This window comes from Triturus cristatus, chromosome 8 (genome assembly GCF_964204655.1).
Source record: "Triturus cristatus chromosome 8, aTriCri1.1, whole genome shotgun sequence".
In the NCBI taxonomy this organism is placed as follows: Eukaryota; Metazoa; Chordata; class Amphibia; order Caudata; family Salamandridae; genus Triturus; species Triturus cristatus.
This window is the reverse complement of record NC_140591.1, coordinates 459,894,117-460,038,295: the sequence shown is the minus strand read 5'-3', so window position 1 is coordinate 460,038,295 and position 144,179 is coordinate 459,894,117. Positions and strand designations below refer to the sequence as shown.

Here is a 144,179-nt window from a genome sequence, read left to right as displayed (position 1 = left end):
CACAAAAGATAAAAATACGGCAAGCCGCATATAAAGAAAGAAGCGCTAGTCAAGCACTCGTGCTTGTGCTGGCATCCACGAGAGCGAGCAGCGGCGTGCAGGCCATCTGTTTTCAATTAGCACGCGCACCGCTGCTCACTCCCGCAAGGTGAATGCCAGCACAAGCACGAGTGCTTGAAAAGAGCTGACCAATTTCTAAAGGTCATCTCCTAGAGCAGCGCATGCGCGCTGCCTAGGCGAGACCTAAAAAGGGACACTTCCCTACAGTTGTGTAATATTAAAACTAAAATAAAGACTAAAGTTAAGGTTAACTAACGTGTCAAAATCAGCCACACAATACTGCGTTGCTGAATGGGAAAAGCGTGTGCAGAGCTAAATTTATCTAGAGTCACAAAGCAAAGAGGTCACTATGGGCCATATGTAGGTAAATTACATTTACCGATTCTTAAATACCAAATTTTACCGATTCGGTATTTATGAATCGGTAAATGTAATGTAGGTAAATTATTACCGATTCGGTAAATGTCGGTATTTAAGAATCGGTATTTACCGAATCGGTAATGGCAACTGGCTTCCCATTCATTCCTATGGGCCTGGAGGCCTATAGGAATGAATGGGAAGCCAGTTGCCATTACCGATTCGGTAAATACCGAATCGGTAATAGGGGAGGCATCATCATGGGTGGCAGGGTGTCACATTGACACCCTGTTGCACCCCTGATTCGTGCATGTGTGCACATGTGGCGCACATACATGCCCTAAGGGCATGTATGTCTGCCACATTGCACATTTCAAATAGCACAATAATGCTTTTTTACAGGTATTCGTCATTTACCATCAACTTTTAGTTGGTGATAAATAACGAATCCACACACCGACGGGACACTCCCCCTACATATCATTTCAGGATTCGGTATTTACCGAATCGGTAATTTTACCGATTCGGTAAATTACCGAATCCTGAAATATGCCCCCTACATAGCAAAAGCCTAAATACCGGTCGGTAACGGGATATTTACCGAAAATCGGCCGTTACCGACCGGTATTTGGCTTCCTACATATGGCCCTCAGAGTGTTAAACAAAGCTTTCTCAGTCTAAGGTGAAGCGTTGCACTTGGCCACAAAAAGAAAACAGCGCTGCATTTCTTGAGATTCACATTTGAGGTACAGTCTCCAGTACAGATTTCAAAGTAAGGACAACAAGCCAAGTGTAAACTGAGTAAAATGTATAGTTTCACAGGATGTATACATCTTCCCCATAGAAATATTTTTGCAGTGCACCACTTACTCTTGTTTGATCCCAGTTTTACTCTTGTTTGACCCTGGTTTCCTGGATTATATTTACATGCAAAGCCAGGCCCCGCTATTTTAGTAGATCTGGCACTGGAAAACCTTGGGTGATTGTGCTGTTCCAACCCTGGTACTGTATCCTTTCAGAGGCTACAGGGGAGCTGGCACTCCATGCCTGAAACAGGAGCATGTGAGTCAATTTTGAGCGGAAACGATTTTTGCATAGAAAAGTTGCTCACCACTGGCATTTGCACCGATTTCCTTCACCATGCGTCCCACTAGCACACATACTGTAATCCAGTGCAACATTGGAGTAGGACCCATAACTTTCACTGATGTAGTCCACAGAATATTCACCAAGCCTGTTGGAATGCTCATGTAACTAGTGCTTAATTTCAGCCAGTGCTTTTGGTGCTCCATACTGGTACTTAATTGTCAACACTGGCACTTGACAGTATATCACAAGGTGGCGCTGTCTGCCTAATTTAGAGTTGACCACAACAGCAGTTTAATTAATAATTCAATCTAGATTAAAAATTACTATTATTTGCTGCCCAATCCATTCTTATAGCTTTGGGGGCCTGAAATACTCCGAATTGTCAGGCTTGTAGGAGTGTGATGATTAGTACTTGTGATACTATCAGTGACAGCGCAGGGAGGGGCAATGTCTGGTGCAAACTGCAGTGGCCTCTTAACGAGAGCCCTGGCACTTACTTTTTATTTTGTTTTTAAAACAAATTAAGCACTGCCTGTAACACACGTTCATGTCATGCACTTACCTAACATGAAGCGTTGAATGGGGAGCCAAGAGAATAAAAGTTGTCTTGAGGACTGACTGTCCCGTCGATTAAACATGCACATTCATTGGGACATGTTCCCTGTTTGTATGACAAGGTCAAGCAGAGTTCTAGCGAAACCATAGCCAGCACCGGGTAGCATTGAGGGGACAAACATTGGGCAGGGTGGACTTTTCCTTGTGACGTAATCAGGCCAACGTACCAAACACCAGGGAGAAGATATAATAGGCTGTCTCTCACGTGACGTCGGCGTAGTACGTGGACCTTCCTACTCAGACCACGCGCGTGTCATTGTCACGTGACTGACGCCCAGGTTGTGCAGCACTTTAATGGGACTTCAAGTATGATATTATGCCGAGCGCGGCTCAGAGACACCAGAAGCCACCCTCGGTTGGTTCACCTACGCGTAAGCGAACATCTGTCCAATTAACGTAGAGAACCAATATGCGGTTGTGGCACAAAGGCTCGGCGCGAGGTATTCACTGGCCAAATACTAGCAATCTGCTTCAGTGTGTACTTACAGTCCATCGAATGTGCCAACGGGGACGTGGGCTCCCTGCCAATCTAGTAGCTTTTCAGAATGAGGGAAACACGGATATTTCTGCGAGAACAAAAGGACAAAATACAACGAGCTGAATGTTTTTCTAGGCGACCTCGGTTAAATTAAATATTTGGTGTGGCGTGTTTCTGTCAATTATGAACAAAAGTGGGACGTAGGTGCTGCTCCGACTTTACATGCTGTAGCTGGGTGATAGCAGGCAGGGCCATTTCTGCGAGTTTCATTTTCTTTATAGAAACCAGAAGCAAATATTGAATCAAGTTAAAATATTTGGATGTTTAAACAAAATGTTTCAGCTCTAATGGGTTTGCAGCGCTGTTGATAAAAAAGGACTAATTAAAGTTATGGACAGCACGAAGGCCTTTTTGAAAAACGCCCTAGCCCGTGTTTTTGATAACTGGTCTCTGTAGTATTAGTTGTATCCAGCTCTTGTTGTTTTCTACAGAAGTCTGTTCCAGAACTATTGGATTGCATGACCATAGCTAAGTAACTGCTCCCTGTATTTCTATGAAAGGAAACTGAATATATTTATGAATTTACATTATTACAGATATTGTGCTTGTTAGTAACTGGAGAATGAAATGAATGTAGTACGGCACTTTTGTGGGTCAGCAACGAATGTTTAACCATTACTGAATGATAAGAATCTTATAGATGCTCGTTTTGCGAATGCCCCTTGCACTTTGAAGCAGGGTCACTCTGCGCATGAAAATAAAGCCGTCATGCCGAGAGGGGAAATATAGAAGAATATCCTAACGCCAAACTATGCTGCCAGGCTGTGCATTCATTTGAGCGGTGACGTCCTGAAAACAAAAGGCGGGTCGGAGCTGACTTAATGGTCGCATGACCTGGGACAACACGAGGGCAGCGTCAGGCACGGCGTGGGTGCATGAGCTGGGACGACATGAGGGCAGCGTCAGGCACGCCGTGGATGCAGTCAGGAATAAAAAATTAGCTAGCATTCGCGCCAAGAATTTTCAATTCTATTAAGGACACGGAGGCGAGGATTATGCTTCTCTTTCATTTACTGCAAACAAACAGCAGCCAATAAGAGACATTATAACAGTATAACACAACATTCCCAGAATGCTTAGGGTGACAGGAAAAAACAATAACCATAGAGACTAGCTCTATATAACAAGTCCTCAACCGGAATACCTCCTCTTTCTTTGCCCAGCGAGCAGAGTCCAAGTCTATTAGTATAAGTCCAAGAAACAACAGCAAACCATCCAAACCACTCCAGGATGCTGGGAGCATCGGAACCGTAGAACTGGAAAATGAAGAACGTCGAACCAACTCTTCCGAAGACCACACTCTGGTCTAATCTCCTTTCTGATCAGCCATGAAACAGAAATATCATATTCGTAATAATTGTCATCGACTGATAAATCAGGGTGGGTAACATGACATTTTGAATCATAACAAGTATTCTGTTGTCCCTGGGCGGGATATTCCTCGCCTTCGTGTCCTTAATAGAATTGAAAATTCTTGGCACGAATGCTAGCTAATTTTTTATTCTATTACAGGACCGGAGGCTTCAGATTATGCTAGTTTAACGCTTATGCAACACCACAGAGGCTACATCGCCTACGGGTTTGTAATAAAACTGCTTGAAAGTAGAACTGGAAGACCAGTCGGCAGCTTTCATGATATCATGTATACTGGTACCCAGCAGGAATGACTTGGAGGCCATAGCACCTCTCACTGCATGTGCACCAAACAAAGTAACATCAATGCCTGCTTCTGACATAACAAATCTCAGCCATCTGGCAATAGTAGCGGAAGTAACTGGTTTAAACGGTTTCTGTAAGGCAATGAGTAGCCTGGAACAACCAGAAGGGCGAAGGGGTCGTGTACAATCCTCATAAACCTTAAGACATTTGACCACACAAAGTTTTTCATTCAAAGGAAACGCGTTTATAGTCTATAGACCTGGAGAAAGTTTTGGTACGAGCAGTGATAACAAAGGACACACCTTCAGGAGAAAAAATCCTACCCTCCAAATCAAGCACTTTCACATCCGACACCCTGCGACAGGAGGATAAACATAACAGCATGGCTAGCTTAGCTGACAATTGTTTACGAGATAGTAATTCATTATTAGGCCATGCATCAAACAAATTCAACACCTTTGAAACATCCCACAAAGAAGTATACTTAGCCTTAGGAGGATTGGAGACGCGGATTCCTTTCAAAAGCTTGCACACCACCGGGTGCATGCCCACCGGCCTGCCATCCAGCTGCGAATGCCCTGCTGAAATGGCGGAACGAAAATCATTTACTGATCTGTAAGATAAGCCTTCAGCGGCTTTCTGAGATCGAAAGTTCAATATGTGAGAGATATCTGCTTCCACGGGATCCAGGTGTTTCTCCAAGCAACAACCCACACAGGCCTTCCAGGCCGATCCGTATCTCTTTCTGGTAGAAGGAGCCCACGCTTGTTGAATAAAGTTGGAAGCTTGCTCCGAAATTCCTGACAACGACCACTGTTGCCGGAAAGCCTCCAGGCTATCAGGGACAGCTGTCCCGCTAGAACTAGCGGATGGAGCTCTCCCTGAGGGTCCTGGAGTATCCGAGGAAAGCAAGGGAGGCGAAGGGGGCAGTCGCAAGCCATCTCCAGGAGAACTGGGAACCCCGGCTGTGATTTCCAAATTGGAGTGATCAGCACAATCTCCGCTCCCTGCCAAGAAACTTGATTCGCCACTCTGGGTATCAGAACAAAGGAGGTAAATGCGTAATGAAGATTCAGAGACCAATCCTGACTGAATGCATCCGTTGCTCTCGCCAAGGGATCCGGCCTCCAGCTGAAGAACGCCTCCAACTGACAGTTCAGTCTGGAGGCAAACAGATCCGTATGGAAAGGACCCCACAGAGATTGGATCTGATGGAACAGAGATGGATGAAGTTTCCAATCGCTGTAATCCTTCAAATGGTGTGATTGCCAATCCGCCACCGCATTGTCTCGCCACGGAAGGTATTCCGCAATCACCGATATCTGGTGCGCTAGGCAATAATGCCAAAAGTCTTTGGCGATCTCCGCCAACATCGGGGATCTGGTACCCCCCAGCTTGTTGATATAACATACAGCTGAAATGTTGTCCATTCGCAACAGAATACAACATGAAACCTTCCTGGAGGAGAGAGTGCAAATCGCAAACGAGCCCGCCAGGAGCTCAAGGCAATTGATATGAAGTTCCAACTCCTGGCGAGACCACCTGCCCCCCATAGTGACCTCCCCGCAGCGGGCTCCCCAGGCCGTCCTGCTGGCATCCGATTTTATGATTACCTCGGGGTGAGATCCGAAGATCGCCCGACCGTTCCATGCCTCCACATGGGTCAACCACCATTGGATCCCCACTCGGGCTTCCTCCGTGAGTGGGACGAGGTCCGAATAAGAGAGGCCCCTCTGGAGACGTTGAATCTTCAGGCGCTGTAAGGCGCGATAATGTAGAGGGCCCGGGAATATCGCTTGTATGGAGGATGCTAAGAGGCCCACCAGGCGAGCGATCTCCCTCAGTGACATCACCTGTCTGTCCAGAGTCTTTCTCAATTCCTTCTTTAGGTCCCTGATCTTCTGCTTGGGCAGAAGCAATTCTGCTGACTGCGTATTGATCACTAATCCCAGGAATTCCAGGGATTGCGTCGGACTGAGAACCAACTTCTCCCTGTTCACTACAAAGCCCAGATTCTCCAATGGTGACAGCGCTAGCTGCAGGTAAAGGGATGCTATGTGCGCTGAGGGAGCCATAATCAGGATATCGTCGAGGTAAATTATAAGACGTATACCCTGCTCTCGGAGATGCGCTACCACCGGCTTCAGGAGTTTGGTGAAACACCACGGAGCCGAGGAAAGACCAAAAGGTAGGACCAAATATTCCAGGCGCCTGCAGCGCCACTGAAATTGTAGAAACCTGCGATGGGGAGGAAAAATGGGCACCGTAAGGTAAGCGTCTTTGAGATCGAGGCAGACTAGCTAGTCCACCTGCCTCAAGAGATCCGCCAGAAGATGGATACCCTCCATCTTGAAGTGACGGTAAAGAACAAAACAATTGAACCCCTTCAGGTTGAGAACCAGCCGGAACCCTCCACCCCTCTTTTGCACGAGGAAAGCGGTGCTGCAGAAACCCACAGGACCGTCATCCTCGCAATAGGCCACCGCATGCTTCTGCAGCAGTTCATCTAATTCTTTTTTTTAAGAACAGATTTTATTAAGCGATTGCATTACAGTTGCTGAGCCCTGACCTCCAGGTACGTCAGCCAGGCGGGTGTATCACAATAACAACATCACAATCCGTTTTGTTTTACTGTTAAACTAAGAACATGCTACTCCTACTTTCAAACCTATACTATCCCCCCACCCTCCTCTCCCCCTCCTAACCCCCTGCCCCCTCCTCCCGGTTCCCGCCCCCCCCATCGCATGGTCACTGTTTCGGTCCCCCTTCCTATCGCTCGGCCCCCATCCGTAACGTGGTGTGTTCCTGGCCTGCCCTGTCTCCTCATAATTCCAGCACTGGGTCCTGGTCCACTGGCGGCTCCAACCAAATGCCTCTGAAGTCTGCCCACCGCTTCCAGATTTTAAAATGTTTACGCGGGCATCCCCGAGCCACGAAGATCGGTTGCTCCATGCCCATGCAAAAATCAAGTCCCCTTTTCCAGGCTAGCACCGAAGGGGGCCGCTGGTCCTTCCAGGCCTGAGCAATGTCCCTCTTGGCCAGGGTAAGACCCAGTAGCATCAAATGTCGCTTATAGACATTACCCCCAATTCCCTCCATGACGTGCAGGAGTCCCAACCTCGGCGTGCGAGGGAGCTCCCACCTCAGGACTTCCGACAGGCTATCCCACACCCCCTTCCAGAAGCGAGATAAGGACCCACAGCTCCACACCGTGTCCCCACTTCCGATCCACATCGAAGACAATCTGGGGAGGCGATCAAACTCGCCCGCCACAGCCGCTGTCTAGTATAGTATGTGCGGTGCAGGTACTTAAATTGAATGAGACGCAGCCGCATCGCTATGGCCGCCTCCCTAGGGGCCGCTAACGCTTCCCTCCAGTCATCCTCATCTAGGTCTCCCACATCCCTTACCCACGCATCCCGTAATTTCTGTAGCGAGGGGGAGCAATGAATAACCAACGACTGGTAAATGCGTGATATTTTTTTGGTTTCCAGGTCGCCCATGAACACTTTCGCCTCCAAGGGGCTGAACTCCGGCACGGACTCCAGACCCTCCAAATACGGGGCGATGGCGTGACGAAATTGCAGGTATCGGAAAAACTGGGTTTGTGGCATATCATACTCCCGGCTTAATTCCTGGAACGATTTTAGTGTAACTCCCGACAGTACGTCGCCCAGCGTTGATATTCCAATTTTATCCCAACCCGTGAATCCCCGCAGAGCCGCCAGCTCCGGCAAGCGTCCATTGCCCCAGAGGGGAGTCTCCCCAGTTAGGGTATTCCACCATCCCATACGACGCAGGGCCTGCCTCCAAATCCGGAAGACCGTCTGTGTCCCGGGGGGAAGCTCCCCTCGTATCAGCGCCGCGTAGAGTATCGTATGTAGCGAGTGGGGTTCCATGAGACAGCGCTCCCGGGCATAGGCCGGGTCCCTTCTGTCCCCATACCACCACTCGTTAAGGACCAGAAGGTGAGAGGCCTGATAATAGGATAGTATATCCGAGGTCGCCAAACCGCCGCAGTAGGTGGATAAGAAACATGTACGGAGCGCCACCCGGATTGTACCGTCGGCCCAAAGGAACCGACCCAATACTGAGTCAACCTGCCGAAACCATACGGGTGGAATTGGATAGGGGTGATTCTGCAGTTGGTACAGCAGTCTGGGTAGAGCCGCCATCTTAAAGATGGCAGACCTGCCAAATATTGTCAGCGGCATACGAGTCCACGTCTGGACATCCGCCTTGACTCGTCTCCAGACCGGCATCACATTCCGTTCCCACAACAGCTCTGGCGCAATCGACAGGAATACTCCCAGATATTTAATCCCGTCCACCGCTATCTGCAGATCAGACGCCCAGGCTCCAGGCACCCCGCGCCCCCCCCAACACCCACAGCGTAGACTTGCGTGGGTTTAGATACAGCCCAGAGGTTTCCCCGAAAATTTGCAAGATCCGCATGAGGCGCGGTCCAGACCGATTAAGATCTGTGATAAAAAACAGCACGTCGTCTGCGTACAGTGCAATTCTATCCGACGGTCCCCCAGGCCATTCGAATCCCCGTAGCTGTGCGTCCACACGCACCCATGCGGCAAGGGGCTCCATGGCCAGCGCGAACAGATACGGTGATAGGGGGCAGCCCTGTCTAGTGCCCCGCTCGATCGCAAACCGGTAAGAGACAGCCCCGGCCACCCGCACTGAGGCTGTCAGGTCTGTATATAAGAGGCGAACATAGGCCAGAAAGTGAGGACCCAAATTAAGGCGGGGCAGCAACGCAAATAAGTAGACCCAGCTCAGGGAGTCGAACGCCCTATCCATATCGGCCAAGAGGAGAGCCGCTGACTCTCCCACTTTCTCGGCTGCCGCCATCGCCACATGTGTCCGGCGAATGTTATGTCGGGTGGCCCTGCCGGGCATGAATCCGGCCTGATCTGGGTGAATGAGATCTGTTACATGGGGCAGCAGCCGGTTGGCCAAAGCCTTCGCCAGGACTTTGGCCTCCACATTGAGCAACGATATCGGGCGATATGAGGCGTGCTGTTCTGGCGGCCGCCCAGGCTTATGAAAGACCACCACCTCCGCATGTCGCCAGTCTGGAGGGAGAATTCCTGTCTCTCTAGCCTCCTCTACAACCGCCTTGTAGTGGTCTCCAAGCTGCAAGTGGTACCTCTTATAGAATTCGCTAGGGAAGCCATTTGGACCAGGGGCGCGCCCCGTATTCAACTCACCCAGCGCCGTGCCCAGCTCCTCCGCTGTCAGGGGGAGCTCTAGCCGTTCCCGCGTCTCGTCTGACACTGCCCGGGGTGGGAAGTCCGCCAGGAATTTATCTACCACATCCGCCGACAGGCAGTCATGGGGGGCATACAGTTCCGCGTAGTATGTAGCGAAGCCCTTTGCTAGTATCGCCGGTTCCGTAACCGGGGTCCCCATCGCGTCTAATATCCCCGGCAGCGCCTGGGGATGTAATATACCTTGGCATAGCCGATGCAGCATTGCGCTCGACTTATCCCCCCACTGATAAATCCTGCTCCGCGTTGCGAGCCAGATCTGTTTCGCCTCCTCCATCTGAAGGGAGGCATAGGCCTGCTGCGCTAGTAGTAGTCGTTCCACCTCCGGGGTCCCCTCGTCCTCCCCACCCCTGCGCTCTAATTCCTCAATCTCTGCCGCCGCCCTTACCATGGTCTCCCTACGCTTTCTTTGGGCAGTCGCGCACCAAGCTATATCCACGCCCTGCAGTGTAGGTTTCATAGCTTCCCACAGCGTCGCGGCATCGGTTACCGACCCCACATTATCTGTCAGAAAATTCGCGACGGCCTCCCCCATGTGTTTTTGATAATCTGGCTGTTGTAGGTGCCACGTGGACATACGCCATCGCAGCGGCTGCCGCCTCCCATCTAGACTGACAGTAACCGTGACGGGGGAGTGATCCGACAGGCCCCTCTGTAGGATGTCCGCCGCATGCACTCTATGCGACATCCCACTTGGGACAAAGAGATAATCCAGGCGAGAGAATGAATGGTGGACAGCCGAGAGGTATGTGTATTCTCGCATATTCCCATGGAGGTAGCGCCACGTATCCACCCAGCCCATACCCCGTACCATGTCATGCAGTTTAGTAGAGGATGTCCCCTCCGATGTGCCCCTAGGGCGAGACCTGTCCTGCCCGCAATTCATCACGTCATTCCAGTCCCCCCCCAACAATCGCCAGCCCCTCAGGCACCTCTGCCCATACTCCAAACAATTTCTCCACGAAGGACCCCTGTAAGGGAGGCGGTGCATATACACTCCCCAGAATCAGTGCTTCCCCCCCCAACGTCCCGCTAATGAACACATAGCGGCCCTGCTTGTCTATCCATTGTTTTGAATGAATGTAAGGGACCCTGCGGTGCACCAACACTGCCACTCCCCTTGAGCCCCTAGTAAAGCCCCCATGGAAGACTTGCCAATAGCCGTAGCGCTGTAGGCATAATACCTTTGTGCCCAGTAGGTGGGTCTCTTGTAGCATAAGGACATCGGCTCCCATTCTGTTAGCGAATCGCAGGACTGCGCCCCTTTTTATCTTGTCCAGGACCCCCCGCACATTCCAGCTGAACACTCGAAGGGATCTACTAGGTCCTGTCGACCTTTCTTCTGAGCCCGCCATCAGGGAACATCAAGTGTGTGTGTCGTCTCTGCGAGCCTTGGTGTGGCCCCTTCCATTTCTGTGTGCACTCCCCGTGAACCATGCGATGTCCCTCCCATCCCATCTAAATTTCCCCAACTCCCTAGTCGCTCCCCCTCTCCTCCCCCCCCACAACCCCCACCCTATACTTCCAAACCATTGAAGTACCTGTCGCGGTATTGCAGGTTTGATACTCCTAACGTGGAGCCCAAGACCATACACACCAATGGATCCCCCGCTGAACAATCCCCAACTCCCTCAACTCCCCTCACCCAACTCACTGAGGGAGGCCTACCCGCCATTTCCCTCCTCCCCCCCCCTCCTCGCCCCTGTCTATCACCATGTGGCATCAACCACTACTCCTCCCAGCCCACCCGGGCCTACCCGTGGCCTACGCTCACTACTCAATGCCCATGGTGATAGTACAAGTTATGGAAAAATAGTCAGCTCGTGGTGCGCCCAGAATGTCTCTCACGGATCTGTTATAATTCCGCCTGGAGCACCAGACTTTGTCCCCCGGGGTTCATCTAATTCTTCATCTATAAAATGCACGTCTTGTTGGGAAAAAAAATAGAGGGTTGGGAGGAGACTCTTGAAAAAGGAGTTTGATAAAAGTCTATGTGAAAGCCCTGTACTGTTTTACGAACCCAAGCGTCTTGAGTAAGGGCCTGCCAATTGTGAGGGAAATGGCGAATCTGACCCCCCAGAGGATAAACCGACAAAGGCATCGGGCTTATCTGACGTAATCTGAGGATGGGAGTTTCCTCTCTGGCCACCTCGGTGGAACCCACGACGGTTGGATCGTCTCGTGGGATAGAAGGTGCCACCTCTGGTTGAGTCTTGAAAGTCTCCACGGCCCCTGGCGAGCGGCCCCTGCCTCGCCCGGCCCTCCCAAAAAGGCCAGTAGTGAACACCCTCTTGATATTCGATTAGGCTTTGTCCAAGCTAGTGAAAGTTCCTACGTACTTGGAGACGTCTTTCACAAAACGGTCTCCGAACAGCAAGCCGTCCGCCAGGGGACCCGGCTCAGCCCCAGCCAATTCAGTCAGGTTAGTGTCCATACGCATCAGGAGGGACTTCCTGCGCTCCGCTGAAATGGCGCAATTTGCATTGCCTAAGAAGCAGATAGCGCGTTGGGTCCAACCTGCGAGGATGTCAGGGTCAATCAACTCTCCAGACTCCTTGGCATTCAGAGCCATCTCCAAGATCTTAGACAAGGGACCGATGGTGTCTAATAACTTATCTTGGCACCCGCGCCAGGCGCGGTCGATGCCTTTCTTAGGATCCTTTGGAACTTTTTCAAGAAAGCCAACATATTAGGATCGATATCAGGGGTTTCCGCGACCTTGTCCGGAACATCCGGACGGGGGCATTCCGATCTTAGACGGTTCCTAACATCCCTGTCGAAACTACGACGCAGATTCTGGTGGATAGAATCTGCCACCTCTGGCGGAGGGGCCCAATCTGAAGACCTGGGATGCACAATGTCCTGTGGGTTGAAGTCAAAGGGGGTAGACGGCTGGTAGACCGGGGGAGACTGAGGGCGTACTACCGACTTCTTAGCTTTTTTCTTTCTGGGGGACTGAGTATGACTGGAGGAGTCTGTGTCTGTGTCGGTATCTGTATCCGTGGCCACCGGAGGCGCAGCGGGTAGAGGATTAGGAGCCCCCGAATATGGGTGATCCCTGGACGGGGGGGGGGGCAGAGTGGAAATAGTGCGGGCATGCGGCCACTTGGAGGCTTTGGAAGGCTTAGATACACCCCCAGAGGACGTAGAGGCCTGCGTTGCATCTTGCTGCAATAAGCCATGGCGCTTCGCAAAAGTTTCTAGCTGTGCTGTAATGGGTTTCAGTGCCGCAGCCAAGGCTTTATTTACGGTCTTAGGGACCGCCACTTCCACCGCCTTCATGACGGAATCCTGGACAGAGGCGTTTAAAGCCTGCACAAGGTTGTCCTCAAGGAGGGGAGCATGCTCCTCCTCATAGTACCCATATTCGTCCTTCTGAAAATAGGCCCAGTCTTCCATGTCCACCGCAGGGTAGGCGACAAGTTAAGACACTATCTGTTGGAATCCCAAGGGGATTAGTCAAGGGGGAGCAACCATGGTGCAAAAGACACTTTTAAAGTTAAGATTTCTGTGCTCCTCAGCAAAGCTGTAGTCATCAACCCAAAGGGCAGTAAGAGCCTCAAAGTTTTCTGCCAGCCTGCACCCAGCTGGGGGCCTGAAACGTTTAATAGCCTGAACAAGGCATAAAATTAGGGCACTACCGAGGCAACCAACCTGTGGCTCCGACGTGCGAGGAACTATGCGCGCGGAGCACGGAGGAAACGAAAGTAGGCGTCGCGTAGCCCAAAAGGAGCCCAAAAAGAGCCCAATTGCGCTACGCGATGCGAGGCTCAGAGAGATACTGCGGGCTTGAATTAGGGGAATCACCGCCTGCCGCCTTTATCGCGGCACAATTCACCGGGCTATGAGGATCGGCGATCGGAAGGTGAGGCGCGTCTGCAGAAACGGAACCGCCACCTTCCGAACAGCCGCATAGGCGCGCGAGCACTGTCAGCGCGTAACTTCAGGCCAGCGGCAATATTCCAACCTTCATACCACTACAGGCTGCAAATAAATAACTCTAATAACCATAATATCGCAAACAAAGCAAGAGATAAAGCAGGAGAGAAATCGAGCACTTATCTCAGCGAAGAGCAGCAAAGAAAGAGGAGGTGTTCCGGTTGAGGACTTGTTATATAGAGCTAGTCTCTATGGTTATTGTTTTTTCCTGTCACACTAAGCATTCTGGGAATGTTGTGTTATACTGTTATATTGTCTCTTATTGGCTGCTGTTTGTTTGCAGTAAATGAAAGAGAAGCATAATCTGAAGCCTCCGGTCCTGTAATAGAATGCTGCATGTTGATCAAGGGGTTTATGCTCTCGGGAATAGCAGAGAGCAGCAGTATTTATGAGGCGTGGCAACAGGTAGGACATTGTCCTAATTGTGTTGGGCAAAGGATGTAAGTAGCACGCGAGACAACGACAGGGCAAGGTTATGCAGTAAGAGTTGACATCTTGTTTTCCCTCTATTAATTGATCAGGGAGCTCCATTAGAGATATTGACTAAGAATGTTGTTGAGACGTGCAAAAAGAACTATTGATGGACAGAATGCAGAACAATGTCATACATTCACCCCAGTACAGAGATCTGGGCCTAAATCCATTGTTATTTTGCTCACCATGCCATTCCAGTTTGGACCCAGCCATATGCAAATCAGTCTTGACCCTGTGCCCAATGGGAACAGTCCAGCCCGAACTGCCAGGCCAGTTCCTCCCTGGACTGGAAACAAGCATCCTATGACTGGTTTTGGGGTTTCACCCCTCTTCAGCCAGGATAACTTGATTCCAGTGGCAAGGACAGCACGGGACTCACGTCTGAGCATAACCGTCCCACTCGGGGTGACAATTGCAAAAAGAACTATTGATGGACAGAATGCAGAACAATGTCATACATTCACCCCAGTACAGAGATCTGGGCCTAAGAATGTTGTTGAGACAGCTTTGCATACCCAGGTGGAGGTCTCCGACTCCTCCTCAGTTTCTGAATCACTGGACTTGGCTTCATATACAGAGGGGGAGTCTGAGACGGAGGCAAGATGAAAGTATGTGGTCAAGAGGGTTGGAAATTATCTATAACTAGATCAGGCTTTTTCTAGAGAAGTTACCTGGGCGCTCAGCTTACTTAGAGCTACACTATTACATTCTACAGTTTAGCATGGCTACCAGAAGGCCTCTCAGCACTGCCACATATACCGCAGAACATCATGGACTAAAAGTTATTCCCTGAACAGCCAGGTCTTCAAGGCTTTGCGGAAGGGGAGTTCTTGCTCTAAAAGGCGTAGTTCGAAAGGCAATGAATGCCAGAGTTTGCAACCCAAAAAGGATGTAGAGCGTACACCCCAACACGATCTCTGGATTCTGGAAACCTTGAGTAAATAGGCAGCGGATCATCTAAGAAGTCTTCTGGGTGCGTACAAGGAGGCTAATGATCATAGCAAAGGGTGGAGTTCCATGAGAGCCTTTGTAACGGATATTTAGGTGTATCTGTAAGAAGTCGAGCAGCCGAGTTCTGCATAGTTTGCTAACTTTTGACCACATAGCAGGATGAGCCAAGCCAATTCAAGCGTGCCAGCACGAAAGCCTGTACAATTGCTAATTAAGCGGTTGTAGTGGCTGGGGCATCTAGAGTCAGTATTGGCACATGATTTCATTCCTACAATTATTTCAAGACTCTACCTACGTATGGTAAAGGATAAAACTCTTCCATCATTCCAATTGATTAATTTAGTCCAATTAGCTGGTAGACCATTGTTGACTAGGATAACATTTCCCCAGGTGAAACAGGGGATAAAAAGGAGGGGTCCACTTTAAAAAGGTGCAATGCTGGGTCGCACCCGCCCTTAATGACAGCTATTTGTACCACTTATGCAAAACAGTCTTTGTGGCGGATCGCAAAACTCTTTATGATGCCACTAACCAAGGAACATACTTTGTTATTGCTGGAAGGCGTTAGACTTCAGACGGTGCTCTACGCACTAGCCTTGGGTAGTGTAAGAGCCACAGCTTTGTCTTCTGGGGCTACAGTAACAGCTCGCTAGCATCTGATTTATGAGAGTGGCCAAAAAGCAACAGCACTTAATATTTCTTTTCAAGGCTGTAACCTATTTAAAGATAGATCAAGGAGAAAATATACAAGGTGTAAAAGCGATTGCAAAAATGCAGGAGTGATGAGGTCATGAACCAAGAGTGATGACAGGGGAAGTCTAGCATGTATATTGCAAACCTTCCTGAAGGCAGATTTTATTAGGTGACAAACATCCAATAAAGGACAGGGAAAAGCACAAGTCAAATCAGGCAGCTCAACCACTGCAGACACATACAACACCAAAAACTGCCTTGCTCCTATCCGTACCAGGTTTGGAATACGTTAGCCATTTGGGAGACCTCCGTGCCTCTTGTATGATCTATGGGAGGTGTGCAGTGGGTTCTACAAATTGACAGGTGGGAATATCTGATCAGTCAATAGAGATGGGAATATAATCAACTCCAGGATCTCAAGACTGGGAAAAGTGGGAAGCAAAGCAGCAGTAGATACAGCCTGCTGCATCAGAGTACCATCTGACTAGGAGCAGCAGATTAGCGATGCAGAGGAATATACTCAATTATTTTTCTGGAGGCCAGGATGACATGGATTGCCACCCAGTGCTAGACATAAAAGCAGTCAATAGGTCAGTCCAGAGGCGGCTGATCCATAGGAGTTTGGGGCAGTTGAACCCCTATTGCGAGCTTCTACACTCCAGACAGACTACATATCCCAATGTATTTAGTTCTGTAGGGTAAGGGCGGGGCTATGGAGCAATGTGGCGACGATTTACTGAGGCTGTGTTAATGAACTGCGCATGTCAGATTGGCTGTATTTTTGCTGTGGCCTGCCTGGCATGCGCAGTTCTGGCCTCCATAATTAATGCAACGTGGGAGGCTCCGACGTTGTGTTTCCTTGACCCAGCCAGTCCTGATACTGCTCTTATGCTGTTTGGTATTAAAAGCAACATGACAGCAGTGCTTGGATTGGCTGGGATGCTATTACGCAGCATCCACATCTGTGCCTGGCAGCGCGAGTCCGAGTATCAGCTCATCAAGATAAGGATATTTTTCTTTATGTTCATTTATTTTAATTAAAGTTACATTTGTATTGAAAAGGTGATAGGTGCACATTCTACATAAATAAAATCCACCTATATATAAAATGTGCCCCATCACCTCTGCAATACTAAAGGAAGCATGTCCGTACTTGATGATGATTTTACTTTCATGTGCTGCACATGCCTCACCACTTTTAAAAGTCACCAGCCACCGCTGGGTCAGTCACAAGTGTGCTCATCAAAATGTACAAACGTACTCCTCGATCTATGTGGACAGATCTGAAACTAAGTTCAGCAATGTCTACACGTTGAAGCTCTATTTCAGACTGTTGAACATCTAGTTCGCACTGTTGCCATTCAACCTAAATCATCACCCATCTGGATGATTAGTTGACCCATAAACGATCTTCTAGTTATGTGGCAAAGGATTAGAATGTGATGAACAATGCTCTAATTCTGCTTCTTTTTTGTATAGTTTTTATTGACATTTATAATTGGGAACATTGACATTCTTCAACCATCTACACATAGTGCCATAATACAAGTTATTATGCATCCCCCATCCCATTGTGCTCCACCTAGTTTATAATACCAACATGACATCAAAACACAGGAACCATTCATTCCAATACGACGGGTACATGGTAATATGTTAGTGTTTGAGCCACTCCAAAGTCCCATGGTGGGCCAGCTACCACCTCCCCGTTGGCTAGGGGATAGCACCACAGTCCCCCTCTTGTCCTTCATACATCAGTTGCCGGGCCTAGGAGGCTTCCTCGTCCTCTCCCACAGCTGCAGCCTCATCGCACACTGGCTGTAGGAGAAACACTTGATTAGGTACCCAAATATCCTGTGGGCAGCTGCGGATCAGCATGAGGTCATGTTAAGCGTCGGATTGAGTATCACAATATGTCATATCCGCATGCCACTCCTGCAGCATAGTAAAAGGACCTTTCGCCCAGCGCCTCACTATCTTGCACTTCACCAGCAGCAATCCCAAGGCCACAAGGTGCCTATAGGTCTTCTGGACATCTCTATCATAACCGAGGCAAGCAAAGGGGTAGACTAAAGGTTTTCTCCTGTGATCTCTCGCAGCACACCGAGGACCGCAGCCCAAAAACGCTGTACACCCAGCCGAACCAGCCTACAGGGCCAAAGTCCGCACCCTCCACCCCGCAGCGCGGGCTTCTTGAATTGTCACACAGACCATAACAGATCAGTCGAGCCGGAGTGTAATACATTCGATTGAGATGCTTAAAATGGATCAGCCATTGTTGTCTGTCCAGAAAGACAGCTTGGACTACAGAGGAGCAATAAGTCCGCTGTTTGTCACTAATAGTTAGGTCTAAGTCCTCCTGCCAGTCTAGATGGACCCCAGTGACTCCCGGCTGCCGCATAGCCTGCAAGTATATCTACGATCATACGCTGTGGTGACGTTGGTTTCAGCAAGAAAGTCAAGGCGGGTAACTCCGGAGGCTTGACCAGAGTCTCTCCAAGCAGTTCACACATTGTGTGGCATTCCCTATATTAATGGAACTGAGGAAGGACGGTAGGTGCGTCACTCTGTGCATTCACCTGCTCCTAGTTCCTTAGGAACCCATACATAAAGAAATAGCCCATGAGATGTATTCCCAACCCCTGTGGTGCGCCCACAACTGCCTTTTCTTGCCCAAGAGGGAACCATATGCACCACTTCAGTGGTACATAAGGCGAATACAGTAGGGGCCCAGACTGTAGGTCTGCCAGCTTTTTCCACAAGTGTTGCGTATTACCTATGAGGTCCACGGTGAATAACAACGAGCTGATCTAGTGAGCAGTGTCTTGGGCAAAGATAACGATAGAGCAACCAAATGTTCCAGCCAACGGTGAGGTAGATCCTCAAGGCCATGCAGCCAGTAATGGGCAAACATATAACAATACATTGTGCCGCTCAATAATAAGCCTCCTAGTCCGGGGCATTCAGACCACCCATGGCGTAGGGAAGAGTAAATGTGTCCCACCGCATGCGTAGTTTCTTTCTGACCCATGCCATGCGCACCATCAGAGCCTGCAAGGATTACCTCAGTTCTTGACTGTTTTTCAACAACAGAAGCACGGACCCAAGCTGAGAATGAACTACTAGTGTGCCAAAAGTGAGGTCCTGAAGGATCTCTTATGTGAAAAGACACTTTGCAGAACGAGGAGGATAGAAGGGTCGGCTAGATTGAATCTCTAGCAGTTAAGGCGTTTCTGAAGATACATAAATTGTTAATCTGATAGAGACTTCTAGCCACAGATTCCTTACCATGGATTAGATACCAGAGCAATCTCTTCCCGGAGGTGGGTCTGTGGACTGTTTTAAACTAAGAAGTCTGGGAGGACCAAACGGGCAAAATGCTCGTCTTGCCCGACCTGACTGTCAAGGCAGTAGTGTTTGGTGAACGTGTGAAGTGATGCCCATGTAGCTGCCTGACAGACATCCATAATTGGGATTCCTTAAGCCAACACAGTGGTCACAGCTGTGACTCTGGTGGAATGAGCTCTTAAGCAGTCAACAGGCTGTTTCTTGGCCCCTGCATTGCAGATCTTAATGCAGCAGATCATCCATCGTAAGATAGTTCTCTTCTGCATTCCCTTCCCCTTCCCCTTCCCCTTCCCCTTCTTTGTCACTGCAAATCCAACGAAGTGTCGATAGTCCACCCGGAATTCTTTGGGACGATCAATGTAGAACGATAACGCTCTTTTTGGATCCAGGTGAGGGTCTTTCCACTTATATATATATATACTTTATTCGATCAAAAATATGATCATTTACATTGTAAAAAGCAATACATCAGGATAAAAACAATTAATATTACATTTAAAAAAGTTCATTAAAATATCCAATAAAATGCAAAGTTATAAGCCCCTTCAAAACATAATGAGCAGGATCAAACATAGAAGCAAGAAGAGCTAAAAAGGTGCAACAATGTTCAGAGACTGCTTAACACATTTTGATTTCCTCCACCAGGCAAGTAGCAGGAATCTCGAAATAGCAACCACTAGCCATCTTGTGGTGTCTGATTTGAAGATGCGTGTGGCTTCCTAAAGGAACCTATTGGAAAGCATACGACAGACAGGAGCTATCCAGGTTCTTCTAAAATCTGCATAGGAGGGACAACAACAAAAAAAGTGCTCAAGTGTCTTGGGGGCACTGTGGCATGAAGGGCACATTGGATTGGCCAGCACATTACCCCAGCAACTTCTCCTTGCATTTAAGGGAATAGTTCCATATCTAAATTGGGTATACAGTGCACGTGCCTGTGGTGGTTCAATATCGTTCGAAGCCAAAACTATCTTTAACATTAAAAAACCTCATGGCTAAAGTGCCATGTGCAGTGTGTTCTATGTTTTCCGAAGCCATCAGTCCCCAGAACCTTTTATTAACAAGGGGGGCCATAGATTTAATAATGGTCCCAGGTTCCTCCCAGAGCTGTCCCAGCCCTAATTTAATGAACCAAGCCTTGATCTTGTTGAACCACTTAATTCGACCTGTTTGCTTGTGCAGGGCAATCAACTCAACCATGGCCTCCTGCAACGGGACCCGGGTGTTACTTGTCCAGGCCCTTATGCAAAACAGGAGTGCCCTGAGAATAGCAAGGTGTTCAATAGGTTTTAAGCCAAGATCTAACCTAAGCGGCAAGAGTGGTGTGTTTACTGGCAGGTTCATTATGGCTCTGATAAATGTATTTTCTGTGAGAGTTAGATCCGTCAGGTTTTCCATCCCCCATAACTCTGCCCTGCATAGGGCTACTCCTAATGCTTTAGCCCTGTGGAGTTCTAGGATAGGTGAGATGGGCCGGTAAGGGGAGGCCCTGGCCCTGCGTACTATGGCACAATATACATGCTGGAGGTTCAAAGTACTCTTTTCCAGCTGAGGATTCCATGCCAGCCTGTCGCTGATGCGAACTCCGAAGTAGTCAAAGGACTTAACATGCTCCAAAACTTGCGTGCCCAGCACTAGTTTTCCCTTGCTCGATTTGTAGGTATTAAAAGACATGTATTTGGTTTTGGAGCAGTTTATTTCTAAACCCTTTTCTTCGCAGACCTTGGCAAATTTATTTAGGAGGTTTTGGATTCCTCGGGGAGTTCTGGCAATAAACAGTTTGTCATCCGCAAAAAGCAGACATGGCACTGCGCTGCCTGCCAATTTCGGAGGGTCACCATCACAATTATGGAGTTCACCAATAAGACCATTAATGTAGAGGGTAAAAAATGTAGGAGCAAGAACGCAACCTTGTCGCACGCCTTTCCGGACCAGAATGTTATTGGTCAGGCTGCCATCGGAATTCCACCTAACCTTGGCAAAGGTGTCACAGTGAAGCCGGATCAAGGTTCTAAGTATGTAGGGTGGTATTCCTAGTTAGCTCAGTGCAAACCATAATTTGGACCGAACTATAGAGTCAAAGGCCGTCTTTAGGTCCACAAACACCACATATAGATGACCTCTTCTGATAGTTACTTCCTTCCATAGTAACAGGAGGAATTTAAAAACTTGATCAGTGGTGCTTGTGGAAGCCCTAAAGCCTGCCTGTAAGTCAGACAAAACATTATTTTCCTGAATCCAATTTTGGATTCTGGTCAAAATGATTTTGCAAAATATTTTTGGGGAAACATCTATTAGGCTTATGGGCCTATAATTGGCAGGCGACCCTTTGTCGTCCTTTTTGTGGATGGGGATAATTTCAGCACCTGACAGGTTTCCTGGAATGGCTCCCCCAAGCAAGATAGTGTTAAAGACTTTATGGAGCAATGTGCCCCAAATAATAGGTTTGGCTTTGAACAGATCACCTGGGAGCTAGTCTAGGCCCGGGGCTTTCCCACTCTGCAGTGAGTTTATGGCCAGGATGGTTTCATCTATAGTTATATTATCTCCATCTAGTAATTCACAGCCCTGAAAATGTGTATATGTGCTTAGATCATATAGGAGCCCCTGGCCTGCATAAAGATCCCCAAAATATTCCTCCCACACATGGTGCTGGATGTGGGAATCTGTTTCCGTCTCTAGGTTAGGTGACCCCTTCGAGAGAAGGTGCCAGAAAGCTTGGCTATTCTTATGTTTTGCAGCATCTAGGAGCATGCTCCACTTTTCAGACTCCCAGTCCCTTTTTGCCTTTTTTTGAGCAGATTTGTATGACTTTCTACAGCTTTTGACATCTGCAGGAGACTTCCATTTCACTGCTTCAAATAGGTCATCCCTGACTATTTTGAAGGCTTCATTATACCAAGGCGCCGTGTTCTGCTTTGATAAAGAACATGGTTTATAAAAGAGGGGTCTTATATTTGAGATCAACTTCAAGAAAGAGGTCATTACAACTTCTGGCCCTGTTGTAGAGGCACTTAAGACTATTAAAGTCTGCTTCACTTCTGTGTATAATTTTAGGGAGTGCAGTTGGATCAGCTAAGATAAGGGGCCACTTGACTCTTCTGTTGTTATTTTTAGTGATGACCGAAGTGCTCTCAACCCTGGGATGGCCATGCGATGAAGCTAGACCGTCCTTCGTAAGAGACAGGGCGTTGTGATCACTGTCTTCCCGGGATAAGATGACCATATCTTTGACACTAGACCAAAGGTCGAGATCGACTAAAATATAGTCGATCTGAGACTTTGACGCCCCTCTTTTTAAAAGTGTGATAAGCTCCTTTATCAGAGTATGTCCAACCATTGCAGGCTCTTACCCCAAATGCGATGGTGAGTGACAAAACTTGTTGTCCCACTCTAGTGCATTTCTTAATTAGTGGTATATGAAGTGTTGGAATCCCCCTGGCTATATCGTCGCCTGAGATAAGATCCGGTATGTAATCAACCGGCTCAAGAGTAGTATTAAAGTCTCCGGCGATTATGAGTCGGTGACTCCCCGGGGCTGACTCTAGATAATTTGTCAGGGTTGTTATTGTCCTCGATGGGCTATGTGGGCTGGTAAACCGGTTATAGATGTTAAAAAGTCTAACCTTCACACTCTCCTTACCCAATGTTAGTTCTAGCCCAAGTATTTCATCTGAGTCGAGATTCATAACCTTGATTTTACATTCCAACGAGTTTTTAACCCAGATTAAGAGGCCACCTGCTGGATGACCAGCTGCCGGCTGTTTGGCTTCAATACTATAAGTGGTAAAACCTACCCTATGGATACGTTCAACTGCCCATGTTTCCTGCAGAAGGCAAAAATTAAAACCATCCAATAGCTCGCACCAATCAGGGTGAGTTATCTTGGACTTTATACCGGCTATATTCCAGGTTAGGATTTTCAAGTCATGGGGGTCAACTAAAGATTCCTGTATATGCCCTGTGGTGTTAGTGACCCCCCCAGGCATCAGTTGGTATTGGGGATAAATGTTATTTGTTACTCGATCACTAGAGACGGGATCACTGCTAGTGCATGGTAGGGATATAGCGTCAATCTCCACAGCAGGTATAACTTCTGCAGAAGATGTAGATGCTCTGGATAGTCAATCTTGAGAATCCAGAGTACTCAGGAGATGGTACCTGTTTCTAGTTTCCAATGGGGGGGCCTCCTGATGTAAAGGTGTCCCTACGCTAACCATTTTACTAGCCAAAGTGTTCCTTTCACTATTTTCGAGGTGCCTGTAAAAGTACCCAAGTGGTAAAATAGTGATCGCTTTGCCCAGCGTCTGGTTATTTAGGTAAGAACCCCCTCCCAGCAACCAACTAGCAATGATAGGGGATCTACAATTTATGACAATACAGTCTCCAGGGAATGACATGCGTAATGGACCAATCCAGCTAACTCGTCTCACAAGTAAAATATCATGGTGGTCTGAATTAAAAAAGTGTGTGTTCTGTCGGAGCTAGTGGCAGGTTTTATTTTTTAATTGGGACTGAGATTCAATCTGATTTTCCTGTAGGGTGGGAACATTAGTAAAAATGGCGACATAAGGACAGCACTTTGGGAGGTGTAGGGTCACTTTACCATCTTGGATGAATGGGCCACTATTGTGGGGCTGTAGTGGGGGTGTTAATGTGTTTGTGTGGTTTGTGCGTGCCTCATTGCCAGTAGTAACTATAGGTAGTAGACCAGGCTGAGTTTTATTTGAAAGGAAACATAAGTTTACACCTTGACTGGTGCTAGTGGGCCCTTGGTCCATCAGTGCTACTGCTCTGGTTTGATTACTGAAGACGACATTATTCGCAGGACAGGGGGGTTGAATATCACTTATAACAGATGACCCCACATGTTGGTTAACAGTCCCCCTTTGAACAGTGCCCCCAACCTGTGAGTTCAGGTTTGCCCCTCCCCCTAAAATTGATTCCCTAACCATAGAGTGCATTACTGTTACCGTAGACTCCGGTTTGTCTAGTCTAGCTAGGATTGGTAAAACAATTCTGGAAATCGACTCTTCTGTCAAGGATATTAGTGCCACAGTCCATAGCTGAGGAATGTCTACAGTTGGTGATGACAAATAAGTCCCATTTGGGGTAGCAAGACCTTGATGGAGTAGGATCGGGGCTTCTGGACATATGTCCTGAGACTGTCTATTTGACCTGGTCTGTATGCACCTTGTGGACTCCGTATGTTTAACTTTTTTCTTCCTTTTGCCAGCCATCTCTCGTGCTGGAAGTGTTAGAGGTGTTGTACAAAGAACAGGAGATGGAGCCACAGGGCTATTCATGGGTGCGGGATTTGACTGGCTTAGATCAGTCATTTGGGCATCCTGAACATCCAGCAAATCTGGGTTGCTGACCGAGCCAACCGGACCTCCTCCCAGTGATAGCCACCATTCGGCAACCTCAGTCTCCTTGTCAATGGCCTTTGCTGCTCGCAGTAGAAAGCAGTCAAGTGTGGAGTTAGTCATGGATTTTGGCGAGACCGCCTACCCTCCCCTTGGTTTCGGGTTTGCCGGCATGACAGTTCAATTTATTATATGGAAAACTTGCTTACTGTTACAGATGCAGGCCGGAGCAATACACTGGTCCACGGGCCAAGAGTCCTGGCCCCGCCTCACCTCTTCCTGCCGCTGATGGGCGCGTCCCACGCTGCGGGATCCCGTGCCGGATTTTAAGCGCTCCCCCGGCGCTGTGATTGGCAGGCGGGAAAGGTGAGGGCAGCGGCTCCTACCGCGAAGACTGTTGGCTCCTGAAGTGCGCTGGTAAACGGGACCCGCGCTGTGGGAACCCGCGCCGGATTTTTGGCACTCCCCCAGGGCTGTGATTGGCAGGCGGGAAAGGTGAGGGCAGCGGCTCCTGCCTCGAAGACTGTTGGCTCCTGAAGTGCGCTGGTAAACGGGACCCCTTCTTTGTCACTGCAAATGCGACGAAGTGTTCATTGTCCACCCGGAATTCTTTGGGACGATCAATGTAGAACGATAACGCTCTTTTTGGATCCAGGTGGTGGAGTCTTTCCACTTCTTTAGAAACAATATAGAGGGAAACTGATGACCTTTGAATGGACATAACTCTTGCCTCTCATTCCTGACAAAGAATGTTACATTTTCCCATTGTTATGATGGAAAGCAACACTTCTATTAAGTTTAGGGATGCAAGGATTAGCCCACTCTGAGTTGTATTTACTACAGAAAGGAAGAGGGTGTGGTGTAACGGCCATAGCTGCCGACCATGGAGCTGGGGATACAGCTCAACACGAGTAATTAGCTGTGCTATATAAAGATATATATGTAGAAAGGTTCTTTAATGGCTATATATTGGTTTATGATTGATATTTTTATTCAAGTATTTGATAATACAGATAATACAGTTAAGCTGAAACATACAGGAAAACACAAGCTGTACAGATATGGTATACACAGTTAGATTAGCATTACATGGATATCAGATAGTCCCACATCACTGTTAAGATTGCTTTATGGCAACTGGTTATTGTGAAGACAGGTTGAATCAACCCCCAAGTGCATCACTGACAGTGGCTTGTGAGTGACCAAATATACATTGGGCTCATTCATCATCAGTTGGGATGTCCCTTCCAACTGCCCCACATTTTAGCATGTTATTGTGGATAGCCCCTGGCATCAGATTGGCTTTTCAAGTATTCAACAGTGATCCATGCCTCATCTCCAATGAGCCACGCTGGGTGCTGTTGCATCCCTTCAATGTTATGCAATGTCTATCTTCCCCAGTGTTTGACCTAATCTTATCAGAGTTTGTTCCACCCTCATATTCCAAAATATTTATTAGCCCAATATTTGGGCAGAATTCTGTTGGTCTCTACAGCACTCTCTGTAATTTTCTTAATATTCCTTCTCAGAAGGGTTTTAGGGCTAGTCATTGCCAAACCGTCTTGTAGAAGTCCACTATCATGTTTGCGCAACATAGGCACTTTGGGTCAGAGCCTCGGCCAAACCTCCACATTCTCTCAGGGGTATATCCTGTCTAAATGTTTTAATTGGACGATGTCCTGTCTGTTCGAGATTGCTGCTTCACAATGGACCATTAATGCGAATCTCCATTCCTTGTCTTCTAACTGCCCCACATCGCCTTCCCAGTTGACTCTAAGTCAGGCAAAAGTGTCTGGATTATTAATCACAAGAATCTAGTATATACGTGCGATCTACACCCATGTACGAAGCAGAGAGATGGTCAACTTTATCTTCTATGGGGCTAAACTTGAGTGTCTGCTCAAGGTCTCTTAAGTATGGAGTAACAACATGTCTTTGTTGGAGGTATATTATAGAACTATGTGTTCATGAGTTCAAACTCATCTTTGAAGGCAGAAAAGGTCCACACAGGTCCATCCTTTAGTACATATCCTAGTGTTGATAGACCAAAGCAGTTCCAGCCCCAAAACTCCTCCAGTGTGGCATCCTCCGTCAACATAGTTCATCCCAGGAGGGGTGCCTGGCCAGTCAGTTTTCCAGACTACCCCGTCTATTTGCAGCATTCCATGTGATGATAACCACCTTTGCCACCAGGGGTGTCTACAGTGGTAGCTTTATCCCATATAACAAACGTGTCAGGGTATCTCCCCTGTTGCCCACAGCTCGACCATGTAAGCCGGGTAGGCTTCTGAGAGGAGTACATTCAGTTGTTTATAACCTGTTGGTGTATAGCTCTACAATATGACATAAGGTCTATCATCGCAAAGGCTCGCCCAAATGTTGACTCACAACATTTTGCAAGTGAGACCCTTGGATTGCCCGCTCCCCACAAAAAAAAACCTGAGACTGGATTTCTACATGGGAGGAAGTTCCATAGGACAGCAAATGGGTAGTTTTGTAGATTGTACAGGAGCTTGGGTATGATGATCATTCTTTAACAATGCAGTCCTACCTATCATAGATAGCGGCAGGGACAGACAACTGTCTATAGGTCTACGCTCCATCAATAGGAATAGGTTATTTATTTATACAATCTCTGCTGATGGGAAGAGCCAAATCCCCAAATATTTGACGCAGCTTGTGCTGACACAAATGAGAATGATAAAGTGTAAATATGTTTGGACAAATGTTGGCACTCTTTTCAATTATGTGTTTTTATTTCCAGTTCGGAGCAAAGGAAGGAGTAATGAGAGTTCTACCAGCAGACGAAAAATGATCTGCAGATGGAGGCAACACATAGAAAGAAGGTCCTGGGGATGGAGCTTGCTGTATTTGACAGTATAATGTGGAACTGACTGAACTGCATGGATCACTTGTTATTCTCACGGTGCGATGCCATTCCCATTATTCCATGAAAAGTGTGACTTTTTCTTAATAATGCATGCTGTTCAAATAATTGTGAAGTAAGACTATGAGGTAAAAAAAAGAAAGGAACACAAGTCGGATGTTAGGACTTGGGATGGCTTACCAAAAATAAATGGATTAGATGTGTGATGTTTGCAGTAGAGTAGCTTTAAAGCAGAATGGCTGCCACTTTCTGCACTTATTTCCTGGCACTTAACATTTCTATGGTTGTATTAACAGTAAGTCCTTTGCACACTGGTGCCAAAACCAATGCAAACAGCTACAACAGGATGGAGGATGAACAAAGTTATTTACCACTCATTTCTGCTCCTTTATTTGCACAGCAAATAGTTGGCGGTAATGGAACAAGAGACAGTATTTATTGGAAGCATTTACCACAAACATAAAATGAAGAAAAAACACATGCACGGTGGCCATAGACATGTAATAAAAATTGTAAAATAAAAAAGTTAACCATCATTTGTAATTTTAGTAAGAGTAGTATGGGTGTTTTCTGGAAGTCAGAAGTATTTAGAACAGGTTTAGAATTTTTTGTCTCCTTTTATTACATATCACAAGAAGATATGATTGTTAATGGCACAAAGAAAAGGTATAATTGACTTAGAATTACTGTAATATGAAAACTTTGGGGATGATTTAAACTTTGTCGAAAAGGGTACTCCATTGCAACTGTGACAGAATATCCTCTCTGCTTAACTCAGGGTCTGTCTGCCTGATTGGGAGTTGGGTGGGCCAAAAATATGTTGAGGACAGAGCCTCTGGCTGTATCCCCGATATACTCCTCAGACAGCCCAATGAAGTATGGGCTGTCAGAGGTTTGCCATCTGACAATCCACCCAATTTAGAGTGGGTTATTGGATGTCTTTTTTTTGCTGTCTGTCACCGGGGAGAAAACACCCATGTGTGGGGGTCATTAGTTTTAGATTTTTCCTAAAACAAAGTTGGATTTGGGGGTTTGTTTTTGAAAAATGAAAAACTGTGTGAAAGTTTGACAGGCAGCTATCCTGTTTGATGGATCCGTCCTTCAAACAGGCAGACAATTCTTGATTTGGCGGGCAGAGGCTCCTCAGGATGACGGGGGCAATGCCCTCTGCCTTACCGTCGAAGTACCCTCCGTTCACCAAAATTTAAATCATCCCCATAGTTTATCGCACAAAAAATGCTAAAAAGTAAAATAGGATACAGAATAGAAACAAAAAAAATGGCAAAATAAAGTATTGGCTTGCTAGTCCAAGCAACAAAGTGCACTTCATTTTAGAACCATGTGCATCAGGCAAAATGTCATCATTTATTGTGCAAGAAGGCCAATGGTTGAAGTGGACATTGCCCCATGCTGTATAGTGTGGAGGGCAGAAGCAAAATGTGAGTGATAATTGATTACACTAATGGATGAATAGGGTCAATCAAAAGCCCCTTTAAGTATTTATAATGTATGCATTTTTCATTTACTTGAACTCAGACTTAAAAAATGCCCTTTGGAGCTAGTAGCATTAGGCAAAACTAATATTACAACTTGGAATATTCTCTGGAGTTAGAGTTAAAATAAACAGGGAATAATGTGTGGTATCGTTACAGCAATGTTTTTTCACATTCTAACTGAAACCATTTACTCTAATTCAGTTTATTTATTTACTCTGAAGTTTTATAAAGCATTATGTGTCCCATTTTGATTACTGCAGACTGCCGAAAGCCTGGTCAGAAACCACATTGTACAGAGTTTGAAAGAACCATCGTTAGTTTCAGTGGTAAATTGATGAGACTGAACATTTTGAAATGAGTATCCCTTGTTACTGAAAGCCTTGACACAATAATCTTGTTGCATTAGCTCAAGCTCCTATACATTTTGATGTTTATATTTTTTGCATCTTCCTCTCCATGGTTGAGAGATTTATTCAGCTGTAATATTTATAGGTTTATCTATGCACACGCACATTCATGTTAACAAATAAGACATTGATACCATAGAGGATAAACACATTTATTTGCAAGTTTTTATGATAAACAGATAATTTTGTCAGTCTCATTCTTAATGAAGCATGTTTTGAAAACTTACAAGACCATTATATATGCAGATTTCTTACTGACACATGCTGCGTATTCCACCTTAATATCAACTCAAGAATACAACTGGTAGGAGGGGCAATCCTCCCTAGGCTTGCCTGGGTTGTGTATTACAACTATATTGGCCACTTGCTGGTGTCTCAGCAACGTGCCTATATCGCAGCCAGTGGACTCTTTTCTTATGCCAACTTCCACTACACTACAGGTTTGGGGGAGGCGCCTGCAGCCCGTGGGTGGAGAGGTCTATCGAGGCTGGGTGACTTATGGGTCATGGGGTATGTGAAACCATATGCAGCCCCACAGCAGGAATACCAACTGGCACAATCAGAGACCTTCCAATATCTACAGATCAGACATGCATTAAGGGCTGTGCTGCCACAGGGAGAGGAGCTTCCGGAATCCTCACCATTGGAAGACAGGTTGCTAGACGACCACCTCGAGAGCAAGGCAATATCTTTGGTTTACCATAAACTCATGAATAACTCTCCTGACCCCATGCTCGCCCTTCGTACCCGATGGGAGCGACACTTAGATCAACTGGAGGATGACGAATGGTTGGAGGCCCTAGCTTCACCTAGGGAGGTGGCGAACAGGTGGGGGTTTAAATTAGTACCGTTGAAGGTGCTCCAAAGATCATATATTGCCCTTACAACGCTGATAAAAATGGAAAGACTTGATTTCCCTGACTGTACTCAAGAATGGGGCTGGGAGGGCTCTTTCCTCCATATTATTTGGGACTGTCCAGTTATTCAGTCGTATTGGGGGAAGGTTACCTTCTGTATGGGACAGGTTCATTCCATGCCAAGCAGGTGTCAGTGAAATGGTGCCCTTTGAATATTTGGGAAGACATTAATCTCACAACTAAAGAGCGTCTTTGAGTGACGCTGGGATTTATGGTAGCCAAGGCAAATATCACTAGATTGTGGAGTGCCCCAATGGTCCCCAAGGTGAAAGAATAGAAGGCTGATATGGATTGGTGTATGGTGGCTGAAAAAACAATATACAAGAGGAGGGCTGCCCAAACAAATGGTCAAAAATCTGGGTAAATGGAATGAATACAGAGGAATGATATGCACACCAATATTCCCATCAAGACAAAGAAGTCAAGCGTTGCTGAACTGAATGTGGAGGGTCTCGGGGTGCTGCTTGCTAGGGGTTACCATTTCTGTCCCTGTTAATTAGGACGTTTCTGTACGAGACTAGCCCCGTACCATGCAGCATAGTATTAATAATGTACTGAGTTTGCTGATTGTCTTTTGTTTTGTTTGTTTCACTGTCTCAATAAAAAGATTTGTAAAAAAAAAAAAAGAATACAACTGGTAAATAATATAGTGGGAAAAATATTATTATATCCGTAATATAGTGGGACATAATATTGAAGGAAGAAATATCACTTTTGCTACTTCGTAGAAAATATTGATGCATATCATATCCATTTAATTAACATTGTTGTATATAAAAGCTATTTTATTGTATTATTGTAATTGTTTTCTTTCTTTATTTAATTAGTTTTTTTGACTATTTATTTTGTAATATATTTATAGTTTGAATTGAAAAATATTGAGTATAATATTTTTGGCAGGTTGTTGGGTTTCTAGTGGAGTACAGTGGGAAGTGTTTTTAAATAAATATTTTTTGTAACTTGTTAATGTTTTTAATTGTTAATTGGTTAATTAGTGAATTAGATAATTATGTAAATATGTAAGTTATTTTATAGAAAATATTATTTTCAATTAAGGAGTATTTTTAAGTGTTGTGTGTTTTATGTTTCATTTATTATAGTTATATTATGAGTCTGTAGAAGAGAAGTGTGGAACGTGCTTTTATATGAATAAATATATATATATTCATCAGTTTGGCAGTTATTATTGTGCAACGCACTAAGCAGCCCATGTGGAGCCCACTAAATGGCTGAATTGAACATTATTTGGAAGGGGCAGAAAAAGTTTTATTACGAACCGTTGGTGTTTATTTTGGACTATTGTTCCCAGAATGCTATTGTACTATCACATGTTGCCTCACCTGTTGGCAATAAAAAGATATTGGTGACGTAAACAGTAGCCCTTCGCCTTTGAATCTGCTGCCGCTTTTGCCTGTGAACAAGGACTTTTGACTGTCTGAAACGAGTAAGGCTGATGTAACTGTACCGTGAAGCTGCTGAATGCGCTGCAGCCTTTATATGAAAAATACTGATGAAGAGTGCGTCCTGAAGCTTTGGGCACTTTGTGGAACCGAATAAATTCACGGCAGTCCTGCCGTGAGGACTGCACCACCGCTGGAGAATGAGCGGGCCGGTGGGTTACCTATGTGGGAAGCCCGTGATCGGTTCATCAGTTTGGCAGTTATTAATGTGCAACGTACTAAGCAGCCCATGTGGAGCCCACTAAATGGCTGAATTGAACATTATTTGGAAGGGGCAGAAAAAGTTTTATTCAGAACCGTTGGTGTTTATTTTGGACTACTGTTCCCAGAATGCTATTGTACAATCAAGTGTTGCCTCACCTGTTGGCAATAAAAAGATATTGGTGACGTAAACAGTAGCCCTTCGCCTTTGAATCTGCTGCTGCTTTTGCCTGTGAACAAGGACCTATGACTGTCTGAAACGTGTAAGGCTGATGTAGCTGTACCCGTGAAGCTGCTGAATGCGCTGCAGCCTTTATATGAAAAATACTGATGAAGAGTGCGTCCTGAAGCTTTGGGCACTTTGTGGAACTGAAGATATATATATATATATACACACACACACACACATTCTTAATCAATTTTAAAATAAGTAATTATGTTATTCATCAAGTTAATTATATATTTAAGAAATAATGTAAAGTTAATTAGTAAGTTGTTGGTTATATTGTATAAATTATAATTATCATTGTATTGATTATGAGTATCTTTCAATGCATTTCCTATTTTTATGGTGTGTATAATTAATTGGCAATTTATTAATGAATACATTTTTATTGAGTGCACTTTAATTTTATTACATTTGTTTTGTAAACGTTCAGTTCAATATATAATTACATTTATTTTATTTGTTACAACATTTTAGTATAATAGTTGTTTATTGTAATGTATTTTAAGTAGTTTTACTTGGTTTAGTTGTAGTTATCTATTACTGAATTCGTTTTTTTTTTCAATTTTGAGTGTTAGCAGTAAATTTCACCACAAATTGTCATAAAATTCAAATTTTTGGGAACATACTTAGGGGCTGATTCCGATCTTGTTCGGAAAGCATACCGAACGACTCGGGTCCGGAATGCTTTCCATACAACTCGGATCAGGAGAGTCCAGCCGAATGAGTACGATGCATTTGAATGCATCCGGATACGATTCGGTCGGGCTTTCATTGCGTTCAATGGGAGCCTTTGTTCTGAACGCAAACGCAAGCTCGCATTGACAAAACGGGTGGTTGGGGATAATCGTGCACCCTGTGGCGGGCACCCCTTGGTGCCTGCCACACTGTGCAAGGTTGGGAAGAGGGGACCCATAGGTACCCCCACAGGCCCGATTCTGAGAGCCCCAGATGAAGGGGGCCCAGCTATGGACCCCCAAAGACCTATTCCAGAGGGCGTTTTGTTCCGGGCAAACTGAATCGGAAAGGCTGTCTAAATCGTTCATCGTACTTGATCGCTCGGAAAACCTAGTCCATAGAGCTGTACGAATCGGCTCCAGAAGGCTCTATCTCTCCGAATGCCTTTCGGAACCGATTCAGTCAGCACTTCGGGTTTCCAGGCATCGTGCTTGGTCGTTCGGAACTGTGAACGATTCGGTCGGAAACAAGGGCTCACAATCGGTTTAGGCAAATCCAAATACGATTCGGAGACCTTCCGACAGAGATCGGAATCGACCCCTCAGTATGATCCCTCCAAAGTTCAACACTTTCTCCAATGTTGCATAGGTTGGATAGGGATTTGTAAATATGACCCCTCCAAAGTACTTTCATCAATGTTCTTAAGCTTGGAGTGGGAACTGTAAACCTGACCCTTTCAAAGTCAAACACTTTACTCAAAGTTGTTTAGGTTGGAGTGGAAATAATAAATTGGGAATCTCTAAAGTCCAACCTTTCCAATGTTGCTTAAATGGAGTGGGAATAGTAAACCTGATACCACCAGGGTCCAACACCTTCCCCATATTGCTTAGGTTGCAGTGGGAATAATAATCTGTCCGCACTTTCTCCAGTTTTGCTTAGGTTGGAATTTGGATAGTGGATCTGACAATTTAAAGTCTAATACTTTCTACAATGTTACTTAAGTTGGAGTAGGAATAGTATTTTGGCCACTCAAAAGTCCAATATTCACCCAAATTTTGCTTAGGGTGGAATTGGAATAATATATTTAAACCCCCACCCAAAGTGTAATATTTGTTATTAAAGGTTTACATATATACATTTTAATGAGGTATTTTAATATAATTGTATAGATACATTTTAATACTTTATAAACGATAAGCAAAGAAAATGGTATTGTAACTTTTGTATTATATCCTACTATATATCTAATGGAAATTTTAAGGAAATATATTTATTTCTTTGTACATTATAACATAATATTATTTAACAAATACAAATTTTTTCAATGTAAAATACAGTTTAGTTTTCATTTTAACCAGTACTGTTAATATTTTCGTCACTTTACTTGGCAGCAAATAATATATATATATATATATATATATATATATATATATATATATATATATATATATATATATATATATATATATATATATATATATATATATATATATATATATGTATGTATATATGATACCAGCCTGACAGCGTCCAGACAAACAGGCACCGACTCCGTGAGTAATTTCAGCAAAGGAAAGGTTTTATTCCAACGTAAAGGCACAGACGCGTTTCGGCGGACACAGCCGCCTTGTTCACTGCATCCAGTTCTAAAGTTATTTGACATGATTAAATAGTCATAAGGTTGCACTTTTTCTAAATGATTGTCATGGTAACCAACATCAGAAGAAAGAATAGACATAGTGAAAAGCCTGTTGAGCTTGGTTGTTATAGCAACCAAACAAAACAAACGACTTGCATTTGTTATCTATGCAACATTCAAATAGATAACATAAAAGGGATAATACAGTACGATAAAACTGAAAGTAAAAAGCTATACTAGGGTTAAATTGTCACCCAATAGTAGCAAAAGAAAAAGAGAAGTAAGAAAAAGATTAGAGCATAAATTAATCATATGTTTCACCCTCGGGTTTTTAACATTGTGTTGGTTACCTAAATACATGTCAAATGTGAAAGAGCCCAAAGTAAGGGATTATAAGTACAATACTAGAATTAGTGTGCACAAAGGGGGTATATACATATGAGTTTTATGGTCGAATACCATAAGACGCTCAGAGAAATGAATGTGTATGAGCAAGTGTAATAGTGTCAGTGAAAGACTCGTTAGTCAGAAAAGGGATAAAGCCCATGTGGGCAGAGAACTGACCATACTGACCCACTGTGCATGGTTGATGAAAAGTTGTATTAAGGGCAAATAATCGCAGTAGAGATGAAAAAGTGAACTCTATGGGTGTGCCAACGTTATTAAAAAAGAGTGTGCAAGAACTGAGCGGTAGGAGGAATGGATCATAGAGAACGGAGAGGGTGTTTGACAAATTACAGGTGAACACTGAGAGCTTCATCGGCATTCATCCCATGTGGGATTTTGGAATTGAGGAGGAGGATGTACCTTGATTCCAATCTCCTGAGTGCCAGTTGCCTATTTCCTCCCCTGGGATTTTTGGGAACATTGTCAATGACAAAATAGGAAAGTTCTTGGGCTCTGCCTGCATGTAGTGAATTTATGTGTCTGGCAACAGGGTATGTTTGGTCATTGTGCACGATGGCTCTCAGGTGTTGCAGAATTCGGACATGTACTGGATGGATGGTGCTACCTACATAGTTTTTACCACAGGTGCCAGATAGGACATACACGGCAAAATCAGTTTTGCAATTAAAACTCCCTCTTATTTCAAAAGGTGTGTTTCTGAAAGGCATGTGGACCAGTTTGGTATTTTTGCCATGTTTGCATGCTTTGCATTTACTGCATTTCGTAAATCCCTTGGGTGTTTGGAACCAGTTAGGTTTTTTAGTGATAACAGGTGCGTTGCGCACAAGTTCTTGACGCATAGATTTAGCACGTCTGAAACTGATTAAAGGGGTTTTGGAGCATGTTGGTCCTAAGATAGGGTCATTCCTTATATTATTCCAATGTTTATACAGGATTTTGCGTAGCGAAGTGTGGTATGCATTAAACCCTGTGATTAGTCTGGGCATGTCTGTTTTAGTGGTTTCATGCTTAGCCTGATTTTTGTTTTTATTTTTATTTGTTTTAGCAAAAAGGAGTTCTTCTCTAGTGATTTTCTCACTCCTAGTTCTGGCATTGTTAAGGGTTTGTGTGTCATATCCCCTACTTTGCAGTCTGTTGAAGAGATCATTGGTGGATTTGTTTAGACTCTCTTCTGTGCTGCAGTTACGCTTCATTCTTAAGCATTCTGCATAGGGGATGCCTTTTTTGACACTGTCATAATGGAAACTATTAGCATGCAGAATCGCGTTGCCTGATGTAGGTTTCCTATATGTTCTTGTTTGAATCTTGCCTTGGTTAACATACAATTCTATGTCCAAGAATTGTATAAGTTCCTTACTTGTATGGCTTGTAAACGAGAGATTGAGAGTGTTATTGTTTAAGTCTTGTGCAAACTTAACTGCACTTTCCTGTGTACCTTGCCATATAACAAAAATGTCATCTATGTACCTAGCATAGATGACAACATTTTCTTCCATTTCAAGGCTGTGTGTTGACATGAGTACTTGCTCCTCCCACCAGCCCATATGCAAATTCGCATAGCTGGGGGCGAAGCAAGTACCCATGGCTGTGCCCTGTAATTGTCTGTAAGACAATTTGTCAAATACAAAGACATTGTTCTCCAGGCACCACTCGGCCATTTGTAGCAGCATGGACGTGTGTTTGTGTAAGTGTATGGGTCTTTTGTTTAGGTAGTACTCAAGTGCATGTAAACCATCCCTATGTCTAATGCTTGTAAATAACGAGCATACATCCATAGTCATGAATACATAATTTTCCTGCCATTTTACATCGTACATTTTGGACAAGAAATCGCCTGTGTCTTTGGTGTAGGAGGGTAAGTCACATACAAAAGGCTGGAGAAAAAAGTCAATGAAACGAGAGGTGTTTTCAAACAATCCGCCAATGGCAGATATAATAGGTCTGCCTGGTGGGTCGGTAGCGTTCTTGTGTATTTTGGGTATTAAATACAATTGTGGTGTGGTTGGGTAGTCGTTCTTTAGAAAATAAAATTCCAGTTTGGTGAGGAGACCTTGACTTCTCCATTCATACAGGGCTCTGTGGTATCTTTCTTGTATACCTACGATGATAGTTGGTGTAATACGGCTGTAGCACTCTCTATCACTCAGTTGTTTCTGAGCCTCCATATTGTATTTGGTTAGTGACCAAAGGACCACATTACCGCCCTTGTCCGACCATCGCACCACAATGTCTTCTCTTTCTTTGATCTTGTTCATGACAGTGTTATATTCCCTTCTGCTTGCATTGTAGGTTCGGTTAAATTCTTGGCTACTTTTGAGCGCTAAGGACTTGAGGTCTTTGACAACATTATCTACAAAGATGTCAAGGCCATCTCTCGGCATTATGGGAGTAAACACTGATTTGGGTCTGAAAGGAGTTGGTTCATAAGGAAAAGTGTCAATGATGTTCTCGGTTAGATTAATCGTAGCTGATGTTGGAACGCTTTGCTCCTCATTTTGCAATTGCATCATATCCTGTAGGAGTCCTATGTCGGCCACTGTGAGGCCACTATTCGTTTCTCCACCATAACTTTCGTTGGTATCATTTTTGGAGATAGAGAAAAAGTGTTTTTTTAGTTTGAGTTTTCTGACAAAATGAAAAAGGTCGATCCGGGTCTGAGGATAGTCAAAATTGGTTTTATCACAAAAAGATAGTCCTAATGCAAGGATGTTTTGTTCTTGATCTGTAAGTTCCATATTTGTAAGGTTAATTACTGTGTTGGCATTTTCTTTAATAGTGCTTATCTGCGCTTGTTTCTTCTGTATTGTTGTTTGTTTGTACTTTGTGTTTTTCCGGCCCCATCTTCTGTTTTTTCGCCGCCTTTTTCTCGTTGTTCCATGTTTATATTGCTGTTTTCTTGGCGTGGGGGACGCGGGCGTAGATTCATTGTTCTCTCTATGCGTAAAAAACCCAATTCCTGAATTACAGTTGGGGTCATTCGTGGTTGTGATATGTTGGTGATGGATTCTGTTTCAGATTCCAATTCAGAACTGAGTTCTGATGCACTTGGTTCTGTCGTTTTCGTTTGTGACTCTGCTGCAGTAGACAGTTGTTGTCTGCGTATATTGTCGAATTTTTTGGAAAAAGTATATATTCTTCCTTGCATGTAATCATTTCTATCTCTTTGAAATTTTAAAGCTTTTCTGGCTTTAATTGATTCTTCATGTTTAATCAGTCTTGCCTTCATTTCATCTAACCTTTTCTGTATATCATCCTGGTTTTCACTTTTCTCTAGTTCTTTCAATAGTGTTTCAATCCGGATCAACATTGTGTTGCGGTCGCTTTCAGCATATTTAATCAATATTTGGAGCATTCTCCGTGAAGATTCCGCACTATTGTCTGCCCAGTCCTTCAACATTTCCGGGTTCGGATTTTCATATGTAGGGGCGACAAGGATCCGGAGGCCTCTTGGGATTCTACCCACATCAAGATATCTTTGTAGGGATTTGCATTCCCACCATTTTGCTATTTCACTTTTTCTGAGTCTCTCCAGTTCTTGTAGCATTCTAGCGCTGTTGCTGACTGTCTTTTGTACCGTGTGCCCAGCTGCACCTGTTGTCGGCCCTGTGCCGGTTTCACCGTCATTGAAAATATCTAATGCCGCCTGCTCACGCTCTCTGACCCATTCCTCGGCCATTGTTGGAAAAAACACTATTATCTCTTTGCTGCTCACTGCCCGTCTGAGAATGCACGGGACTACCTCTCCCAGCAGCCACCTCTGTAACCGCCGGCACTCACACAGCCGCACCAAGGAGCTTACCCGATACTCTGATCGCCCTCCGGCCACCTCGAGGATCAGCCACTCTCCCTCTACGCGGGGTGTATGGTGTCGAAATTGCGGTGTCGTTCAGGTTTTCTCCGCTGCAAGGGGGCTCTGTATTTATCCTCTTGAAAGGGATACCATCGAAGTCCGTATATCCAGAGCTCCAGAACGAGGAGGGTCGGTGTCAAGATCCCGGCGAATCTCTTCATATGATACCAGCCTGACAGCGTCCAGACAAACAGGCACCGACTCCGTGAGTAATTTCAGCAAAGGAAAGGTTTTATTCCAACGTAAAGGCACAGACGCGTTTCGGCGGACACAGCCGCCTTGTTCACTGCATCCAGTTCTAAAGTTATTTGACATGATTAAATAGTCATAAGGTTGCACTTTTTCTAAATGATTGTCATGGTAACCAACATCAGAAGAAAGAATAGACATAGTGAAAAGCCTGTTGAGCTTGGTTGTTATAGCAACCAAACAAAACAAACGACTTGCATTTGTTATCTATGCAACATTCAAATAGATAACATAAAAGGGATAATACAGTACGATAAAACTGAAAGTAAAAAGCTATACTAGGGTTAAATTGTCACCCAATAGTAGCAAAAGAAAAAGAGAAGTAAGAAAAAGATTAGAGCATAAATTAATCATATGTTTCACCCTCGGGTTTTTAACATTGTGTTGGTTACCTAAATACATGTCAAATGTGAAAGAGCCCAAAGTAAGGGATTATAAGTACAATACTAGAATTAGTGTGCAGTGGAGAGGTGTGGCTCACTAGTTAGAGGCGGCAGACCCGTAAGCAGAGAATCGGCCAGGGACCAGGGTTCAATTCCCGACGCGGCAGGGTTGTGGACCAGGGTCAAAACAGACTCGATAATTCTCGCCTCGGTACCTACTCTAACCAGGAACACACTCGGCAACTCTGGGCATTAAGCTTGCCTCATCTCTACAACGGCCCCCCACAGACGCCGGGGATGCCTGGTTTCACCTTGGAGATACCCAGAAAGGGACCATCTCACAGGGATAGCCAGGACGGGTTCCCCAGCGGTCTACAGCGCCGGGACACCCCGTTGCTGGGGTAGCTGTGCGCTTTACAAGTCTACAACATCTACATCTATATACATATGAGTTTTATGGTCGAATACCATAAGACGCTCAGAGAAATGAATGTGTATGAGCAAGTGTAATAGTGTATATATATTTATTCTTCTAATTCCCAAAGAGACGAGTCGCAGACCACTTCAAGGGCAGTGAGATGTATTGGCAACTTCATCCCAACATGTTTCGGCCAAAGGCCTTTCTCTCGGGTCACTGTGACTCATCTCCTTGGGAATTCAAAGGATTATTGTTTGATTATTAAAGGCTGCCTGACCCTGCAGAATACAGCTGTAAGAGGAAGGAGTCTATGGGAGACATATGTATGCCATATATATTATATGTCCATAATTTAAATTTTATGATTGTTAAATATTACAAATATTCTTTTAAATATATTTTGCACATTGTCCTAGTTTTTTCTTGTTTAATATTTTTTCCCCATTTGTATTCTAATGTGTCAGCAGGCTTATTAGTTAGGTTAGAATGCATTTGATAAAATAGATATATTGTTTTTGCTGGTTGTGATTGGGAAATAAAGTAAGGGCCTGATTTTGCATTTGGCGCTGGAGTAGCGTCTGTCCGAATTGTGGAGAACATTACCTCTGCTGTCTCAAAAGTACTCTGCCTGCTTACTTCATAGATGACTTTCGACCCTGTGGTCATTGCTGTAAATTGAAGAGAACCACTGTCACAGAGGTTCCTTTCAATGTACTTCAAATGTGGTTAATGGCTGCCATCGGTTTTGACTGCTGTCCCTCAAAGTTACGACATTCTTTTTTAAATTTTTTAGAACCAATCTTCCAAATCAGGAGTAACTAATGACCCCTTCACCCTATAAGTTGCCTCCCAGGGTGTAGGGATTAATATTGTTTTATTTCTGTCCCTCACCACCGTGTTTTTCCTGGTGGTGATGGACAGGGAAAAAAAACGTATTGCATCGTCCACCCTAAGTAGGGTGGACAGTGTAATTTCCTTTAACAGCCCCTACTCTGTGGGGCCATCAGTGGAAGTATTCTGTCAACAGAGGCTCCATCTACACAATACTTATGGTCCGCATATCTCTAAATGAAGAGGGTGGACCAAGGGTTTGATGGGAAGGGTACACGCCATAATTGCGACAGAGTATCATGTCTGCCAAACTCTAAATCAGGCCCAAAGTTACATGAGTGAGGTAGCCCGTAATGTCTAGGAGTTTGTATTTATTTCTAATCTAGGTGTAGATATATGTGTTTTGAAGTATGTTTTGCAGGTGTTTAGTGTGTTTGTATGTAGACATTGTTTGTATTGTGGGTGGGCATGTCTATCTTTTTTAACAGGTAACCTGTGGTCGCGGACAGGCGATTTTAAATTCCAGATTGAATTTTTATATTTCAAGGAAAATTAAGGTATTTTTATGTCCAACATTTTTAAAAATGTCGTATTTTTACAATTTTCTTGGAGCACCTATTGCCTTTTATATAGCTTTCAGGTTTTCAACTAAGTTAAGTGATGTGATATAGAGTTTTTGGTTAGAATATTTGTTTTAAAGAATTTTCGTATTTTTTTCAGGCTGTTTTATAAGAGGATCGTTTTTGTGGTTTTATGTTTTCAGTAAAAAAAGTAGGTTTCTTGTACAAGAACGTCACCAACTTAATTGTAAGCTATATTTTGTACTTTACTTTGACATTTTGGTTGGGATACATGTATAGTTTATATATAATTCATTTATTTACATATTTATATTTTTAATTACATTATGAGTATGCCAGTTTGTTAAATCAGAAGTGTGTTTTTCATAAATAAAGACTTTTTATTGGATGTTTTATTAGTATTTGATATTACTTATGGCTACAATTTGTTAGGTGTAATTTTTGCATTAGTTTCTACTGTATTTTGTTTTGTTTAATAATTATCAAAATATTAATTTCTTTTATGTCACTCAGTTTTTCTGTTTCAGGTTTGACTTAAGATTCAGAATAATTATAAATATTGTAGTCGATTTCCTTTCATGCCGACTTTAAGGTCGTTGATTATTTCACATTTGGATTTTATTTTATAAACCTTCTGGCTTGTATTAGGAATATTATAATTAAAAGATAATTTCTTTCGGTGTTTAGGGTCATTTTCCTATTTACTTTTATCAGTGTTTTTTGTTGACGGTTTTCATGTGTTATAGGATTTTAAGAAGGTTTATATTAAATTAATCAATACTTTGCAACAATATTATTGCATCACAATATTTTTTGAATGAAATCAAATAAATATAGGTACTTATAAAGCGCACGGCTACTCCACAGAGTGTCCCGGCGCTGAAAGGACCACCGAAGACAGGCACCAGAGCCCGAAGCCGGACAGAGAAGTGAAAAACTATTGCTGGAAAAGCCAGGCTTTTAGCAGTCTCCTGAAAGTAAGCAGATCCTGGACCTGCGTAAGGAGTATTTGACTCGATATGTCATCATGCAGCCCAACTGCTTTCAGCCGTACTTTGGTTTGAGGGGGAGAATATTCCTTGCAGCAATGCAGGGTTCAGAGCAGAGGTCACTCCTCAACTAATGAGGCTCTCATTAAGAAAGACTAAATTAATGCTGATTCTATTTCAATTCAATCAGATGCCAAAAATATTTACTTACATTTATTTAAAATGTTTAGAAAACACCACCTCTGTCAGTTCAGAGAGCTAGAAATTTAAAAAAACAACTTCATGTTTCTGCATCACGTTATTCACCATTGGCAATCTATGAGCCCTACTTTTGTATACTCAAATCTTTTCATTGGACATCTGTGCATGGCATGCATTGAGACATAAGTAGGAGTATAGGAAGAGAAGAAACAAGTCGAGGTTCAGTTGGGCTATTTTTAAAAGGCTGGTAAGGCTGAGGTGAAATTAGCCAGTAGCCTCACAGATTAATTTCCTGTCATTCAAATTAGCTCACAGCTGTCAGCATACATAGATAAGGAATCTCCGTGTATAGTTGCCGTGTAAATTTTCAAACAAAATCTTACATTAAGAGCCTTACTGATGAAGTGATCTGTTTATCACAATAGCTTGCAAATAAATAATTTTGTTAGCCTAACTAAGGTATTAATTTGTTCTGCTTTTTTTCCTCGAAAGAATGATATTTATATTTCACTTGGCTACACAGTATATTGAGCCTGAACTTTATATATACATGCACGCAGACAGAAGTATTTTCATGCATATACTTTAAATTTATGTACATATTTAAATACATATTTATAGAAATGTATATTATCACATATACATAGTTTGACAAAATGCCATGTGGAAATGTCTGTATATCAGGGGGTATATGGGTTATTAGGGAACAGAGTCACAGCAGAGTTCATTTTGCCTCCTCTATTAATAAGGCATTAATTCAGATATAAAAATAGTTCGAAAGGAGATTTAAAGCAAAACAAGAAATAAATCTTAGGAAAATCTGACACACAGTTTTGACCAGAGTGCCCTATTACTATGTCATTAGAACGTATGCCTGTGATGCCTTGTGGGGTCTGAATGTCGTACAACATTTGTACACTATGCACCATAATACTTGTAAGATGCATAACTGATAGCTAAGTTGTATGGTTCTGTAATGTAATCATAGGGTTCTGGTGACCAATAAACCACATGGATGAAGGGCAGGTAGGGGTAAAGGCTACCTCAGCCTGGAGGTGGCATTACACGACTAAAATACACACTGTCATATTTTTTATACTGTGTGTTTTGTAATTTTGTTTTTTTAGATTTACTTTACGATTCAAAGCCATATTGTTCAGAAATAACAACTTGTCAGTGAATCATGACTTGTAAAACAAAACTATGACCCCCCCCCCCTTCGTGTGAATAAGTACTTTCAGAACTTATAAGCTGATGTTGTGTAAAATATGGTTGAATTTCTAAAATATACCTAAAGCTGATATTTGAGTAATAAATCATGTGGTGCTGGGAGGACATATTACTAATATTATTAACTTGATGCTAAGCGCATTGAAGCTATGGTTGTTATGTATTACCCATGTGGAAGCAGAAGCATTTCATACTGACAAATCCTTTTTTACTATACTTGTGTCAAGAACTGAGGTGATCAATGCTCCTATCTGGCATTTTGTGTCCACTATTTAAACATCGTCTAATGTGGGCACTATTACAACACTACTAATATTAGTAGCTCAGACTGATTTTCATTGAATGTAAGTAACTTTTCATATAGAAAAATATGGAATCCCATGTCCTGGATAATTCAGGCATGAAACAAGAGCCAGCCTCCTCAAACTAACCCACATGTCTAAGATGTCACCCAACCAACACACCCCAAAGACCAATTCTTTGAAATCATTTTCTCAACATCACCAACCACCTAATGCTAAATCCTATACACCTGGACTGGGCCTACCACGTCACCATCACCATTACCCGGCTCAGAGTTGAACCAACTCATCAAGGTCAACCCAGAAGAGAACAATAAACCTTCAGAACCCTTAAAAATGTCCCTGTTGACAACTTAAAACTGATATGATTCTCTTGCATTGCCACATAATACTCTTCTTATAGGAACCTCAATACAATTTTGGAAAATCACCCACATCCCATCTAAAGCAGGCAAGTGGAAGCAGAACCCTTCAGCTCCCTGGTACTGCAAAATGTCCACTGACAACAAAAGCTCCATCAGTAGAAAGGAAAAAACAGAACACATATCAACCTTATGCTACTATAAACCCTCCACACCACAGCAAGCTGACATCTCATCTTATCAGTCAAAGCCAAGTTCTATTTCAGCAACATCAATGAAGCTGCTGGCAGAAGCAGAACCCTCTTCAAGACAATCAAGCACTGCATCAATCCTCTGCCCAAACCCTCCAGTGTCACCTTTCACAGACAACTGCAATGCTATCAGCCTCTTCTTCAGTGAATAAAGACAAAAGATCTGGCAGAACATCCACAACATCAAGTCTACTTTTCTCTGATATCCACACATTTGTGCTGCATCCAACAATGGTCATCCTTGAAATACTTGCCTAGCCATCAGGACCACCCGAATCATACTCCACCCAACATCAAAATAAAAGAACGTTAATTTCCTCGTTCAGAACTCAGTGTCTCCTCTAATTACTTATTGGCAATAGGCCCTAGAGCACTGTACAGGGGCAAAGTCTGTGCTATACAAATACCTCATATATACATACATAAACAGTGAACCATCTAATATGCACATAAGTGTGTGTAAAGATATATATATATATATATATATATATATATATATATATATATATATATATATATATATATATACATATACATTAAGTCCTCCTCCGATCGCCACCGAGTTTGGAAAACAAGCACTCCAGTGTCAAAGATAACTCCAATACAGTTACAGATGATTCATTAGTTTATTCATAAAAACACGCCAAATCCAATTGGATTGCATGTTTGTATAAATAAAGTAATGACTAATCTGTAATTGGATTGGAGTTATCTTTGACCCTGGAGTGCATGTTTTCTAAACGCGGCGGCGGTCAGAGTATTGTGTACGTATTGGCACTCACCCTAACGCGCACCACCATAGTCAGGGTCCCCGCAAGAAGGACTTGTGAAGATATATATATATATATATATATATATATATATATATATATATATATATATATATATATGGCCACCTCGCGCTGCTGCTGCACTTGGTGTAATGGATTGAATGTTGCAATAAGACTTGTTTCAGGAAACTGCTTTGGACATACCGTGTTCTGTTCTCAGCACCGAACGAAGATGATGTTGGAAGTTTGGGAGTAATTAAAACGGAATGAGAATGATTAAATAAATATAAATATATATATGTGTATACATATATATATATATATATATATATATCCCAGCTGCTGATGGTGTACTCCAACGTAAACCAACACCCCAGTGGTGCTATCAGTAAATTTTTCATTAAAGAAGGGGAGGCACCATTCTTAGTACATTTTTCATATTGTATCTTAATCAATAATTCCTCTGCACCATCCATTTACATACTTCAGATTACCAGTCAACACGTGTTTTCCGACATCGTTCCCCCATTAACAATCATGAAGTTTGGAAGACAATGCATGTAATCACATTGAGCAACCATTTAACCCTCGGTAAGCGATGAGGTTGTGTGACAAATGTTCGGTAGTCATCTAAAATGAAAGGTTACAGAAAATGTTAAGAAGCCTTATTGATCAAGCTATCACATTAAGAACATTTTTCAACTTAGACTTGAGCCCCTTGACTAGATGTGCTTAAATATATATTATTTTCCTATAAAACAAGAATGATATTATAAAACAAAAATGTTATTTAAATATAGAATAGGTACAAACATAGATCAGATTAAGTATTTAAACATTATGAACTGCCCTTATATGAAAGCATGATAACCTCAAAAGTGCATTCAGAAATATGCTGGTGCAGTCTTAAATTTGGGTTACAAAATCATGTTGCATACTGGCAGTGGTCTCTGTGTAGGCGCCAGTGTCCTCTCTGGTGACGGTGAAGGTCCTTTCTCCGGTGGTAGTTGACCGCAGCAGCTTGTAGGCAGCAGTTCTGTATTTTTTTGAGATGAGATTGTAAAGGATTGGATTGATGCAAGCACTTAGATAGAAGAGGGCGGTTGCGACAATATTAAAGTACTGAGCAATGTACATCATTCTCCAATCGTTTGTGTTGCTGAACAGGATCCTGCCAATATGGAACGGTAACCAGCAAATGACAAAAGATAGGACAACCACAGCTGAAAGAGAAAAAGGGTTATGATCAGCTCTCTCATGGTACTTGCACAATTTGCAATAAAAAGGTAGATTGGGTATAGCATGTTAGCCTGCTTTACGTAATGCTCTCTCAGAAACAAAATATACAGCATCTGGAGACATTTTGAAAAAGAAAACGCTAATTCCCAATAGAAAGTCTAATGTGATGCACAGGTGATAGGGTTGAGTTGTTTATGGTCCATATTGATAATAATGGGTCCCTAGATCTGCACTGCCCCACCTTAATGCATGATCCATCACTGAGGATCAGGGTCATCTCACAGTAAAGAGTGGTCCTACTAAAGCAGACTGTAAAGATTTCAAAATGTGGGAACAGAGGAGATGGTGGCCTAGCCTCACTGCTCCAGACCTGCCAGCTTAAATAAATATTTCACCGTGTGAGGAGGGGGCGAGGCCACATGCCGAGAACTGCTTCTCTAAGAGGCACTTCAGTCCCCTCCCCTCTCATAAAAAAAAAAAAATGCTGCCGATCTCCGGAGGTATTTTATGGATGTCGGCTGTTCAAATCCTCCAAAAAAGTCTGGAAACCCACTATTGTGTATTGGTTTCCAGCTGTTTTCCCTCCCACTGAGTGATATTGACTCCTCACTGGGTGACTGTGCAAAGGGAGCCAATATAGTATGACACAGCGGCAGTGGGTGAGTCTGCAGTTCTTCTGGTCATACTCCATTTATATTTATAAATTCACACCGTCTATCCAAGCAAAGTGAAAATGAGAAAATATTGATCTTAAATAAGAGCTTTGCACTTTACAGTAGATGATGTATGGCATGTCTACTTGTCCTTTACAGGACAGAAGAGGCTCTGGGCCATAGACACTGGTCTCTGGAGGTGAGAAGGAAGCCTTTGGCTATGTTTTTTTGGGTATTGCCGAGGATGTATGGTCCCTTAAAGGATGCGCCCTGTAATGACTATGTATTAGACATAAAGAAGTACTCAGAACAAGTAGAATATGCAATGAACTTTTTTTCTTGTGTCCATTTAAAGCAGGAACCTCCAAAAGTACCAAAATCTTCAATGGCAGCTTAATTTGTGTCTTTCTATACTGCATTGTACTATTGCATATAAACATTCTATAGTACATAGGGGGTATTTTAAAGGTTCCTAAGATGAGATAGGAACTTGCCATATACCCCTTTTAAATTTACAAGATACATAACAATCATATTTCTTCGGCCTCACCCCTCTTCTTTATTAGCCCTTCTCAATCATTCTCTTCTCCTCTTCCCCTTACATTTTGAGGCTACTATTACCATTCTCCCCCCCTTTCTCTATTTCAGTACTCCCACTGTTACTCTGCCCACCACAACTCTTTGAAGATTCAGTACTTACCACCCATTGTACTCACCACTTTCAATATCTTGCTTAGCTGGATGGGAACAGAGTATTCATTCTTCAGTTTCACCACCATACTGGAGAACTTTCTTTGAACTCGGTCACTGGCATCTACCTTTGTAACGTTTGCAGCCCTTCTAATATCTACTCTATTTTTGACCTCTTGCTATAGCAGCTTACGTTCTCTGTCTCAGACCTCATTGTTACCAATACTTTAACACAAACATTGCCTGACTATCTGAGTAGATTGGGTTTTATGTCTAAAACTATGAGTTTTTGCACTGACCCGCCCAAATATCACCCATATAATGCATCCTTGTGGCAGAGTGGTGCAAAGAAGTCCAAAATGCAATTTGCAGCAAGACAATTGTACCTTTACAGCACAATGTACCTTTGCCCCAGCGACTAAGTCTTTGTAAATATGCCCCTTAGAGTGGGCTTTGATTCTGCCCCTTTCTTATAATTGGATGGGTTCTTGTCCATTTCAAATCCCAGTTTGTTAATTGGCTGAGTGTATCCTTCTATTACTGACCCATGTTTCTCAGCATTTTACTCTTAGCACACAATGGGAGGGTGTTGGTTGCTCAATCCCACCCCTACCTGTGTGTTTTCTATCTGCTCTCTACCACTTTTTAGGTTACGCTGTGCTTGTGAAATCTATTATATTTAATATGAATCTTAAAAGGAGCTTACATCCCTTCCTTACTTTTCATTGGTTAGTGTGCTTACCACTTACTTTTCATTTGTTTCTATTAGTTGTAGCATGCCATTTCCTGTTGTTCTTCGTGTGTTCGTCTTATCAGTACCACACGGCCCAAGTACTCCTTTTCATCCATGTCAAACTTCTTTCTGAGCAAGCGTGTCAGCACCCCTCCTTGTCCCCTCCTCCCCCACCTCTTCCCAAATCACAGCAGTTTGTGGTCCCATTCTGGCCCGGTTTGTACACCCCCTCCTATGAGTGACTTGATTCGCTGGAGAATCCGCTGCTCCACAGAACAATGTAGACCATGCATGTGCTGTGCGTGTGCATCCCGCATGCCCTCTGTTTATGAGTGGGCCTGGGAGAGGAGGCATGCGTTGTAAGCTGCCTGCACACGCCACCGCCGTGCTTGTGCCATAGCTGGGCGAAGACACTGTCAGAGCAGAGGCTCCAGAGTCCAAGCAGCATGCCCATCTCGCGGCGGCAGCAGCACCCCCTTGCGCTCTCCTCCATGGTCAGCACACAGCCCCCGCAGCAGCCCTGCTGCAGCCCATTTCAAGATGGCCACCATGTTGTACACTTCTGAAATGTTAGGTGTGTGTAGTTCTTCACATGGATCTCATGGCAGATCTCAGCTGGAAGGGTTTGGAGGTCAGGGCCAGGACCAAGCGCTCAGGTTCGACCTCCCTTCATTCCCTCCTGCTCTCACGTGAACAGCTTGCTCATGTTAGCAAGAGTTTTATTGTGCCACCTTCTCACCAAAACATTGGATTTTCTCCCCCACTTTCCATCAGAAGCACCCGTGCAGCTCCACTGTACACTCTGCCCCTCCCCTGTGTCCACCACTTTTAGAAATAAGCTGTGCCTCCCCCCTTGGATGTGTGGTGTTGTAACCTTTATCTGAATGAAAGTTTTTGCCTTCCAGAAGCAGCTTTACACTCCCAGCATGCCCTTTCTGCAATCCCCTGGCCGCGCCACTCCCCCTATGGACTGCGGTACAACTGCCCTTTTCTACGTGTCAGCCCACCTATTCACTAGGGAAAGAAGTGTTTCTTCCCAGGCACCATCTGTATCCCACTCCAAACCTCCGCAGTTTGATTGCCTACCGAAGTGACACTTCACCCCACATGCCCCGTCCTCCTTCCGGTTTGTGTGACACAGGAGCAGTTCTTGGCTATTTATATCACCGTTGGCTGAAGCTTTACACTCTTATTAAATACCCTGGCAGTCAGTTTTAACAAATAATTCAAAGACAGCAGCAGCTGCACTACAATATTACTCTAACATTGTAACTTTTTTTTTGAGTGTGTACAATGTTTGACAACAAAAGGTATACACCCTCATTTATATGCGCACCCATTGACTAAACCAGTTGTGCTCTCTGCAATCTTTGTGCATGCTGTACTTAATTTTTGTTGTCTCAACTCATCCACTTAATCCATTTAATTATGAAATTCGGTTTGCAGATTGCCGCTGCTGTATATTTTGTAGCTCACTCTGACATGTATATTTTAAAGGAGAGAACGTTATTTTTTTGCATTGTCTCTTCTTTCAGGAACCTTACTACTGTTTCTTTGTCTCGGTGGGCTGTGCTTGTTTAACAAACTGAACGTATTGGGTTGCTGCAGGCCTTACCCTAGGGAAGAACAAGCAGAAAGACTCCTCTGTTTTCTTTCCATGTTGAATGAATGCTCATATCATTGATGGCCCTTCACTAAAACTTAATGGCAACATAAACATGACAATGTAACTATTCACAAATTCCTATCACCTTAATGAATTGCCAGTTAAAGCAATCACTAACTATGGAAAACATATGAAAGTCAGTGAACATGGTTTTCCCAGAACCCACTAGTATGGGCTGAATTGTCTTAAATAGCCACTCACTTTCACAGTGTGTGGACTATGCTTTAAGTAAATAGATTATACTGGGCTTAGCTCTCTCTGACACTGAATGCCCCATGGTGTCTGCTTTGCAAGTTTCCCACAGAGAAATACTTGGTCTGTTTTTTCCATTTTTAAGTTTTGCGTGCATAGCGCTTGCACTGTGCATTTTGAGTTTCATCTGCACAGCGCTTGCGCTGTGCTTGTTATGTTACACCTGCACTGTGCTTATACTGTGCTTGTGAAATCTATTCTATTTAATATAAATCTTAAGAGGAGCTTAAATAACTTATATTGCACAACTGCTCACCAAGCTACAACTTTAAAAAAACCTGCTTATATATTAATCATACAGGCGAAACCTATCGTATTTACCAATGCTTGTTTCTGCTGTTTCCTGCTGCTCCCTTCTACCCTTCCGAGTTCCCCACTGTATCTACTCAGTGTCTCCTCCTGCTGCTGTCTCTTCCCAGACCCGGCACCTACTCTCCTCTTTTGCCTCTCTCGCCATGCCTCTCTCGCCATTCCATGGCACCTTACACTCCGGTGTCTCTGCTCTGGTCTGTCCCCCACTCAATGCTCCCTTCTCATGGCTTGTTACTGGTCTATCAAATCCATATTGCTTTTTTCCTAGAAATTGACATCCTTTCTAAGTCCATGCAGTCGGTTTTATGAATAGCAACAACTCAACTCAGAAAACATGCGGCATTGACTTTAGAAAACAATCATTGGCAAAGTCAATTGGTCGGGATTAGGGTTGAAAGTGTCACTTCATTTACTGGTGTATGTGTGGTTATGTAAATGGGGTTGTGCATGAATTTAAAAATGACCTGTATGGGTGAATGAATATATGCATGACACAGAGATGATGGGATGCATGATAAATGAATACGGGCCTGAGCGCACCATTCAATTAAGGAGTTTGTCACACACCAAAACTATGGGCTTTGTCAAGGTCTGCTTCTTCCTGTAGCCGACTCAAAGATGCTTGTAAAAAATGATGCTAAAAAATATGATGGTAGCAGCCTGGTATGCAAACAACATATAAATGCCTTTGATTGGTTTCCTAAAGTAAAATGAAACCTTGAATACAGCTAAGAAATCAACGTGCTAAATTACACACAGACTAGTAGGTTTAGTACATAAATGGCTAGAAATGAGTTACTAAATGCATTTAATAGTTAGTAGTTAATGGATGAGTAGGTGCATGGATAGATAGCTGGATGGTAATGTAAACGAGCTGTTCCTGAGTCCACAAAATGAAGATTCTACATGGTTCAAAAACATGAGCTGTTTTTAAGTCCTTTCAAAGGAGTTTCAACTCCATCATAGCCGATTCCATCGCTACCTCCAGCTCCGCCATGCACTGATCCCATACTTTGCGGCCCTGACTGAGCTGACTGAGCTCCCGGAATTTAACCCACTGGAGGGTAAGCTCATTATGGGTGACCTGGGAGATCACAAGATAGCTAAGATATATCAGACCCATATCGCCAATCATCCCGGTACATTCCTTGCACTCAGGAGGGTGTGGGAGGCTGATGTTGGGGTACTGGAGAATGAGGATTGGGCTGAGCTTTTGGGGCGCCTTGGTAGGCTTCCACTGCAGCCAGACTTCAGCTCATCCAGCTCAAATACCTTCATCGGGTGTTCTTCACACGCCATTGTCTAAGGCGGATAGGGGTGATTGCATCCCCGACCTGTCTCAGTTGTAGGGAAGCGGATGGCACATACAGTGTGGGGCTGCTCGGCCCTGGACAGGTTCTGGCACATGGTGACTTCCTTGCTACGCGGGGAATTGTCATAGTCCATTGCAAGGGACCCAAAACTTTATACTCCTACATATCAATAGCAATTTGGGGGACAATAGATACAAGCTATCACTAATGTTTCTGGGGCTGACTCTGGTGAAGGGGAATATAGCGAGAGCATGGAAGGCCAATCAATGAAGTGATGAAGTTCGACTGTTCATTAGGTTATCGAACTAGTGCTCGGAGTACTAACCTGTTATGTATTTTATTATGGTAATGTGGAAGGGGTTGGGGTTGGGTTATGAAAGCAGGCATTTGCTTTTGTTTCTGCTTGTGTTGATTTACTAAGATGGAAAGATATTTTCCACAGAATATATCCATTTACTAAAAATTTGCCAACATAAGAAAAGCTGCAACATATCAATGAATGGCTCTGATAGAGTCATTATAGTCATCATTGTCATGCACCTACACACAAGTATATCGTTTGCAGTGTTTATGATCATAACATGTATTCAGTGGATTCATTTACTCATTCATTGTAGTGCAATATTATAATATGATCATGTATGTATCGTCATTCCTGCACATATACAGAGAGCAGGACAGTTTATAATTATATACTATAATTGATCGTTTATTTATTTTAGCAGTTTTGTATAGCGCGAACAAGACCCTTGCAGGTATCAGAGCGCTTTACAGTACAGAGAATCAACAACAAAAAAACAAAAACATATAGGTATCGTGAAGTAGGTGAATAAAGTAAAGATGAGCATACACGAATAGCATGTATTTACATGGGAATATCAGAGAGTCAAGTGAATTTGGATAGAAGAGTAGATTTCCCTTCTTTTTTGAAAAACGCTGCGGATGGATTAAGTCTCGTTTCATGTGGCAAGGCATTCCAAATCCTGGGAGCCATTCCTGAGAAGGAGCAGTAGTAAGTTTTCTTCTTGGAGAACCGTTGTGGTTTAAGTAGAAGATTGCTGGAGCTCCTAGTGGATCTGTTACCACCCGAAAGTACCAATTTCTCCGCTAGGTATCTCGGTGTTTTGTGATGCAAGGCCTTATGCGTCATACAAGCGATTTTCAGTTGAATTCTGGCCTCAAAAGGAAGCCAGTTGAGGGCACGAAGGTCAGGGGAGATGTGGCTGTTTCTTTTGGAGCCTGTGATGAGCCTAGCAGCTGTATTGATTGTGGCTCTTAAAGGAGCGGTCGTTGATCTGGGTAGGCCGCAGAGAGCAATGCTTCCGTAATCCACTTTGGGAATTACTAGAGATTGAACAGCCTGTTTAAAGTCGCTGGCCGGTATGAAGGGTTTCAGTTTTCTCAAGGTGTTAATCTGGAAATTAGCTCCTTTGGTTGCAGCGCTGATGTGCTTCTGCATATTTAATTTATTGTCCAAGGTTATTCCCAGTGATTTAGCGGAGTCAATGATGATAGGTTGACCATCGAATGCTGTAATGTGCTTCATCCATTCAAGGATGGTGGCTGTTTGGTTGGGAGGGGCGATTAGTAGAAATTCAGTTTTTAGACTGTTTAGTTTTAGATGATGTTCTGCCAGCCAGATCTGTGTTTTAAGGAGTGTTGAATTAAGGGACTTGATGTCATCAAGTGAGTGGACCTTAATGTAGAGTTGAGTGTCGTCGGCATACATGTGATATTGGATGTTAGATGAATTGAGTAGCTCAGTGAGAGGTTCCATAAACATATTGAAGAGTGTCGGGGAGAGGGATGAACCCTGGGGTACTCCCAGAGTGACCGGGGAGGGGTTGGAAAGCGATTGGTTAATCTTGAATCTTTGTGTTCTGTTTTGGAGGAAGGACGTGAACCAGTTTAACACAGTACCAGAGAGTCCCATCCTGTGTTTCAGCAGGTCTAGAAGATTGTCATGTTTGACTGTGTCGAAGGCTGAGGATAAGTCAAGCAGGATTAACAGGCATCCCTTGTTTTGATCCAAGATTTGCAGCGCGTCATCAATTATGTGGGTCATGGCTGATTCCGTGCTGTGCCCCGATCGAAAGCCTGATTGGAATTGATCTAGCAAGTTGAAGTGGTCTATGTGATTACTAAGCTGCACTTGAACACATTTTTCTAGCAGTTTGGCGAGGGTCGAGATGTTGGAAATTGGGCGATAGTTATTCAGGTCAGATGGGTCCGCCGAAGGTTTTTTTAGGATGGGGGATATCTGACCAACCTTGAGGATGTCTGGGATGGTTCCTTGTGAAAGAGAAGTGTTTATAATCCTGGTCCATAGGGGCAATAGCAATGGAGTGAAGGTTTTTAAATGGGTTGCTGGGAGAGGGTCTGTGAAGTGATTGGAAGGATTCAGTGCTGTGATCATTTTTAAAATAGTTTCTTCATTGTAGCAGCTGAAGTCGGTCCAGGAGGCATTGTTCTTGAGTGCGGGCTTTGGAGGGGATATTATCGAGATGCTAGGTGTGGACGGAGCACCACTCCTTTGTGGGCCAGTGTGTGATAATAGATCATTAAGTAGGACTGTCTTTAAGTTTTCAGTCTTAGTTGAGAAAAATGATGCAAGATCCTCACAATGTTGTTTAAGTTGCCCGATTTTCTAGGCCCAAGACTGTACTTGTTTTTGCACCTCCTTGGCTTCTCGAGAAATAAATAATGAAACCAAGAATCGAATTCTATATTGTGTGATGCGCAGGGACAGAGACCCCAGACTTCTGCTAGCTTTCGGAGAGGAAGGAGCATCTTAGAACTCGCTCCTAGCCTTCAGCACCTTAACCCATTTGACGTGAGTACTTCTCAGAAAGTCAACACGTGCTGACACCTTTGGGAATAGATGGAAGGGTATTAGGTAGCATCTCCTCTTAGTACAGTGTAGGGACAGATTTGTTTTTATTCCTAATGCAAAAAGACCTCGACTCGGTTTCCATTTTGAGCTGTATCCTAATCCTCGAATTTACCATTGTATTCTTGTTATGCCGAATTACTTATATTCGTAGAATTGGCTCTGTATTGATTTTCTTATATCTAAATATGCTATTCTTACGATGTGTATACATCTTATTATTTTTGGCCTCATAATAAATTGACAAACCTAAAGTCGGAGTCTGTGGTACTTTCAGGTATAATATTGTCATCGTGTTATGAAATGTTTTTCCCCTCCACCACTATTTAGTAGGTAAATAAAAGATCCTGAGCGCTAATAGTAAGGAGAAAGACAGGGGTGCAATTTAGTGTAATCAGCTCAAAAGCATTTTGAGAACCAGGCTGCCCATAACCGGTTCCAGAAACTATTAGCAGGTTCAAGCTCTTCCTTCATCATCTAGGAGAATCATGGAAGCTGCAGGGTGTGTTGGGGGGGGGGTCCACTCTATGGAGACGCTCGCAGAGCACTTGCCTGGAGACCTTTCACCTTGTAGAAAAGTAAAAAGAAGATGCCATTTTTGATGATTCAGGATCCTGATATTGAGAGCAATCCCAGAGCTAAACAACATACATAATCCGGGTTAAATACTGGGGAGGAGGGTGAGGGGGGGCCTTATTTACCAGCCCCTTGCGCCGCCGGCATCGGAAGGGGCTTGCAAATAAGCCCCTGGGTTCAGCTAAACAGAACGATTAAATGACAGGCTGGCAAAGCCAGTACTGTCGGCTCGGGCAGTACTTGTTTGTATATTAGTTTGTAGATAATCTATGTATTTGCCGCACTGGGCACATAATACGCCATTTGCTGCATATTTAGCAGATTTTAACCAAAAACATTTTCTTTCATGCTTCAGTTGTTTAAAGGTTGATAAAAACCAGCCATGTGATGCTACACTGTGTCAGTCTCCTGGAAAGGTTAACTTTTCATTTCAAATTTCTGTATTCAGGTGGTAAAATTGTAGAAATTAAGTGAAGTGTTTGCTGAAACAATATTAATGTGTTCAAATAATTAAAATGCAAAACTATACTGTCACAGACAATTGTATATTAAGGGCCAGATGTAGGTGGCTAAATACCGGTCGGTAACGCAGAAATTCGGTACATTTCAGCGTTACCGACCGGTATTTAGCCATTCCTAATGTAGGTAAGGAATCGGTAAATAAGGAATCGGTAAATACCGATTCCTTATTGCTCTTGCATTTAAGGAATCGGTAATACAGATTCCTTAAATGCAATGTAGGAAGCACATTAAAAAGAGTGCTTTTGAGCCTTAAGAAATTGGTAATTACCACCAACTTCAAGTTGGTGGTAATTACCGATTTCCTTTAAAAAATCACTTTTTTGTTTTTTGTTAAGTGCCATGTGGCACACATTCATGCCCTTAGGGCATGTATGTGCGCGACATGTGCACACACGTACATTTCAGGGGTGCAACAGGGTGTCCTTTTGACACCCTGGCACCCTTGAAAGTGCTCCCGCTATTAGCGATTCGGTAATACCGAATCGCTAATAGTGAATGTCTTCACATTCATTCCTATGGGCCTCCAAGCCCATAGAAATGAATGGGTAGGTATTCCTTATTACCGAATCTCAATTACCGATTCGGTAATAAGGAATATTAAGGATTCTGTATTTTTTACCGAATCTTTACCTACATAGGAAATACCGATTTCTTAATAGCGAATCGGTAAAATTCGCTGTTAAGAAATCGGTATTTCAGATTACCTACATCTGGCCCTAAATTGCATAATTTGTCTTTTCCTGCCACATTATTTCCTCAAACCTGCCAGATAATTTGATTCTCATTGCCACATAATTGTCTGGCCTGACTATAATCCACACCCACTCAGTCATGAACATTCCTACAACGAACATTAAGGTGAGGGACGGGGGCGTGGTCTGGACGCCGATCGGGATGTCGGCGTGAGCCTGCAGCTCCGAGCCTAACCCCGTCGATAATCCTGATTCCCTGCCGTAGGGTGCTGCCAGAAGGGCGGACTGGCGGTGCGGAGCGCCGGGGCTGCGGTGGCTGACGGCGGCACGACCGCGAAGAACCGGGAGCAGTGCCAGAGCCCGGAACGGGAGCTGCGGTGCAAAGAGCCTCACAGGCAAGATGGCGGCGGACCCGTCCGAGGAGCCCTGAAGACGGAGGACGAAGGATCGCAGCCGGAGTGTGAGGGGGTCCACCTCTGCCACGCTGGATGAGGACAGCTCTCCGGGGCCCCTGGGATCGTGCACTGGGGATCGGGGCCCGTCCAGCCGTGCGTGGCAAGAAATACGGAACCTCCCCTCCCCCCACGAGGAGGGTGGCGTCCTCCAGGGATAGAGCTACGCCGGGCTGGGAGCCGGGACGGCGGCGGTTGCTGGAACGAGGACAACATCGCGCAAGAGAGGCCACGCCTGGAGGCGCATAGCGACGACAGGCAGGTTGGGGCAATTCGGGACCACGCGACCGCCATCGGGGCCAACTGACGGTCCCTGCCGGCGACTCCGGGGTGGCGCGGAGCATAGCGCTGAGACGTGGCTGATCGGAGGGGCACTGGAAGTGAATGGACTGTGAAGCGCTGCACATAAACGCAACGAGCGCCCCCCCCCCCGGAACACAGTACAGACCCCTTTGGGTGGACATCCCTGGGATGGCGTCGGCGGGGGCATCATAATATGGAGACCCAGAACGGCGGACGACACGGCGTGGAGCGGAGGGCGGTCCTGACCTGCGAGCCCATCAGCAGTGCCTGGAGGGTGCGAGTGCTGCTGGAGACTGGTAGAGGAGGTGTCGACCAGTGAGCGGCCCGCGGGCTGACCGAGGAAGGTACACGGGCGGCGTTTGAGGGGGCCCTCGTGGACGGCGACCGTGCAGCGCGGCTGGCTTTGGCGCGGTTGAGAGGGAGACCCTCTGGCTTGAAGGGTTTGAATTGGGACACCGCTTCATCCTTCAGCGGAGACCCTGCCCGGGGGCTCGAATTGGGCAGATGGCGACTGGGGGTTCTGCGCAGCAGCTGCCGGCTGAGCACGGCCAGGGATCGGGGCCGACCACGGATGGTGGACTCCAGGCAGACTCTGAGGGCTCAGCACAGGAACGGCGACTGAACAAACGGCTGGATGACATACTGGAAGCGATCACGGCGACCAAGGAGGCCCTACACCAAGATATAGCGCAGGTTGCCACTGGGTTGGGTCTCTTGCGGGCGGACCATGCCAAACTATCGGATCGAGTTAAAGACAATGAGTTGCAGTTACAGGAGCTCAAGCCCACGGTGGCGGCCACAGACCACAAAATCGCTGATATTTTGGGCCGGCTGGCGACGCTGGAGAGACGGGCGGAGGATGCCGAAGGGCGCAATCGAAGGAATAACGTAAGGGTAGTGGGCCTGCCGGAAAACGCCGAGGGGGATGATGCGGTGGCCTACATGGAGAACTGGTTTAAAACGGTGGTGGCCCCGGAGGGTCTCTCCCCCTTTTTCTCTCTGGAGCGAGCGCACAGGGTTCCGGCCCGTTCGCCTTTGCCGGGCCGCCCGCCCAGGCCGATGCTGATCAAACTTTTACATTATAGGGACAGAGATTTGCTGATCCAGAGGGCGCGTTCGGGAGGCCCATTCCAGGTGGCGAATAGCCCAGTTACGATATTTCCCGACTACACGCAGGAGGTCCAGAAAAACAGGGCTTCTTTTCTGGCGGTGAAAAAAGAACTGAGGGCAGAGGGCTTACAATATTCTTTGCTGTTCCCGGCAAAACTGAGAGTGATTGTGGACGAGGCGACTCACTTCTTTCAGACTCCTGACGAGGCGTGGTCATGGCTTGAGCTATATCGTGCTGGTACAGATCGCATGGGGACGGGTGCGAAGGCGAGGCGCCAGCCGGTGCGGAAATCTCAACGCATCCGCAAACGTGATAGCCTCAGGAGAAGGGTGCGGGATGAGCAGATGGCAGAAGACAGGCGACGAGCGCTGGCAGCGACGGTGATCATAACGGGCTCCCAGCAAGAAAAGACATCGGGAGGCTCGGACTCTGGTGAAGAGAGCGGGCGGTCCGGTGGCGGGGGCTCGGAGGCGGAGAGCTCGGGGAGGCCAGCGGTCACTCCACAGACGGCGGATGGTCTCTTTAACGCCTAACACTGGGAACTGGGGGTTCTGCCCGCGGCTCCGAGCCCAGCGGGGCGCCCTGGTGCTCTGCGGCTTGGCAGGTACTGTGTTGAAAGACTGAAGGGGTCGTGGGCTGGGGGCGGGGGCTGGGGCTGCACCGGGTCGGCTCAGGAACACCCCCTTGTTGCCCTTAAGGCTTACTGTGGTGACGATCACAGAGTAGGGACTGTTTGGAGGGTTGCAGGTTTGGATGGGGGCTGATATAGTGTTATTGGGTCCTGTTCTGGGGAGAGGGGTGGGGGGAGTTTGTTGGGGTGTTCTGGTTAACGGGCGATACTGCAGGGCTGGGGGCGATCACTGGTACTGGTTCGAAGGTTGGGCACTGGTTGCAATGGGGACGTTACCTGATTTGAAATGCCTCACGTGGAATGTCCGTGGGCTCCGGACCATGACGAGGAGGTATAAGGTGCACGCCCAGTTAGTGAGGCGAGGTATCCACATTGCTTTCCTGCAAGAGACTCATTTAACCAAGAAGGAATGTACCGCACTGCAGAGGAGGTGGCGTGGCCAGGTGTTTGGCACCACGTACTCGGCATTTGCCAGAGGGGTGTTGGTGTGGGTGAGAGCGGGGATTCCATTTCAGGCTACTAATCAGTTGGTGGACCCTGAGGGTAGGTTTGTGGTGGTGGAGGGGCGGTTGTATGGCCAGGATGTAGTATTGTGTAGTCTCTATGCTCCTAATGTGGATCAGGCGCGCTTTTTTGCTGGCCTGACGGGATCGCTGGCACATTTCCTGGCGGGCCCCATTCTAATGGGAGGGGACTTCAACTCGATAACGGATGTCGCACTGGATAGGTCGCATCCACCCTTGGCCGACTCACCGGTGCGCCGGCTGGCGGCCCACAGGGCGGACTGGCAGGAGAGGTGGGGCCTGGTTGATGTGTGGCGGGAGCAACACCCTGATGATAGGGATTACTCTTTCTTCTCTGCTCTACATGCCTTGCATGTTGGGATAGACTCTATTCTGTGTAGTGGCGCTCTGGCCACCAAAATGACCCACACGGAGTATTTAACTAGAACGATCTCCGATCATAATCCGCTGTTGCAGAGGCCGAGGTCGGCAGTTCCGACGTGGAGGCTGCGACCTGAGGCGTTAGAAGATCCGGTGTTTAGTGCTGCAGTCCAGCAGGGCATTGAACTCTACTTTAGGGAGAATGAGGGCTCAACTGCCACGAGGGCGATGGAATGGGATGCAATGAAGGTGGTGACCAGAGGTGTTTGTATGGGCCGGTTCTCGAATGCGCGGACGACAGTCCTGGCTGACCTGGCGAAGGCGGAGGGGGTGCTGCGGGACTTGGAGCGGGACAGGCCTGAGCGACCGGAATTACAAGATAGGCTGCTTGAGGCGAAGGAGGTGGTTGCGACCGCAACGGAACGGCTGAGGTGCTTTGACTATAAGCTGTATGCGACCAGAGTGCATGCGGAGAGAGATAAGGTGGGAACACTTCTAGCCCGGCTTGCTAACCCGGAGCCTAGGGGTTGTCCGGTCATGAGTATTAGAGCGGAGACAGGGGAGGTGGTATACACACAAACGGCGGTACTAGAGCGCTTCCGGTCGTACTACACGGGCCTGTATAAGAGCCAGCTGGGGGCGGGGGGCCGCCCAATGGCTGACTACCTGGAGACTGTTCAGCTCCCTAGGCTGGAGGCCGAGACCGCGAAAGATTTGGGCGGCCCCATCACGCTCCTGGAAATCCGGGTGGCTATTAAGCAAATGGCTCGAAACAAAACACCGGGGATAGATGGCCTGCCGATCGAATTTTATGCGCAATATGTGGACGTTTTGGCGCCCAGGCTCCTACTGGTCTATGCCGAGGCTCTGACGCTCGGACGCCTGCCCCAATCGATGAGAGAAGCACTAGTGGTCCCGCTACTGAAGCCGGGCAGAGACGCTTCTGATGTGACCTCGTATAGACCATTGTCTATGCTGACGGTCGACTATAAAATATTGAGCCGCATCCTGGCCACCAGATTGCTGCCCTACATGACCCGGCTGGTACACGAGGACCAAGCTGGATTTATCCCCACTAGGAGCACGGCCATGAATATTCGGCGCCTGGTCCGCATATTGGATAATGGTTGGGGCCCTACCCAGAAGCCGGCAGTATTATCTGTGGATATTGAAAAGGCCTTTGACAGCTTAGAGTGGAGCTACCTTGCTGCGGTGCTGGAGAAGTTGGGCCTAGGGGATGGTTTTGGGCGTTGGACGAAGGTCCTTTACTCCTCTGCCACGGCCAGAGTGCGCCTAGGACCGGTGATTTCCTCAGCATATCAGGTGTGCAGGGGCACGAGACAAGGCTGTTCGTTGTCTCCCTTGCTGTTTGCCCTGGCAATGGAGCCTTTGGCAATGCGGGCGAGGACGGGGTTGATGTATGGAGGGATCAGGTGTGGGGGGGTGACGCATTATATCTCCCTGTACGCGGATGATCTCTTGCTGTACCTCGAGAATTCGGAGGAGGCTCTGGAAGGGGCGGTGGAGTTGCTGTCGGGCTTTGGGGGGTTCTCGGGTCTCAAGGTGAATTGGACCAAAACTTGTGTCTTCCCACTGCGGGCAGAAGTACCGTACCCCCCGCTCACGATGGAGGTGGCCTGGGAGGCCACGTGCTTCACCTATTTGGGGGTCCGGATCTACCGCAGCGTCGGGGACCTGCTGGAAGGCAATATAGGGCGTAGTGTGAGGGCCCTGAAGGGATGTATGGCCTTTTGGGCCTCTCTACCGCTGTCGGTGCTGGGCCGGGTGGCACTTTTGAAGATGGTGGATTTACCGCGGCTGCTCTACTACTTCCGCACCCTGCCGATCTGGATTCCCCAGCGGATCTTGGCAGAGTTGAGGACGATGATTGTTGGCTTCCTGTGGGGAGGGGGGCGGCGGCGGGTGGCCTTGGCCACTCTGGTGCGACCTAAACTCGATGGTGGATTAGCGGCCCCTGATTTTGAATTATACTACCTGGCAGCACAGTTACAGGTCTTAACGCAAAATATTGCTAGAGCATTTAGAGGCCCGGAGCATGAGAGGGAGACCGGTATCCAGAGACACATTTTGTCTTACATAGTCCTGCAACAGAAACTAGACATGAGAGACCTCTCCATAGAGGAGAGAACCCTCCGGCAGTGCTGGCACAGGAGCATGAGGAGAGCGAAAATTACACGGCCATATGCGCCGGAGATCCCGCTGGGAGTGCTGACAGCGTTGCCGCATGGCGGTGACTGGTCCCCGTTGGCGGAGTGGGAAGAGCTGGGGTTGCAGATGGTGGGAGACCTATATGTGGACGGGGCGCTCGCCCCCTTTGAGGTATTACAGGAACAGTTTAGCCTCCCCGAAGGGAGTTACCTCCTACATGCGGCGGTGAGTGCGGCGATACAAAAGTACTGGAAGGAGGGACTGGCGGAACCCGCCGTGGCCCTGACCTGCCAGTATGTGGTGATGGCGGCGGGAAGAGTCAAGGCGGTAACCTGCCTCCACTCCCGACTGCTACGAGAAGGTATAGAACCGCTTACGGCTCTTAAGGAGAAATGGGAGGGCAGTATAGGCAAACCCATCCCGGATACAGTGTGGAATCATATCATACGGAGAACGTGGAGGGGGAGTAGGAATGCCCGCTTTCAGCAGGTACACTTCTTCGTACTGCATAGGGCCTATCTGACCCCGGGAAGGATTCGGAGGCATTTTAAGGTGCAGGATGCGGCATGCCCGAGATGTCTAGTGATTGGAGCGGAGCTCGACCACCTCTTATGGGGGTGCCCCAGGCTGGGGACATATTGGGCGGAGGTAGGGGAGCTTTTGAATGCAGTCACCGACCGGGAGGTGGAGTTCGACATGGCGACCTGTTTACTGCTCTGGTTTCCTCACACGGCGAAGACGAAAGTGACGAGTACATTTATAGACTTAGGCCTCATGCTGGCCCAGAGAGAAATTACATGGCACTGGAAATCCCGGGGGGGTCCGTCGTATGGGAGATGGCTGGCTGAGCTGCTGAAGTGGGCGGGCTGTGAGAGTGTGATTAGAAGGCGACAGGCGACCAGGGCAGGAGATGAGAAGGGACTGGAATGGGTGAGGGCATGGGAGCTGATAGTACAGGCTATGAAGGATTACCGGCTGGAGAGTACAGAGCGAGACGGGCCGGAGGGCGGGGTTCCATGAGGCCTGTGAGATACATGCAAAGTAGAAAGCAGTGAAACCAATGCACTAAACCCCTTGGTCGGGACCCACGCCAGCAGTAGTTGGGGGGTGGGCAGGGTGGGGGGGAGTTCCTGGGGTGTTGTAGCAGGGTGATGATGGTTTACAGGGGATCGAGGCGAATTGGTAAAAAAGCAGATATTATAATGGGCTGTTGACCTGCTACTTTGTGCAATGATCGCCATGACATTCAGAATCTTTGCATTAATGTGCCGCCCGGCCTCCGGGATGTGGGCTGAATGGCTGTGAACATTGTTGTGACGAGGGGTGGGCTCCGAGGTATCATGTGTCCATAGGGCGACGTCACGGAGTTCTCATTCTTAATTCTGCAATAAAAACACGTTTAAAAAAAAAAAAAAAAATTAAGGTGAGGGACCAAAGAGCGGCCACTAGGTCCCAAAGTACCAAAAGCTAGAGAGTAGTGATGAGGCATAGGTTGATAGGTACATATGAAGTGTAGAGGAGTCTAAATGTCTGCTCTTGATGCTTTCCTCCAAGCAGTGTGATCCGTTTGTGAACAAGACTGGTGAATTGATGCCATTTCTGGGTGGACAGGGCTGTGTTCTAGCTGTGACGTGGCTGGACCTGCTGTCACAAGAGCTGCTAGAAAAGAGAATGTATATTCTGTTCTTGCAGCATTTCACCCTCCTGCTCCATGTGCTTCCCTTATTTCTGTCATCTCAAGGCTGATGGTTGGCTCAAGGCTACTGGCTTACTCTACCATAAAAATCCGCTAACATTCTTTGGAGGTGTAGGAGACAGCGGTTGGTGGTGCACGTGTCCTCTTAACTATTTTAACACCCAGGGCCAGATTTTATTTAAAAAGGCACACAGCGCTGCCCCCAAAGAGCCTGTGCTGCGTGACAGGGAGGGAGCGGGAGAGTGCCATATATACAGTGCTGGTGCTGATTTCAGCTGCCGTGCGCCAGGCACACACCGTAGAGCCATAGCACTAAGATGCGTGCCTGAGTCCAGCATATGTTTTGTACAGGAAGGGTATCCTTCCTGTACAAAATACTATGCCTAGACAAGTTCAAACACGTTTCCCACTTTGTATGTGTGCTGCACAGTGCAGCATGCATGCAAAGTGGGAAAAGACAGGAGAAATTAAAACATTTGTCCTCTTAACGCCTAATTTCAAGTGGCGTTAACTTCTGGTGGTAAACCCTGTCTACAATGGTTTGTAGAGGGGGGTTTGCGTCGAAAGGAATGGGTGGTTGCCTGGGAACACTCATGTACCACCTATGTAATGCCACCTTGGTGCTAAGTAACACAAAGCAATGCTTCCTGCTGCCTTGCGTTATTTATAGCATACTTTCCAAGGCAAAACAAGTTTTTCCCTGGAAAGTAAATTGGTAAAAAACACATTTTGTGCTGGTTGTGACGCTACCCTAGCACAAAATGTATGAAAATCTATCCTTTAGATGTTTGCTATGTCATGTGCCACTGAACAAATCCCAGCTATGTTTGTATGACCAAATATTGTCTGTGTTAAATATAAAAAATTGAATAGCCATACCACGCACATGCATTTTTAGTCACGAGTCCAACTAACACATGACTACTAATTTAAACATACAGCATTCCAAGGTGGATTGTTTAAATAAATTAGCGTTTCCTAATACCGTTGCAGGGTCAAAATGCATATGGCTAATTTTCCATTTATAACAAAGAGGTTTGGAAAATCACATCAGTGTTACATCTGAGCATGTTTGAAGAAGATATGTGTAAGCAATAAACTGTAACGCAGGTAAGTGATTGTCATAATTTCACAGCAGAAATCCAACTATACTAAAATGGGGAGCGAATTGAACTTTAGGAAAAAGCGGATCTTAAGCGTGTGTTATTTAGTTCCCATTCAGCAGCCATATTTGCCACTACAGGGTGCAGTGTTCATGTGCTCTTCACCCAGGTGCAGGATGTCAGCATGGGCACTGAACGAGCCAGAGAGTTCCTGCAAAGGAGAGCAAGTTCTGAGCTAGGCCACTGAAGGCCAGGGCAAAATTTCCATTATGCTGGAGTACATTATTTTGGGAATTTCATGATATGACTGTTATATTTCTGAGATAATGTCATTATGTCACATCATTACACTGTGTTTGTGGTAAGAAAAAAACTGTAGCACGGGAGCACAGGAACAACACAAACTATAAGAATGCGAGTGGCTGTTGTGTGTGGCACTTGTGTTTTTGGCACTTTTGCATTTTTGCGTAATTATACATACATTTGTGTACATTTTCTAACATTTGGTGTAATTCTGCGTTGATAAATTACATACATTTCGTTCACCCCTCCTCATGACCTACAAACAAGCCTTTTTACTTTCCGGCGTCAATCCACGGTGTTCTCAGCTCAAGCTCAGCTGCTGTGGGAAAGGTGCAGCGAGGATGGTGGCGGGTGGCAAGGGAAATAAAGTGGTGAGGAAAGAAGGTGTGTTGCCACAGAAGAGAATGTGGGAAGAGGGAGGTTAAGCAGAGAGAAAGGGAAGGGCGATTACAGAGGGGAGAAGCTGAAAAGGGTAAGGGTGAGAAGAGGGTTGTGAGGAGGATGACAAGGCAGAAAAGAAGGACAGAAAAGAAGGGCAGTTCGAAGATAAGTCCGACAGAAGAGAGGAAAATGAATGGAGTAGAATGGTTGATGACTAGACGAGCAGGAATCAACATAGGATAGATGATGAAAGAGATGGGTGGAAAATGTGGAGAGAGAAGAGAGGAGAAAAGGTGAAAAGGAAATGAGGGGAGAAGGGGCTAAAACAGTAAGAGAGAGCAGAAGGGAGGGTAAATGATGGGGGAAAAAGAGAGAAGGATTATTGCAAGACGAGCAGAAAGAAGGGCGCTAACAGTTGAGAAAAAAGGGATAGAGAAGAGAGATGAGAAGAAAATGGGTAAAAGAGAGGGCAGAAATAAAGAGAAAGAGAGGGGGTGTAAAGGGTGAAAGCATTTGGAGAGTCAGAGCTACTGGCTCTGTAAAGGACAATGTCTTTTACCTATGTGTTTAGGTTTGGAGTGGAGTGGAGTGGAGTGGATGTATGAGGTTTGGAGTGGAATTATGTGGGTTGAATTGGAATTGTTAGGTTGTGGAATTGTGTGGGGTGGAATTGTGTATTAATTATTTCCCTGTTCCAGATTCCTTACCATCTGTCAACTGTCTGGCTGGCACTGAGGCTACCATGGGGAACTTACTCTCCTGGAATATTGCCGGGCTGTCCTCCAAATTGGAATCTGAGGATTGGATATGTTTTGTTAATAATTTTGATTTATGCATATTCCAGGAGACCTGGTTATGTGAATCCTCTTTTACCCAGGGATATTTGAATTATTCGGTGCCTTCATTAAAAGGACCTAGGGGGAGACCTATGGGGGGATTAACTATATGGGTCCGCCAGAGTCTAAAACTATCTATTAAAGTTGTTGATACTAACAACCGAGATATTCAACTAGTTAAAATGAACCTAGAAAAACTAGGAACGTTGGATATTTATAACGTCTACGTTCGGAGTAATAGGGGAGGGAGGTCCGAGGCTTTAGCAGCCTTGAGTTGTCTCCTTGACACCTACTCTTCAAACAATAACATCGTTATTGCGGGTGATTTTAATAGAACATTTGAACCCCTAGTCAATGAAGGTGACCTTTTCGGGGATGAAGAGGATTGCCAATGGGGAGTTCCTAAACTGGAGCTCAATCCGGTTGGGCGTTGGACCAATGATGTTATCGCCTTAAACGCCCTCTGTTACGAAAAGGGCTTAAGAGCTCTAAATGGAAGGACTAGTAGTGACAGAAATGGGACCAGTACATTTGACAATGGGCGACACAATAGTAGAATTGACTACGTTTTATGTAGTCTTAATCTATGGCCCTCGATATGCGATATGGAGGTTGTTGGGAGGATAGAGAGCGATCACAATCCCCTGTGCGCAACTCATAAATGGTGGTCCCACACTAACCAGCCTGCTGGCTCCTCTGAGCTCGTCCCTCCCCTAATTGTTCCCACTAACGACCTGCGTAGATTAAGGTGGGAAAATATAGTAACTAATCATCAAGCTATTGCTAACATTAGTGGTCAGGTTGATAAAGCAATATTGGCTATAGAGCTCTCCAACTCACCTGGCACTGGCTTAGATAAGGTAGTAGGAACACATAATACCCTCTTTTGTAGAATTAAAGACTACTTCCTTAAACCGGTAAAAAATAATGGAGCTAGAGCTCCTAAGCCTGCTAAGTGGTATAACAACCAGTGTAGGGAAGCACGATTAGCCTTGGGTAATGCCATCAAGTGCGGTCAACCTGCAGTAATCCAATCAGCTAGAAAGGACTATAAAATTAGTATATACAAGGCAAAGAAAGACTGGGACGAGCATCACTGGTCTGAGTTAAGGGCGGCCAGCAATAGAAGGGATTCCCGGTTATTCTGGCACATTGTCAGGTGGGGAAACTCGGGTTTTCCCGAGTCCCCGCATAACAATGTGCCAGAGGAAGAATGGGTAACATTCTTTAGAGAACAGTATGCTGAGCCAAATAGCTTCGATCTGGGCCCAGAAATTAGTCTAGATCAACTCCAGGAAACTTTTTTTAGTATTTCAGAAATAATGACGGCCATTGGCTCAGTGGCTTGTGGACGTGCCCCTGGTCTTGATGGAGTCCCAGCTGATCTATTCATTAATGATAAAGAACGCTGGTGTAAGTACATTCATCTTCTTATGAATGCAATTGCACTGGGCGCAGCGGTACCAACATCCTGGCAGGGTGCAGTAATTATACCTATCTTTAAGAAAGGCGACCGGTCCCAGCCGGGTAACTATAGACCAATAAGTCTCATAGATACTATTCAAAAGGTTGTGGGACGTGTGATCGTCAACAGGCTCCTGGACTGGGCGGAGGAGTTTAATGCACTTTCACCCTTTCAGGCAGGTTTTCGTCGATCCACAAGTACGGTGGACCAGGTCTTCCGTTTTACATTGTTGCAATGGAGGACCGTTGTGCTGGGTGAGGGAAGCTTGTACGCGGCTTTTGTTGACCTGCGGGCCGCCTTTGACCTTGTTCCTCGTTCTAAGTTATGGTCGGTCCTCAAGAAGCAGGGACTCCCAAACGAGCTATTATCCCTCATAATGAGACTCCATGAATCTAACTATGCTAGAATTCAGTGGGGGGGGGGGCTGGGTTCGGTAACTGCGGACTTCCCTGTTGAGAGGGGAGTACGCCAGGGATGTTCGATGGCTCCCATGCTTTTTACATTGTATATTAATGATGTTGTGGGCCGTATGCTTTCAGCTCAAGTGGATGCCCCTTTTTTAGCTGGGACTAAAATCCCCATTTTAATGTTTGCAGATGACACGCTCATCTTATCTAAAACCCCTAGCGGTTTGCAGCATGCCTTGTCTATTTTTGATCAATTTTGTGGGGAGTATGGCTTAGAGGTCAACACAGCCAAAACAAAACTTATGATTTTTAACCCCCATCGTAGTTTTAAATCTAAAATCACTTTGAATACCCGCCCGCTAGAGGTAGTGAATACTTTTACATATCTAGGTATACACATATCTAGCGAGAAGAGTTGGCGGCATCATATTGATATTGCTACACTTAGACATAGGCAATTGTCTGGTGCTATCTGTGCAGAGCACAGAAAATCTTTAACCAAACCTGTCAAACCTGCTTTGCAGGTCTATGAAGCAAAGGCTCTAGGCTCTGCGCTTTATGGTGCCGAGCTTTGGGGCTTTGAGAAGGTGGCTGCACTTCAATCCTCGGAGAATAAAATTCTCAGGGCTATAACTGGTGTTCCCAAAAGCACCCCATCGCTGCCCTTAAAATACGATTTGGGTAGAAGAGCAGTTTCAGATTTGATAAAGCTTCACCCGATTATGTACTGGCGTAGGCTATGGACTACTCCTGTGCTCCATCATTACGCAGAGGGCTTCTTAGATATTATAAGATCTGATGTATACCATAAAATTGGATGGTTAAAATCACTAAAGATTTCCCTGACCGAGCTTGGCATGTGCTCACTCTGGGAAGACCCTGTGAGAGCACTCTTTCCGTCCAAAAGCATCTTAAAGAGTACTTACTGGGAGATGGTTGCTTCCCGGCACTGGAGTAGCTCCAGTGCTGATTCCATGACTGGTGAATTTTTGGAGGCTAAAATGTATCCCTGTTTAGAACCCTATTGGGACGTCATAACCAGCCCTGGAGAAAGGAAGCTTCTCTTCCAACTCAGAGCAGGTGCACTTCCCCTCAAATCTTTGACAGCTAAGTGGGCAGGCGGATCTTGTGATAGCTGCCCTGCTTGTGGTATTACTAAAGAAACCATCGGTCATTTTTTATTTTCTTGCAGATCTTATGCGGTGCCAAGGCGTATCTGGTTGTCCCCAATGTGTAAAAATCTGGGGACAACCAGAGGTATCGTGGCTCTGCGTATTATATGCACCAGCACTTTGACATGGATTTCAGTAGCTACCGCAAAGTATTTAGGATGGGCGTGGTCGATTAGAAAGAGATTGCTAGTCACTTGACTATTCCCTTGATTAGACAGAGATTGCTAGCCATTTGACTACTCTCTGTTATGTTATCTTCCTCTGCATTTTTATTTGTATGCTTTTTTAAATTATTCTTATCCGTATATTTTAATATTTTTAATCTGCCATTGTAAATAGAATAGTACGTATATATAGGTTTAGTAATCGAGTCAGAAAACTTTAAGAAGTGTGCTTTGTACTTTGATGTTATTGATTGAAATTTAATTCTATTTTAAATTGCTGTATGTATCTGTTTTATATTGTATTTGTTCTTGCTTTTATGAATGAAATTCGAATAAAGCATACTTTGACTTGACTTGACTTGTAGTGTATCTGTGTAGTGGTAAGGTAAGGTAAATGTTATTTGCATAATTACTAAAAATCTTACAATTACTACTTTCTTTGCGAAAACACACCAATTAGAAATATAGTTCAATTTTTTTAAAAGAATTTTAAAAGTTAAAAAGTTTTCTTAGGCATAAATACAATATATAAACATTACATCAAACCATCATCTTTCCAGAACTTAATATAAAATGTATCAATTAATATTTCTATAACTTATGCATGAGATCATAAATTTAGTCCTAAGTTTTGTCCTTAGCTATTTTAGACTTCCAGATTTCCTGTGTCCAACTCACAGGCATTCAACTTCTTTCTAGCAAGTATTAAAAATTTTGAAAATTGGAAATCATTTGAATATCCGTTGGTCTAAAACAGACTACCATGGCGTGCCTGCCGGTACAAACACCTCTGTCAATAAAGCAGTTTTCCAAGTATCTTTTTCTTTCCACCATCATTACTGTACATATACAAACAAGATGTAGAATACTTTCATCCCATAGATTGCATAATCTGCACATAGTCGGCTTAGATGGTCTCAACCAGGGCACTGCATGTTTTAAGCCAGGTAAGTTGCCAAAACGTGCTTTCATAAAAGTATTTTTAGTTTCTGCAGACCATGGTATTTCTAGGTATGTTTGGACCTTAAGACTTGTATATTCCTGGACCAACATCCATGCATGGGATCTCTCAATAAATAGTTCTTTATCTTTTAAAAGGGACAAATGTTTAACTGATTTATTTATTATTTTCTTAAAACGTTGTGCTGTTAAGGACATTTCCCAGATTTCAGCAACTGACAAATCTTCAAGTACTTTTTGTAAATATTTATGGAAGGACAGTTTTTTTATTTTGTTCCATTTCTTTCCACAAGAATGTGCACATTGGATTATTGATATTAGTTTTAAATTGTCTCCAGGTCTTAATGTACTGACCGATTCTTGCATATTGTTGATTACAAAAGCCAAATTCTAGCCTTATCTGAGCAGGTGATACATTAGGTGGAAGCTGAAATAGATGTTTAAATGTGTTTGTAATAGCATTATTTAATAATGCAGAATCTATTCCACACAATATTTCACTTCCGTATGTAAGGCTTGGAAGCAATTTCGCTTTTATAACTTTTATTAATGGGGTATAAGTTGGACCTCCCAAAGAGCTATAAAGTAGACTGAAGGCCCCTTGGAGACTTTTGGCTCTTTCCCTCACCTCCTTTTTATGGAATGTAAAGGTTCCTTTCTCATCAAACAGTATCCCAAGATATTTGTAACATTGTACTTTTTCTAGTTCCAGCTTTTGATGATACCATTTATAGTGACTGTCCTTCCTTTTCTTGTTACTAACTTCCATTACTTTTGTTTTTGTTTCGTTTATAGTCATTTTGTTCACAATTGAATACATTGATGTTTTGTTTATTAATCGCTGCAGCCCTATCCTTGTTTGGCTTAGCAGAACAACGTCATCAGCATATAATACATTCGATATTTGTTTCTCCGCCAGCTTCGGTGAGTCTGCTAGTTCATTATTCATTTCAAGGGTGAAATCTGATAAAAATAGGTTAAATAAATATGGGGCTAAAACACACCCTTGCTTTAGGCCTTGAGTTGTTTCAATTTTCCTCGAGAGCCGTGATCCATTCCCTAGCCGGAATCTGTGTAGTGGAATTATGTTGCACGGTGAATAGACACGAGTGAGAGCTATACAGAATAGATAGAAAGGAAGACAGAGAGGGATAGGTACTTTGTGCACAGATAGTGAACATCGGGCTATGGTGCATCAGGGGCGTAGTTTGGTCTGTGAGATTCGGGGCCCATACATAATGACTGCAGAGGTTTAAAAAAGAGAGAGTAACAGTTATCAACTTTCCTGTGTGTATTTTATTGACATAAATCACATAGAGGGGGACTAGGAGCAAGATAAAGTTCCAGTACCCATGCTCCTTAATTTAGATAATGTATATAGCCAATCAGGGTACTTGTTCCTATTGTGAAAAAGAAAGGGGAAATGGTCGGAATTGATGGCTCTGAGGGGGATCCTCCTTATTTGGATGTGTTGCCCTCACACACCCATATAGGTCCAAACTGGATCCGTGACGTTTCTACAGCATCAAAAGTGAGTGCCCTACCCTAGTATAGGGAGGGTGTTCTGGGTATAGTCTTATGTTAACCATGGTTATGACACATTCAATCAATAGTATCCTCTAAAGGAAGGCTGGGAGAGGGGTAGATCACGGGCGATAAGTCGCACACGAGACCAAACCACAATAATCACGCGGTCCTCTGCCTTGACCTAAGGCACACTCTGGGCCATTATTAGGGGTTGGTTTATGGATACCTTTTGGGGTGAGCATATTACAGATACTATTGCACAAAACCTGCTCCGCTGTATCCAGGCTCGAAGCAAACCCACGGTGCATTCGGTACCTTGGGTGGGACCCAATGATGAAGCATGTCACCAACTAGGTTGATGAGTGAGGGTCTTCTAAAAACACAAATGTGTTTCCCCTGAACAAGCATACACTAGGAGCACCGATATTATAGCTAGTTCTCCTTGATTTACACAATGAATTAAAGGCACCATTCAAGCACTGTCAGTGGAAATGAGCTGTATTCCCCAACTCCACCAGTCAAGCCGAAAATAAAATATGGAAGTCTAACCTGTCACTTACTCAACATGTTTCATTTGTGTTAGAGACGCAGATGAACGAGTAGTTTACGACCTAAAGTCTGGTGACAGTACATGGGAAAGTAGCAAGTGACTATTTTGTTTTTGTTCTTAATAAATTCACTTCTCAATACTGATGAAATAAAATCACCTCACCCTTTATTTGTGCTTGTAATTTACAGCTGGAATGCACTGTCCTTCATGATCAGAAAACTGGGGTATCTTGTTCAAGAGGTCACAAATAACAGGTTATATAAAGCACATCTTTTTGCTGCTAGGCAGTACTACTCTGAGATGAGGAAGGGATATACATTGACATGATAAAAGAGGGGAAACCCAGCAGTGCTGAGCGAGGAGGCCCCGTGATCACAAAGATAACAATGCCATTTTCCTGTGTAAAGGTTGTTCTCACCACTACTCCTTTTGAGCAAACATAACAAAATCCCTCTCTTGAAACAATCATCTGATTTGCAAAACAGTCCTGTGCACTAGTACAGGTGTAAAGGGAGCAGGTCTTTTTTTAAAAAGCTTAATATTACATTTGAACGCAGTCTAAGCACTGCTCTATGTAAACTTGATGACTACTCATGAGCCCGCTGAGGGACATGAGTTTTTTTGCATGATTATGGGAGAGATGCACTTGCTACAGAGATGTATGTATGGCGTATGTATGTATGGCGTATTTATATAGCGCGTGCTGTCACCCGAAGGGTATCCTGGCGCTTTAGACAATTATACCAACACCACACATAGCAGTCAGGTGAATTTAAGCAGACCTAGGAAAGAGAAACGTTTTTAGTTCCTTCTTAAAAGAGGGAAACTCCCCAGAACTTCTCAACAACAGAGGGAGAGCGTTCCAATGTTTGGCCGCCACAAAACCAAAAGCTCGGCCGCCCATCCGAGCCCTCAATACCTTTGGGACTACCACAAGATGTGCTGACAGTGACCTAAGGGAACGAGTGGGCACATACCACTGGAACAGCTCCTGCAATGGAGCAGGTCCTTGCCCATGAAGTCCTTTAAACACCAAACAAAGTGCCTTAAAGATAACTCGCTGTGAAACCGGTAGCCAGTGAAGGTCGGCTAACGCCATAGATGAAGAATCAGATCGGCGACGGGACAGGGCTAGCTTGGCTGCCATATTCTGCACGCGTTGTAGCTTGGCCAACAATTTATTTGGGGCTCCCAGGAGTAGTGCGTTGCAGTAGTCTAACCTACTCAAAATGGTACCGCGAACCACTTCTGGACGAACATGGGCCGGCAGCAGCGGAAGTATCTTCCACAGCATGCGTAGCAACATCATGCAGGTGGTCACGGTTTTATTTACAAAAAGGTCCAATTGGAGATCGGGCCCAAACACAACGCCCAGGTTCCTGGCAGATGCTGCTGCAGAAGGAACTTCCTGAAAAGAGGCAGGCCAAAAATCAGGAGGCAGTGGCCGAGGGATGTGGTCCAGTGAGCAGTGTAGAACCTCTGTTTTAGAGCTGTTAAACTGCAGAGAATTCTGCCTCAACCAGTCCGCAGTTGACGCCATACATTGATGGAAAGTCTCCAGCGACACCGCATCTTTGCCCTCGATGGAGAAGATGAGCTGCGTATCATCGGCATAGTTAATAACCGAGATGCCAAATGATTTAATCAAGCTCACCAGAGGGCGAAGATAAAGATTAAACAGTATAGGGCTGATGGCAGACCCTTGCGGTACGCCCTGCTCAACTGTTTTAATCTCCGACTGGAATGGTGGCAAGGCCACTACCTGGCGTCTGTCTCCCAAATAGGAAAACAGCCAATCGCGAGCCGAGCCCTTCACCCCTGTATCCTCAAGTCTTCTGACCAAGATGTCATGGTTGACCGTGTCAAAAGCGGCCGACATGTCGAGCAGCACTAAAAAGGCCGCTCGCCCAATGTCGGCTCGCGACGAAGATCGTCCAACACGGTCACCAGGGCCGATTCCGTACCGTGTGCTGGTCTGAAGCCATATTGAGACGCGTCCAAGCAGCAGTTGGTCTCCAGGAAACTGGACAGATGCTTAGTAACCAGTTTCTCCAGAATCTTAACGGGAAAAGGAAGCAGCGATATAGGTCTGTAATTCGCTGGACAGGTGGGATCCAAAGTTTCCTTCTTCAACAAAGGTGAGACCACTGCTAATTTCCAACACTTTGGAACACGTGCCAAAGAAAGAGACTGGCAACAGATAGTATACAGCGGAGGAAAAAGCTCCGTCTGGAATACTTTCCAATATTTGTGAGGCAATGGGTCTTAAGGAGAACCAGAGGATATACTGTTAGCCAGCAGACAAAACTCCTCAAAAGACGGAAGGGGAAAACTGTCCAGCTGTGCCTGACTACCAACTACCCTTACTGCCTCCATTTCGGCCGCTAAAGTGGAGCCAAGTACGGGCTGAGTAACAGTTGTAGTTGTGGGAGCAAGCTTACTTAGGATCAAAGCGATCTTATCTTCGAACGCCTGCGCTAAGGAGGAACATAAAGCTTGGGAGGCAGGAATGTCGTTGGCCACAGAAGCAGGACGAGAAAGATCCCCAACAATTTTAAACAAGGCCTGCGTTTTGTTCGGTGCATTTAAGAGCGATTCCTCCAGGAAACGTGCTTTGGCGCCTTTAATCTGCATTTTATAGGTCAACAAGGCCTGCTCAAAAAGGGCTTTATCGGGTTCTAGATAGTGTTTCCTCCAAGCTCGCTCCGCGCGTTTACAACAGAGCTTCAAATGCGATAGCTCCGCAGTAAACCACGGCATAGCAGTCTTGGATCTATTCCTAATTTTGCGCAGAGGAGCCAACACCTCTAAGGAATTAACAATTTTCTGACTAAGGCTCTCGTAGCTTGCATCCACAGAATCCCCTAAAGGGGGAGTTTCCCCGGCCAGCAGGGACGGCAGGCTGGATTGTCTAAGTAACCTTGACCACTGCCTGCCCATCTTGGTCTTAATGCCAGTACTTCCATTCCCGGTTGGAGCCATGGGACATGCCACGGAGAAAAGGACCAGGGCATGGTCCGTCCAACACTGCGGAAGAATATCCCGAACCACAACCTGGCTAGTATCGGCAAAGACCAGATCAAGAGTGTGGCCCTTAATGTGGGTCTGTGAATGCACCAGCTGCTGCAGATGAATATCGCTACAAGCCTGAGTCAAATCCGAGAGAGCCGACCTTGTAGGACCATCAGAACACAGGTTAAAATCTCCCAGAATCAAAGTCCTAGCATGGGTATTAGAGAGCTCATAGATTGAGTCAATTAGCTCTGGTACTGCTGATAAAGAGCTGGCAGGGGGCCGGTAGCACAGCAGCCCGGAGTAGAGAGTTCCTCCATGCCCTTTCAGAGAGAAGGCCAGAGTTTCGCAGCCCAAAATGCGCTTGGTGTCAAGCACTGAGACATCAAGCGACTCCCTAAATATAAGGCCAACTCCACCTCCTCTAGCTCCCTCCCGTGGGTTATGTCTGATCTTAAATCCAGGAGGGCAGGCTAGCCCTAGTTCCACTGCACAATCCGCTCTAGTCCATGTTTCTGTCATGAACAGAACATCTAACCCATAGGAATCTATAAGTAAGGCAATTTCCGTATGATGTTTGCTCAGAGACCGCACGTTAAGCAGACCACATATCAGAGGCTGCACCCGCCGCTCGATGGCATGCGGCTGGTGGGACGTGTTCGTGCCTGGATTGAGTTTTAACAGCATGTCTCTGGAATAAGGTAACCGACCATCGGGCAGTGGAGCAGAGTTCCCGGCCCTCGGCACGACCTGTGCGCGAACGGGCGCAAACGGGCTTACCTCTGGCGCACCTCCGGCGCGCCGCCGTCGCGCTCGCTGCGCGCAAACGCTGCGCGCTAGAACACACATCCCTTAAATGCTGTGTCGGTAGTCCGCGCGGGAGTCCTGCGAGGACACACCTCTATCCCCACCAAAGATGGCCCCCGAGGTGGACCCAATCCAATGAGCCTCACCAAAGACGGTGGCCGGAACGCCGCGATCGCGTCCTGAGTAGCCCCCCAACAGCTGACTAAATCCCGCAAAGTGCAGGTGAGTTGTAAAGTTTTATCGTGCAGGTATGGTCTGACTAATCCCCCAGTAATTATGCCACCGAGAGCACAAAGCGCCAGAAATAGCTGCGCAAAATACAAAATTAAAACTGGTTAAAACAGAAGCAGCAGGACCAAACTACGCGTTAGCGCTGGGTATAAAGGTCTACCTGAGGCCACCGCAAGGCGCCTTAAATATACTGTCCGGTGCGCGGGAGTCCTGCGAGGACACACCTCTATCCCCACCAAAGATGGCCCCCGAGGTGGACCCAATCCAATGAGCCTCACCAAAGATGGCGGCCGGAACGCCGCAATCGCGTCCTGAGTAGCCCCCCAACAGCTGACTAAATCCCGCAAAGTGCAGGTGAGTTGTAAAGTTTTATCGTGCAGGAATGGTCTGACTAATCCCCCAGTAATTATGCCACCGAGAGCACAAAGCGCCAGAAATAGCTGCGCAAAATACAAAATTAAAACTGGTTAAAACAGAAGCAGCTAAACTAAATCAAGATATCTGTCATGATCAGGTAAGCTTGTAGTTGACTTTGAAACCAATCAATGACTATCACAGTCCATACTTAGTCTTGATCCAATCTCAGCACCTTTCTCTTTTGTGACCTTAATATTAAGGATTTGTGGATAATGTGGAGTTTGTTGTTTTCTTTCATATTACGGATGGAAGCCTGCTACACTTCAGCACGTGTGGAGGAGGCAAGCTTGCATGTGCAAGACCTTTTCTGAATGAGGGCGCCTTGCACTTACACACGTGCTAGGCCTGTTCTGAAGGACAGAAGCTTGCACTTATGCATGTCCTGGTCCTTCCCCAAGGGAGAGAAGCTTGCATTCCCGTACACACTGGGTTTGCACTTAATGAGGTAAGCTTGCATTGCTGCTACCTGTTCCAGAACTCTTGTGTTTCCTAAGTAATAGAAGTTCATCCAGTCTAGGTTTTTGCTTTACATTCTTGGACTTGCATTGCTGGTTATTCAATTATAAAATCTTAACTCCACCTCACAGATGCAAAGATAAAATAAGCTACCTACTTCTGGCCCAGACCTCGAAAGCATTGTTGTTCTGTATCATTTGTACTCTGAACAGTAAAAACTAGACAATAGTTCTTTAAATGGTATTCCCTGTGGAGAAATCCCTTCAGGTACAGCCCTATCGATTTTGGGAATGTACCCCTCTCTTGCAATCTTTGGAATGGGTTTTAATTCTTCTATTTGCATGAGTATATCTCTGATAATTTGAGAAGAGAATATGCGGTAAAAGAGTTTGGAAGAACACACAAACTTGGACGTTTGCATGTGTTTCCAAACATTGTAGGGCATCCTCATGCTGGAACGCATATTTCCTCAAAGTAGTATTTACTTTTGCACAACCTTACACGCTAATGTGTGGTAATATTGCATACGAGCATGAACAAACTGATTTATGAGCACCAAGGTACTTTTTGTGACTAGCTTTTTCTTGGAGATTCAGCCATTTGTTCATGAAAGTTGATTTTAAATTTGTAAACGACTTTGTGAATCATACCCATAGAATATTATACTTTTATCACGGTTTTCATTTTTTTAAGTATATTTTTTTTCAAGTCATATCATTTTTAGGGCAAGGCCCGCCAAACAGCGCAGCTGTCTGGTTTGCTGACAACTTCTTGGGGACATTCTTAAAGCTTCCCTGGGAATGCATTCTACTCATTGCTTACCACTGGCTTTGAGTTTTGTAACTCGTATTTACTTGCTTTCTATTTGCTGGCCTTATTTTTTTTAGGCTTTCCAGGTCGACTTTGTCCCTCCCATGGAGCACACTTGCATCTTTATAACAAGAGCAGCAAAGTCAGAGGCCAGGATTAGAACTATTAACGTTAGTGAGGAGTGCATTTATTAGCGGCAGCACAAGTTCATCTGATTCCAAGTGTTACACCTTCAAAAGTCAAAAGGGTAATTTCACACAACTTGGACTTGAATACACTCATTACTGTGTGCAGAAAGCAGAATTTAATTTCGAGTTTTATATAGCGGGAACTTGACCCGAGGGTATCAGAGCACATTACAGAGTATGCAAAGCAACATTTATGAACAATACACAAGGAAAATAATAAAACCAATAGGCATACATGGTAATAATATATAAACAAGAGAAGGGACTCTAACTGAGTCTGGAAGGCTCCCTCTGACCATGGTATCTGTTTAAGAAAACATCTATAAATAATGTAGTCGTAGTGCAAGAGTAAAGACAGTAGACAATGATGCAGACGGCAGGATAACATGAAGCGAAAGGGCAGACTTGGAGGTTAAGTAGTGTGTAAGGGGACAAGAGGCAGGAATTTGGACATAGCGAGTCTGGTGGCCCACGTGTACCCTCAATATCTGTGCTTTCCTTTAAGTAATACAGTCATAATGCCAGTGGAGACAGAGTGAAGCCTAGTAGTCTTTGGCTCTGTATACATTAGGACTCTACTACATCGCTACACACAATTAATTAAATGATTCAGGGGCTCATCCTGCCTTGTATTATCCCTGATGTTAATTGCACTCAGGTAAATACAGATACCGTGGTACTTCCTGTGTGTGTTATTAAAGCACCAAAGTTTTGTACGTCAGGAAGTGACATAACATGCATGTTTTTCACTGATCTAAGGTGTGCAAACTTGCAATATGTGCTATTTATCCATATTAACTGTGCCAAGTTTTTATCTGGGGGCTATGTATTGAGCACTTAAGATCAGATTCTAACGGGGGTCCAACCGCCACGCACGGCCTTTAGCAATACACACCATGTCATGTGGTTGGCGTCAGGGTCTGACCGGCGATCAGGCCCTGCACCCAAACCCCCATGACACACGCCCTTGTGCGCAGTATTGGGTTGGCCACAAGGGCATGGCTGTAGCAGGGGCAGCCAACCCGGTGCTGCACATAGTCAGGCCCTACACTAAAACCCCACGGTTGGGCCAGACCCTATTGCTGGAGACTCCCCATGGTCTTGCAGCGCTCCAAGACCCAGACCAATTTTTTTTGCGTCACCGCGTGTACTACAGTGAAGTTACACAGGGCTGTGCTGAGTGTCATTGTAGAACCGGGGTACCACTGCATGGCAGAAAAAAGAACATTAAATTAACACCCCACAAGGACCAGAGCGTCGGGTACCCCTACCATACCCTGTTAATATTTTTATTTGTTTTTGATGACATGGGGACCGAATCCTCGAGTCGTAAAATTGTGGCCGCAATAGTATTGTGAATGTACCGCAGCATGATATATCTATCAAGTTTGATCCTTCATTTCCAAAAACATTTGAACAGATTTACAAAATCCCCAAAAAACAAAACACTGTTTTTGGATCAGGATCTAGCTTTCTGCCAAATGCGGAGTAATTCTGTTCAATAATTTTTGCTGTAGCTGGGTCTAAAGTTCTTTTGTGAAATTGCATCTGAAAAACAGGTTTTGGGACACCCCCTTTTTCTCTGCCCCACATGATGGATCCCTCTGAACCTTCCCAGAAAGGAGCCGAGGTGGATGAACCTTTTTTTTGGAAAGTATTTTTGAAGATTTCTCAAACGGCGACAAAGTTATTAGCATATACAAAAATGTATTTCCTGAGGAAACATGGTCTCAACTATGACTACACTTTGGCGACCACCGCCACTGTGCATTGTGTATTTAATACATACTGGTGAAGTTTGACCAGTCTCTGTGAAAATTTCCTAGCAAACAGTGTTAGTAGTTAAGTTTTGGCATTTTTGGTTATGTGCACATCCATCCAGAAAGAGAAAAAATAAAAGGGGGGTAAAAAAAAAAAACAAGCGTTTTCCATTTTAACTTCCATGGGGAATTTTGCTATCCACTATAGCAAAAAACACTGAATGAATTTAAACCACACAAGAAAAGTAGAACTTTACTCAGAGGCAGGCCTTAGCTTGGTTTAGTGTAAATCTGTTCAGTAGTTTACGAGATAGTTATGTTACAAAATCATGTTGGCAGGCTTCAAATGGTTATCTGGCTAGCGCTTTCTTGATAGAGCTATTGATTTACTTATAACTTTAGTGCTTTATGCGCAAAGGTAAACCGAGCCTTAGCACAGTAACATCAATCAATATATTTTCAATTTCATGCAGCTCCATCTAGCAGAGCCCCAATTACAAGAGGGTGGTAGAAAAGGTGGTGACAGAAGTGTTCATTTGCTAATAATTGTGGCACCATTTCACAAATTCAAATAATATATGGAAAATACAGAGCCTGTTTAGGATTCTATCAACATGTAAAGTTTCTTCTAGAATTGTTGAGGGGTAAAAAGTAAAATGTGAGGGCAATCAATATATCTCTTCTTAATAATTTTGGAGCCACTTAATGAATCTGCACAAAGCTTTTCAATCAAGTAGCATTTATAGGTGCGCTTTGGCATGTCAAGTTTTGTGCAGGTCTGCGTGGGGGAAAATTACATGGGTAGAGGTTCCAAAAATACGTTTTTCAATGTTACTCTCAAAGAAAACCTTGCTTCCATAACTTGCACACCAAATGCAATGCTCATGGCCTCTTGCACGTCACAGACAACAAAACAAGTGACATAAACGATGTCACCGATGACATGATGCATCACATTACCATAAATAAGACTATTAATTGTATGACAACAGACAACAGCATTATTTCCTTGTTTGGGCATGTTTTGCTATTTATTGATGCTCTACTGTTAGGAACGCTCACTATTTTTATAAATATTGTGAAGTAATCAAAATTGCATTTGGTGCGCGAATCATGGTTTGTGGAGGGGGATTTAGGTTTCAGTAGGTAACCATAAAATGGTTACCTGTTATGTATGTTAGTGTGTGAATATTATATATTTACGTGTATATATATATATATATCTATCACAAAGCACTCTTCTTCCCCACGCTTCTTCACAGCCACGACAGAAAGAGCACGGACCACTGGATTCTTTTTAAAATACCCGTTAGTTTATTCAGGATGGCTATCACAGACAAACGGCAGCCATAACGCGTTTCATCCCTTCTTGGGGACTTGATCACATGTATATATATATTTACACACACGTGTATATATATATACATATATATATATATATATATATATATATATATATATATATATATATAGAGAGAGAGAGAGAGAGAGAGAGCGAGAGAGGGAGAAAGAGAGAGAGAGAGAGAGAGCTTCAATATTGTGATCAAGGGGTTCTGGTGACATCTTAAACCGTGAAGGCACTCTGTAAATGTTACCAGAACCCTGAGATGGAAATACAGGACCAATTACACGTTACCTGTTACATATTTTTTACATTACATGTTTATTTTGAGTAGTAAGCATGAAAATGTGTGTTTTTGTCAAATAGGGAAATATTTATTGAAAATAGTAACATTGGACCATACAGTTTGGCTGTCTGCTGAAAAACAAAAATGAGAACAATACTTAAGTATGTAGTTAAGAAGGTAGAAGTGTTTGGGAAACGGCCGTTACAACAAGGTTTTTAGCACGTTGTGCCTTTTCCACTTATTTTTTACCACACATGTTTTTACCACGTTGTATGCCTTTACAACGCATGCCTTTAGCATGCATTCAAAGTACATTACGAGGGTGTGGAGGTCTCCCCCCACAAATACATTTTTATATACATGTATATATATATTCCCCCGTTATAGTTAGTTCAGATAACTATAACTCGCGCGCCCGCAATCCACTGCTGATGACGTCACATATTACATCACTCATGACATGGTCAGTGGCATCACTCATGACATAATCCTTGTGATAGAGTGGCGGTCGCGCGAGTTATAGTTATCTGAACTAACTATAACAGGGGAATTTCATTGGTTTTTTATGAGTGAAATGTCCAGCTAACTATAACATGTGTGAAACCTATGGTTTTTTAAGTGAATTTGTAAGGTTTTTTAAATGCTAATTCCTAACTATAACGTGTGTGAAACCCATGGTTTTTTAAGTTTCTTTAAGTTTTTTTAAATGCTAAGTTATGTATGTATGTATTATAGTTTTTTTTTTTTAAATGTTTTCCACCGTGCGCGCACCCCGCGATTTAAAAAAAAAAAAAAATTTTTTTTTTCAGCCATCGGGGTCCTTCAGGGACCCCCTGACAAAGGCTAGGGGGTCAGAAACTCTCTAGCCTGCCCCCTTTTCACGTTCGCCACCTTCCTTTTTCCCTGTCGCACACAAAACAAACAAAATGGCGGCCGACACTTCCTGATTTCGACCGATTCGAACGTTGACTGACATGTAACCACCAATCAGAATTAAGCTCGCGCACGTTAGGGTGCGCACACGGTGTGCGCTTATAGATATTTATGTGCTTTTAACTGCAATTTTCTCAGGAAATACTGAACAGATTGACTCCATACATGGAAAAGGCACATGCCTGACCTGAGGACTATCTCTCTGCCAAATTTCAAGTAATTCTGTTCAGCCGTTCGGGCTGTACCTTCGACTAAAGGTCCTATGGGAAAATGCATGGGGAAAACGCGTTTTGGGACCCCCCTTTTTTCTCGGCCCCCGCTTGACGAATCACCCCGAGACTTTCAGGGTAGGAGCTGAGCGGAGCGCCCCATTCGTTTTGAAAATTTCGCGAGGATTCGTCAACCGGCGCCAAAGTTATTCAAAATAGAATTTTGAGATTTCCTATGGAAACACGGTCCTAACTATAACTATCTACTGGCGACCGCCAGTAGATAATATAGTTTCATGGACCGGCTGACTCTCATATTTGGGGCAGGAAATTGGGGACCCAAGGAATTCCTGGTCACTCCTTCAACCAGGCTTTACCATCGACCCGGAGCCCAACTATGCCCGGAACAAACAGCGCCCATTCAGGGAATATTGGGCTCCACCAGTAGCACTTACCCGGCCGAACTGTATGCTGGGAGTTGTAGTCGATGGACTTGGACTACAGCTGTGGCTTTAAACAAGGTGGAGCCAGCTGAACTCCCACCAATGGGAGTGCCACTGGACTTACATAGCAGGGCGGGGGTGTAACCCCGGTGTTTATGGCATCTGAGGAAGGCTTTTTACGCCGAAATGCATTATGCCGAGAGTGATCGAATAAAGGGATTCTGTGTAATTCCCCGCTGTGCCCTCTGATTACTTTTACTGAGTGATATATATATATATATATATATATTCACTTAAAAAACTATAGGTTTACATCACTGATTAAATATGTGTCTTTCTGAAAAATAAATATTTGTAATATATGTATAGCTAAAGATTAATGGAAGAAGACATGGGTAAATAGGTGTCTAATTACAGTGATGTAATATCTGACGTCATCAGCAGAGGATTGCGGTCGCGTGAGTTATAGTTGCCTGCACTAACTATAACGGGTGAATTTCATTGTTTTTTTACGAGGGAAATGTCCAGCTAACTATAACATGTGTGAAACCTATGGTTTTTTAAGTGAATTTGTACGGTTTTTTAAATGCTAAGTTATGTATTTCTTAATATTTTTTTTTTTCAGGTTCTTCACCGTGCGCGCACCGTGCGCGCGCGGTGCACTTCGCGCACCGTGCGCGCGCTGTGGGTGCTCGGTGATCTTCGCGCACCGAGCACCCACGATGCGTTGTGCGTGCCGTGCGCACACAGTGCGCGCACCCCGCGCTTTTTCGAAAAAAAAAGAAAAGTTTTTTTCATCGTTGGGGGTCCTTCAGTGACCCCCTGACAAAGGCTAGGGGGTCAGGAACTGTCCACCCTGCCCCCTTTTCACATTCTCCACCTTTGTTTTTCACTGCCTCAGACTGCGAGAGACAAAATGGCGGCCGACACTTCCTGATTTCGACCGACTGGAATGTTTACTGTCATGTAACCACCAATCAGAATTACGCTCGCGCACGGCAGCGTGCGCGTACGGTATGCTTACCGTACGCGCACGGTGCGCGCCTATAGATATATATGTACTTTTAACTGAAATTTTCTCAGGAACTACTGAACAAATTGACTCCAGATATTCAAAAGGCACATCCCTGACCTGAGGACTTTCTCTTTGCCAAATTTCAAATAATTGTGTTCAGCCGTTCGGGCTGTACCTTGGACTAAAGGTCCCTATGGAAAAATGCATGGGGAAAATGCATTTTGGGACCCCCCTTTTTTCTCGGCCCCCGCTTGACTAATCACCCCGAGACTTTCAGGATAGGAGCGGAGCGGAGCGCCCCACCTATTTTGAAAAATTCGCGAGGATTCGTAAACCGGCGCCAAAGTTATTCAAAATAGAATTTTCAGATTTCCTATGGAAACACGGTCCTAACTATAACTATCTACTGGCGACCGCCAGTAGATTATATATATATATATTTCGGAAATTCCTCGTAACACAAGGATGACGACGCCGTGTTCTGGCCAATAAAAAACTTTATTGCATTCGACTGGTAGGACGCGTTTCGCCTGTCTAGCAGGCTTGTTCACCAACGGCTTGCCCGTTTGTTTAGCCATTTTAAATACAGGGTTCCCGTCATGTCACATGACTAGGACTACTCACATAGTGTATTGGAAGAGAGACTCGTAGTTTTTTACACCATAGCGTGAATACATTCAATATACAATAGTCTCACAATATTCAATGTCTGTTTATGTAAACAAATATAAAAGTTCTCACAGCTCGATATTTTACAAATCAGGAAACATTATTCCATTTGTTACGAGAAGTATTTCTTCTCTGACTCATTGCAATGGTACAGAATAGCCCAAAAAGCAAGTCAATGCTATGCTTACATTAACAAAAACGGCCAATGAGAATTCTCAAAAGGTGGCCTGCTTGTTTTTGAGGCAGAGATATGTTTCCTTAATAAATTGTATATGCATAAGGAGCATCAATTATCTCTCTCAAGTGACTATTTCAAATTAAGCCCCAGTGGGCCAACAATTCCATAAGTACACGCTAAAAACAAGTTAATTTCCTTCATTTCCTACAACCCCAGTGGGCTAGTAGTATAGTGTAATCCCAAATACACTAATTGGTTCGCTGACTAAATTGTCCTATAATTAGAAAATGTGATTGTGTATCTGTTCTGCAGCAAAAAATAAACAAAGAGAATGAAAAATATATAAACTTAAAAACGGGGCAGAGAAGTTGCCTGCTTAATACTCGGTTCTATCTTGAAAAGCTGTCAATAATCTGATTATAAATGTGTCCCTAAATCTTCTTCAATATTCAATCCCCCGGGGGATCGTGTATTAAGCTCTAAAATGTAGCAAGACTCTAGTTTACGCAACTTTTTTCCTCTGTTCCCTCCTCGTTGGTTTAGGGGAATGCAGTCTATCACAAAATACACAAGGCCTTGAGTACTCTTATTGTGGTATGCTGCAAAGTGTCTCGCAACGGGGTAAGAGTTGTCCCCATTCCGTATTGCTCTAAGATGTTGTAGCACTCTTTTATGGACTGGATGGATCGTGCTGCCGACATACCTCAAGCCACAAGGGCATTGGAGGACGTAGACAGCAAAATCCGTCTTACATGTAAAGTGTCCTTTGATTTTTTTCATCCGTTTAGATAGTCCCAATGTATATACTTGTGTGTTTTTCCCAAAGCTACAAGCTTTACACTTAGAGCACTTGGTAAACCCATCTCTGGGTTTTAGCCAATTCGTGGACTGCTTATTGGGACGCTTCATTACATTGCTCACCAACATTTGTCTGAAGGACCGCGCCCTTCTGAATGTGATTGCTGGTCTTCTCTGAGTTAGTTTGCCAAGAATCGGATCATTTCTGATCAAGTGCCAATGTTTGGTAAGGATGCTTCTGATTTGGCCATGTTTGCGATTGTAGGTGGTAATCATTCTTAGTTGATTATTTTCTGAATTGGCCCTTTTGATTTTACTTTTACTGGGTTTGAAGAGGATTTCCTCTCTCGAACATTCCCTTGCTTTTTTGGTTGCTGCTTGCAAGTTCCTCTTGGTGTACCCTCTAGCTGTGAATCTCGAGCTTAGTTTAGTTAGTTCTTTTTCTAGTACTGCATTTTCACTGCAGTTACGCATAGTTCTTAAGCATTCCCCATACGGGATGCTCTTAATCAGATTCTGGGGATGGAAACTCTCTGCATGAAGCAGGGTGTTCCCTGCAGTGGGTTTTCTATATAGTTTAGTCTGCAGTTTGGAATTATTAACATAGATGGAGAGATCTAGAAAATTTACTGATGTATTGCTGATAGTGCTGGTGAATTTGAGATTTAAATTGTTCACCTGCAGTTTTTTGATAAAGTTTTTTGCTGACTCCTCCGATCCTTTCCACACCACAAACAGGTCGTCGATAAATCGACTCCAGTGTAGCAAATTTTCTTCCCACTCAGTATGGTATGCGACCTGGACCACCTGCTCCTCCCACCAGCCCATATGCAAATTCGCATAGCTGGGGGCGAAGCAGGTGCCCATCGCTGTCCCACAGATTTGATGGAAAAGCTCATCATTATAGAGAAAATAATTGCTTTTCAAGCAGGTAGACACCATGCTTAGTAGCATCTGGGTATGGGCCCAGAGTTTAATGGGGCGGTTACTCAAGAAATGTTTAATGGCATTCAGGCCATCCTCATGTTTGATGCTTGTATACAATGTAGTCACATCAATTGTTATCAACAGAAAGTCATCTTCCCAAGGCAGATCATATATTTTTTTCAGAAAATCTCCTGTGTCCTGTATATAAGATGGTAAAGTTTTTACTATAGGGCACAGGAATGAATCTACAAACTTTGATTTGTTTTCAAATGCTCCTCCTATAGCGGAGATGATGGGGTGCCCTGGGGGATTTTCTAGACTTTTGTGAACTTTAGGAATGAGGTAGAAAACGGGAATAACCGGTTTGTCTATTTTCAAAAACAGACGTTCCTCTGATGTTAGTAAACATTGGTTATACCAGTCTTGTAGTTGTTCATTAAACTTGGTAAAACTCGTTTGCATCAAAAGATCAGTAACTCTTACATAATTACTGCAGTTATTTATTTGCTTGTATGCCTCATTCAAATATCTAGTTCTATCCCACAGCACCACATTCCCTCCTTTATCAGCATTTCTCACAATACAGTTACCATCAGAGGTCAATTTAGTAACTAACGCAGAGTACTCTTTTTCATGCTGTGAATAGACTTTATGTTTCACACTATTACATTTCTCCAAATTCTTCAGATCATTCATCACTAGTTCATTGAAAATGTCAATAGAGTCTTTGGCAGTCATAGGTATAAATTTAGATGGTGGTCTAAAGTTAGTAAGTTCATTTGCACTGATTTCAACCTCTTGTTCTCTAGCAGTTATTAACGATTGACTCATGGAAATCAAAGAGTCTTCTTCTTGATCACAAAGGCTGATGTTCTCGTCCTGATTGCTCATCACAGTACACCGACCCACTTCATTATCAATACCTCGTAAACCCAACATAAGATCCATATCTGCTACAGAAAGACTTCCTGGGTGTTCTTGATCAACAAGACCACTGCTCTCTTCTCGCGGTCTTAGTGGCTTCTTTTGCGCAAAGAGTTTTTTCAATTTTAAAGTCCTAACAAATTTGAATACATCTACTCTTGTTGTTACGTAGTTAAAGTCTGCTGGTGGACAATAGGACAATCCTAGTTTAAGTAATTTGGTTTCTTTCTCAGTTAGTGTGATGTTGGTAAGATTTATAATTGTGCTTTCCTCCTCTTCAGGTATAGTCTCAGTTATTGTTTCTTTTTCAAATTTGCGGGATTGATATTTCTTTATCCCCTTCCGCCTCTGTTGCCTCTGCCTCTTCCTTTTGGTGTGCCTTCGTAGTGACAAGTGGTCTCGGGCGGAGATTGAACCTCCTTTCTTGTTCTAAAAAACCAAATTCTTCTAGAACTGAAGGTGCATTTGACTCTCCTTGTCTGTTCTGGCCTTCTTCCAAATCGGTGTCTATTTCAGAACTTTGTAGGCTACTTAATTCTGATTGGCCTGCTGTTATACTTGGTCCTTTCCGGTTCAATCGCTGTTTTCTTACACTCTCGAATTTCTTGGCGAAAGTGTAAATCTGGCCCCGCTCGTAATCATTTTTATCTCTCAAGAATTTTTGAGCCTTCCTTTCTTTTATAGTTGCTTCCAATTTTTTCAAGCGTTCAGACAATTCTGTCATAAATTTTTCAATTGGTTCTCTGTTGGTTTCTTTCTCCAGCATATCAGATATTTGGGCGATTTCCTCCATTATTTTTTGTCGATCTATTTCGGCATATTTAACTAGGAACCCTAGCATCCTGCGTGATGCCTCTTGGTTGTTTTCTGCCCATTCTATGAGCATGTTAGGATTGGGATCCTCATACGTGGGAGCCACAAGAATGCGAAGCCCTCTGGGAATCCTTTTTACTTCTAAATACCTTTGGAGGGACTTAGCCTCCCACCACTTGGACAACTCGCTACGCTTGAGTTTCTCCAGGCGTCTGAGGCGGGCTGTTACATCTGAGGCTTTATCTGTAGTTGTCGTAGGTACTGGTCTGCTACAATTAACAGTATCATCAAAAATGTACAGCGCGGCTTCTTCTCTGCTCTTAAGCTCAGCAGCCGACATATTTGCATTAAATTCAACAAGCTCCAATGGCTTTGGCCAGAAACCGCCAGGCTCTTTCTAGCACAATGCTGGCAGAGTGACTGACTTCCCCTTCTTCACACACACGCACTCCAGGCTTCTCCTACCTTTCAACTCCGGGTGCTCACTGCAGAAACAGCCGTTCCATTCGGGAAGCACCCTGGTCTCCGGTAGTTCGCCTTTCACTCCGTAGGAGGGCTGTCTTGCTACTCCTCAATTGCGTGGTGGGGGGGCGGTGGACCTTCACAGAATTCCTCCAGGCTTAGGTAACTGCCACCGCACTCCTGAACAGAGGGTGCGTCGTCGGGGCGGACCACCCCAGCACGGTCCGTGTAGAATTTCGGAAATTCCTCGTAACACAAGGATGACGACGCCGTGTTCTGGCCAATAAAAAACTTTATTGCATTCGACTGGTAGGACGCGTTTCGCCTGTCTAGCAGGCTTGTTCACCAACGGCTTGCCCGTTTGTTTAGCCATTTTAAATACAGGGTTCCCGTCATGTCACATGACTAGGACTACTCACATAGTGTATTGGAAGAGAGGCTCGTAGTTTTTTACACCATAGCGTGAATACATTCAATATACAATAGTCTCACAATAATCAATGTCTGTTTATGTAAACAAATATAAAAGTTCTCACAGCTCGATATTTTACAAATCAGGAAACATTATTCCATTCGTTACGAGAAGTATTTCTTCTCTGACTCATTGCAATGGTACAGAATAGCCCAAAAAGCAAGTCAATGCTATACTTACATTAACAAAAACGGCCAATGAGAATTCTCAAAAGGTGGCCTGCTTGTTTTTGAGGCAGAGATATGTTTCCTTAATAAATTGTATATGCATTAGGAGCATCAATTATCTCTCTCAAGTGAGAACTTTTATATTTGTTTACATAAACAGACATTGAATATTGTGAGACTATTGTATATTGAATGTATTCACGCTATGGTGTAAAAAACTACGAGTCTCTCTTCCAATACACTATGTGAGTAGTCCTAGTCATGTGACATGACGGGAACCCTGTATTTAAAATGGCTAAACAAACGGGCAAGCCGTTGGTGAACAAGCCTGCTAGACAGGCGAAACGCGTCCTACCAGTCGAATGCAATAACGTTTTTTATTGGCCAGAACACGGCGTCGTCATCCTTGTGTTACGAGGAATTTCCGAAATTCTACACGGACCGTGCTGGGGTGGTCCGCCCCGACGACGCACCCTCTGTTCAGGAGTGCGGTGGCAGTTACCTAAGCCTGGAGGAATTCTGTGAAGGTCCACCGCCCCCCCACCACGCAATTGAGGAGTAGCAAGACAGCCCTCCTACGGAGTGAAAGGCGAACTACCGGAGACCAGGGTGCTTCCCGAATGGAACGGCTGTTTCTGCAGTGAGCGCCCGGAGTTGAAAGGTAAGAGAAGCCTGGAGTGCGTGTGTGTGAAGAAGGGGAAGTCAGTCACTCTGCCAGCATTGTGCTAGAAAGAGCCTGGCGGTTTCTGGCCAAAGCCATTGGAGCTTGTTGAATTTAATGCAAATATGTCGGCTGCTGAGCTTAAGAGCAGAGAAGAAGCCGCGCTGTACATTTTTGATGATACTATTAATTGTAGCAGACCAGTACCTACGACAACTACAGATAAAGCCTCAGATGTAACAGCCCGCCTCAGACGCCTGGAGAAACTCAAGCGTAGTGAGTTGTCCAAGTGGTGGGAGGCTAAGTCCCTCCAAAGGTATTTAGAAGTAAAAAGGATTCCCAGAGGGCTTCGCATTCTTGTGGCTCCCACGTATGAGGATCCCAATCCTAACATGCTCATAGAATGGGCAGAAAACAACCAAGAGGCATCACGCAGGATGCTAGGGATCCTAGTTAAATATGCCGAAATAGATCGACAAAAAATAATGGAGGAAATCGCCCAAATATCTGATATGCTGGAGAAAGAAACCAACAGAGAACCAATTGAAAAATTTATGACAGAATTGTCTGAACGCTTGAAAAAATTGGAAGCAACTATAAAAGAAAAGAAAGGCTCAAAAATTCTTGAGAGATAAAAATGATTACGAGCGGGGCCAGATTTACACTTTCGCCAAGAAATTCGAGAGTGTAAGAAAACAGCGATTGAACCGAAAAGGACCAAGTATAACAGCAGGCCAATCAGAATTAAGTAACCTACAAAGTTCTGAAATAGACACCGATTTGGAAGAAGGCCAGAACAGACAAGGAGAGTCAAATGCACCTTCAGTTCTAGAAGAATTTGGTTTTTTAGAACAAGAAAGGAGGTTCAATCTCCGCCCGAGACCACTTGTCAACTACGAAGGCACACCAAAAGGAAGAGGCAGAGGCAACAGAGGCGGAAGGGGACAAAGAAATATCAATCCCGCAAATTTGAAAAAGAAACAATAACTGAGACTATACCTGAAGAGGAGGAAAGCACAATTATAAATCTTACTAACATCACACTAACTGAGAAAGAAACCAAATTACTTAAACTAGGATTGTCCTATTGTCCACCAGCAGACTTTAACTACGTAACAACAAGAGTAGATGTATTCAAATTTGTTAGGACTTTAAAATTGAAAAAACTCTTTGCGCAAAAGAAGCCACTAAGACCGTGAGAAGAGAGCAGTGGTCTTGTTGATCAAGAACACCCAGGAAGTCTTTCTGTAGCAGATATGGATCTTATGTTGGGTTTACGAGGTATTGATAATGAAGTGGGTCGGTGTACTGTGATGAGCAATCCGGACGAGAACATCAGCCTTTGTGATCAAGAAGAAGACTCTTTGATTTCCATGAGTCAAGCGTTAATAACTGCTAGAGAACAAGAGGTTGAAATCAGTGCAAATGAACCTACTAACTTTAGACCACCATCTAAATTTATACCTATGACTGCCAAAGACTCTATTGACATTTTCAATGAACTAGTGATTAATGATCTGAAGAATTTGGAGAAATGTACTAGTGTGAAACATAAAGTCTATTCACAGCATGAAAAAGAGTACTCTGCGTTAGTTACTAAATTGACCTCTGATGGTAACTGTATTGTGAGAAATGCTGATAAAGGAGGGAATGTGGTGCTGTGGGATAGAACTAGATATTTGAATGAGGCATACAAGCAAATAAATAACTGCAGTAATTATGTGAGAGTTACTGATCTTTTGATGCAAACGAGTTTTACCAAGTTTAATGAACAACTACAAGACTGGTATAGCCAATGTTTACTAACATCAGAGGAACGTCTGTTTTTGAAAATAGACAAACCGGTTATTCCCGTTTTCTACCTCATTCCTAAAGTTCACAAAAGTCTAGAAAATTCCCCAGGGCGCCCCATCATCTCCGCTATAGGAGGAGCATTTGAAAACACCTCAAAGTTTGTAGATTCATTCCTGTGCCCTATAGTAAAAACTTTACCATCTTATATACAGGACACAGGAGATTTTCTGTAAAAAATATATGATCTGCCTTGGGAAGATGACTTTCTGTTGATAACAATTGATGTGACTACATTGTATACAAGCATCAAACATGAGGATGGCCTGAATGCCATTAAACATTTCTTGAGTAACCGCCCCATTAAACTCTGGGCCCATACCCAGATGCTACTAAGCACGGTGTCTACCTGCTTGAAAAGCAATTATTTTCTCTTTAATGATGAGCTTTTCCATCAAATCTGTGGGACAGCGATGGGCACCTGCTTCGCCCCCAGCTATGCGAATTTGCATATGGGCTGGTGGGAGGAGCAGGTGGTCCAGGTCGCATACCATACTGAGTGGGAAGAAAATGTGCTACACTGGAGTCGATTTATCGACGACCTGTTTGTGGTGTGGAAAGGATCGGAGGAGTCAGCAAAAAACTTTATCAAAAAACTGCAGGTGAACAATTTAAATCTCAAATTCACCAGCACTATCAGCAATACATCAGTAAATTTTCTAGATCTCTTCATCTATGTTAATAATTCCAAACTGCAGACTAAACTATATAGAAAACCCACTGCAGGGAACACCCTGCTTCATGCAGAGAGTTTCCATCCCCAGAATCTGATTAAGAGCATCCCGTATGGGGAATGCTTAAGAACTATGCGTAACTGCAGTGAAAATGCAGTACTAGAAAAAGAACTAACTAAACTAAGCTCGAGATTCACAGCTAGAGGGTACACCAAGACGAACTTGCAAGCAGCAACCAAAAAAGCAAGGGAATGTTCGAGACAGGAAATCCTCTTCAAACCCAGTAAAAGTAAAATCAAAAGGGCCAATTCAGAAAATAATCAACTAAGAATGATTACCACCTACAATCGCAAACATGGCCAAATCAGAAGCATCCTTACCAAACATTGGCACTTGATCAGAAATGATCCGATTCTTGGCAAACTAACTCAGAGAAGACAAGCAATCACATTCAGAAGGGCGCGGTCCTTCAGACAAATGTTGGTGAGCAATGTAATGAAGCGTCCCAATAAGCAGTCCACGAATTGGCTAAAACCCAGAGATGGGTTTACCAAGTGCTCTAAGTGTAAAGCTTGTAGCTTTGGGAAAAACACACAAGTATATACATTGGGACTATCTAAACGGATGAAAAAAATCAAAGGACACTTTACACGTAAGACGGATTTTGCTGTCTACGTCCTCCAATGCCCTTGTGGCTTGAGGTATGTCGGCAGCACGATCCATCCAGTCCATAAAAGAGTGCTACAACATCTTAGAGCAATACGGAATGGGGACAACTCTTACCCCGTTGCGAGACACTTTGCAGCATACCACAATAAGAGTACTCAAGGCCTTGTGTATTTTGTGATAGACTGCATTCCCCTAAACCAACGAGGAGGGAACAGAGAAAAAAAGTTGCGTAAACTAGAGCCTTGCTACATTTTAGAGCTTAATACACGATCCCCCGGGGGATTGAATATTGAAGAAGATTTAGGGACACATTTATAATCAGATTATTGACAGCTTTTCAAGATAGAACCGAGTATTAAGCAGGCAACTTCTCTGCCCCGTTTTTAAGTTTATATATTTTTCATTCTCTTTGTTTATTTTTTGCTGCACAACAGATACACAATCACATTTTCTAATTATAGGACAATTTAGTCAGCGAACCAATTAGTGTATTTGGGTTTACACTATACTACTAGCCCACTGGGGTTGTAGGAAATGAAGGAAATTAACTTGTTTTTTAGCGTGTACTTATGGAATTGTTGGCCCACTGGGGCTTAATTTGAAATAGTCACTTGAGAGAGATAATTGATGCTCCTTATGCATATACAATTTATTAAGGAAACATATCTCTGCCTCAAAAACAAGCAGGCCACCTTTTGAGAATTCTCATTGGCCGTTTTTGTTAATGTAAGCATAGCATTGACTTGCTTTTTGGGCTATTCTGTACCATTGCAATGAGTCAGAGAAGAAATACTTCTCGTAACAAATGGAATAATGTTTCCTGATTTGTAAAATATCGAGCTGTGAGAACTTTTATATTTGTTTACATAAACAGACATTGAATATTGTGAGACTATTGTATATTGAATGTATTCACGCTATGGTGTAAAAAACTACGAGTCTCTCTTCCAATACACTATGTGAGTAGTCCTAGTCATGTGACATGACGGGAACCCTGTATTTAAAATGGCTAAACAAACGGGCAAGCCGTTGGTGAACAAGCCTGCTAGACAGGCGAAACGCGTCCTACCAGTCGAATGCAATAAAGTTTTTTATTGGCCAGAACACGGCGTCGTCATCCTTGTGTTACGAGGAATTTCCGAAATTCAACACGGACCGTGCTGGGGTGGTCCGCCCCGACGACGCACCCTCTGTTCAGGAGTGCGGTGGCAGTTACCTAAGCCTGGAGGATATATATATATATATATATATATATATATATATATATATATATATATATATATGTCGCTCCAAGTACACCAAAATACGAGTCACTCGTTGCGGGCGGGTGCCGAGTGCGGTGGTGTACCGCACACAATATGGGCTCCAAAGATTCCTCCGTTTTCTGGGAGGAAAAAACGGCACTCACGGGGCTTCGTTTCAGCAGATTTTAATGGTTTAAACCGAATGCAAACAGATGCGTTTCAGAGTAGATCCTTCTACACTGAAGAAGGATCTACTCTGAAACGCGTCTGTTTGCATTCGGTTTAAACCATTAAAATCTGCTGAAACGAAGCCCCGTGAGTGCCGTTTTTTCCTCCCAGAAAACGGAGGAATCTTTGGAGCCCCTATATATATATATATATATATATATATATATATGTATATATATATACAGAATACCAGTGAGTGACAGCAGCAGGCCAAACAAGGGCACAGACTCCAGTTGAAGATTCAATGAATCAGTTTATTGCTTTAGAATGTCAGGATTTATTATTTTTATAAAAAATATATTTTTATTAACATTTTTGCAACAAACTCACATCTCGTTACACTTATTTGATCGACAGTAGTAGTGCTGTCCAGTCGTAGGACGTACATCCTGTACTCAGAGGGGGTATCTGTCATTTCAGTCTACATATCTTCCCTATACGGTGACGCCGGGGGGAACTGGGGAGAATGAAACTGGGGATGCATTGTGGGGGGAGCCAGGGTGTGTGCAACGGGTAGGGCGTCCGGGTCAGTTCAGCTGTAGTGTGTAGATGTCAGGGCACTGTTTTTAGGCAAACATTTGGACAACGGAGCCAGTGGCAGTATGCCGTGTAGTGCACTGTGGGGTTTGATGTGCCTCATGTGTTGGTCGAGGAGGTGGGGGCGGTGTTATGTGTACTCTTGTTCAGGGTACATGCTTCGAAGTCTGTAGTGGTATGTTGAGATGTGCTTGTGTCGGTACGCGTTTGTAAATGCTGGAACTGATGTGATAATAGGGCCCATTCCATAGATATGGGATGCTTTCGCAGTCCTTTAACCTCCTCCTCCCGAAGTGTTTCTTCTTCTGCTGCCGCCCACTTTTTCACCGCTCCCACCCATGCCTCTACTGGAGGGCCCAATGGGGCCCGCCAGTTCATGGCGATGCTTCTTTTAGCTAGTAGCGTTGCTAGTGATGCGAAGCGGACGGGCACTTTGTGTGTTTTTGGTCTTTGGGATATTCCGAGAGCGACCGCCTCCCAGGTGTGAATATCCGTAAGACCTGTGAGTTCTTTAAGTGTCTCAAGGACTACAGACCAGAACTGTCGTAGGGTGGGGCAGCTCCAGAACATGTGGTGAAAGTGCGCATCTGGGGGCAGAGAAATTGAGTGTCCGGGTAGAACCGCTGTAGGTGTGCTGGTGTTGGATACGCTCTATGTAGGACATAAAACTATGTTTTTAAAACATGCGTTCCTAGATACCTTTTTGGGAAACTCTAGGGCCCTCTCCCACTCCCTGTCGTGCAGCTGACGTTCAAGTTCGTCCTTCCATGTAGCTCGGAGAACAAGCAGTGGTTTATTTGTAAGCTCTCTTATGGATTTATATAGCCATGTAACTAGGTGCCGACCTGTACCCATATGTAGGATGGTATGAATGACCAGGTGTGTCTTTGGCTCGCCTGTAGAAAGGTCAGAGTGTGGCCGAAAATGTTCTAGGAGCTGTCGGTGGGTTAAAAACTGTCCCAAGGGTAGATCGTAATCCTCCATGAGCTGGTCGTAAGGTCTGAGCTGCCCTTCTGCGAACAGCGCTTCCGCCTCTGTTATATCGCGGTCCGTCCACACTCGGAGCATGGCTGTCGTAAAGTATGTCTCCCGCTTGGGCCAGCTGACCAGCGGTAGCCGACGGGAGTAATGTGGGGTCTCCGCCGACATCCGGTGGATTCTTTGCATACATCGACGGGCCACCGACACCTGTAATGGATACGTCCGTCGAGGTTTAGCACCTGGGAGCAGTAGGCGACGGAGTTCCGGGGTAGGGACCGGGCCCTGGGACGTATGAGTTTCTCCTGTATTCCTACCTGCTGTCCAGTACGAGAGCCATTGTAACTGCGCCGCCAGAAAGTACGATTCGAAGAAGGGGGCGCCTAGGCCCCCTTGTGTGGTGGGCAATTGCAGTTTAGTGAGGGCTATCCGATGTCTGTGTGCTCCCCAGATGAGTAAGCGGAGAAGCGAGTCTAGGTCTCGAACAAAGGCCCTAGGTGGGATTACCGGTAGGTTTGTGAAGTGGTACAGCAGACGGGGGACAATGATCATCTTAGCTATGGCCACACGGCCTATCGGGCCAGCGGGAGGTTCTTCCAAAATCCCACCGCCGATCTAATGCCGACCAGCACTTTGCGATGGTTGCCCTCAGTGGGGGAGTGGTATAGGCGGACGCCGAGATATCAGGGGCGTGTGTGCTCCAAGGTAGGCTCTGCGTACCAATTCGTACCTCCTGCGGCACGAGGTTTGTGTGCAACGGGTATAGTGCAGATTTGTCCCAGTTTACTTTGAGACCAGACGCCTCCGCGAATTCCGTTAGGGTTGTCCAGATGGGTGTGAGGTCCGTGGTGATATCTCGGATATATAGTAGGAGGTCGTCCGCGTACATGGAGACGCTATGGACGGTGTCCGCTATGGGGATGCCCCATTTGGTTCCCTCCCGGCGTAATCGGATTGCCAGCGGTTCTACCGCTAGGGCGCAGATCAGTGGCAATAGTGGGCACCCTTGTCTTGTCTTTGGCGTCTAGGGTGTTTTTCTCTGATTCTATGATGTGTGGGATAGATAGGGGGTCCAGAAAGTGGCCGATCGCCTCCTGTCTGAGCTGTGACGGGGTGCGGTAAATTATAGTGTAATACTGCTGGAATGCAGTTAGGATGTCCCTTTGGGATCGCACTAGGTTACCGGAAGGGTCTATTATCTCGGTGATGGGTTTTGTGTCTGTGTCCTGTTTTGCTAGCCAAGCTAGGAGTGTGCCTGTTTTATCTCTTTCTTTATGCATTCGAGAGGCGTAGCTCTAAAGTTGTATTTGCGTAGGTCTGCTATGGAAGCAGCGTACTGTGTTTTGGCTGCCGCTACTTGCACTGCTGTTGCAGCATTGGCATCTTCATGTCGTGTGAGGTTGGCCAACTTCAGTTCTGTGGTGGTGAGTGTGATTTCTAGTGTGCGCTTCACCCCTATTATTTGTTTAATGCATGCTCCCAGAGCCACTATCTTGAATGCGTCCCATTCAACCAGTTTAGAGGAGGCCGACCCCTAGTTGTTGGTAAAGTAGTCCTATATGTCTTGTTCGTGGTCGTGTTTGAACACTTGGTCCATCAGACAGTCGCGTGGGAGGCGCCACGTGGGCACCGGAGGGTGAGGGGGCCTCCATTGAATACGCAGGATGTGTGCATCGTGATCCGAAATCACGCGGCCTAAGTAATCCGTGTGCTGTACTTTAGGAATCAGTGATGGGGAACAAAAAAAACGATCTAATCGGATCCGTAGGTTAGGCGGACTAGAATGGAATGAGTAGAGACGTGACAGAGGATGGTGTGCTCTCCAAGCGTCTATTAGCGCCCAGTGTGTAACCCAACTTTGAAAGCGCTCCGTCTGCTTCGGTGCGGGGGAATGTGGTGGTGGTGGGTGGGATCTGTCTAGTGCAATGTTGAGTGTGCAGTTGTAGTCGCCCCCTAAGATCCATGGGATAGATGCGAATTGAGCTAGAACCCCAGTAAAGGATTCCCAGAACTTGTCCTGGTCGATGTTCGGGGCATATATACTACCCAATAGAATGGATTGCCCGTCTAAGATCCCCTCCAACAGTGCAAATCTACCCTCTTTGTCTACCACTCTCCGGAGCTCTTGGAAAGTGGTGCCCGGGCAGATCCAGACCAGCGCGCCTCGTGCACATATGACGTGGCACATATGGTGCCTCGCCATCTGGCCCGTAGTTTGTTAATTTCTGGTGCTGTGAGGTGATTTTCTTGGAGAAACGCGATTTGTGAGCGTTGGCGTTTATTGTAGGAGTATGTTGCGTAACGTTTGCGTGGCGTATGGAGGCCCCTTGTGTTTAAGGTTATTACACTAACGTCTGCACTCTGCATTTGGGTATATGGTGAGCGTTACCTGCGCCCTTAGGTGCAATGAAGGATGGGTGTGCTATGAGTTCTGGCAGTGTCCTGGACTTGCGCTCGTCAAACATGGAGGCTAGTGACATCCACCCAAGTGTGACGGCTACCCTGTCGCTGGCATTCCCTGGGGGGTAAAGGGTTAGAGTTAACCGGGTCGGTAGAACCAGAAACGGGGGTGGGAAACTGTCTCAATACCTGGGACCTATCAGCGGGGCCGATATGTCCAAACTGACTCTCATAGAACTAGAGAGTGAACAATCGATACATGGGGGTGGCAGTGCGTGCCTATGAGGCGGGGTCCCGGTAGGGCATTTGTAGGATCAATGTTCGTCATCCGGTCAGTAAATCATCATAGGCCTCGCAATGCATGTCGTGGGTGTGTTCCATCGGGGCATGGGAGCTTATGTCTGCCGATCTTACCGGATACTTTTGATCGCCAGCTCGTGTGTCATTAGTGCAGATTGTCGGCAGTTTGTGGGGTGACCCGGGGCAAGGTGACGGAGTCGGTTTTAGATTGAGTCTCGTCACTATCATCTTCTCCTTCCAATGAGAAAAGGTGGGGGGCACAGTCTATGTCTTTCCCCTGCAAGGCAGATCTGTCACCGCCTGCAAGGCCTTGCGTCGCTCCTATATGATTTGCTCCAGGTCCGGGGATTCCAGAACGCGACGTTCTGTTAGCTCTCTCCTGCCCTGCAGTCTCTGTGTTTGTGATTGTTGCCGGTTGCGCCGCCTGGTGCGTGGTGCTCTTTTCGTCCACTCCTGAGTGGTTTCTTCTGCGGAGCTCTGTGCACAGTGGTGGTCTGCCCAGTCACACGCTTCTTCGGCATTGGAGAAGAAGTGGGTGGTGCCAGAATGGATGACTTGTAGGTGGGAGCGGGGATAGTAAGGAGTATTGTATGTTGTTGGCCCACAGTCGGCGTTTCACCTCCAGGAACGATGGCCTTTGTTTCTGCACCGCCCGTGCATAGTCAGGAAAGACCATGATGTGTTTGTTTTCCACCTGTAGGGAGCCTGTGTTTCTGGCGGCCCTGAGCACCGTGTTGCGGTCTTGGAAGTGTAGAAATTTAGCTAGCATCAGCCGGGGCGGGTGGCGGTTTGCGGGCTGGAACTCCGTGGGCTCGTTCTATTGAGAAGAAAGTCGTGCGATCCGCGGGTGGGGTGAAAGATTTAACCCAGGCCTCCATGTATTTGATTGGATGCACCCCTTCGACTCCCTCCGGAAGGACTAGGACGCGGATGTTGCAGCGCCGTGAGCGCCCCTCCAAATCATCCATACGCTCCTCCACGGTAGCCGGGCGGTCCAGCACGGACCGGAGTGTCTTTAGTTGTGCGTTGACGGTGTGTTGTAGGTCTGCCATTGACTTCTCGCCATCCTTTACCCTGTCGGCCAGCTTTCTATGATCGTCTCGGATGAGACTAACGTCTGTGGTTAGGGTGCCGAGACGTTCCTCCATGGAGACACTAGAAAGTTCGATGGCCGCAAGCACTTGGTCTAGCTTGTCCGAGATGGTCAGGTCCGACTGGGTGGTGGAGAACCTGGCCAGTGCGTGAGTGCGCGGCAGGTTCTCTGGTGCGGTTTCTGGGACCGTCGTCTGTCGTGTAGCTCTGGGCTTCCCCATGTTGGAGTTTGGGGTGAGGTTTTTTGTGCTCAGTGCTGTCAGCGGTGGGGGCGTAGTCGGTCTGGTGTCGCTGTGTGGCCAAGTTATCTTTCTTGTCGACCGTTTGGTGTAAGGGGCGTAGTGCATCCGCAGGTCCCCCCCGACCCGGTGGGGCACCCCCCGTCGAGCCGCCAGTCACGCTTGTGGTGGGCACCCTCAGCGACAGTCGCGCTCTGTCCGGCTTATTACGTGCGTTCTAGCACATGTGGTGTGTGGTATTTGGGCTCACCGTTTATTTCAGCTTCAGTCTCTCCCGATTGGTGTCCCTATCCCGGCAGCCCTCGCTGGGTATGGTATTCAGAGGGGCCCTGTGCACTCAAAGCAGCACTGCTGGTCTCTGGCGGTTATGCGCGCTGCTGGCGACGTAGTAATTAGGACTTGCGCCAAGGGTGTTTCAGGCTCTTGTCCGCTACTATTGAGGGTCAAGCTTCAGCGTGCACACCGATCACCACACACCCTTAAGGCCTCCATGTTAGGGTCAGGCAGGGGTAGTCTCTGTGCATGGCCAGCTCTTGGGCGCTGCAGTGGGCGGGGGGAAAGTCGCACTGCCAGTGCCAGTGGGGTTGGATCCGGTCCTCGCCTCCCACCTCCTGCTGTGCGCCCGAAGATCACCCGGGGATCTTCTCCTGGTGATCCGACATGCCTCACCTCGCGGGCGCCATTTTGGAGTCAGGCTGACTCGGCGCGACAAGGCCCCATGTGATGTGCTGGGGCGGAGGGCACCAGCGATCCGTTTCCTGGCGGTCGTACACCGGCGGAGGCAAAGACCGACTCGGCTGCTACTCTCGGTGCGAGTCCTGGGATCCTGCCGCTCAGGTGAGGTCGTGCTATCAGAGGCACCGGGCTGCCGCCTATCGCCCTCGGCCCTCACCGCAGCCTGTCACGTATGTGATGGCCGGCAGGGGCGACCCCAGGCGAGGGTGCACCTTTAGCATGTCAGGATGACGCGTTTCGATCACAAGCCTGTGGTCTTGATCACATAGTGCGCTTTGAAAATGGACATTGTTTTTATGGTATCTATTAGTGACTTTTCTATGTTTCTTGTGACATGCAAAAATTTGGCAAATTTGCAGCATGTAGTAAAAACATCATGTCATCAGCCGATGACTAGGTGCAAAAATGACAAGCAAACTTCAGTGACATGGCAAAAACGTGGCAATTTTGCAGCATGCAGTAAAAACATCTTGTCATCAGCGGATGACTAGGCGCAAGAATGACAAGCAAACTTCAGCGGCAGACATAGACAAAAGACTAGTGCTCTATATAACAGTGCAGATGGTCCAGCATTCGGTAACTCCAGTGATGCTCAGTGTGTTAAGAGGTAAGCAAGTGTGGGCAAAGATAGAAGCATTGTCAATGTGTGGAAAACAGTGTTATGAAAATCTGCCAAGACGTATCAGTGATAGAAACTAGTTCTATAATTAGATGAGGTAACTTGAGTATATGTTCCTGAAAACCACCGTGGATGCCATGTGGCAGGGGTAAAATGGAAGGTACCAGGTATGCCATCATCACTGACTGGGGAACATTCAATGAAGCGCATTTATTGCAGCCTTAAGGTGTTAGTGCCTGTGAGAAGTTGGCCTGATATATGCTGTCCACTAGTTATAGTGGGCACCCTGTATCAGTCCAAACAACCCCTTATGGTGATAAGTTAAAGACAACCTTTATTGAAAGCTATCCTAGTGGTAGCTATGGAGAGCAGCCTTCAGACTAAGACTTGAAGGAATGTAAAGCAGCTTGTTTTACCAGTCTATAATCTCTTGAATGACCAAATGAAAGGACAACCACACCAGGTATATATTTAAAATATATGTATTTAAGATAAAACACACCCCTCTAGTCTCTTTATGAGGCTGGAGTTCGAAGTACTTAAGTTACAAGTCAGTATTCAACAGTAAAAGCACAATTACACGTTTGGGCCTTAGGGGCGTACCAAACCATATACCAATAAAGTGGTATAAGAACCACGACTGAACTAGACACAAGGCCTAGAGCCTGTAGAAGTGCTTGGACCACAAGGAACCACCCAAGGTAGTGACACAGGGGACTCACGGGGGACGCGTACAGCCGCGAATCGCCATTAACTTCTATGGGGAATGTCGCGGTTGGAAATTAAGAGTTTAAGGACACTTAGAGGATGACTACGAGTAAACCCTTTTGGACTTGGAGGTGTCTAGGGCCAATACCCATGGGAGCACCGGAGTACTCGAGTTACCTCACCCAGGGAAGCCGGGTGCATAGGTGTCAAATGGTGTCGGGTCGCGGAGTCATTTTCAATGAAAGCTAGCAAAAAAGCGCTGCTGCCGTGAAGAGGAGAAGTGTCCGGAGAGATCCAAGCCTGGATCGGGGATGGAAGCAACCTGAAACCAGAGGGGACAGAGACTGGGTCACTTACCAGTGACCAGGGGCACGATAGTCCAATGCCCACAGATGTTGGGTGCTTCAGGTGAGTTGACGGGTGTCTTGACTCTTCAGCCACGAGGTCCAAGAGGCGTCAACAGTGACCAGGAGCTGGATTCGAGCTGTCCCACAAAGTCTGTCGAGTGCTGCGGTATCGGCGACCAGAATGGACCCAACAAGCCTTGTCAACGGCAAGTCAAGTGGAAATAGAAGAAGGACGTCGGTGCAGACCAGCAAGGTCTGGGGGACTCACCCAGCGAGGGTAAGTCAGGGCACGTCTGGAGCAATCAGGAAAGCCCAATCAGAAGAGGAGTTGCCTTCGTGGGGACCCACTAGCCAACGGGCTAGCAATCGAGAAGGAGCATCGAGCAGTCGCACTGGAAACTGGCCCACGGGTCACTCGTGGAGTGGAGGCCAGAGATCTTCGGTGTTGTAGGTGCCCAAGGCTAGGGCTACTCGAAGCCCAAAGCACAACTTTGAGGAAGACCAGGAAGATGATGTACCAGCAAAAGATCACGGTGTCCAGGGGTCAAGGTTCCACGTTACTCACGATAGCCACGGGCCTCAGCTTTGCTGTGGACTCAGGGTAGCCACGGGGAAGTCTGGAAATCCACCTCTGGTGATGCAAAGACTTCGGCGTCCGGCGGGAGCTTCAGAGTTGCAGACTGGACAGTTGCTTCTTTGGTGCCTGCCAAGCAGGGGAGTCACTCCTTGGCCCCAAGGTAGATTTCTTCAGTCTTCTAGTTGAAATAGAACGTCGAAGGTCCAGGATATTTGTTGCAGAGTTTCGTCCAGGGTAATCTAAAGTCTCAAGGACTGGGCTACCATACTTATACTAAGTTTGGGGGTTGGACATACTCTAGGGACCCACCTATGGGACGGTTTGGAAAGAAGGGTGGTTACACCCATTTCCTTTGTCCAGTTTCACGCCAGAGCAGGGGCAGGTAGGCCCTGCAACCGGTTTGAACTGGACTATGCACAGGGACACCAAATGTGCCCCAGTGCAGGACTTTAAAGCACCAAAGAGTGCTCCCGCCCAGCCCCAATACACATCTGCCTGTCTGGGGAGGTGGTTACACCTCCCTGGAACAGGAAACCTATTGTCCAGGCATCCCCTGCCGGAGTTTTGGTGAGCAGAAGTAGGCCAGACCCGTGTCTGTGGCAATGGCATCCATTTTGTGATGCCAGGGCTTTAGAAAGTCTTTACCGAGTAGACCAGTGTGAACATGTCTCTCCCTCTAGTATTCCAAAGTGTTTGACACCAAACATGACATGTTTCCATGCAGCCAGTCCAAAGTTAGCATTTACCGCGGGGTTATAATGCACTTAAGAGTATATGGTCAGGCTGCACCACAAACAGCATCAGAGGAGGTACTCCGAAAGCTGCAGAGGGGCTCTGCTCATGCAGGGGCACCCTCTCACAAAAAAACCAAGCACTCTGCCTTCAGGATTGTTAAGGCCTGCCATAGGAGTGACTTATAAGTGTTATTTGTGTGCGCAATGGTAGTGATATAGGTAGCCTATACCACAGTAAGGGGTGCATGCACCACCTTACCCAGGCTGCAGTAGCAGACCGGTGGTGTCATTTTGGGGTGCTTCCCAGGGGTGGCATAATACATGCTTCAGCCCCTGATAGGCCTCTGAGGTACCTATGCCCTGGGTACATAGTATACCATATACTAGGGACTGATAAGGCACTCCAGAATCCAATTAGAGATGTACCTAATGTACATGGAAACCATTTTAGAGAGGAAGCAGCTAGGCTGGGGTCCTGATTAGCATGGCCACAGCCAGACTAAGGTCGAAAAACAGTGAAACACCAGCAAAAAGTGGGGGTACCCATGTGAAGCAGATCCTACTCTCCTACAGTGCCCATGCGGTTAACTATTTTGAGCGGGCGCATTTGAAGTCGTGTTGCTATGTATGCTAAGTGCGGGCACTCAAGTGGGCCTAAGTGGTATAAGAGTCATATGTAGCATGTCGAAGTCTGCATGTGATGTGTGTTGTTCATTATATGGCCATTAAATGTGAGTACGTTAATCTACTAAACAAAGGGGTCACTCATGAATAAAATTGGAAATAAGTGAAGTAGGACGGGGGAAAGTGTTGAGGTGCCGTGATGTGCGAGTACTAAACCCTAAAGTTGCTCCCAGAACTGGCGAGCCTGGTGCAGTGTGTTACAACAGTGTTCCTAATCGTGAGAACAAGAAATGCAGTGTGTTAACACAGTTTCCTAATCATGAGAACAAGAAATGCAGTGGGTTAAAAACTGGACAACTAACTAAAAGTCAGCCGACTTTTAGAAGTCAAATGGGCGAAAGTGTGTAAACGCAACTGTGGTAACTTCCTTTTACAGGAAGTTGTAAATGTCTTCACTAAGATTCAGTCCTGTCGGTGCCTTGGTGTTGAGTTCAATTATATATTTGGACTCTTAACAATTTCTCTCTATTTCCCCCACGTCTGAGTGGTGAGATGCAATCAACTACACAGTATTTAAGGTGGTCCAAGTTGTTATGATGTGTTTCTTTAAAGTGCGTGGCAACAGGATATACCGGGTCACTGTTGGCAATTGCTCTAATGTGTTGCAAGATACGTAGGTGCACCTGGAGCTTAGTGCTCCCTACATACCTGAGCCCGCAGCTGCAGGTAAGAATGTAAACTGCTAATTCCGTTCTGCAAGTGAGTTTTTGTTGTATCACTATAGGTTTGTTCCTGAACTCCGCCGTGATTTCGGTGGTGTTAACTCCAAATCTGCACGCCCTGCAGCTGCTGCACTTGAAAAACCCTTTGACACCTGATAACCAATTTGTGGTATTAGTTATTTCAGGGCTGTTTCTAACTACAGCATCATGCATGGATCTGGCTCTCCTATAGGTGATGTCAGGCCTAGAGGCAACCATGGGTTCTAGTGTGGAATCAGTCTTTATGATGCCCCAGTGTTTGTTGAAAGTGGATTTGAGTGCACATGCCTCAGTGTTGTGAATGATAATTAGGCGCGTGGTTACCCAGCTCTCAGTGGTCAGCTCTGGTTGAGTATCCGTGTTGTTAGTAATGTCAGCGCATGTGCCCTGTAATAGCGCCTCTCTGGGAAATGAGTTAGCTTTGGTAATCGCTGCAGTGATCATCTTTTCAGTGTACCCCTGGCCCTGAATCTCACGTAAGACTACAATTGGCACTTGGTTAGGTCTGTAGTATTGCTGCATATTCTGCGCAAGTGCAGCATTTCCCCATAAGGAATGCTTGCTATTAGCTAGATTGCAAGAACTATGACTGGGCGCACCTGCAATGTACATCTATGTGTCAATGTCGGTATCGTATGTGCCTGTGTTTTTTTTTTTTTTCGCTGTCTATAAATGCCAATAAAGAAAAGTTTTTCCAAAAAAAGGAATGCTTGCTATTAGGTGTTTCGGGTGGAAGCTGGTGGCGTGTAGGGCGGAGTTCCCTGCAGTGGTTTTTCTGTGGAGGGTGGACTGTAGTGTGTTATCGGAGACATATACTTTTACATCCAGTAATTCCACTGAATCTGTGCTTATGGTGGCATTGAACTCCAAATTATAGTCATTACAATTGATCTCATTGATGAATGTCTTTGCACTGTCAATGGAACCCTTCCAGACCAAGAATATATTGTCTATATAGCGTAGCCAACAGAGGATGTTATTAGACCAAGCTTCTGAGTGTGTGACCCTGAGGACCCGCTCCTCCCACCAGCCCACATGGAGACATGCCTAGCTGGGGGAGAAGCAAGCCATTATGGCCACACCCCTGAGTTGTTGGTATGTCTTATTGTTGAACATAAAAAAGTTATGTTGCAGGCACCACTCAATGAGAAACATGATGAGTTCATTGTGTTTGTAACAGTGGATAGGTCTCTTAGCCATGAATTCATGGCATGCATTTAGTCCAGCTGGTGTAGAGTGAAGTTATTTCAAGAGATATTAGGACACAGTTCGGTGACCACCGGATGTTTTTGATTTTGAGAAGAAAGTCGCTAGTGTCTCTAAAATAGGTAGGTAAGTTGATGACGTGCTCTTGCAGAAAGTAGTCGACATATTTAGATACGTTTTCGCAGAGGATTTTGCGTGCCGAGATGATGGGTCTCCCAGGCACCGGTGATGAACCTTTGTGGACCTTTGGCAGAAAGTACAGGATCGTCAGTACAGGAAATTCATTGTTCAGGAAACTAAACTCCTCTTTACTGATAATGGCTTGAGTATGTAGTTATTGAGGCTCTTTTTGAGTTCTTTGCCACTAGCAACTACTTCCTTCATGGTGGTAGGTCTATAGCAAGTTGCATCGTGCAGATGTCTGTAAGCCTACTCCATGTATAGGTTCCTTGGCCATATGACGATGTTGCCGCCTTTGTCTGATTTGTTGACGATAATGTCCGTTCTGTCTTTTAGTTTTTTCATGAGGTCCATGTATTGTTTGTGTATGAATGTCTTCTTGTGTTTTGCACAGGATTTTCGTCTGTGCAAATTTTTGACCTCTTCCACAATCACATCGTTGTAGATGTCTATGGCATCTCTGGGCATAGTGGGCATAAAAGTGGATGGTGGCTTAAATGGTCTTGTGATTATGGTTGATGTATCTATGCCAGCGTTGTGTAAAAGTAGTTGTGTTGGGGCATTATCAGTTGGAGATTCTAGTTCTGTCATGGTTCTTATTGTGGCAATGTCCGAGACTGCAAGAATGCCTTGAGTGTGGACCAATTCGTTGTTGTCAGTAGTTGGAGGTTTGTTGCCATGTTTCTGTTTGAAAAATTTGATGAGTTTGAGTTTTCGGATGAAGTTGAAAATGTCAATGTGGGTGGTTGTGTAATCAAAACTGCTTTCTGGGCAGTAGGTCAAACCTAAGGAGAGAAGTTGTGTTTCTGCCTCGGTTAGTTGTAGGTCTGAGAGATTTAGGACTGTGTTGGGGTTATCCTTTATTTTCGTCTCCAGTTGCCTCTTTTTATGTTGTAGTTTCCTCTTTGATTTCCTCCGCTTTCAGGCGCTCACGTCTTCTGCAGTTGCGCCTGTATTTTGTTTCCTCAGTGCTCGTGGGCGCAATGTTTGACGCCTGTCCTCGACTAAAAAACCCAGTTCCTCTGTTAGAATGAAGTTGTTTCTTAGAGTAGGGTCCCTGTTATCCATGCTGCTGCCATCTTCTGAGTATGTGCCGGTTGCCCCGGTAGAACTCAGGTCAGATGATGAGGCCGAGTCTATTTCCTCATGGGACAAGGCAGTTGACGCTGCAGGTGCGGGGAGTTTTGTAGATTTATTGAGTTTCTGTCTTTTCGCAGAGTCGAATTTCCTAGCAAAGGTGAAAATGTTTCCACATTCATAGTCAGCCTTATCCCGAGCAAATTTGAATGCCTTACATGTTTTTATAGTTTCTTCATGTTTTTTCAATTTTGTCATTATTTCTTCACGGCCTTTGCTGACTACTTCTTTTTGGTCTCAGCTGTTTAGTTCCCCGTTTATTTGATAAATTTTATTTTGTAGTTCACTCCGATCAATTTCCGCATATTTGATGAGGATGACTACTAGGCGCATTGAGGCCTCCAGGTTGCTCTCCGCCCACTCCTTGAGCATGAGTGGGTTAGGATTGTCGAAACTTGGTGCCAGCATGATTCTTTTGCAGAGACTTACACTCCCACCACTTGGTTAGTTTGTTGAGCATCAATTTTTCAAGGTTTTTGAGTTTGGTTTTGATGTCACCGCTTGGAGCCCCTATAGCCGTGGGGCTCGTTGTTGGTTGTCCAGTGTCGGTAAGTTGTCAAACAACGCATTGGCAGCTGCTTCCCTTTCCCGCAGCGCTTGGTTTGACATGCTGAATAAAGCAAAAATTCATTGTGGCTGTCGATATGGTATATACCAACGTCAATGTTAATGCAGCAGCCAATCTTATTACCTCTTCTAACCTGCCAACTCCCTTGCATGCATACACTCACCCACTGGTATAGAGGTGATGGACGGGTCCTCCGACTCGGCGCACAGCTCCACCATGGCAAGATATCTGCAGCGTTTTCAGGGCTGGGCAGGGGTCAGTGATTGTTACGTTCTCCTTCAGAAGAAAAATCCTTCGTTCGACTGCAGAGAATCACAGGAGCCCTTGACTGCAAAGAGGGGTCTGTGGTGCAGTACCAGCCGTGCTCCGCTTAAACACGAAACCAGAATCCCAGTGAACGACTGCAGCTGGCCAAACAAGGGCACAGACTCCAGTTGAAGATACAATGAATCAGTTTATTGCTTTAGCATGTCAGGATGACGCGTTTTGACCGCAAGCCTGTGGTCTGGATCACATAACGCGCTTTGAAAATGGGCATTGTTTTTATAGTATCTACTAGTGACTTTTCTATGTTTATTGTGACATGGCAAAAACGTGGCAATTTTGCAGCATGCAGTAAGAACATCATGTCATCAGCCGATGACTAGGTGCAAAAACGACAAGCAAACTTCAGTGACATGGCAAAAACGTGGCAATTTTGCAGCATGCAGTAAAAACATCTTATCATCTTGTCATCAGCTGATGACTAGGCGCAAGAATGACAAGCAAACTTCAGTGCCAGACATAGACAAAAGACTAGTGCTCTATATAACAGTGCAGATGGTCCAGCATTCGGTAACTCCAGTGATGCTCAGTGTGTTAAGAGGTAAGAAAGTGTGGGCAAAGATAGAGGCATTGTCAATGTGTGGAAAACGGCGTTATGAAAGTCTCCCAAGACGTATCAGTGATAGAGACTAGTTCTATAATTACACAAGATAACTTGAGTATATGTTCCTGAAAACCACCGTGGATGCCATGTGGCACGGGTAAAATGCAAGGAACCAGGTATGCCATATAACTGACTGGGGAACATTCAATGAAGCGCATCTATTGCAGCTTTTACGTGTTAGTGCCCATGCGGTTAACTATTTGCGAGCCCATTTGAAGTCATGTTGCTATGTATGCTAAGTGCGAGTACTCAAGTGGGCCTAAGTGTTATAAGAGTTGTGCCTTTTCCACTTATTTTTTATCACATGTTTTTACCACGTTGTATGCCTTTACAACGCATGCCTTTATCATGCATTCAAAGTACGTTGGGAGGGTGTGGGGGTCTCCCCCCACAAATACATTTTTATATGTATGAGAAGACCACTGAAATATCGCAAGCATAATGAGATGCTTATGGAACTAACGGAGTTTTGTTTAACAAACAACATTTTTATTTTCTCTGAACAATTGTATTTGCAGAGACAAGGTACGGCGATGGGAACGTGCTTCGCCCCCAGCTACGCGAACTTGTTCGTGGGCTGGTGGGAGGAGCACGTTGCCTGGACCGGTACCAATGCTAAATGGATGGATAACATCGCTCTGTGGACACGGTACATTGATGATCTGTTCATCCTGTGGCGTGGTCCACAGAGCGATGCAGAGGACTTCATCAAAGCTCTTAATGTTAATGATCAAAACTTACAATTTACCAGTTGCATCAGCAGTAAGGAGGTGGTATATCTTGACCTCAGAGTATACATTGAAGGAAGTACTATAGAAACAGCCCTTTATCGTAAACCCACAGCAGGAAACACAATCCTGCACGCAGGAAGTTGTCATCCGAGGAGTGTAGTTAACAATATACCACTTGGGGAGTTTCTGAGAATGAAAAGAAACTGTTCCAAGACCTCGGAATTGAACAAAGCAATCAGTCAGGCCAAAGTGAGATTTCAACAAAGAGGGTATTGCAAGGGAGTTCTGAACAAAGCGGAGCTCCATTGCAACTCTATTGAAAGAAGCGTCTTACTAGTGGACAAGATTAAAAGTAAAGATGCAAAAATTAGGATAATTACCAATTTCACTGAAAAATCATCTGAGGTTTTTCAAATTTTCAAAAAAAATTGGAGAATATTAAAATCGGACACTGTAGTGGGTAAAATTCTTACTGATAATCCCCTGGTAACATACAGGAGAGGAAATTCTTTGAAGGATCATTTAGTCCAAAGTCACTATGTAGCTAAGAGGAAGAAACCTATACCCATCAAAGGTTTCTTTCCTTGCATGAAATGCAAAGCCTGCAAAAACAGCCACAAAGTAAAGGACTATGTAATACCAGGAAAAACTGGGAGAACCCCGATTTCAAAGCTTTTAAATTGCAACTCGGATCACACAGTGTATTGTTTGATGTGCCCATGTGGGAAACAATATGTGGGAAGTACGATCCATCCCACAAAAAAAAGAATCTTAGAACATTTACGGGCAATTACAAATAAGGACCATAATTACCCAGTTGCCCGTCATTTCGAAATGGAACACCAAAGCAACAGTAACCTTCTCAGGTTCTTCTGCCTGGATCAGATTGTCAAATCTGAAAGGGGAGGAGACCAGGTGAAGAAATTACGTATTCTTGAATCCAAGTATATTATAAAGTTGCAAACAAAGGCCCCAAAAGGACTCAATAATGAAGAGGAAATGTGGGTCCATATCAGTTAAATTGAGGGTCTCCGCATCCCATAATGAGCTCATAACAGAAATAACTGTATTGTCCATTTGATGTAATTATGCAGACTTCGTTGTAGTATATGCCCATACAGGGCGGAATTTGAAAGTGCGGCCGAATGAATTACAATCATTCATTACTTTAGAATGCATTTGGATGAATAATAATCAATTGTAAAGTAAATAAGTGACAGATATAAGCATATTTAAGCTATGAACCCATACATGAATACAATGTATTGACCGTTCAAAGATGTCCGCTTTCTTAATATAACAAATGTCTGCAGCATTGGATCTTTTTCTATGTTTATTTAAAAACGTTATTTTCTATTTCCATGAATGGCATGAAAACTTTATTTAAACATTTTGATTGTAACAATCGAATAGACACTGATGAAGGCGGTTACGCTGAAACGCGTTTGTCTATTCTGCAAGCAGCTGAGACGAAAATAAATGTAAAAAGTGCTTACGAAACGCTGATGGCTCTGAGTGCGCTCTATTGTAAAAGGTTCCGGAGGAGTGGGAAACCTGTGTTTTGGAATATATGTATATATATATACATATATATATATATAAACTATGCGTGGTAATGGCATGCGTTGTAAAAGCATTTGCGTTCTAAAAGAAAGCAGGATGAAAAATGCATTGTAAAGGCATGGGAAGTATTTCCCTGCGTTGTTCCGTCATACAACCAAATTGTAGCCACCCTTGGTATTTTTAACCCGTTGTGTGCCCATGACGAGCTGGACTCGTCATGGAGCACAGTCGCGCTGTGCCCATGACGAGTCCAGCTCGTCATGAGGCATTCCCTGGGGAATCCCTCTGGTGCCCGCACCAGAGGGATTCCCTTTACTTAAAAATACCCTCGGGAGCTGGGGAAGAGCTTCCCCAGCTCCCGAGGCCCCCCCCCCTTTCACTGTAATGATGATCGGCGCGCACGGCGCGCCGACGTCATTACAGTGAAAGTGAAACTGAAATGAGTCTAGAGGCTCATTTCAGTTTCACTTTCTACGTGCTGAGGGGGCTATAGCCCCCTGAGCACGTAGAAAGACGGGAGAGGTATCGTTGGAAAGGGGAGAATCTCCCCTTTCTAATGGTACCCCTCCCCAGTGGATCCCTGTTTGGGGATCGCCACAGGAGGGCGATCCCCAAGCAGGGATCCACCCACTAGACACCAGGGAGGGGGGAGCGGCCCCTTGGGCAAGGGCCTTTGCTCCCCCCAACTAACGTTGGCACCATTTAGTCTTTTTGCCCCCCCGGGGGGGTAAAAAGCCCACTAGACACCAGGGAATTAAAAAACAAAAAAAATAGGGGTGGGGGCTGCCCAAAACGGACAGGCCCATGCCCCCACTCCCCGCCAATTACTACAGTCTTTTTGCCCCCCCCCCCCGGGGGGCAGATGGGGCATTGGCCCCTAATCTGCCCCTTCGGGAGGGCAGAAAGCCCACTAAATTCCAGGGATTAGTTTTTAGTTTTTTTTTAGGGTGGACGCTGCCCGCAACGGGCACGCCAATGCCCCCACCCACCCACCACCATTACAGCCTTTCTGCCCCCCCTGGGGGGCAGATGGGGCATCGGCCCCCAATCTGCACCCCCGGCGGGGCAAAAAGCCCACTAGAAACCAGGGAATAAAAAAAATAAAAATAAATAGAGGTGGGGGCTGCCCAAAATGGGCAGGCCCATGCCCCCACCCCACCCCCAATTACTACAGTCTTTCTGCCCCCCGGGGGGCAGATGGGGCATTGGCCCCTAATCTGCCCCTTGGGGGGGGCGGCAAGCCCACTTGACGCCAGGGATTTTTTTCGCGCAATTTTCTTTAGGATGATGGATTTTATTTAGGGTGGAGGCTGCCCGAAACGGGCACGCCAATGCCCCTACCCCCTGCCACCATTACAGCCTTTCTGCCCCCCCAGGGGGCAGATGGGGCAGCAGCCCCCAATCTGCCCCCTCCCAGAGGGGCAGAAAGCCCACTATCCACCAGGTATTTTTTTTGCGCAATTGTCTTTAGGGTGTGGGCTGCCTGAAACGGGCACGCCAATGCCCCCACCCTCCCCCCCACAAAAATGACAGTCTTTCTGCCCCCCAGGAGGCAGATGGGAGCTGTAGCCCCCAATCTGGCCCCCCCTGGGGGGCGCAGAAAGCCCACTAGAATCCATGGATTTTTTTGTTTTATTCGTGTAGGGGGAGGGGCTCCCCAAAATGGGCATGACAATACCCCCACCCCACCCCCAGAGAAACCCCAGTCTTTCCGCCCCCCGGGAGGGTAGTTGGCGGCAGCGGCCCCTGATCTGCCCCCTGGGGGGGGCAGAAAGCCCACTAGGCGCCAGCGAGTACGCAGGCTTTTTTTATGCATGGGGGTGGGGGCTGCCCAAAATGGTCATATCGGGATGAAACCCCCTTCCCCGATTCCCCCCCAGGGCGGCAGAAAGCCCACTGGGCTCCGGCTTTTTTTTAGCAATGTGCATACCTGTGGATTTTGGGCGCTAGCGCAGTTGGCACGTAGGCAAACCTAGCAAACCTGTACATTTTTTTAAACTAGACACCGAGGGGAAACCAGGATGGGGTGACTTGACTGGCTCTCACCAGGTTCTGTTACCCAGAATCCATTGCAAACCAAAAAATGTGTCCAAAATAACAAATTTTCCTCACATTTCTGTGGTGGAAAGTTCTGGAATCTGCGTGGGTCCACAAAATTCCACCCACCCCGCGTTCCCCAAAGTCTTCAGAGAAAAATGGTACCTCACTTGCGTGGGTAGGCCTAGTGCCCGCGTCAGGCAAGGGCCCAAAACCAATTGAGGAGACATCAAAATTACCTATCACAAAACAACCTGGTTTTGCAAAGGAGGTCCCATGAGTTTTTGGCACCGGGCTTGGCGGCTATCTAGGGAAACCTACCAAACCCACACATTTCTGAAAACTAGACACCCGGGGGATTCCAGAGAGGTATGGCTTCCGTGGATCCTCCAACGTTTCCTTACCCAGAATGCCCTACAAACCTCAAATTTAGCTGAAAAAATCACATTTTTCACAAATTTTTGTGTGGGAAAGTTGTGGCATCATCGGGCTGACACAAATTTCCTACCACCCAGCGTTCCTCCGGGTCTCCCGATAAAAACGGTTCCTCACTCGTGTGGGAGGACCAAGTACCCACGACAGGCAAGGGCCCACAGCGTAGTGAGGCGACATGAAAATTGCCTATCTCAAAACGACCTGGTTTTGCAAGGGGGATCACTTGGGTTTTTGGCCCGGTGCTCGGCGGTCACCTAGGGAAACCTACCAAACCCACACATTTCTGAAAACTAGACACCTGGGGGATTCCAGGGAGGTATGGCTTGCGCGGGTCCCCCAACGTTTCATTACCCAGAATGCCCTGCAAACGTCAAATTTAGCTGAAAAAATCACTTTTTTCACACATTTTTGTGTGGGAAAGTTGGGGCATCACTGGGCTGACACAAATTTCCTACCACCCAGCGTTCCCCCGGGTCTCCCGATAAAAACGGTGCCTCACTCGTGTGGGAGGCCCAAGTACCCGCGACAGGCAAGGGCCCACAACGTAGTGAGGCGACATGAAAATTGCCTATCTCAAAACTACCTGGTTTTGCAAGGGGGGTCTCTTGGGTTTTTGGCCCGGTGCTCTGTGGCCACCTAGGGAAACCTACCAAACCCACACATTTCTGAAAACTAGACACCCGGGGGATTCCAGGGAGGTATGGCTTGCGTGGATCCCCCAACGTTTCCTTACCCAGAATGCCCTGCAAACCTCAACTTAGCTGAAAAAATCACCTTTTTCACACATTTTTGTGTTGGAAAGCTGTGGCATCACCGGGCTGACACAAATTTCCTACCACCCAGCGTTCCCCAGGGTCTCCCGATAAAAACGGTGACTCACTCGTGTGGGAGGCCCAAGTACCCGCGACAGGCAAGGGCCCACAACGTAGTGAGGCGACATGAAAATTGCCTATCTCAAAACGACCTGGTTTTGCAAGGGGGGTCACTTGGGTTTTTGGCCCGGTGCTCGGCGGCCACCTAGGGAAACCTACCAAACCCACACATTTCTGAAAAACAGACACCTGGGGGATTCCAGGGAGGTATGGCTTGCGTGGATCCCCCAACGTTTCCTTACCCAGAATGCCCTGCAAACCTCAAATTTAGCTGAAAAAATCACCTTTTTCACACATTTTTGTGTGGGAAAGTTGTGGCATCACTGGGCTGACACAAATTTCCTACCACCCAGCGTTCCCCCGGGTCTCCCGATAAAAACGGTGCCTCACTCGTGTGGGAGGCCCAAGTACCCGCGACAGACAAGGGCCCACAACGTAGTGAGGCGACATGAAAATTGCCTATCTCAAAACGACCTGGTTTTGCATGGGGGGTCACTTGGGTTTTTGGCCCGGTGCTCGGCGGCCACCTAGGGAAACCTACCAAACCCACACATTTCTGAAAACTAGACACCTGGGGGATTCCAGGGAGACCCGGGGGAACGCTGGGTGGTAGGAAATTTGTGTCAGCCCGGTGATGCCACAACTTTCCCACAAAAAAATGTGTGAAAACGGTGATTTTTTCAGCTAAATTTGAGGTTTGCAGGACATTCTGGGTAAGGAAACTTTGTGGGATCCACGCAAGCCATACCTCCCTGGAATCCCCCGGGTGTCTAGTTTTCAGAAATGTGTGGGTTTGGTAGGTTTCCCTAGGTGGCCGCCGAGCACCGGGCTAAAAACCCAAGTGACCCCCCTTGCAAAACCAGGTCGTTTTGAGATAGGCAATTTTCATGTCGCCTCACTACGTTTTGGGCCCTTGCCTGTCGCGGGTACTTGGGCCTCCCACACAAGTGATGCACCGTTTTTATCGGGAGACTTGGAGGAACGCTGGGTGGTAGGAAATTTGTGTCAGCGCAGTGATGCCACAACTTTCCCATACAAAAATGTGTGAAAAAGGTGATTTTTTCAGCAAAATTTGAGGTTTGCAGGGCATTCCGGGTAAGGAATCGTTGGGGGATCCATGCAAGCCATACCTCCCTGGAATCCCCCGGGTGTCTAGTTTTCAGAAATGTGTGGGTTTGGTAGGTTTCCCTAGGTGGCCGCCGAGCACCGGGCAAAAAACCCAAGTGATCCCCCTTGCAAAACCAGGTCATTTTGAGATAGGCAATTTTCATGTCACCTCACTACGTTTTGGGCCCTTGCCTGTCGCGGGTACTTGGGCCTCCCACACGAGTGAGGCACCGTTTTTATCGGGAGACCCGGGGGATCACTGGGTGGTGGGAAATTTGTGTCAGCCCGGTGATGCCACAACTTTCCCACACAAAAATGTGTGAAAAAGGTGATTTTTTTCAGCTACATTTGAGGTTTGCAGGGCATTCTGGGTAAGGAAACGTTGGGGGATCCACGCAAGCCATACCTCCCTGGAATCCCCCGGGTGTCTAGTTTTCAGAAATGTGTGGGTTTAGTACGTTTCCCTAGGTGGCCGCCGAGCACCGGGCCAAAAACCCAAGTGACCCCCCTTGCAAAACCAGGTCGTTTTGAGATAGGCAATTTTCATGTCGCCTCACTACGTTTTGGGCCCTTGCCTGTCGCGGGTACTTGGGCTTCCCACACGAGTGAGGCACCGTTTTTATCGGGAGACCCGGGGGAACGCTGGGTGGTGGGAAATTTGTGTCAGCCCGGTGATGCCACAGCTTTCCCACACAAAAATGTGTGAAAAAGGTGATTTTTTCAGCTAAATTTGAAGTTTGCAGGGCATTCTGGGTAAGGAAACGTTGGGGGATCCATGCAAGCCGTACCTCCCTGGAATCCCCCGGGTGTCTAGTTTTCAGAAATGTGTGGGTTTGGTAGGTTTCCCTAGGCGGCCACCGAGCACCGGGCCAAAAACCCAAGTGACCCCCCTCGCAAAACCAGGTCGTTTTGAGATAGGCAATTTTCATGTGCCTCTCTACGTTTTGGGCCCTTGCCTGTCGTGGGTACTTGGGCCTCCCACACGAGTGAGGCACCGTTTTTATCGGGAGACCCGGGGGAATGCTGGGTGGTGAGAAATTTGTGTCAGCCCGGGGATGCCACAACTTTCCCACACAAAAATGTGTGAAAAAAGTGATTTTTTCAGCTAAATTTGAGGTTTGCAGGGCATTCTGGGTAAGGGAACGTTGGGGGACCCGCGCAAGCCATACCTCCCTGGAATCCCCAGGGTGTCTAGTTTTCAGAAATGTGTGGGTTTAGTAGGTTTCCCTAGGTGCCGGCAGAGCTAGGGTTCAAAAACTACAGCTAGGCACTTTGCCAAAAAAAGTTCATTTTTCACTGCGAAATTGAGGTGTGTCCACGATGCGTTTTGCGCCGTTACCTGTCGCGTGCACTAGGCCGACCCACACAAGTAAGGTACCATTTTTCTCGGAAGACTTTGGGGAACACGGGGTGGGTGGAAATTTGTAGATCCACGCAGATTCCAGAACTTTCCACCACAGAAATGTGGGGAAAATGTGTATTTTTTTGCAATTTTTTAGGTTTGCAAGGGATTCTGGGTAACAGAACCTGGTGGGAGGAAGTCAAGTCACCCCATCTTAGATTCCCCTGGGTGTCTAGTTTTCAAAAATGTATAGGCTTGCTAGGTTTCCCTAGGTGCCGGCAGACCTATGGTTCAAAAACGACAGCTAGGCACTTTGTCAAAAAAGGGTCATTTTTCACAGCGAAATTGAGGTGTGTCCAAGTTGCGTTTTGCGCCGTTTCCTGTCGCAGGCACTAGTCCGACCCACACAAGTGAGGTACCATTTTTCTCAGAAGACTTTGGGGAACGCGGGGTGGGTGGAAATTTGTGGATCCACGCAGATTCCAGAACTTTCCACCAGAGAAATGTGGGGAAAATTTGTTTTTTTTGGCAATTTTTTAGGTTTGCAAGGGATTCTAGGTAATAGAACCTGGTGGGAGGCAATCAAGTCACCCCATCCTGGATTCCCCTGGGTGTCTAGTTTTCAAAAATGTATAGGTTTGCTAGGTTTCCCTAGGTGCCGGCAGGGCTATGGTTCAAAAACTACAGCTAGGCACTTTGCCAAAAAAGGGTCATTTTTCGCTGTGAAATTGAGGTGTGTCCACGTTACGTTTTGCGCCGTTTCCTGTCGCGGGCACTAGGTCGACCCACACAAGTGAGGTACCATTTTTCTTGGAAGACTTTGGGGAACGCGGGGTGGGTGGAAATTTGTGGATTCAAGCAGATTCCAGAACTTTTCACCAGAGAAATGTGGGGAAAATGTGGTTTTTTTGGCAATTTTTTAGGTTTGCAAGGGATTCTGGGTAACAGAACCTGGTGGGAGGCAGTCAAGTCACCCCATCCTGGATTCCCCTGGGTGTCTAGTTTTCAAAAATGTATAGGTTTACTAGGTTTCCCTAGGTGCCGGCAGAGCTATAGTTCAAAAACTACAGCTAGGCACTTTGCCAAAAAAGGGTCATTTTTCGCTACAAAATTGAGGTGTGTCCACGTTACGTTTTGCGCTGTTTCCTGTCGCGGGCACTAGGCTGACCCACACAGGTGAGGTACCATTTTTCTCGGAAGACTTTGGGGATCGCGGGGTGGGTGGAAATTTATGGATCCACGCAGATTCCAGAACTTTCCACCAGAGAAATGTAGGGAAAATGCGTATTTTTGGCAATTTTTTAGGTTTGCAAGGGATTCTGGGTAACAGAACCTGGTGGGAGGCAGTCAAGTCACCCCATCCTGGATTCCCCTGGGTGTCTAGTTTTCAAAAATGTATAGGTTTACTAGGTTTCCTTAGGTGCCGGCAGAGCTAGTGTTAAAAAACTACAGCTAGGCACTTTGCTAAAAAAGGGTAATTTTGCATTGTGAAAATGTGGTGTGTTCACGTTGGGTTTTGAGCCATTTCCTGTCGTGGGCACTATGCCTACCCCTACAAGTGAGGTACCATTTTTATCGGGAGACTTAGGGTAATTCAGATTTGTAAAGGAACTGTTATTACCTATTAACTTTCGATGCATTTCTGCCTTCCAAATGAAAGACATTGTGTAAAAAAGAAGTCATTCTAAAAAATGACTGATAATTCTCATGCTAGTATGAGTATTCCCAATTTCGGAAATGTGCAAATATCTACTGTTTCTAAACTCTATATTTTGTTCCCATTTCAGAAATACATAGGTGTCTTTCATACCGATTTTTCCATGTACACATTTTTACAGAATAATTACTATATACCCGGTACATAATAAAAAACCATTGCAAGTTGCTGCTCAGTTTTTGGATCTGGGTTCGTCGGGTTCTTGGTGAACCTACAAGTCCTATATATCCCCACAACCAGTAATGTCCAGCGGATGTAACGGTATATTGCTTTCAAAGAGCTGTCATAATTAGAAGAAGTTACAGGTGAAAACGTTGACACAAAAGTCTTTTTTTTTCAACAAATTTTCAATTTATCCTATATTTAACTGTTAGTTTCTATAAAAAAACCTTGATGGATCTACGCAAATGACCCCTTGCTGAATTCAGAATTTTGTCTACTTCTCTAAAATGTATAGCTTTCCAGGATCCATTATTGCTTTTGTACCCATTTCTACCATTAACTGGAAGAAAGTCGAAAGCACAAAAAATAGCAAAAATAGGCTATGTCCCAGAAAAATGCCAAAACTGTGTAAAAAATGTTGGGTTTCTGACAAAAGTCTGGTATCCCCTAAAAGCTGGGAAAATGGTGATTTCAGCCCCACACACCCTTTTTTGATAACACTTGCAGGGAAAAACTCAGAAGCTTTCATTTGCAGCCCGTTTTTCCCATTTTCCCCCAAAAAACCTACATTTTGCTGTATTTTGGCTCATTTCTGTGACCCCTCCAGGGGAATCCACAAACCCTGAGTACCTTCAGAATCCCCATGATGTTGGAAGAAAAGGACGCAAATTTGGCGTGGATACCTTATGTGGTCAAAAAGTTACAGGGGCCTCAGCGTGCACTACCCCAAATAGCCAAAAAAGGGCGTGGCACAGGAGGGGAAAAGGCCTGGCAGCGAAGGGGTTAAAAAACACATTCTGTCAGCAGAAGGGACTTTCTGTAGAAGAGAAAGATTGTTGCTTTTTCATTGTCTATTTACATAAACAAATACATGGCAGTACATAGAGGGTATATTGGCTGCCCTGGATTCCGGCAAAGGTCGGACAAAGGAGACATATGACAAGGTAGGCAGAAGGGGAGCATCAATTTGTCCTGCAACCAGACGGCAGCAGCTACATTAACAAACTGCTCTACTATGGCCTTATAGCCCAACTGGCCATTAAATGCCCGCTCCAGCATTAAAGGCCTGGGCCGAAGGCAAGGGCCTTTAACAAGGGAGCAGGACTTTAATGCGGTATAGCTGAGCTATGGAGGGCTATAAGGATATTAGAAGATTCCGCCACTAGAGGGCAGAATGCTCTAACAAATAAAGCAAAAGCCTCTAAGAGCAGAGGCAATTGAAATCCCCTGGGGCTGGAGAGGCCTTTGTTCACAGCAACAGCTGTGAATGACAACATTGGAATGTTGCAGCTTTGGTCTTCTACCGGCCATTAGAAGCCCAAAGCTCTCAGCATTCCAATGTTTTAATATCATATAGCTCATGGAATGTCTTCAAGAACGATGGACAGTTTTAGAGTTCAGATATCTTTAGCATCGCCTTGAGAATCAAGTAAATAAAAAAGACATTTGGAAGGTGTTCATCCTATTTTTGATTCTAAGGACTTTCTGTCTACACCATACTAGTAGTAGGATTATTCGCTTGATATCTGCGCTGCCGCACACACGCTTGAACGTCAAACATGGTTTTCAGGGTACCAAATTCAACACCATCAGGTCACATTTCTCCAAAATGTGTGTCTTGATAAGCAGCTCTACAGTGACACACAAGCTGGGTAGCGGTCTTAGTGCAGACAACCACAAGAAAACTGTGCAACACTGTGTTTACAATGGACCACTCGTCCACGCAACACATATAACAGAATTAAACTTTGGCACAAAGGCGTGGCACTGCGATCCATCATGCCTCATCACTATCCATTCTAGGCCTTGCAGACGTTGTTCGCAGTGTTCTGGGAAAGGCTTCTTTGTTACTGTTCTTGCCCAAGAATGAGAGTGAGACAAATCTGTTGTAAGTACCAGCAAAACAGGGAAGTGTTGTCAAGTTCTAAAATGATACTAGCAGAAAACTAGTGGGGAGTAGAGGGGTGGAGGAAAGAGACATTATGTTGGGCGAACGAGAGGAATATTGTCAGAGTAAATAAAGAAACGTAAAAGAGGTCTTCGGTGGAGAGGTGCCTCAGAGGATTGTAGGGGCATCAGTCAGCATTCTGCGGTGTGAACGAATGGAATCTTGTGAGTCTGTAGCAATTCATACTCCACACATGATCTAATCACTGTTATGTGCATAAGAAAACACACTGCCGCATTGTGGGCTATGGTGTGCCATGTAAGCATACCAGTCAGTCATTTTGTCAGTGAATTAGCAAGCTTAAGGGCCTGAAAGTTGGCAAATGAATGCCTGTAGTTTCTGATAGCCTATACGTATCTCTCCTTGTGCATTTTCATAAGTGTGCTTCTTCATCTTTTGAAACAAAAGAAAGCTCAACTATTGTTAAAGGAAACGGAAAAATGCGAATCCTGATCTCGAGCACTACATATTTTTAATTAACGGTCTCACATTTGAAAACAAACACACCTGGCAGCTTAAAGTGTTTTCTATTTTTTTTTTTTTTTTTTTAAGTGATCAAAAACTGTTGACCACTACCTGCAACAGTTTAGAAGCGCATGTGGATTCTCCAGACACATCTCACATAAGAGGTACACACCCATTGTCAGTCCTTGCCCTTACTGGGTAAAAAGGCCACATTCTGTTTGATGAGTTTCTTAGTGATAAACAAAAATCTGCAGCTCAGGGGCTTTCATTGATTTAGCGTTAGCGGCATTATATGGCCTGAGATTCCCACCATCTACACTGGAATTGCCAATTGACTGCACAAAAAGCTCAACAGGACCGCCTGGAAGATATACTGATGCCCAAGACCAAGTGGAGGTCCCTGAATGTTGAGGCTCCACCTAGCAGCCACGAGATGCGCTCATGCAACCCCATTCAGCTCACCATTCCCCAAAATAGTGAACTGTTGCCATACATCAAGTAATGCAGTAGATTAATGACCAGTGTGTCACAACCCAAAATAGGTGCAAGCACATAATCTGCGATTATGGGAGCACGAGCTTTACCTCCTACAACAATTTGAGCCTTTTAACAGAGAGTATCATCTCACTCCATACATCTAAGAAAAAAACACACCGCAGGAAGGATAGCAAAGACCTAAATAGAACCAAGCGAGGACAAGATATTTGGAAAAGAGAAAAGTTTGTAACTTTTTTCGGTGATCACACATACTAGGACCAATGGGAGAGAAGGCCTGATTTTGAAGTTGACTCAACTTTTTCATCTACCATAAACAGCTGCACTCCTGCCACTAACCTCCAGGAATGTACAATCTGTCACTCATGGAAGAAGTAGAATTATGTTGAAAGAACATAAATTGAAGCTGAGCTGCAAGAGACAACCAATGGATCTTTCTGCGATTGGAGAGATCTAATCAAATTAGTACACGTCTCATGGAATCTAGCTCCTAGAGTGCTCAGGGAAGTCTGAGGCTTCTCTGGCAGAAGGGCACTGCCCCCGTCAAAAGGAGACAGGGCAAACAAATGAACTGCCACTCGGAAGTCACTTTCAGAACATTTCTCTCACCAGCGAAACAAGGAAAATATGATTAATCCATTTCTACTATTGAACTTTGGAGCTACCAGAAAGATGAGTAATGTATTATTAATGTACTGTGCTGATTTAGCTTCCATCAAAACGACTTTAAAATCTCCTAGGACCGATTTTTGTATTGTATACAGTTCTTGTAACACTTTGAAGTCTTTCTTCTTGCCCAGTATTTAGAGATTTCCACTGTTTACCTATCATTGAAATCTAATTCAATTATGCAGTTATAGAGTATATAGCCTCCTTTTGCAATACTAAGAGCATACATTTAGCTGCTCTAAACCCAAGGTTATGATTTTCGGACGGATGTTGAGCAAAAAGGGTGTTTGGTTTCTGGAAATAACAATGCTGGAAAGGGTAACGGCCTATAAATATTTTGAAATATGGATTGACGAAAGAGGGCATAAAGAAGCGCATCTGAAAGCATTGAAGAATGTGGCTCAGGCATTAAACGCTGCTTTCCAAAAACTTCTTAAAAACATGACTGGCCCAGATACAACATTGTCTAAGGTTATAGGGAAAAAAATAATGCTCATTCTGCAGCGACGTAGCATGGGTTGCCCGTGCCCGGGGCAAGGCAAGTATTGCGCCCCCCAACCTGTGGACCGTTAGCACTTCCTCAATGATCAGAGAAAGCTACTAGTACAATTTTGTTTCTTTTAAAATTTTGCGCCCCTATGGAATTTTGCACCCGGGGCAAATGCTCCAGTGGCCCCGCCCACGCCACTGCGACTCTGGCCCATGGAACGATTGCATTCAGTAGCCGTTTTAGCAGCTGGCTGGACAGAGCATAATGCTGTTTCTATTGACGCCTTTCCCAATTGCCAGATTCCATGGCTCTAACGCACATTCGCCTGGAATTTAATCTAACAAGGCAAGCGCTGGCTCTGTACACCAAGCTTATCTCCTATTGTGCAAAAGTAAAAGAAGATGACCCAGACTCTTTGAAATCTCTCTTGTGGCAGGTTATCAAAAACATGTCACCCACATTGAACAAATACCTCAAGCTGTCGCTCCAAACTCTAGAAGCACAAGTCCTATGGGAAACCACACTCCTAGGCAAATGCATAGCAAGAATGCAGGTGAAGCATGCGAAATTTCTCTCCATTGCACTCGACCAAAAAGACCTGAGCAAGAAAGAAAATGCAACTCTTCTGTCTGTACAATCCATCAGACTGGCCGACATACCTAAGGCAAACCCCGCTCGCTGGAACCAAAAGGACAATTAGTCAGACTGCGGCTGGTGCATTGGTGTAGGACATTGCACAGTAACTCTGACCAGCAAAGTAGGCTGTGCCTCGCTGCTCCCGAAACAGTACGATACATCATGTGCAAGAAATTCCTTCCACTCAGGAAATACTGGCTACAACAGATGTTCTGCCTCCTGAATATAAGTTCTTGTCAGGAGGCGGCTGCACGGTGTCTCAGTGGGTCCTCTTGCCACTTGACAGGACACTTCTTAAAATTCAAGAAAGAGGCCATTAAAGAACTGAGCCAAGAGTGACTATACGTTTTACTACCAGCAGCTCACAAGCTACTCGATTGACAAGTCTGTCATAGATTCTCTTCAAAGGTTCTTCAAGGCTCTGTATGTGTCAAGAAATGTCCTACCCGTGGTGCTTTACTGCAGGGCTGCGGATATTCCCCTGATATACATTTGCAAATGCACTAGATAGACATTAACAAAAGCAGCCACACTCCTGGAAGATGTAAAATGTATGCATTTATTTCTGTACCCCTTGCCAAGCAGGCTCTTGCAACTGCACTCATTTTCCAACTGGCGCTCTGACGCTCATGCCCTTCTTCAAGGTGAGTTTGTAAAACATTTATACCTGTGTGCAGATGGTGGCAGAGGTTTTGTGAAAAATGCACTTTCAAACTAATATAAACCTATCTACGGGTTATAGTAATATTATCTATGTAATGGTTTGTGGTGGTCTGTAGTTCTATGTCGTTTGTACATGAAAAACCAATGTTGAAAGACCGGCCCCTGCCTATCTTCTTACCTCTCTGCTTCAACACACGTTTCAAAGCAGGCTATATTCCAGAAAACACATACAGGCAAATGTACTTTTTGGTGAGTCAGTTAAAAGGGAGGATTAAATCTTTTTCTGAAAATCCACCTTACAGCGCTGTCTCCCCATTGAACGCATAGAGAGATCTCTGCTCAGTGCAGCCCCTGAATAAAGCAGCCAGGAATCCTCCATAGAAAGGAGCCCGCAGACGGGTTACACTCACCTAGGACCTTCACTGTCTGTCTGTGGTACTTTTCTCTGTTTGCAGCATTGGGGCCCTTGATGCGGTCTTTGCTCTTCCACAGGGTTCGACCTATAAATCCATACAGGAAGCCCAGACAGAACATGGGAATGAAGAAGTAGCTGGTGGTGACCCAGAGCATGATGTTGAGCAAGCCAGACTCCTGGGCGTAGGTACTGGTCTTGCACTCCCAGCCCACGCTCAAGTTGGAAAAGTCAGTCCAGTTGTCCTGCTCGCTGCCGGCCATGAAGAAGAACGGTCCAGCCGAGATCAATGCAAAGGCCCACAAGAAAGCCACCACTGCCTTCACTCGCTTCTTGGTTATAAAAACCTTGGCTTTCAGGGGGAAGCAAATAGCCAGGTAGCGCTCAATGCTCAGGGCAGTGATGTGCAGGATGGTAGAGTAGGTGCAACCCTCACTGATGAAGTAAAAGAAGCGACACAGGAAGTCTCCAAAGATCCAGGAGCGTGACTTCCAGAGGCGGTAGAAGTCGAAGGGCAGGCAGACGAGGATGATGAGATCGGAAGCTGCCATACTAGACAGGTAAAGGTTGGTCGTGGTCTTCATCTCCTTGTACTTGCTGATGATGAGGATGGTCACTGTGTTGCCGATTATGCCTGCCACCAGTAATAGTACACAGATCACAGTCAGAGGAACCAAAGCAGCCAGAGTGAAGAAGGAGCAGTACGCCTCGCCACATCGTTCCATCAGCTCCACCCAGTCGGGGTCTGAGGTGTTGGGCATAGTCCAGGGGTGACAGGGGTCCTCCGGGAAAGCCGAGGGTCAGCGAGGGGTGACAGACCGGGCAAAGTGCGTGGAGCTGACCTCGTTTCTCTGGCTGAGAGTCACAACAGTGCACACCTACTGCCTAGCAAGGAGAGAGCAAATAAACCTGCAGTCCATTGTCCAGTCTCCTCTCGGAAACTACTGCATGCTGACAGCGGCTGGCTTTGCATCTGGAAAGCGATGAGGTCTCCTGGTTTGTGGTTTCTCTGAAGCAGCTCTCCCTCAGAGCACCTTCACCATCTACCTTTTAACTTGGAAATAAAACAAATAGCCGTAGAGGGAAAATCCCAGGTTAGTAGATTTCCTGAAAACGTCCTGGAACCAGTTAGCAATATGTATTCTCTAATGACCTGTCAACCTATCCAATGGGCTGGTCCCTTTCCAGGCGGGTGGGCTCCTCAGATGAACCCTCTCTCTCGCCTGTCTCCATCTGCCTCTCGCACAGCGCCTTGTGTTCTTTTTATTTCTTCCGCTTCCCAGCACTTTTTTCTTCTGCCCCCTCCCTGCCCATGGCTTGAACCTGAAGAGAGTCCCAGGGGGACCTGTAGTAAATCTGGACGCGCGCGTGCTGCAAACGTGTATTCTCCTAACGCGTTTCCAAATCTAATAATAACGCCTTTCAGCTCACTCTCTCTCTGTCTACACTCGACGGAGGCAAAGGCGGACTGGACAGCTTGTTAATCAGCGCAGTGGTTGTGTCGCTGCAACGTGCAAAGCCCCGAGCTCTATACTGATATGTAGAGGGCTGGGCGCACGTGGCAATGCAAACAGGCAGAACCCGGAGCCTCGTTACTCAACCTCATGCGTCGTTACTGCCGGAGTGCCCGTTATTTGCACGCGCACAGGTCAGTTTTAAACTCTGTGAGCCTGAGGTAGTATCCACAGCTGGAAAGCAAACTGCATTTTCGAACTGTAATCTCGCAGAACTCTAAACTCGTGTTATCCAGAGCAAGAGCGCTGCGCTGAATTATGGGGAGAAATAACCTCTCCCCAAGCCGGCACGAACTGACAGCTCGCGCCTGCTCTTGGTAGGGTGACCAACTGGCATGGGTGCAAATTCAGGACCGGGAGTGTAATAAATCACGACAAATGGTCAAAATTCAGGACAAAAATTCAGGACATGACGTCAAAAATCAGGACAAAATTTAGGGACAGAAGGTAAGTTTTATAGACGAATCGGGAGGTCGTGCAATAGTATATAAGTGAGTAGACAACCACTTAAGTACAAGTCAAAATAAGTTTATATTAGGTTAGGACAATTGTGCACTTCACGGCTTTTCAGTATGCGCGCAGCTTTGAGCAACTGTGCAGGTCTTTTTGTGGTATTTCATAGGATAATAATCTATTTATATTGTTACTGCCCTTGGTTGTCCAGTCTGATATTTGGTTTACAATTCATGGTCCTGAGCAGACATGTTTGGTGAGAGAAGTGGTCAGGAAGATCTGCTCAGATAGACATTGTGAGATTGTAAAGCGGCACGCAAAGGATGCAGCTAATTGGGACCTGCAGGGCTGGACTAGAGCGCAGTCCCCAAGTGACCAGCTTTATGTGTCAGATCGCTTCAAGCATTCCATTTCTGTTCAGCTGGTGATGACTGGTATAGGGCCTGGAATAGTATTGAGTGATGGATAAGACCCATAGCGGCGACGTCTTGTATAAGGATCACGGCATTAAGCAGGAAAAGGGAGTTATTAACCTCTTGAGTGCCCATGACGAGCTGGTCTCGTCATGGGCCGCGGTTGCGCTGTGCCCATGACGAGACCAGCTCGTCATAAACCCCGACCGCTAATGAAACGCCCGGCACAGGGCGGGGAAAGGGGCGGGCACTCAAGGGGTTAACCAGACAGCATGAGCTATAATTGGCTGCACACTGCAGAGTGTAATGACATTATTATGGGTCAGAGCAGTGTTGACAATGCTATATCATGCCCTGGCTAGCCATATATCAGCCCTCCTTATTTTAGCTGTATATTGGAAATAGTATACTGACTGTGAGCTTTAAACTGCAGATTGTTATTGATGCACAGAAGTGTGGTACAGACTAGAAACTGTATACGTTGTTGAGGCATTATTGTAGGGCAGAAGGAGGCACTGTCTTTTACATACAGAACATTTTCTTTTGAAATGGAAGCAAAAAGCCATCATGCAGTTTTACTGATGAATCTATATAGAGCACAAATACTAATGTGTGGAAATGTGGCTTCAGCAAATGTGTATCATTTGAACATCACCAAGTAAAGTGTCTTGATTGTTTTGATCCTATTAAAACTCTGTTTCCAGCACATAGTTGCAGACAGAAGAGATCAATCAAGAACTCCACCCACACTGTAGTTCCTAAGGCAAGGGGTGAGGTGGGGGGAGGGTTCACTATGCCCCTGCACACAGGCAATCTGAAAAAGTAGAAGCAATGAGTCATGCATGCTGCATGGTGCTAGGACGTGCGACAACTGTGACATGGTGTTGTTTCCAGAGCTATAAGTGGGATGAAAAAACTGGGGGGGGGTCTGTCCAAAGGGGCTGTTCGATGTAATTAAGGGCATGGCTTAAGACACCGAAGCAAAAAATCTGTGCTTAGCATAGTGCGCCGTCCGACTGTTATTTTGCTGCTTCTGTCATTGCATCCATATAATACAATAAGTAATGTTACACCTACAACAAGCCAGAGCTATTGGCTTTGTCAACGGTTGTTAGTTGCATAAAATAAAAAAGCAGCAACCATGGCTTAGTTGAATATAATATTGAAAATGCGTCAGTTCTAAAATGATGAGACTGTGAAAAAACTATAACCTCTTTTTTTAGCTTGTTTTGCCGCCTTCTTTTCATGAACTGTATTCACATGTAGCATCATGGGCGTTTGTGTAAATTTTTTCCATCTTACAGAATGCCCTGCCCTAGACTGAGGCAAGAGGAGTCAGATCACATGTTGTAACAGCCCAGACTGGCCCATTGTCATTCTGCATGTGGCAATCAGCTGGCATATAGAATGACAGTGGGCGGGATGGGGCCGCTTGTGTGATCAGAGGAAGAGTGAAAGGCGGCCCCGTCTGGGAGCAGGCTTCTTGCAGGGAAGCAGCACTGCTCCCTGCAATGCCCAACATTACGGATAAAAGGTGTCCGTGAAAGGGATCGTCACGGACAACGGACGTGAGGTCCAAATTACAGACGGTCTGTGAAATTTACGGACGGTTGGTCACCCTATCTCTATTGCTTCCAGTGGATCTGGCATTAGTTTGAAGAAAGGCAAGGAAGGGATCTCTCCTCAGTCGGTGCAGTGCATGACATGGAGGGGCCACCTTTGATGGGGCGCACGTTCACTGCACATTTTGAGCGCTTCATTGCCCTTGATCTCTCATAGGCACTCCGTGGCTTGTATGAAGCAATACCACGTACAAAAGGCTGAACGAGCCCTTGGATTGCTCCATCTCATATTTCTCTCTAGCTGGATCCACCTTATAAAATCGGATGCAGAAGCATCTGCAGTCTTTTCTCTAATATCTGGGTATTCACAAACATTTTCCCAGGGGCCAAAAAGTGAGGTCTGTGATGAGACCGAGGGCCACATTGATGGCAGCAGTGTTGCAGTCGGGGTTTGGTGTGGGGGTGGGGATAGGGGAAGCAAAACATATATATCTAGTGGCTGAATTGCACAATTTGAAACTTTTTTTTAAAATTAATTGCGTCTTTCCTCTTAACCAAATTGTGTATTTCTAGGCAATTGTTTTATTTAATTTCCCCTCTTTTATTCTTCATTATCTTGTATAAGAGGACCTCGAAATTCATGACTTCGGGATGTGTGCTGTACAAAACCTTCTCCACACCATGGCCACATCATCTAGGTATGTTGCTGTCTCTGTTGTTGCTGCAGCCTCACAGGTCCCATATAGTCAGGAATACAAATCTACAAATCGCGCCAGAATGGCTACAGTGTCATAACAGACAACACCTTCCTGGGAATCTATTCCCAAGATATGTATATGTGCCCATGGTGCTTTTATTTTTGCAGCCAAGCTACGGCCAGGTTGCCCTCCCTCCCCATAGGATCTCGTGAACCATCATCTGGGCAGGTGTCTCACCTCTTGTGCAGCACTATCATTATATTCTATAATCTGCACTCTAATGTCTGCCAAGGTATTAGGATTCAGATGTGTCTCATATTGTGTCTTTCCAGGGCCCTCTCTATAGTCGTCAAGTGACAGCAAAGGGGCCGCAATACTCCCCCCTGCAACCCAATACACACTCCTCTGATAGTGGTTTTGAACGCTTTCCACAAAGTGTCAGCTCCTTCTACTGAGCCCGTGTTTTCATCGAACTTGTGAGTAATCAACAAATTTACACCCTCTCGGAATACAGGGTCCAGTGAGGACGTCGCCTGAAGTCTCCACTGATAATGTTTGGGCATGTGGGTGGGACTTGCTAACTCTAATAATACTGGTGCATGATCTGAGAATGTCTCGGGCATATAAAGTACAACCGTTGTCCAAGAGCTCACCTCCATTGACACTAGCCTGTAATCTAATTTAGACCATGTTTTGTGTACCGATTAAATGTATGTGCCTTCTCTGGATTCCAGATGTCTTCCTCTCCATATATCTAGAAGCTTATAGTCTTCCACATTGTCTCGTCAAACCTGGGCTGATTTTTTGCCTTGCCAGTCTGTCGAGGTGAACCAGTCCAACATGGGGTCCATATATGTGTTGAGGTCCCCACCACAAATGACGGCAGTGGGTTTCAGGGCATTCAGATGGCACCAAAGCGGAGTATAACACTCGGGGTCATCTACATTAGGGCAGTACGAATTGATTATAGTTATTGCAGTGCTGTACAGACTGCTCTGCACTAATATGTAGCGCCCCTGATAGTCAGTTTCAGAGTGAGTGAGGGTGAATGGAACTCCCTTTTTAATTAGCAGAACTACCCTGGAGTATGAGGTTTAAAATTAAGTCAACAGTACTTCTGACCCATCTTGCCCCTATAGCTAGTTCCGTGGATTGTGTGAGGTGCGTTTCTTGTATTAACGCTATCTGCACATGTTGGTGGTTTAGATAAGCAAGCACCCATCTTGTTTTTATAGGATTGTTTAGCCCATGGACGTTCCATGTGAGTAATCTAATGCGAGCAGTAGACTGTGTGAAGTCAGGTGGATCTGAGCCTGCATCATGTTATAGAGCAGTGACATCAGGACTGTGAGAAGTTGGCCTGATATATGCTGTCCACTAATTAAAGTGGGAACCTTGTACCAGTCCAAACAACCCTTATTGATGATTAGGTTAAAGACAACCTTTATTGAAAGCTATCCTAGTGGTAGCTATGGAGAGCAGCCTTCAGGCTAAGTCTCGAAGGAATGTAAAGCAGCTTGCTTTACCAGATCAGAACCTCCTGAATGACCAAATGAAAGGAGAATCACACAAGAGATATATAAAATATATGTATTTATTACTAAACACTCTCTACTAACCTCTTTATGAGATTAGAGCATAAAGTACACAATATGAAATCACTAGAACGACAGTAATTAGCACAATACACAGCGGGGTCCAAGGGGGAGGCCGAACCATATACTAAGAAAGTGGTATAACAACCACGACTTAACTAGACACAGTCCCTAGAGCACGTAGAATCGTTGGGACCCATAGGAACCATAGGAACTACCCAAAGTAGTGACACAGGGGACCTACGGAGGACGGGTGCAGTGTGTGAACACAGGCGCGAGCTCCGTCAACTCTATGGGAAAGTCGCGGCTGGAATTTTAGAGTTTAAGGACACTTCGAAGAGGACTTTAAGCAAACCCCTTGGAACATAGAAGGTTCTAAGGCCAGCAACCTTGAGAGTACCGAGATACCCGTGTTACCTATGCCAGAGGAGCCGGGTGCATAGGGGTCAAGCGGTGTCGGAAACCTTCGTCGTTTTCAATGGCGGATGCAAAAAAGTGCTGCTGCCGGGAAAATGAAAAGTGTCCGGTGGGATCCAAGTATGGATCCAAGGTGAGAAGAACCTGAAAGCAGAGGGGACAGAGTCTGGGTCACTTCACAGGGACCAGGGGCACGATAGATGAATGCCCACCGATGTCGGGTGCTTCAGGTGAGATGATGCGATGCTTGATTCTGCAGCCACAGGGACCAGGAGACGTCTGCGATGGCCAAAGTCCGGAGGTGAGCTGTCCCACGAAGGATGTCTAGTGCTGGGGGGGGGGTGGGTCAGTGTCCGGATCGAACACCAACAAGCCTTGGCAACTGCAACTCACGCAGGCAGAGGAAATAAGCTTCAGTGAGGACCAGCAAGGTCCTGGGGACTCTCCAAGCTATGGAGAGTCAGGGCACGTCTGGAGCAATCAGGAAAGCCCAAGGAAAGTCAAAGTTACCTTCACAGGGACCCACAGGCCAACGGACCAGGGATCGCAAAGGGACCTCGACCTGAATCACAAAATACCAGCCCACGGAACACTCGTGGAGTGTAGGCCGGAAATCTTCAGTAGGAATACTGCTCGGGGTCAGGACTACAAGTAGCCCAAAGCACAGCCTCAGGGATTGCTGAAAAGCATATGCTGCTGCAAAAGTACATGGTGCACAGGGGTTCGGGTTGCACGGTCCCCAAAGGGATACTGGTCTCAGAATTGCTGAGAGAGCAGATCGACCTCAGAGACCTTGGGAACCCACCTCCTGTGTTGCAGAAATCTTTGAAGTCCTCAGGAGCTCGGGACTTGGAAACCGGTCATATGCATTTAGGTGCCTGATGCTGAAGGGGAGTAACTCCTTTACTCCAAGGGAGATTCTTCAGTCATCCAGCGTAGTGTAGATCGTCGAAGTACTTGGTTTCTGTAGCAGAGTTTAGTCCAGGTAAAATCTAAAGTCCTGTAGTCGAGGTTCCTACTTTATACCCAAGGAAGGGGTGGGGCAAACTCTGGGGACCCACCTATGGGAGGGTCAGGACAGAGGGGTGGCTACACCCATGTCCTTTGTTCAGTTTCGCACCAGAGTAGGAGTCAATGGCTCCTGCAACTGGTTTGAACTGGACTATGCAAAGGGACACCAAATGTGCCCCCATTGCAGACTTTAAACACTCTCAGAGTGCACCCACCCAGCCCCAATACTCTGAATCCTGTCAGGGAGGTGGTCACACCTCCCTGTGACAGGAAACCTATTGTCAAGCCTTCCCCTGCTCGAGCTTGGCTCAGCAGCAGGAGGGCAGACTTGTGTCTGTGGCTGGCAGCATCCATTTTGTGATGCCCAGGTCGAGAAAGCTGGTACCGGGTGTACCGGTGTTTCACATAAGTCCCTCTAGAAGGGTGGAATCATACCTCCCCCCTGCCAGTTACTGGCGGGGAGGTATGATTCCAAGGTGTTTGACACCAAACACAACATGTTTCTAAGCAGCCGTTTTAAAGTTAGCATTTACCACGAGGTTATAATGCACTTAAATATATATGGTTGGCTGCATCACAAACAACCCCGTAAAATAGGTTCCGAAGGCTGCAGAGGGGCTCTGCTCATGCAGGTGCACCCTCTCACATAAAACACAGCACCCTGCCTTCAGGATTGATAAGGCCTGCCATAGGGGCGACTGAGAGGTTTATATGTGCAGTGATTTAGAATAGATATAGTGAACCTATATCTAAGTAAGGGGTGAATGCACCACCTTACACAGGGTGCACTAGCAGACCTGTGGTGTCAGTTTGAATGGTCTCTCAGGGGTGGCATAATACATGCTGCAGCCCCTGAGAGGCCTCTGGGGTACCTATGCCCTGGGTACATAGTATAACATATACTAGAGACTGATAAGGGTACCCCAGAATCCAATCTGGAGTGCACCTAAAGTACATGCAATCAATTTAGAGGAGAAAGCAGCTAGACTGGGGTCCTGGATAGCAGGATCCCAGTCAGTCTAAGTCGAAAACCGTGATACATCAGCAAAAAGTGGGGGTAACCATAAGAAGCAGATCCTACTCCCCTACAAGGACACAATATGATTTCCAGAGACTGTGATGCACTTATACAGCTACAAACAAGAAACAGAACACTCCCCCACCCACTGCAGCATCCCAACCATGCTAAATCACCATACATCATTTCCAACATATCATCACAGTGTATCAACATGTGGGTATACCCTCATGGGGCTGCTAGAGGCCGTTAGTGCCTCCCGGTGATTGGGGGTGGCTGGGAATGGTCTGTGACCTGTGTAAAAAAGCTAGGACCTCCTGGGGGCTGTGACATATTAAACCATCAATGAGTTCCAATTAGCTCATCAGTTAGCCACCAGGCGAAAGACACGTGTCCATTGCCATTGCGATTGGCGCTCACTAATAGTTCAAACAATGTATACTGGGCTCCGGTCATCACAGCAACTTTATACATTTAGGAAGTAAGTCAGACTCATCCTCCCGGTGACAATAGCATTCTGGCAAAACCTCTTTGGTATATTTTTCAAAGCACCGCCTACTTACAGTCAGCCGTGTTTACTACTCACAGCAGTTAGGTATCTGAGGATGTTCAGGTGGATCTTGCTGGACTTCTTCGCGTTTGTTGTACTGTTTTAACAAAGTCTATGGCAGCCTTCAGTGTGGTAAATATTTTCTGGGTGTCCCTATGCTCGATGTGGAGGCGGGCTGGATATAGCATGGCATAGGACATGTTCGCTGCTTGCAGTTTTTTTTCTTCAGCTGGAGGAACTCCCTTTGCGACGCCTGCAGGGCATCAACAAAGCCCCGGAAGAAGGCAACATCATATCCTTGATATAGGATTTTTTTCTTTTCCATGGAAAGGCGAAGGATCGTGTTGCTGTCCCAGTAGGTTAGCAATTTGGCAATAATAGGTCGCTGGGGAGATCCGGGAGGCGGGTGAGCTGCCAGTGACCTAAGTGCCCTTTCCACAATCAACATTGCCAACAACTGCTCTGACCCAAAAATATCTCTCAGCATGGTCTCAACATAGTCTTCAAGATGTCCAGTGTCCATAGAGTCAGGGACCCCAATTCTTTGCAGTTTATTACGTCATGAGCGTGCCTCTAAATCTTAATTTTTAGCTTGTATCACCTCCAGCACCTTTTCCATATTCAAGTGTTTAGTAGTAACAGTTTGGACATCATCTTTCGCTGTGATTCATGTCACTTGTTTGTCTAGCTTTGTAGCCATGTGATCCATGCTCAGTGTATCAATCTTTCCGTCTGACTGAAGGCTCTGCTGAATAGCTAGGAGTGTGGTCCCTAAAGATGTAGCGCCTTGAAGTTGTGGCTCTTGTTGAGTTTGATAGTGCGTGTTGCTGAGGTCTGGGGGTGTGCCTAGTCTCAAAGGTGAGCTGAGACTGGTGCTTGTCTGCCTTTCCATTGTGCTCAGGGCCATGTCCCCAGCGTGTGCTTATGCAAAGATGATCAGGCAAGTTACATATAATCACCGACTGAAGTTTTGCCAGATCGCACCAGCACAGAAAGCGCAGCCATTCTAGGGTGTCACCTGTTGTCTGGAAGAGCTCTTTCAGATCTCTTTTGTAGGCACACCTCATGTCGCACTATCTCCATCTTTTCACCAATGCGGTGAACTGAAGGGGGTGGGCACAATCTGCAGCTGAATTTGCTTCATTCTGGTGTACTTAGCAGCCACAGCAGGCACTCCCAGGGTGCCATTTTCTCATCAGTTCACCCCAGTGTTCTGTCGCACTTCAGGCCCACTTTGTGGTGATTCCTGTGTGTTGCAGTGCTAACTGCCGCTATACAGCATAACCATTGAGTGGATCGCAATTCCTCCAGTCCTTGCAGATCTCATGCTAGTCCCCAGGTCTTCTGCTTGTGTTCCCCAATGCTCCAGCAGCCAGTGCGGTGTCTGTCCCAGACACAGACCACAGTTGCCTCCTTACACTATATAGCGCACTGCCCTCTTGGCGTTATTATAAGCCACATGGCATCCTCCGCTTCTACCTTAGGCAGCCAAAAATGTCCAAGGCTAGGGCCCTCACGGGCCTTCAATTCGGTCATGCCGGCGCTATATTATAGTGGCCCTGAGCAGGCATGCAGTCTTGGTATAGGCAATGCTCTGTGGCAACAGCCTAGCCCCAGCGGCACCATGCTACCAATTCTTGCTATGATAGCTGCGTCTCACTCATTGCCTGCAGCCCAGGTACCGCTTCCGAACTGGTTCTCAGAGGCCCCTCCAGGGCCAAACGGCTGATTCTGCCCATGTTCACACCTCCGCATGACCAGGCCTCCTTGCTTCGCATTGGAGGATGTGGCACACACTTCAGGGGGGCCTCTGGCAGCCCCGCGCAGGCAGCGGCCCCAGTCCTCTGCAGAGTGGTGAAGGCTCACATGTCTGCAGTGCACCCATTCACACACCGCCGTCAGTGCGTTTCCGGTGTAAGGGCTGACTTCGCCTCACGGTCTGCTCCTTTCTTAGTGCGGCGGTAGCAGTCAGCAGATTACCATAGCAGTATGACATGGACTCAAGGGCAACCCACCCGGCCCAGCAGCTCCGCTTACTTTTCTGTAGCCAGTTGGTCGGCAACATTTTCACGCATGTTTGGCCCTCGCTGTATCTTCAATTGCACGCTGCTTCTAGGCTATATAATTGTTCTGTGTACCAGTTTTAGCCCAAAATGCTTGCCATAAGTCCTCCGCTTAACTTACACTTCCTTTAAAGAGGGGATGGCGGTTGAAAGAACGGATATTTGGTGGATAGTCTTCCCCGGCCGCCAGCGCTACACTAGAGTGCGGCCATCTTGCCGTGTGCTCTCTAGCACCCCCCCAACTATTACATCACTTTAACCTTTTTTGTCAGGGAAACTATGTTTATATATATATATATATATATATATATATATATATATATATATATATATATATATATATATATATATTATTGTCCCACTATAACGGGTATTTGCCCATTTCTAATCACCCAACATTTTTGCATTTATTATGGATATTATGACCCCAGTTATTTTTTTTTCTGGTGAAAAGAATGACTTAACAACCTCAAATGATTTCCTAATTATCCCTGAACATTTATTTTTTGTAAATAATATTTGTATACCGCCTCTTGCCCTTCGCAGCTAGAGGTATATGCATTTGGCACACATTGTTTACTAGCCAATCAATTCTGTTAAACATTTTAGAATGCTTTGTGTATGAAATGCAGGTCATACCACTTCAGTGATAATGCAGTAGTAAAAAAAATCTACTGGAATTACAAACTATTGTTGTTCTGTTCTCCCGAGAGAGCTGTACAGTCTTCATTCAACTGAACAAGCATTATTCATTTGAATACTGGAAAGTCGGTTTCTGTCACTAATCCTAGTTATTGAAAGTCACTTTACACTGTGCTTCAACAATGTTGGCAGCTCACAGTTGCCTGGCGTGTGGTAAACACTATTATAGCCTTATAGCCCGCCGTAGCGGGCTATACCGGCTGTTAAAGGCCCGCTGCAGCGTTAAAGGCCCGAGCCGAAGGCGAGGGACTTTAACAAAGCAGAGGGACTTTAAAAGCCGGTATAGCCCTGCTATGAAGGGCTATAAGGCTATTAGAACATTCTGCCACTAGAGGGCAGAATGTTCTAACAAAACAAAGCCTTCAGGGAGCGCAGGGGATTGAAATCCCATCAGGCTCCCTGAAGTCTTTGTTCACAGCCAGAGCTGTGAACAAAGACACATTGGAATGTTGGTGCTCCGGGCTTATACCAGCCATTATAAGCCCGGAGCACTCCATTGTTTTCAATGGAGCTCCCAACATTCCAATGTTCTAATAGTTGTTAATGTACCAAATTCAGCGCCACATAACACTTAAGAAGAAAAAAAGAGTCATTTTAAGCAGGATTACTCTAATAGCATTAAAATATAAAATTATTTAATTGGAATAAAGTTCACTTAAATAAGGTTACCCATTATATATGACCCCTGTCGTACGTTATTAAGATATTGTAAGTCGCCAAAGAGTTCCGTGACCATAAAGAGGAACAAGATGGAAGGCTGAGTTCCTTTATAAGGTTATGGAACGCAGAGGTGACTTGCAATATTCCTTTAACATATGGCAGAGAGTACTTTGTTTATTATAATACATGTTCACACTATTGTCCTTCCCGGTAACCACTTAAATCCTTGGCATTATAATCTTTCATATGAAAGAGCTAGTATGCTTGCAAGCATGAAGAATATAAGAATGATCTGTAATGAAAAATGAAAGCAGCAATTTGTTGCAAAAATATATTAGAATCAGTTTAACATAGGTCAGATAAAAAAAATACTATAGCTCAGACTGATGATTATAAGTATGCAGAGTGATGCTACCTATCCTATGATCTTGTATTGTGTTTAATGTCCTACAGGGTGCAACAAAATATAAACATGCTACCATAAATATCTTCTTTCTGCCGATCAGTGTCCATTTAAAAACATAAATAAAAATCATAAGACAGTTCTTGTTTTCGTTGTTTAAACTGCAGCTGTAAGTATGCCCTGTAGCCTGCCTTTCACCATGGCTACTTGCTCGGGCAGGAGCCATTATGACTTTGGAACTCAACTGTTATAACTTAATAAACGTGAGCAACTATGTCATTTCTTTATTAGGAGGTAACTAGAGATTCCACAAGTTGCTTGCAATAAAGAAATCAGAGGAAAGCTTTTATACAGAGACTGCAGGTTTCTGTGTACCATACTGGCTTGTTTATGTCCCTGGTCATCCATAAGAGAATAATGCCGGAAAATGGCATTATTGAACACATTCATGATTTTGGATACTAGAATGGTGCAGTGTTTGTGCAGGGTTCTTTTGGGTAAATTTTTGTTGCGTTCTGGTTGTTTGAGAATACAGATAAGAGAGGAATATTTGGGCAAAATTGGCAAGACTGAAGGAAAATGGGACCAAAATAACTATTTTATTTCTAAAGCAATACTTATTGGCCGCGATAACATATAACAGGTACTATGGTCCGTGCGCCTATGGTCTATCGCATGTTACATAAAATGATGGATTTTATCCCAATTTATGTACACAAACTGTGAAAAAAACCTAACATGGTCATACATTAGTTTTGCCAATTACAGTCAGATTTTCGTATTCTTTTGGAAAACAGAAACTTTAATATAGCCCAAAAGCCCGTTCACCCTTGCTACTAGGCACATGCCTTATTATAGTACTGGGTCACAGAAGCATCTGATACCAGTGGGATCACTCCCGAGTTAAACTAGCATACAACCCACGACTTCACAGATTGAGCCTGTAGGATGTACAAAAGGGGTTCTGCTCAGGGAAATTGTCTACCAGATTTACTATGTAGGCATGGGCGTAGTAAGAGTAGGGAATGCAGGGGATTTATACACCCCAGGTTTTGGAGTGATAGGACATGGGGGACTGGAGTGGCTGGAGAGGAATTTTTTCCATGCATCTCCACCATTTGAACGCAATTTGCAAGTGAAAGCTCTACCTATAAAGGCAGTGCTATTGACCTGCTAACCTGCCACTGCCCACAGAGCACCTTTGAAGCGTCCCGTTATAGCTGCTTGCAACTTGCATCTGCAAGAACAAAGGTAGCCAAAGAGAAACCTGAATTTGCTGTCTGCATCCTGCCCAAGCTATTGAGGAGAACTGAGATCTTTATGCACCCCCTGGCTGGCCAAGCATCATCCAGCGCCCAGGCCTTTCTCAGCAGTACCCTACCTGCAACTTTAATTTGAGCCTGAAGAGCAACGAGGGTGGTGCTTTCCCGCAGGAGAAGATAAGGTGCATGAGCAGAAACTACAGGGGAGTTGATGGAGGTAGCTTATGGAATAACTAAAACCTCACTTTGTTTAATATATATATATGTTTTAAAGAGACCTGCAAAAGGGGACAAAGGACATCAGGCCGATTGTTTTAGGGAGTCATGCATCAACCTTCAGCAGTGCAATGACCAAAGTACCCATCTCTGACAAGATGGAACAGAAAGGTAAGTGCTCGCTGCTAACATCCGTTGTGGCTCTGAAGGTCATTGGTAGTTACCATGTCAGCATGGCCAACTACGTTTTTCCGATATGTTTTCTATGGCTGGGGGGGGGGGGGGTGTTAACACACCCAAATCCTACCGTTTTATTTAGTTCCCTTACCCCCATACCTCATTCTTACCCTTAACCCGAAAACTCCTCACCTTCCTTTACTTCTACCCACCCCATAACCCTAAAACCATTTATCCCCTTAACTTCTACCCACACCTGAACCATAAAAACCCCTTACCTGACTTTACCTCTACCTACTGCTGAAGCCTAACACCCTCTTACCTTCCTTTAGCTCTACCAGCCTGGACCCTAAAAAATCCTAACCTCTCTTTACCTCTACCTGCCCTTGAATACTAAAAGAACCCTTACCTCTATTTACCTCTCCACAAGAACAACCCCCTTGGCACCTCTTACCTCTTCCTTCCCCTGTACCTTAAAAATCTGTTATTTCCTTTGACCTCTACATGCTCCTTAGCCGTAAAAAGCCCTAACCTCCCTTTACCACTGCCTGTCACTAAACTCACACATCCCTCTAGCTCCCTTTACCTCTTCCTGTCCCTAAATCCAAATTAAACCCTTTCCTCCCTTCAACCCTAAACCCTAAAACCCCCTTGGCACCCTTTACCTCTTTCCTCTCCTGAACCTTAAAAATGCCTTACTGGTCTTTACCTCTAGCCGCCACTGAACCTTAAAAAACGGTACCCACCGCTGAACCCTGAAACTCCTTACCTCCCTTTATCTCGACCAACCCCTGAACCCTAGAAACTTCTTACCTTCCTTTACCTCTACCTGCCCTGGAACCCTAAACACCCCTGACCTCCCTTTACTCACTCACCCCTGAACCCTAAAATCCTCTTGGCGCCCTTTACTTCTTTCCTCCCCTGAACCTTAAAAGGCTCTTACCTCCTTTTACCACTACCCACCTTTGAACCCTAAAATCCCCTTACCCCCTTTACCTTTATCCACCAGCGAACCCTAAAACCCCTTACCTTCCTCTACCTCTATTTACTGCTAAAGCCTAAAATCAGATTATTGCCCTTTATCTCTACCCACCCCTGAACCCAAAAAACCTCTTACCTCCCTTTACCTCTACCCCTACAAGCCCTGAACCATAAAACCCCTTATCTCCTTTTACCTCTACACGCCCATGACGTCTAAAACCTGCTTATCTCTCTTTACCTCATTCTACCCCTGAATCCTAAAAAACCCTACCTCCCTTTAACACAACCTGCCTCTAATCCCTAAAACACCCCTGTAAAAAACTAAGTTATAATCTCAGGGGAGTAAGTACCCACCTCAAATAATAATCACAGTTCTTGTCAAGGTAAATCATTAAAGTCACTAATTAAACCTGAGTTCACCCCCTGGTAGCTATGGCAAAGAGCAGATGGGCTTAACTTGGAGGCAATGTCTAAAGTATTTATGCAGTACTAAAACAGTAATAAATGAAATGCAAAATAATAAAACTCCCAAAATAAATTAGAAAATGGGAGTAATGGGGCGTGGCTAGCAGCCCAGCAAGATGGCCGCAGCCTAGGAAAGCTCCGTGACCGAGGGAGCCTTCCTCGTCAATTCGACCACTAATTCGGCAGCCATATATCCTAAATAGGTGGGGACTTAATCGGAGCGTTAGTGGTGCTACTTGAGATGCCCTGGACCTTGGTGCGACCGCTGGAAGCTGAGCTACGCCAAGAACCAGAGGCAGGCCTACATTACAGATTGAAGCCGGGGTGTTGCGTGTGGCCGTGGGGGGATCGGCAGCGCCAGACGAGACGGCGCACGGGAGGAAGTTGAGCCCGGGCGCTGGAGGCACCATGCTCATAAGATTTGAAGACAGGCCGAGGCACGGCCCAACAACAAGCAGGGGAGGCCAGTAAATAAAGCGGCGAACACCCGAGGTTTAAGGGCGGGATCGCCAGACGGACAATCCGATCCTGAAGAGCCCCACGGCAGCGGACTGCGGCGGATCAAAGTAAGACAATCTACTCAATGGCCCGAAACAATCCAGGGAAGTGACCAGGTGCCCCCGAGACTGTCAGCGAGGACACAGAGAGCTTGCCACAGTGCCAGGATAAAGGGTAAAGGAGCGCTGTGAGGCGACGCTAGCAGAAGACACGTGGGGCTCATGCCCTTTGCATTGCAGTAGGAGGGATATTTTGCACACCGCCTATAGTGCAGATCGGCCCCAGCAGCCACTTGCTCCCAAGGAAAGGTACAGCACTAAGGTCAATTTATGCGCAGCCCCTACTCCTGGAGGGCGCTGGGCAAGCACTAGATCGCACCAACACAAGCCCTACTGGCGAGACACTCTGCATAACTGGCCCATAGACCTGCAAATTAAACGAGGCACCAACCGCCCTGGAACCACTAAGCGCCCCATATCGCTGCCGCGACCAGAGGCCTACGACACACCGTGACCTCCTTGGCCCAGCGAAGCAGCGGGTGGGAGTGAGAAAACTGAAAGGCCGCGCGTGATAACATACAACGCGGCAGGCAGTGGCGACTACTGCCCTCCCCCCCGTGGGCCTGGTGGAACCCTCGCAAGTAGAGTAAGATGGGAGGCCGGGGTCAGAGGGGCGCAACATCCGGCAAACTGGATAAATACGCGTACACTAAGGATCAGGTCGAAAAGCCACAAATTAATGCGGCCCAGGCGGAGGACTCTGCACCTCAAGACCCAGAAAAAGTCACGCTGACAGACATCATGGCCCCCCTACAGCAAGTCCAGTCATCTATCGGCACGATCTACACGGACATATCCGTAATTCGGGCAGACTTCTCCAAACTGTCACAGAGACTAACAGATGTTGAATCTACCACAAAGATACTGTCCACGGATACGACCACACTACAACGCCAAGTACGTCACCTGGAAGCTGACAATAAGCTCATTCTGGCCAAACTGGACAACCAAGAAGGCCGTTCGCGGTGCAACAATATCCGCATTATTGGTGTACCAGAAAATGTAGGGGGGCCTGCTCTGGACTTATTTGTGGAAGACCTCATCAAGAACCAGTTGAAACCACGTGGGCTGTCTAGCTTCTTCTCCGTAGAAGAGCTCACCGTGTTCCGGGGGGGAGGCCAAGACTGGGTGCCCCCCCAAGACCAATACTGGCATGCCTTTTTAACTTTCGAGATAGAGACGCCATTTTGCAGGCAGCAAGAATAGCCCCACTAATCCGTTTGGAAAACTATACAATCACGCTTTACCCAGATTACACAGCAGCAGTGACCAAACAAAGACGCAGCTTTTTAGAAGTCAAGAAGAAGCTGCGGACCAGAGAACTCAAATATGCAATGCTCTTCCCGGCAAAACTTAGAGTAGAGGCAGAAGGCAAGACTTGGTTCTTTACCACACCTGAGGAAACCCGGGATTGGCTGGAGGGATGGCGCCCTACAACGAGACATGGCAGACTAAGAATCCAGCAGCAGCACCGACTACACGACCAGCAAAGGCTACGATCTCCAGTGACTAAATAAAATTGGACTAACACTTCAGGAGCGCATTAACCTTGATTGGGTCTCCAGAGGAACCCTCCCTGGGCAGGTGATGACCCAGGGTACTGTGTGCCTCACAGAACATAACACAAGAAAAGAGAGGCCTCA

General features: G+C 45.6%; 1 protein-coding gene across 1 annotated transcript; it reads right to left on the bottom strand.

The window, feature by feature from the left end:
• Positions 1–45,991: 45,991 nt before the first annotated feature.
• MLNR (motilin receptor) lies at positions 45,992–126,580 on the bottom strand. The gene is made up of 2 exons (XM_085620423.1): positions 125,818–126,580; positions 45,992–46,330 (listed from the first exon to the last, which is right to left on the bottom strand). Exons 1-2 carry the CDS (start codon positions 126,578–126,580, stop codon positions 46,014–46,016), a joined length of 1,080 nt encoding a protein of 359 aa, XP_085476549.1. The 3' UTR covers positions 45,992–46,013.
• Positions 126,581–144,179: the final 17,599 nt, after the last annotated feature.

Coding starts and splice junctions, on each gene's coding strand:
- MLNR (XM_085620423.1), bottom strand. CDS start 126,580: ATGCCCAACACCTCAGACCCCGACTGGGTGGAGCTGATGGAACGATGT. Junction 46,331..125,817: donor ACAGACAGTGAAGGTCCTAG/GTGAGTGTAACC, acceptor TTTCTCTTTCAG/CTGTGGTTGTCCTATCTTTT.